At 40.9% G+C, this 105,832-nt stretch overlaps 8 protein-coding genes, 1 long non-coding RNA gene and 2 other non-coding genes across 13 annotated transcripts; 6 read left to right on the forward strand and 5 right to left on the reverse strand.

Moving 5' to 3' along the window:
• The first annotated feature begins 23,925 nt into the window (after positions 1 to 23,925).
• LOC119126643 lies at positions 23,926 to 25,958 on the forward strand. Of its 2 annotated transcripts, none has more exons than XR_005098670.1 (3): positions 23,926 to 24,014; positions 24,491 to 24,561; positions 25,062 to 25,958. It is a non-coding gene; the product is annotated as an uncharacterized LOC119126643 (long non-coding RNA). The 2 variants fall into 2 exon arrangements; XR_005098671.1 differs by having other exon boundaries at positions 24,510 to 24,561.
• Positions 25,959 to 26,373: 415 nt separating this feature from the next.
• On the forward strand, positions 26,374 to 33,939 carry ccdc92 (coiled-coil domain containing 92). The gene is made up of 4 exons (XM_037257872.1): positions 26,374 to 26,532; positions 29,676 to 29,813; positions 30,008 to 30,049; positions 31,492 to 33,939. Exons 2-4 carry the CDS (start codon positions 29,678 to 29,680, stop codon positions 32,295 to 32,297), a joined length of 984 nt encoding a protein of 327 aa, XP_037113767.1. The 5' UTR covers positions 26,374 to 26,532; positions 29,676 to 29,677; the 3' UTR covers positions 32,298 to 33,939.
• Positions 33,940 to 37,936: 3,997 nt separating this feature from the next.
• On the reverse strand, positions 37,937 to 42,437 carry chmp7 (charged multivesicular body protein 7). Its single transcript, XM_037257854.1, has 9 exons — positions 41,957 to 42,437; positions 41,073 to 41,244; positions 40,407 to 40,592; positions 40,176 to 40,309; positions 39,653 to 39,701; positions 39,449 to 39,568; positions 39,275 to 39,373; positions 39,137 to 39,194; positions 37,937 to 38,709 (listed from the first exon to the last, which is right to left on the reverse strand). The coding sequence occupies exons 1-9, from the start codon at positions 42,229 to 42,231 to the stop codon at positions 38,519 to 38,521; spliced, it is 1,284 nt and encodes a 427-aa protein (XP_037113749.1). The 5' UTR covers positions 42,232 to 42,437; the 3' UTR covers positions 37,937 to 38,518.
• A 1,272-nt stretch (positions 42,438 to 43,709) lies between these two features.
• lgi3 (leucine-rich repeat LGI family, member 3) lies at positions 43,710 to 48,337 on the reverse strand. The gene is made up of 9 exons (XM_037257849.1): positions 47,614 to 48,337; positions 46,994 to 47,065; positions 46,356 to 46,427; positions 45,986 to 46,057; positions 45,603 to 45,674; positions 45,303 to 45,472; positions 45,056 to 45,220; positions 44,869 to 44,959; positions 43,710 to 44,569 (listed from the first exon to the last, which is right to left on the reverse strand). The coding sequence occupies exons 1-9, from the start codon at positions 47,814 to 47,816 to the stop codon at positions 43,840 to 43,842; spliced, it is 1,647 nt and encodes a 548-aa protein (XP_037113744.1). The 5' UTR covers positions 47,817 to 48,337; the 3' UTR covers positions 43,710 to 43,839.
• A 3,727-nt stretch (positions 48,338 to 52,064) lies between these two features.
• trnak-cuu lies at positions 52,065 to 52,137 on the forward strand. Its single transcript has one exon. It is a non-coding gene; the product is annotated as a tRNA-Lys (tRNA).
• A 92-nt stretch (positions 52,138 to 52,229) lies between these two features.
• Positions 52,230 to 52,302, forward strand: trnak-uuu. Its single transcript has one exon. It is a non-coding gene; the product is annotated as a tRNA-Lys (tRNA).
• A 2,953-nt stretch (positions 52,303 to 55,255) lies between these two features.
• On the reverse strand, positions 55,256 to 76,105 carry fgfr1a (fibroblast growth factor receptor 1a). Its single transcript, XM_037257835.1, is given in 19 exon segments — positions 55,256 to 56,429; positions 56,518 to 56,623; positions 57,303 to 57,440; positions 57,524 to 57,594; positions 57,674 to 57,796; positions 57,889 to 58,079; positions 58,339 to 58,449; positions 58,736 to 58,857; positions 59,597 to 59,742; positions 60,068 to 60,258; positions 61,650 to 61,794; positions 62,889 to 63,079; positions 63,534 to 63,558; positions 63,561 to 63,659; positions 65,131 to 65,303; positions 65,615 to 65,704; positions 65,794 to 66,038; positions 71,450 to 71,628; positions 75,497 to 76,105. Coding segments are annotated over 17 exon segments (2,139 nt in total). The 5' UTR covers positions 65,834 to 66,038; positions 71,450 to 71,628; positions 75,497 to 76,105; the 3' UTR covers positions 55,256 to 56,252.
• Positions 76,106 to 83,904: 7,799 nt separating this feature from the next.
• On the reverse strand, positions 83,905 to 85,387 carry ankrd39 (ankyrin repeat domain 39). Its single transcript, XM_037257892.1, has 4 exons — positions 85,011 to 85,387; positions 84,836 to 84,939; positions 84,547 to 84,750; positions 83,905 to 84,461 (listed from the first exon to the last, which is right to left on the reverse strand). Exons 1-4 carry the CDS (start codon positions 85,102 to 85,104, stop codon positions 84,294 to 84,296), a joined length of 570 nt encoding a protein of 189 aa, XP_037113787.1. The 5' UTR covers positions 85,105 to 85,387; the 3' UTR covers positions 83,905 to 84,293.
• A 273-nt stretch (positions 85,388 to 85,660) lies between these two features.
• On the forward strand, positions 85,661 to 90,526 carry kctd9a (potassium channel tetramerization domain containing 9a). Its single transcript, XM_037257857.1, has 12 exons — positions 85,661 to 85,812; positions 86,075 to 86,196; positions 86,274 to 86,317; positions 86,393 to 86,489; positions 86,577 to 86,635; positions 86,739 to 86,867; positions 87,295 to 87,362; positions 87,440 to 87,535; positions 88,204 to 88,353; positions 88,783 to 88,888; positions 88,975 to 89,108; positions 89,632 to 90,526. The coding sequence occupies exons 1-12, from the start codon at positions 85,765 to 85,767 to the stop codon at positions 89,746 to 89,748; spliced, it is 1,170 nt and encodes a 389-aa protein (XP_037113752.1). The 5' UTR covers positions 85,661 to 85,764; the 3' UTR covers positions 89,749 to 90,526.
• Positions 90,527 to 92,450: 1,924 nt separating this feature from the next.
• On the forward strand, positions 92,451 to 93,507 carry LOC119126640 (progonadoliberin-1-like). The gene is made up of 4 exons (XM_037257898.1): positions 92,451 to 92,684; positions 92,776 to 92,919; positions 93,016 to 93,114; positions 93,397 to 93,507. The coding sequence occupies exons 1-4, from the start codon at positions 92,586 to 92,588 to the stop codon at positions 93,436 to 93,438; spliced, it is 384 nt and encodes a 127-aa protein (XP_037113793.1). The 5' UTR covers positions 92,451 to 92,585; the 3' UTR covers positions 93,439 to 93,507.
• Positions 93,508 to 100,225: 6,718 nt separating this feature from the next.
• npy8br (neuropeptide Y receptor Y8b) lies at positions 100,226 to 105,399 on the reverse strand. Of its 2 annotated transcripts, none has more exons than XM_037257867.1 (2): positions 105,173 to 105,399; positions 100,226 to 102,583 (listed from the first exon to the last, which is right to left on the reverse strand). In XM_037257867.1, exon 2 carries the CDS (start codon positions 102,457 to 102,459, stop codon positions 101,362 to 101,364), a length of 1,098 nt encoding a protein of 365 aa, XP_037113762.1. In that variant the 5' UTR covers positions 102,460 to 102,583; positions 105,173 to 105,399; the 3' UTR covers positions 100,226 to 101,361. The 2 variants fall into 2 exon arrangements, with proteins under 2 accessions (XP_037113762.1, XP_037113761.1); XM_037257866.1 differs by having other exon boundaries at positions 100,226 to 102,586.
• Between the last annotated feature and the right edge of the window lie 433 nt (positions 105,400 to 105,832).

Below are 105,832 nucleotides of genomic sequence, written 5' to 3' on the forward strand. Positions count from 1 at the left end.
GGACTAAATGTGTCAACATGGTGCACAGGGTGCTGAAGAGGAAACACACATTAGCTTGATTTTGATTTGTCCACAGTGAGCAGTAGTTGAAGGCATGGACAGACCGCTGCTACAGTATTTTCTGTGTACAGCTGACATTTTGACTCAGTGGGCAGTTTCAACACCTCAACACCCGACCCAGTCGCTCTGTCACGCTTTGACTTCTGTACCGCTACCGAAATGAACACATTTGGAACTCGGCTTGGTTTGTTTTTGTCTGTGGTCAGGTTGTTACACTTGACTTCCAAGTAGTTTTATGCAGTGTTTGGTTGGTTCAATGAAGGGTTTTTGTGGTGGTGTGGAGGCAAAGGTGGGTAGGCGTTAGTGTATGTACACCTTTGACTTAAATTGTGAAGAAAGGTCAAGGGTTCTAACCTCCGAAACTGAAGTTCCCCTTGGCCACCCAGATATAATTTCCTAGAAGCACCACTGTCCCGTTTGCTGTCTTCCAAATCCAAATGCAATCAAATCTTCCTATGTCCTGCTAAGAGCAAAAAACAACAATAGCCAATGTGATTAACTTGAGGTAGAATTATAGGGGAAGTGTGAATGCAAGTGAGAGCTGAAGGCAGCCAGCACAGGCTCAGACTCCAAGAAAGAGACAGGGGGTGCCCTTTTACATGCACTTTGCTCTTTTTATAACTCCATGCTGGTTCGAGGAAGCTGGCTCCTGCACAGAGGTCTAATACCAAAATGAATGGGATGTGTGTGAGTTTACATCAGGCAGTAAGTGGTGTGAGTTCAGCCCTTGTTGTGACAGTGGCACCGTCAGGGCCAGACAGGTTGCAGCGTCGGAGATCATGTGTAAAAGAAGTTGTAGATGCTGCTGCATCACTGTCTATAAATGCCCTTTGCTTGATTCGGGGTGGCTTGCATGCGGGCTAAGTGTCAGGTGATTGAGGAGTAGAGATTTTAAAAGCATTACATTTCAACAGTTGTGGAGTGCCTGGTCTCGCTCCCCCAAAGTGCATACGTTGATTTTTTTGGGTCACTTAAAGCAAATGACATGTAGACATAACGTTGACATACTGATGACAATTTCACACTGATTGACGATGCATTAGTAGAATCTTGCTTCCATTGGCAATCATATTTTTGCAACAATGTGGACTGTCCCTTCAGTTGCGCACCATATTCTAATGGAATTGTGTTGCTGTTAAACAGTGGTGTCAAATTCAGGTTCAGAAAGTCAAAACCCTGCCACAGTTTGGCTTTAACCACAGGTGCTTCTACTCAATCGGCAGGTAAACAAGCTTTGGGAGTTCACCTCTGGTCTGAAATGACCTTTGCTGTCTAAAGACCACCAACTTGACATCATAGGGGAGGTTGATCATAACTCCCCCAGGAAGCATTGTTCTGCCCAATACAAATGAGCACTTTATACAGGAGTTTGCAAGATTAGATGATCCAATTCTATTAAAAGTATAATTAAAGGTAAAAGTCATTGACATTTATTCTTATTATTGTTTAGGTACTTTTCTGAATGAAACATTATTATCCCAAATCTTGACAGGACCTCCATCTTAATTTATGGAGGTAATACAGTGCTGTTTTAATATTTAGTTTATGTAGTGAGATACATTTGGGCAACAAAACACTTGCGAGTCACACGTTCCAATACTTTTGTTCACATTGTCTCAGACAGCAGGACTTATCTCGTGTGTCATTAAGTACCTGGAAACAACATATGGAAATGCTGATCTCTTCTCATTTTCATATTTTGATAGCAAACGTATATTCGTTTGGTCTAGAGCAAATACAAAGGCCTCAATAGTTTAAAACCTTTGAAAGGGGAGTACTGTAGCCTACAAACAATTCCCTTGTCCACCTCTCTTTAAAAGTTGTGTGGTTAGTATCACGTGCAGCAAGTGACTAAGAATGCATTAAGGGACCATATATATATATATATATACTTGTTAAGTGTTAAATATATATACAGCAGGTTAAAAGAATAAGTTGCTGTATTTTATGCCTTCTGGCCTGCTTGCCAGGTTGTGCCCTGTAGCGAGGCAAGTTCCCACCTGAGCAGTTATTCCGCTATGTACAATAACACGCAATTTAATTTATGGCTGAAAGGCTCAGTTGTAATCAAATGGAATTTTCATTAAAGTGATGACAGTTTTAGTTGAAAACAAGCATGTCAAGTCATTTAGAGGCCAAGGGGTGATATATGCTGTCGCAATTCCCACTCACATGGCTTGTAAAAAAAGATGAGAAATAAAAATACCATGTTCCATTAATGCCATTTTCAGTGCTCTGAACTGATGAAAAAGCTGTTGCCAAATCAATGCATGTTTAAAGTTTGGATTGTGAACAACAGCATAGTATGAAACACAATTGCCACTGTCATCTGTTAACTGTGTATGATAAACAGAGTTTAACACTGCGCTGTTAACCAGTCAGTTTCAACAAACGTTCAGTTATCACACTCATTTCCACCAAATTGGGCAGCAAGCATGCAAATATAATGTAACTGCAGCTTTTAACTATTGTGAATGAATGGAAGAGTATAAAGATGGAAAGATACAATAAGATACAGCAATATACGGGATGTCTCTCATTAATTCCTACCTCAAAGAAGAAAATGCCAAAGAGACTTTAGACAATGCAAGTCTTTATTTACCGTATTTGTTAGGTTACATTACGATTTGACAGTTGTTAAATCCTGTAGCAGACAACCAAATGAATCTGCGGTTCTTATTCGTGGAGATAAGGTGGATGGTTACTGGCAAAGATCCATTGTTGGTCCCCATTTTGACAGGCCGCTGTTGGTGGTCTGAGCAGGACTCAGGTTCTGTATCATTCATGTTGACCCACTACGTCAGCACACCCTTTCAACCCACGAGCTAACATTGCTGCAGAAACAGCCCCCACCGTTGACCATCAATCACCTGTCTGACAGCAACAACAACAACAACCGCGAATGGCCAAACCAACTCGTGCTGTCTTCACAGCCACCTCATCTCTCTATTTGTGTCGTTTTGCATCTCCTTTTCCAGAATCACTCATTCCACTCATGCCTTTTCTCTTCATCACGCACTTCTCATGTGCCACTGTGGGTGTATATTGGGAATCCGTAGCATGACTTTACTGAAACAGAATCCTCAGAAGAAGACCGGGGAGAGGTTTATGGTAGGTCACGGTGGGCCCACCTTAAGAGTCTGGCTCCAGCACAAACAGACACATGTGTGTTTTGATCATGTGCTGCCACTGCTGCTCCGTTTGTTGCCCTCCAAGAACTCGCTACATTGTGTAAGGACCACACGTTGGGCCTGACCCAGTGCAGTAGTTCTGCCTGCAGGTGTGACAATCTTGTGATGGCAGGCCATTGAGATGGTGATGGGCATTTGGAGCCATGCTTGGAAGGTGACTCCTGGTGCCAGTGTTGGATTTCTAACTCAACCTACAAAGAGAGAAGCCATGCGCTGAAGCTGTCAGACCAGTGAGAGAGATAAGAGGGTGATGGAAAGGGCTTGAAAAGAAAACAGAGAAAGAAAGAAGCTCACACTTTATAAACCCCCCTGCTGTTACTATTCATGCTGAAAATTAATGTCTTTCATCAGATAACCTAGTCGTCGTCACCAGTAACAGCCCATAAAAAAAACAGACATTCCCCCTTTTTTGACTAGCAGGTTGTAGTTTGCAACATACTTACAGTAAATACTCGCAACTACCCGCCAGTGTACTGTAGTGCTGCAAGATTTTAATTGATTTTATTACACACTTGACTTTATCCAATTTTTTATTTGCATGCAACAAAGGATTCTACAAAAAATATACATGGAAAGGAGCATTTAAGTTGCACAGTAACCTTTTCCTGTTTTTCCATCATTTCTATAATGTGACTCTGTTAGCTTTTGTTAGCATGTAGCAGAATAAAGTCATACAGTATTTGGCTGTAATGATTCAAGTGAGTCTCAAATGCATGAACTGAATGCCCCAGTGGGAAGAGATCAAGGATCAGGCACACAGATTAAACGCTAGAAACATCACAATTGTCATTTTTCTTTCTTTTAAACCCTTTATTGGGAATTAATTGCTGAACTTTCCCTTTCAGTTTCCACTCAGTGATGGTGTAATGCCGTATGTGCAATATTATACTTTCCCTACAGCCTATGATTTAAATAATGCAACATTAGAAGCAGTTATGACAAGTTACAACCATAAAAAAGTTGTTCCCATGATACTCAATTATCCATCCCAAACAGGAGGTAAACCTTCCCCTTAGATATACTGCATGTTTCAGGATGCAAGAATAGATGGCCTCAATGTGTTTTGGCATTAAATGAATAATACATGAATGCATTCTTAGTTCTAATCTATGTATTTCACATTTGTCTTTCAAATACCGGTTGCTTCGTGGACGTGATGATCTGTGGCATCTGTAGTCACACAGCAGAAAGAGTTCACTCTTTTCCAGTGTGTCTAGACAGGCTAGTGGAGTGCATATTCGTCACATTGTCCATTTATAAACAGCAAAGAAAAATCAGACAGCGATATGGTAGTGTGATATATCGTTGCTGGTGACAGATTGGTTGACAACACTCTGCCACCTTTGTTGCACGGCCTCCACTTTTCCCCAGGAGTTGCCGGCTCAGCTGGGCTAAACTTAACTCTGGGCCCAGCCTGAATTTTGGACGTTCATTACCACACCCTTCCTTGTCATTGCCGCCGCCGCCTTCTTCCCAAACACATGCGCTTCTGTGCTCGCAGCCAAAGCAAAGAAGCAGCTGCCAACTTGCTGTTGCTGGCTAATGGGGAGTCTTGACACGTACAGAGCCAAAGAGAAGAACATGCCATGTCAAATGTAAGAGTGAATTCTAAATAGAGGCCGTCTATAAATACATTGGATCTGCACCAACTAGGAGACCAGTGGGACCATCCAAAAATATACTGTATTGTTATTGAATGGGATTGCAAACTCTGGCTGGGTGATGGTGAGGGTGTGAATATGGAGAGAGGGCATGTGGTTTCTTGTGAGCCATGCAAACAAGGTGAGCAGTTTTCTCAGAAGTGAATAAAAAAACATTGCAACCTACCTCTTACGAAAAAAAAAAAGAGCCATGATTCTTTCACTTTTCAACAGGTATACTGGAAACATTTATACTTCAATAATTTTTTTGCTGGAAAAAAAAAAGCTCTAGAAGACAGTGTGTTTACACATCCCAGAGTTGTTATCAGGAGATAGAGAGAAATTCATCCAAATGTGCCAACATATATCTTGGCTCGTACACTAACATTCAACTGTTCAGTAGTTGAGTAACTGTAGAATGATGGATGTTTGGAGGTTTTTAAAATGGATGAAGCAATATAAAATTTGTTAGCCCAATTGTCCCCTATCGCCTTCTGGGAGTTTCTAGTATGCTCGGTATTTCATCTGTATTTTCAATTCCAAACCGTACACTTCCATCACTCCTACATTGTACTTTGGCAGTCTCAAATATACTGCTCGTGTGGCCTTCATACTTAACCTTCACAGTAACCGTGACAACTGGAAAAAGTTCAACATATGTACAGATGACGAGCCTTCATCTTTCACACTGACCTGAAAACGCTTTAGCGTGCATATGCCAGTACTGTACTCGTAAAGAAATACTACACACATGCGCGCCAGCTGCATGTCCTCACCCTGTGATATGTGTGACATTTCAATGAAGACTTTGGTAAGTAATGTGCCTTCACTGGCTGCAGAAGCGCTGCAGTAAATCTTTCCAAGAGGTGCACAAATGCTATTACAGCACTGTCTTCGGCCATTGTTGCTTTGTTGGTGACACTTATTATGCACGAACTGCATCAGTGACATGAATGATGATGTTCACTTGGTAAAAGACCAAATGATTGAAAAAAAGTCCTCTGACTATATTTTCTTTAAATCTCTTGTTAAAATACTTTGATGCTCAATAGCTAGATGTCAAAAACCCTCAACAATTTAAAATGATTCTCAGATGTCTTAATAACAGGATGAGTGTGGCACACTTTTGTTCAAATACCCCAAAGTTAAAGAATTAATTTAGACATTGGGGTGGATTTACTAAGATCCCAAACATTTGGCACAACTGCGTGTTCACTCACTCTAACAGATTGCGACAACAGCAGGTGTAAAAGTGGTGGAGACAAGAGGGTATTGTGCTTCACGTTTTTGTGGGTTTTTTCCACAATTGAACATTTACGAGCAAGAATGTAGCTCAGCAATGGAATTTGGAAGTTTTAGTGCAAGTAGCTCGGAAACGTATCACTGAATTATTGAAAAATCTATTGCTATTCGCTATGATAATTTTAGGAAAGCTCGAAACAGCATACAATTTAAACATTTCTGGATTATTATTTTATTGCGGGGGCGACACGGTGGGGCACTGGTTAGCACGTCTGCAGGTCCGATTCGAACTCCTGAAGTTTGCATGTTCTCCCCGTGCCTGCGTGGGTTATCTCCGGCCACTCCTGTTTCCTCCCACATTCCAAAAACATGTATGGTAGGCCGATTGAGCACTCCAAATTGCCCGTAGGTGTGAGTGCGAGTGTGGTTGTTTGCGTCTGTATGCCCTGGCAACTGGTTCAGGATGTTCCCCGTCTACTGCCCGATGACTGTTGGGATAGGCTCCAACGATCCCTGTGGGGACAAGTGGTATGGATATTTTGTTGCGTTTATTCTGAATCTAAACTCATTTTCTCATTTAATAATAATAATAATAATAATAGAAACTTGACCTGCTAAAAAAAATTTTTTTTTTTTACTTAGTGTTAAAAATATGTTTTGGGATGCATAAAGCCATTCTGATTAAAATTAGGAGTTCATCTAGTATAATGACTGAGTAATGTAAAACGTCCCATGGTATAGTACATTATTATGCACTCTCTGGGGGTGGCGAGTAACATTACACAGAAATTTTGACTCAGCCCTTGTTTTAGATTTTATTAGATTATGCAGGCAAAAGGAATATTCCCACTCACGTCACGTAATCCCATTTCCACGCGTTTTAGTGTTAACATCGGCGCCTAATATTCCCTCCTGCAGATTTAAGTAGTCATGTCATTTCTTTTCTATGAATATGAGACGCTTTTATATTTAAAAAACATTGACTGAGCTCCCGGTGAGAACACCCTCGCCTTCCTCTGTCAACAAGGTTTGTCCGGTTCAACCATGAGAACGGACGTCCGCTGGACGAGTCAGGCGGTGGTCATGGAGGGGCTCGATTACTCGACTTGCACTAAGAAGAAGAAGCTGGGCTACCTGGAATCTTCTGTGATGTTATTCCCCTCTAGTGGGTGTCTGAGAACTGGAGAGCGATTGAAAAAACAGGCAGCTGTGCAAACATCGATTCCAGCAGGTTTGAAACAGATGTTGAAGGCTCGATTGTGCATGAGCGATGAGAGCCACAGAAGGAGACTTTATCTTTGCTACTTGATGCTCACTAGCCTGATTCAATAGTCTCTCAGAGTACCAAAGCTAATTTAATATAGGAATTGGGAGAATCTCAGATTGTCCCTTGTTGGGTATTTTAATTCCTCAAGAAGATGATCGACCTTACAAGCAAAGGTTACATTCTACAGCATATTTTTAAAGTGAATAGGATGAGCCCAGGTGCAATCAAATATCCATGCAGTCAGAAAGAATTGGGGCATTTTCCTTGTACTGATTGCCAGATTAACTGTGACCACCACGGTGAACGTTTTTCCTTTAATCATTCCCACGCATGTTCCGAGGATTGAGAAAATTACTGTCATAAGTGGTACACAGAAATATTTTGTCCTCATGTTAAAGTAAACACAGGGGGAACTCACCCTCGTTTGCTTTTCCAGTCAAAAAACAAATACAGCAACCTGTCCGTGATGAAATCATGGTGAAATTGCAAATGATATTTTTATACGGAACAAAGGATTTTTGTTATTGTTGTAAATCGACATGAAAACCAAAATAATAGTCAGAGGAGCGTCACATCCTCTCTTCCTGCATTTTCCTTTTTTGTTTCAAGCCTCTCATTTCCTCATGGCCATTAATTAGCGCACGCTTATAGGAACCATATGACCTAACAGATTTGAGGCATGCTTTAGTGTCTCCATTGGGGTTCTCGAGCAGAAACAAGAAAGCATTCCTCTACCCCTGGGCCAAAACTGACAGGGCTTGAAGAGTGGCAGGACAGCTGGGCTCTGCCTTGTGGACGCACGTTCACAAACAGCAGCTCGCCGTCCTTTTGTCTTCTTTTTTTTCCCAGGCACAGAATGTGGTGTCCCACTCACACGGGCTAATCGTTTGACAATATTCAGTGTCTTTATCTAAAATAGTTTCTCCAAACTTTTTCAGATGTGATACTGTCTCACCTTACTCGTTCGCCTGCTGTCAACTCCTTCCAGACATTCTGGGGTTCCATCTCAAGTTCTGCACTTCAAGGAAATTTGCCTGATTAGTGTCACAGAGCCTGCTGGATGACATGCCTGACATTTTCTTCCCCTTCATCCCCTGTGCAGCTCAACCCTTGTGGTCTTCCATCATATACTGTACACATACAGGATTTGTCACGCATGGCTTGCACTCTTTTGGCACCGACAAGGAGCAATACAAATGCAGCTCCTCAAAGACTAGCGATATTATGTTCACGACTCGACTCGTAAACAACTCCACTGCCTTTTATTCTGCGACTGCACTTGCGCTTTGATTTTACCGATGTTATGCTTACCTGTCAAGCACATCGCAGACGTAATAATGCAAATGATAGTCTTGATTATGTCGAATTTTTACTGGATTAGGTCATTCTCCATTAACAAAGCTAGATGATTATCAAACACAAGAAAAAGAAAACCATCGAGGAACTTATTATTAAGAATGGTAGACTCTCATCATCATGAACAAGGAAGCAGCCTTCTAACAAACTGGAGCTAAAAAAATAAAATAAAATGGGACTCCCCAAAAATTTCTCTTTATATTAGGGGAATTTATTTGTCTTTTTAGTGAATATATGAGTCAATAATGTAAAAACGTTAATGGCAAGCCCTGCGGAAAGCTGTTGAAATGTCTGCTGCTTTTGTTTGACAGTTCAAACTTGGCGGTGGTCTGCACGCTCCACTCTTTACTGCACTTGGTTACCCATACCACGAATGAAGCTCTTTTCTTTTCCTAATAAGATAATTTCTTGGCACAGGCTGAATGTGGTTACACTTTCGTATAGGCCACCTTTGGGGCCCAGCTTTTGGTATTTGAAAATACCACAAACCATGGGAATTAACTTTAAATGATTGAGCCAGTACCATTTGATTTGGTTTGCAAACTATTACGGACAGTTCTCCTTTTTCGTACTTTTTGGTGCAGTGTGATTCAATTTACAACCTTCCATATGTTCTTGATTAAGGTTAATTGAAGTTCAAACTGTGTGTTTGACACAAATTTAAGATTTATATTAATTCTCTCACCTTCTCTGTTTGTAGCTTTGCTGGTGTTTTGTTGGTAGTGGTTGTTATCATAATGATGACTTCATTCACCTTGTGACGCTATGAATATTGTCCACTATCATGCTATTGAAATAAAGGTGAGTATTAACAACCAGGGCAGCTAGGTCCCTAAAGTAAACTTCAGTATTTGAGCTCACCACCACCAGGCATGCTAAAAAAGTCTTTGTGGTGGATTTAGAATTTTGCTTCCAAAAAGATTATACCCGATTGAAGATCACTGCATAGAACTGGTACAAAGAACAAAGATAGAGAACTATGTAGAGCTCAGTTGCACTGTTTTGGGGAATCGCTAAAACGGTGCCTCCGCTTTGGTTTGGCCTGAGTCCCCCCGCAACATCGTCTGTATCAGTGGAGAAGTTGCAGGTTACTTAGTTTTAATTACTTGGCCCAATTCCAACACAGCATGCAGTTTTCTAGCTAGGATGCCACAAATTACAAATTCCTTCTCCGGTTTCTCCTGCCTGCGGTTTATCTCCACTGTCGAGGAGGGCGCCAATTTTCTCCACTGCAGTTTAGATACAAATGATAGCTTTCTGAAAGTCTCTTACAATATTGTTAGTTTGTGTGGCACAGGGGCCAATCCAAATTACAACTGAATGTGCTTACAGGATCACAATCAGTGTTTATCTGAACATTTCTGAAATAGAGAGCAATGGGCAAGCGGAGATAACATGGAATTTCACACTATATCAAGACAGATTTATTAAACGCTGTTATGTCAGCATAATTTAGGCAGCTACCACGGTACATCCAATTTGCACTAGCTGCACAGAGCACAATCAGAGGAACAAGTCAAAGGAAAGCCCAATCCCCCAACTCTTCCTTTCTGTGCAATGCTCACATTGAATGTCGGCAGCCTCACACTGAAAAAATATCTAGACTAGTCTGTTCCTGCTTTGTTTCCTATCCCTCCCCGTGTGAACCTTCACTGACTCTGATGTCCTTGTCATTGTCTTTGGTGCTTAAACCCTGTAGCGAGCACAATAAACACCTCATGGATGGGCCCAGACATTGAGGAGGTTGTGCTTCCTGTCAGAATGAGGCATTGTAAAGAATGACCAGACAGGAAAGGTGACTGAAAACTTAAGTAGAGGAGACAGAAGGAATGTAAATTATGAAAACTGAGATAAAAGGCATCAAAAGGCAAAGGCCTGATTATCAGATGTCTCTTGGTGATTATCCTGGGGTCGGGGAGTGTGATGAGTTTTTTTTTTTTTTTCTTCCCTGATCTGCTTAAAAAAGTCTTGGGGTCACAAAATATAGTTACCACATTAGCTAACAATTAGCCTGTCTTCTACTATTTATATTTCCTCTCCTACTCTTCTTTTTAGCCGTCTGGAAGGCCTGAGGCACCATGCTGTGTCCTCACATGGCTGTTTTGGTATTGTGGCAGACAACTGTCATAGTAGACTCAAAATTCTCATTGGAGACATCTTGAATGACGATGTGTGCTGTGCTGTCATCTCGAGTCCACCACACACTACTGGACACTCCAGACAATACAAAATTCACACTAGTTACAATGCAGTGCTATTGAGCATATTTTGTGTTGATGCCTGGTCATATTTCACAACAGTGTGGTATATGATGTGATGCAATGTAAAAGATAAGCTGTTGCGCTATTATATAAACAGTTATTCAGTGTTTAGAGTGTACTTTATATGGCCTAACATATTTAACCATGGGGAGGTGTCTATAGCAGTCTGTAGTCTACTTGCAAAAAACTTAAATACTGTTTTTTGTCATTCAAGCATGACGGATGTTGAAGATGTCCTCACAAATTCACCTACCTGACATCTCTGCATTCTTTTACGATACGTTTATTTATAGACGGATAAGGATCACTGTGATCACAGCACATGCTTTTCAGGATTTACGATGCTATGTCTATGCTGGACTGTATGTTGCCTCCCTTTCGTCGCAGAAATTTGGCTGTACGCATCCATAAGATTCCTTGGCTAAGCCAGCAAAGCAGGGAAACCCCAGCACCGAAATAAAGCAGTCAGCAGTCTGAGGTCAGGCAAGCTCATATCAGCTCTTCGGTTCCTGCCAAGAGATGAGGTCCAGGCGAATGACAGGCCTGGTGTGGAGAGAGCTCATTTCAGTATCGTAGAAACCATTGCGCATGCGTGTGCATGTGTGCACGTGAGCGTGTGTGCGTTTGAATGGCAGCAAGTCAGTTCCAGCTGTTGGGCTCTTCATAGGCTATTAGCTCTAATCAGCTCACTGAGCACTGTGGGTGTTCCAAGATACTTCCACACACTAGCACTCTACAGGATAGCACACGACAAAAGGTTTTACCTTGAACAGCAAGCAATATTGATATGTATTAACTTCCTGTGGTAGAGGAAATGGAGTTTCGTGTGTGTGTGTGTGTGTGTGTGTGTGTGTGTTTGCAGTTGTTTGCAGCCTGGTCTGAACAGGCTATCCAGTCTTAGGCTCTTGCTGTGTTCAAGCTTCAGCATGTGTTGCACACATGTTTCCAGGCCTGTGAATCAGTCTTTGTGTGGAGTTGCATCTTTTACAGCAGTTAGTGTATTTCCTCCTATTACAAACCTGCCTGAATGAAAGCATTTTGAGCCCTTTATGAGTCCATATGTACGCTAACAAAGCTTTTATAAGAAAACAGGTTGGGACTCCTCACATATGCACACATGTGCGTGCACACACGAGCACACACACAACACACAAAGGGCACGCATGCATGTATGCACACACGTGCAAAGGCACACACAGGGCTCTGATCCCCTACCAACTTGGACAGTGAATGATCCCTGTGGGCCGTTGGGTGATTGTATTGTAAGCTGGCCATGACACTTCTCATTCCCTCTGTGTGTGGGCCCATCCAGCCTGTTGAGGCTTCCCCAACAGACATGAACCACTGCTGCTCTGCAACAGCTGCCCAGAAAAGCTGGAGATGAGGAATTCCACTTCCACTCCAGAAAATCATGAGTGAGATGTGTACATTGTAAAATGAGAAAAAATATCTTATGATCATGTTGATTCTGTGTTTAATACCACCACAGTTTTTTGTTGTCTTTTTCTTAAAGCATCCAAAATAAAAAATCTTTCTTCGGCACCATGATAACATAATGGGTCGCTGATCCCCAAGAATTATGATAGCCTTGCGAGTGGATTTGTCCTGAAACGGGTCAAAGCAAATAACAAATAAACATCTTTAACCGACATGCTGGCAATCTTTGGGGAGGTTGACGCTCCCATCACAGACAATGTATAAACATTGAAATGACTGGTAAGGATCAAGTCCTCTTCTCAAGTTTGAGAGAAGTTGAGAATAGTACAGAGAAAGTAGGTGTAGTTTTAGATAATAAGTTATAGTAATGATTAAGAATGGGCAAGTACTGATGCTCGGTATATCAGGAAATGTTGGCCTTTTTTTTAAAGGTATCTAGTACTCATGGATGCGGCCAATACCAGTCACCGATACGTAAGGTGATTTAAAAATAAAATTACATAAAGTACTCCTCGGCAGTAGTTGGTGCTGCTATACTGCGGCAGATTGACACATCGGTGGGTGAGTCATCATCGGCATTAGAACAAAAGGGCTTTGTTCGCTATGTTCTAGTCATTGCAGTTAATTAAATTTTATACGTGAAAGGTAGAGGGTTATTGGTACTCTGTATCAATGAGAACACAGAGTGATTACTCGTATACTGGTATAAGTCTGAAAAACAGTGATATCCAACATCCCTTGTGATAATAGCATAATTCACATATAGTGTAGCACAGAGACTGCATTATAGTGCTCGAGTGTACTTTTTGCAGCGAAATTGATTTCATTTTTTTAAAAATCTATTGATGCCATCAATTTAGGCTTGGCATTAACTTTTTTCTTTGCTCACCAGCCACTGTGGCTAATTTTACTCCAGACACCCTGTATTTTCACGAGCCAGAATTTTTGGGATAATTAATAGTGGTGGTACTACTTAATTTCACCAACCAATCAATGGACCACATTTATAGAGAGTAATCCATACAGATGGTGGATAAAGGTTGATCTGTTGCACCCGCCAAAGTGGCTAAAGTTGAGGTGTGACCTTTCACAGCTAAAATGTATCTGCACTGCGTGGGTGTTGGTGGGTGTTAATGTCATGCCCTGCTGTCGCCCTGAAGTCATGTGCACAATTGATCGAGAAATTGGACGAGCACACAATAAAGAAGAGGAAGTGCAGTGCAGTCAGTCTTGCCCAAGGCATGTTAAGAGGTTGAGGTCTTGCTCAAAAACAAACTCGAATTTCTCCAACCTCAGCTCCCAATTTCCATGCTTGGTCTACAATGTAGAGGTAGTCCTTTTTCAAGTAAGTGCACTAGTTAGACTGTTAATGGGCAGCGGACTGCCTTCAGCAGCAAACAACGTCCACAACATGAGAGCCTCGTCTCACATCGCCTACTTCTCTTCACATAAACATGCTGTTCCCGCTGACTCACCCTAAGCGCCCCTCACACATCTACACACTCTCACAAATAAACGTAGACACAAGTCATGCGCACACAGACACTTGGCCAGGGTGCAGCTCAGCACATTCTTGCGGGGCTTGTTGACACCCCGACAGGCAGGATCTATGAGGACTTTCTGGCGAGGGGAGCATTTGGTTATTCCAACAAATAGTCCATCGCTCACAGCCACAGAGCAAACAAAGAATCAGACAAGTTTGTCTGTGGCACCACAGGCAACATTGGGGGCTCTCAACTTGTGTGATTATTTCTCTGAATCAAAACTCTTCATTTCATATTAAGTCATAAAATTCTCTTCAGACAGACAAAATTAGCCCAAAGCTGTCATACAAATGAGAACATCAATTCCACCTAATCAAATGCAACTGTTAAATGCAAGACATTTTAGGATTATCATTGGGGTGTGCCGCATTGGAATGCACTTATTATGCAGATATGTTAATAACGGGGTGTAAATAAAAATGCTTCCAGAAAAGAGACTCAAAGTACATGACTACCCAAATACAGAACCAACTTAGTGTCGCTGATATCGATACTGGCACGGATACTTTAGAATTATAAAGGTAGCTGCATAGATTTGCCAATTACCCTTTTTGTGACATTTTCCTTTTAATTATTGAACTGCTATGACATAACCAGATTGTTGGATCATATAAAATTCTACCTTTTCCTCACGCCATGTCAATGTCTGGATCTTTTTTCTTAAATAAAGTGCACAAAATGATAAGCAGAAAACAAATCGTTTTTTCCAGGTATCGCTGAATAACTACAAGACAAAAATGTATTCCTTCAACTTTTCTGCCTTTTATTTTTGCTTAAAAAGATCAAGCAGTTCATAACAAATCCAAAAGGATAGAAAACAATTTTTCCAAATTGCCCATCTGTAACAGAGGGATTTGTGTCCTTTGTGACAGTCGCTGGTTTAGGCAGGAAAAAAGTTCCAAATTGAATCTGCCTGACTGCTTTCACTACACCTTTTGTCCTAACATGCAATGTGCCAATTATCTTGTGCTCTTTTCTGCTATCATAAATAGACTTTCGTATGCCCGAGGCTCCCTTTCAGGATTTTTTAATGATCATAGGATAGGATGTCTATTCGAATGTGGGGCACAGGACTGCTAATGCTAAACACATGCGCCGTGAGCTTTACAGTGAAGACAGCTCGTCTTTTAAGTGATAATCATTTAAATGCGCCTCTGCTTCTCGCAACATGTGCCTTACATGTGAGTGAGCCTGCACGACAAGTGTAAAACGTTGGAACACTTTCAAAGCCACAACTACGTGTGTGTTTTATTTCTTGGGAATAAAGAGAATCGCACCGAACTTCATTTATCTCATCCTTATTATTGACAGTTTTCCTCCACATCGTGTGTGTCTGTGTGTGTGTGCATGTGTGTGTGTGTGCGCAGCCCACTTGTTCTTGGCACACTGAGCACTGGCTGGAACATGACTCAGACGCCACTGGAGCAGGGTGCGTCACTCCTTGCCAACTGCACATATTTTCAAAGTCAAGATTTGCAAAGGCTCATCAGTTATCCTTGTTTGTAAGATGATGGTGATAAAAAAAAAAAAAAAGTCAAAAGTGCTGGAGCACTACTGGCAATGTTTAAATCACTATTATTTTGCGTCAAGTAAATGAAAAGGAGAGAGCTCAGAAGGCCATTGGGCTGATTCTCGGCCCGGGTTGTGCCTAATTCTCCACTTCCTACGCAGTTTTCCTGCCTTTGAAGCCGGCGGCCTTTCTTTGCAGCAGCTAGACAGGATGTCCCACATCCTGTAAGAGACAAGAAGGCGTGCATTCTACGCAGTTCCATGGGTGACTTACAGTACAGGTAACAAATGCAAGTCCTGGAGGGCAGATCTGGCATGTCACATTAATTTTAAAGGGGGAGTTTACTCTTAATGATTTTTTGCAAGAAAACATTATACGTACTACATGTAAGCAACAATAATAAAAATGGACTGGGTAAAGTACTGAACCCAAATGTCCTAGAAGCATTGTACATTAACTTCTTGATGTAGGAAAGATCTACAGCAGGGCTGTCAAACTCATTTTTATCGCGGGCCGCATCATAGTCATTGTTTTTTTTCGGAGGGCCATTGTGACTGTCAGCGTCTTCCTTATACAGTATGGGCTACACAACAAACTGATGAATAACTAGTTTTGGAATCAGAGACGAGTAAAAACTGTTCAAATATTTTAAAAAGATGAATGGTAATAAAAATTGGAGAAAAGACTATTTGTAATTTTAGTATTGACACATGAAGTTGATGCACAATTTGTCTTTGCGTGCCACATAAAATGATGTGGCGGGCTGTATCTGACCCCCGGGCCTTGTGTTTGACACCTATGACCTATAGAAAGAGCCACGGATGTGATTAGTTTGACACTTTGATGTACAGTAAGGACATTTATTAAGTAAAAATAGACATTCTTGAAGCTTGTTAATTATCAATATCAAGAAGACTTGTACTGGTGCACCTTAAATCAGCAAGGATCTTAACAGCTGTCACCATTGAATACAGGTCACCCCTTCTTCTTCATATGGAAAGCTGCTTTTGATGGCCATGATCATAAGCAGTTATGAATTTGGAGATCATTTTTCCCCAAGGCACAACATATGAGAATAGCATTATAGAGTCACTTGTTATTTCTAGACACTAGGCGACACTAATATACAGTAATATTTGTTTGACTCAGCTTTCATGATTGCAATGATGAGCTGGATAGTTTCAAAGATGTAACAAGATACTATTTTTAATGGGGTTTTGCATTTAGATTTTACTAGCAAATTTGATATGCACCCACCATGCTCATTCTTCACTACCATCAACCCAAGCTACTATATCCTCTTACTACGCCCTACACTGGGCTCTGTGTTCCCATCCGTCTGCAGCATGAGGTTAAAAGGAGCAAACTTGAGAGCTCAACTCATGCCAAACCCTGTTTTTTGCCCAACTGTCGCTTGTTTTTGGACATGCAGGCATGCCACTTTGCCAGACTATTGCTTTTCAGTGTAATGAAAACAGGCACACATCCAAAATGCTTGGCTCCCATTCAGAGAGTAAGAGTGACAGTGACTGTTGTGCTCTCTAATAGTTCCACAGCTGTGGCCAAAACTTGCTCTGTATTCAGCAGCAGGAGTCCCACCTCTGGCAGCACACATCAGATTTGCTGCCCAGTAAGCACTCAACTTTGGGACCTTGTCTCTGCCAAATATACAGCTATAATTTAGACTATCAAGGTAGCAAGCAGTAATATAGTAAGCAGTTTTGGTTCTGCAGCACTGTAACCAGATGCCCAAGGTTCATAAGGGAAGAAATTAAAACTGGAGCAATTACGGAGCTAAAGTCCTGAGCAGTAATATCTGCTGCATTATGTTGACGGTGAAGAACCACAGCTCAGGGCTCACTCAGTGCGTGTACAGTAGAGAAGTGACAAGAGCCCCCTTGTGGCGGTGGTCTGCTTGTGATTAAGTAGAGCTACCTGGTACTCATGAAAAGGAGTTGTTAGTCAAATATGACTCTGGGATTAAAAAATTCTGCCACTCCAGAACCAACAGTTTCAACAGGCCTGGAGCTAAGCGCTGCAAGGCTCCCGAAATTTAATGGGTACCTGTCGGAAAAGCCTTCAATCAGTAAATCTCTTCTACCTGTGCAGTTGGAGCAACACAAAGAATGCGTCCTTATTACCTGCTCTTTTATGAGAAAGAACAATTGGAAGTTATTCAATACTGTAACTGTCTGATCAAACTGAAATGATGCCAAGAAAGAGTTTTTCCAGAAAGTTGATGGGAATTGGCAAAGAACGTTAAACACCTGAGGGGATTACAGGAAAGAGAGCAAAGTGTTGCAAACAGTTTGCTTGCCAAGCTGGGGTTGCGGTGCCGACGTGTCGGAGAACACGCTGAGCAAGCGGGGATGGGTGCGTGGATCCAGTGATCCTCTTCTTGGCACTTGTCACTGCATGCCCCAGGGAAAAATATGACTGGAACAGCTGGGTGACTAATAAAGTAGGATTTGGACATGTGTGTTGTTTTTGGAGGCCAGTGTTATATGTAAAGTCTTTTAGGTATGCAGATCATATGGTTTGTTTTATGAAGGGCTGAAATTATGTTCATCATAACTGAACTTCAAAAGACAAATTCTCCTCTTCACTTGCCATAAATGTTATGTCCTGCCAATAAAAACAGAACGTCTTTCAAAAAAGGACAGGGTGGTAGAAAAAAAACCTTATTTCACAACAAAGGTGGTTAACTTCATCTGTGGTGGAGAGTCGTCTATCGCTGTGATTCTCAATAATTTCCCACAGTAAAGTATTTCCTTTCAAAACAATTCAGTAAACTGCCCCTCCCATCAGGCTACCTCTCCCCAGTATTTGAATTTGCATCCTTTTATTAGTTTTTTTATTTAGCCAGACAATCTAAAGTACAACTCAAAGAAAGCTTAATAATATGAGATTTAAAAATATGTTAAGCACCATAATTTTCAAGCCATTGGTTCTGTTTAAGTTCCGTGGCGATTGCAGGGACATGAGGGAATCTTGTCACCACATACAACTCCAAAAATATTTTCCACCAAAAATCATCAACTTTAACAAAACGATTTTACTATAGTTCCCCAGAATTTCAAATGATCGAGGCATATTTTCCCAACATGTTAAACTTGGCATATATTATTATTATTATTATTATTATTATTATTATTATATCAACATTTCTACGTACTATGCCCTCACTATAAGGTTGCGGGTGAACTGGAGCCTATTCCAGCTAACTTTCGGTAATAGGCAGCCTTGACTGTTTCCCGGCCAATTGCAGGGAACATTAACCTGGATTTCTTTTTTTTAAGAAAACAAACCCCTTTTTTTTTTTTTTTTTTTACTTTGTAAGACAGTAACATAATGCATCATTGACTCCTGGCAGGACCCCATTTGGAATACATGTGTATCCATCATAAAGGTAGACCAAAAAAAAAAAAAAGGGTACGTTTCAACTGCAAACCGAAGCATATTAATATCTGGAATGTGCAATGAATCAAAGAGCACAGAGAAAGGTGACAAGGGGCCATTTGCTGCTCTGGCTTATAGTCTCAAGAAAGTGGCCGCAGTGCCTGAATGCCAAACGGTGCTCAAAGTGGATCGGTGCTCAATCACACAGTACGACATCATAAGTGCAACTGTGCAAACATTCAGAAGGAGGGGCATCAGAGGCATCTCCCCCTTTGAGTAAGCCGTGTTTTGCCCAAAATAATTCTCTGTATCTTATTTTTCCATCTGATTGGTGCATTAGTTGTGGTGATGAGTCAGAATAAAATCTATAGTGGCTGCTCTATGTGTACAAAAAAAGAGCACATTGTCAAATCTGTCGATTGAGGGATGTAGTCCAGTCTCAGGAAACTACTGTCTGACTCAGATGAACTTCTTTCTATTACAACTGCCAAGACCACAGCAATTTATTTTATAACCTTATTTGCATGCTCAGGTTTTCGTTTTATTTTATGCTTGACAGCCTATATGGTTCCTGTGACTCACCTCACCAAAAAAAAAACCTGTGTGACTGACGCCAAAGCGCTATGGTACGAGTGTTTGTATGTTTAGGCGTGTCGAGAAGGACCAGAGTGTTATTTTATGTCAAAGGTCTCCTCATTGACGGCTGCAGAACACTTTTCAGAGCCAAACATTTCTTTTACAGCTTACTGTATTGGAGAGGGAAGGCATATAGTACAATACATTACTATTTTATTCTAGATAAAAAATAAGAGCGAAACCTGGAGCATCATTTGCACCTTTTAAGCCGGGACGGGACCAAATAAGCAAAATTGCTTCAACCCGTTTCCCTATTCGACAAGTCATGTAAAATATAAGGTGAAATGAAGCTGCAAAATTGTACTGTCTATGTACTTGCTAAAATAAACAAATCAAATTTAAAAACAAAACTGAATGAGTGAACTAATAATGATCATGGAAAAGTAAAAAGAACACTTAAGTCATGCATCCCAGATGTCAACTCTAACCTTAACCCTAATTCATTGCGAAAACATAAATAAATAAATGCAAGACTAAGCATAAATGATGAAGACCATGCAAGTGCCACCTTTGAGTCTGGAGATTCTGGTTAGGGTCAAATTGGGGGACGGTCACATTCATGTCGCTGGAGTCTTTCAACAATGTCGTTCTAAATTGATCCCGATATAGCTGGGAGGGAACTGCTTGTGTTTCACACCGATTGCTTAACCTTGTTTAACCTTTATTTTCCTAGGCTGACTTTATTCTCTACCTTTCTATTTATATCGATCAATCCATCTAAGAAAATGGACATGCAAAAATGTGCAAGGCACCATGTGTCCAAAGGGTAAAAGGGGAGGAAATATTAAGTTACTCTTTCTAGTTTATAGAAAAGGCAATAAGTTTTTCTCTGTATGTCAACATCTATACAAGATTATTCAAATTGTCAATTTCAAGGTGAAAGTAGAAGCCCCACAATATTTGTTGCTCTTTTTTAATGTAAAGAAATTACTTAGAATTGTAAAATTTAACAGCTTTGTTTCGCATTTGCAATTTCCTCTTTGGCTCACATTTAGTGTGGAAAATGTGCCATAATTGTAGCTTGTTATGAACGTACGTGCGCTCATAAACATCTTTTTTTTTTCTGTTGAATTTTTCCAAAGGCTAGACCCTTGGGTCGAACTTGCCAACCCGTCATTGCGGGTAAAAAACGTCTTATAAAGTGGTTAATTAAAAGTGTTTATAACCCGAAGTACATTAGGCAGCCTTTTATTTAAAAACACATCTCATTATTTTGTATGAACTGCATAAGATGGAGAATGAGACCAGAGTAAAACAACATGGTGATGGTGATTTTATTTCTGATTTGACAGTTTCTCCTTATGCCGGTAATTTTTGAGCACTGACATTCAAAATCCTGAATAAGCAGTGAAAAAAAAACACCTATAAAGAAGGCTTGTTCACCTGACCAAACAGCTGCTGAACAAACAGCCATTTGTGTTGTAATTTTAGTTTCGCCATCCCTACTTTTGAGGAAGAAAGGTAAATATACCTCTTCAGGCTATAGGCTGCACCTGAAACAGCCCAGCCCAGAGCACGCGTCAGTTTTGCACTTCATTGCAGCAGGAACTCAAACAGGTCAGATCACAATAAGGTGAAAGGACACATATTGCATATTCCTACAGATCTTCAAGATGCATGTTGATCAGAAGTATAACATACACATGTTGATACATTGTCATCTGTGTTGGTATACACAGCCCTTCATTTCCATAGCAGTAATAACCGAGTTCACGTGCGGTAATTATCAGCTATGTGTCGGCATGGCGGCTGCAGATGTATACTCTCCGCCCCTGGTTGCTTTTTACTGTGGGAACATGGAAAACCTTCCTGGTGATGTGCTTTCAACAAGATCCCTACATAGCCAAAAGGCCATTGGAAAGCATCCAAAGGGAAATGTGTTTCATTGTTTTCATTTCTCAAACCTACAGTATAATGGTTCAGTGTATCAAAAGTTAAAAAAAAAGAAAAAGGAAAATATGCATTTTGGTTTGTACACAGACTTCACATCATGTGAGGTAATTTAGGACTTAAATTTATGAATATTTCTGCATTCAGTAGTGTGCTGTGTGAAAAGGACTAACAATGAAAGAAATTCACCTGATTTTGACTCTGAATTAAGTTATTTTGAAAATGTTTTGGTCTTGCAGATTTTGCATAATCCCAGTTTATCCCATTCCTTGTGTACAATATGTGCAGGATTTTATTTTCTCTTCTCTTTTGGTTTAGGCATTTGGCATCATCACAATGGGTTGAAAGCAAAAACATCAAGATGTTGACAGATGGATGGCCATAAAATATTAATGACCTTTTTACTTCATTGGAAGGTTTGTATGATATATTTTGAGATACTAAAACTTATCTGATTTTGTGAACAACTTTACAATTTTTCTGTTGTTCATAATAACCCTAACCCTAATCAACTTGTGACCTAACATTTTAATGGCACAACATTTGAATGGTCTTACTTTGCACACACAAACTGTATGTTATCTTGAATTGTCTTCATAAGACAGCGTAGCGTCCTGTTCTTGCTGTCTGCTGTATGCACACTGGCTCGGTTTTGCCCCTCTTATTTATTGGGTTATTGGTTTATTATTTATTCATCGCTCATTTTATTTATTATTATTATTTATTATTTATGGTTTGTGCCTTCTTGTTTTTGTTTTGTGTCGCCTACTTGTATGTCTCGTTGTGTGTCTTGACATATGAAGGGATTGACAATAAAGCTGACTTTGACTTTGACTTGACTTCATAACACCAAATGTACTGTCTTTGTCATTTTAGTGTAATGTTCTAATGTAGTAAGAAACAAGAACCAGAGCAACGTACCACATAGTGTACTGTACTACCGTTAATGTGGGGCGCGGGTGAGGCCAGACTAAATGACTTACTATGTTTATTTATGTATGAAAAATACTGGAATATATCCTGGCTGGACTACAGACAGCAGACAGAGGCCCTGCAGACCTACTCTGTCCAATGGCAAGAAAACCAACTGGGCCAAAGAAACTCTCCCTGACACCTCAGCTTTATTTTTAGCCAAATGTACTCATTCAAGCTCATACAGTAGCATATAATTCTGTCAGTGAGCTAAATAAATCATGACATTTATTACTTTAATGCTTGCTATACAATCCTGCACGTATTGCGTTTAACTCGCGCATGTATGTACCGGTATGTACGTGTGTGTGTGGGGGGGGGGGGGCGTGTGTGTGTGTTGAGTGAATGGTGAATCCTCAGAGGGAAATACTGCATACCGGTTTAAGAGGAGAACGTTGAGGCCAGTCCTGAAGCCTCTTCATAAAGTATCCTGTGAAAGGAAAAACAAGAGCTCTGCTACTCCAACAACATTAGAACATTCTTCAGTGGCATTAGAAAATATTTGGAGAAACCCAAGACATGAGCCCGTGGTGCCGGGAGAACTATCGGGCACGAGCTGCCAGGAGAAGATGTGGCTTGGAGGAATGTGCACAAACACACAGTTGCTCTTGCTGCATTGCAACTGCGCCTCTCTTGATGTGTATGGATTTGCACTTTTCAAATAAAATTTGCCAGCAGAATCAACCTTCCACCGCAAACGATATACAAGTTGGGTATTTGGTTAAGCTAAACAGATCCCTAATCTAATGCCAAAACATATTTCCATATTGCAACAGAAACAATTATTCCAAGAAAATCTGCAGTCTTTTACCACTCTGGCAGTTTAGAAATTCTATTTTTAATCCAAATCTATTGTATTATGCCAACAACAATCCCTCAATGAGAAAGTCCATTTACACTCTATTTTGCTTTGCACACCACGTATAGAACCAAACCGCAGGAGGTGCATAGTGGGTTGCTGCTAAGCTCAAGAGCACGTCTACAGTGGGTGGAAAACAGCTCTACCTTTTGCACACACACACAAATCCCACCTTTTGTTTGTTTGCTTGTTTGTTTGGTAAAACAAATGTGCTTAAGACACAGCTCATCCTGTTCCAGTGTACAAAGTAAGATCTGATGCTTGGGTCATTTTTGGTTGTGGAGGAACTTGAAAGCCAGTTTTGTTGTAGAGGAACTTGAAAGCCATGACCTCAATGCCATCAAAACTCAAAAATTGTGATCCAAAACATCCCATCCAACATTAGTGACTGACCATCCCTGTTTGGACACATTCTCTTATGAACAGGTGTCCCAGTACTTTTGTCCATGCAATCTTGCAGGACCACACAATTATTGCTGGTCAACTCCCAGTTATTTGGTGGGCAGGTGATGGTTTGTGGCTGTTGTTTCTGGCCCTTTTCACTTCACCCTGTCAGGTCACCAGCAGCCCTCTCAGCAATTGAGGCGGGCTCAACAAGCAGACAGCAACTGTGTTTACACAACCTTCAATTCCTCTGTCAAGTTTGTGTAAATGAGTCACAGTGCACACCACAGGCTGGATGGTGCACACAGAATCATACCTTTGTGGAGTCCAACTTGATGGACTGTGCAGTTTGCCACGTGCTATGGGGTAGGTCTTGTTTTCGTGACAGCTGCAGCATTTTTATGCACCATTATTGCCCAGGTTCAATTCTCACGTTGCATTAGTCAGAGCACTGCACGAGGCACACATGCACAGCATAGATTATTTAAAGCATACAGGAAATGTGTGAAAATGCTGCTTGTTTTTGATTAATTGAAGCTTTAAGTAGTTCTGGCAAGGTGTCAGTCATGGTAATTTGTTGGAGTGAGTGGCAGATAAAGGATCTTTTCATTGCAGACCCAGGGGGACTTGTAATAGAATTTCAAGCCAAAGCAGTGCCCTTGCCTCAATGAAAATACAGCATGGAAGGAATTTCCTGAAAAGAAACTCAATCCCATTGGCCACAAACAGCACAATATGCACTGCAGGAATCATCAGCATACAGCATTGGGCTTGGAAGTATTATTATTAAAATAGATGAAGTAGTTGGGACAGTTTGCATTTGAAGTGTATTTGTGTCTTAGACAATGCAGATCCTTCAAGTGTGGTGTCAAGGATGTCAGCGGCTTCACTGAAGATGGCTGAGGAAGAAGAGGTAGTAATCCATGGCTTTCCTGTGAGGTGTGAGGATCTCATGGAGCACAGCTGGTGTTGCGTTTCCATTCAAGCAGCTGGGCCAGGGTGTTGTTTTGTGGTCATCATCAGAAGTTCTTTTGAAAGCGGATAGTCAAGCATGGATCCCTACGGACTCAACCACCTCAGTGTCCACATCCCTGTTGTGGACACAGCACCTGTGATCTTGAGCAAATGTGGAAACACAAGATGTGTCAAGGCCAATGAGGTGTTGAAGAAAGACAAGGTGGTGAAAATAAAATGTTCTCAGCTCAGACAGGGTGTGCTGTACGAAGCTGCGAAGGAGCTGTCCTGCTGGGAGCTGAGCTTCACACTGACCCCTACAAAATTATGATGAATCTTGACAATGTGTTGATGGGGATTTCCACAACCAGGGAAAACTTCAGGGTTAAAATTTTGTCCTTGTATTTAGTCTGGACACATGCAGTAGAAAATAATTCTGCTTTTGGTTTTGTTTGGCAGGCATCTTCTGTTTTATTTGGAGCCATGAACTAAAGGATGAGTAGCGCAGTCAGACCAGACGGAGCCCCGAGACCAATGGAGATCTCAGAGGCACTAAAAATCTGATGTGCGGACGTAAAAAACAACAGACTTTGTTTATTTGCAGCATTTAATCTTCAAGTGGCCCCTGGGATGGATTCCTACCACTGCCGGTTCTAGTGGTGGACAAGGGGGGGCACCAATCCCACTTTGAAGCCCCCTCAGCAGTCATTTTTTTTATTGTGAAACCACAACAATCCCACATCCTGTTGACAAATAGCTTGTGACCTCTTGAAAAGCAATCAAAACGCTAAAAAGAAATCGGACTCTTAATTAAAGCAACCATTTCCTTCCTTGTTACATTGGTGCAAGACATAAAAATGTGACATTTACTTCAGACAATGACAAATGTAAGTGAACAAATTGGCTGCTAATTGTACACTTGACCTATGCGAAAATGGTCTAAATATACACACAAAGTATGACATATAATGTAATAAATAAATAAATAAATAAAGTATGTATATAAATGTATTAATCAAAGACTAGGACCAATACTGTGCCTTTGGAAGTAAAATTATTATTATTATTATTGTGTCGGATCTGAAGAATTTAACATAGTAACTGAGAAAAACTGGAATAAAGATGGGAATAAATTGGGTTGGTTGTACATTTTTGCCACTTGAACCGCTGTTTTGTGGAATACGGCCTCCAATTACTTTGAGTTTGACCCTAACCCTGATTTAGTCGTAATGAATGGGGATCTCGGGTTACCTTCTTGCAAACGCCACAGGACGGATGAAGTTCAAATTGCTACCGTGTAATATGATTTCAAAAAGTATTTTGAAATATGTTGATTTCTATATAATGTGCTATGTATGGACGATCGCATAATTGGCAAATAAAGAAACGTAATCTTGACATTAAAACACGCCTTACGTAATGAAGTAAACGTCAGAAGAACCCGTCCCACTTGCTGTAGCTCCAAAATCCGATTCTGCCACCAGATGGAGCCATATCATCACTTGTGAACATGTGCCAGTCTGTTGTTATGGCAATGACGCTGGCAAGTGCAAACCGTAAACGCCTAACAACATCAGCTTAAATGCAATTGTCATTTCCTCAAGAAACATTTCTATGGGTTATTTGCTGAAAGTGTCGTTGTTGGCTGTGGTGGCGATAGATAAGATAACAAACTTTGTCGGAATACCTACAGCTGAGATGTTGACTTGTGGCTTCCCATGATGCATCGCTTTATTTGGTGCGGTCGCATAGGGAGATGATAGGAACCTGATCCAGACGGACACAGCCGACCCCCCTCCCTCCCCACTCTCGCCTTTGGGCAGCATCAGCGACATGCTCGCCTAGGCGCAACGTCCTTAAGCCGCTGTGGCTTGTCTAGTTTGTATCTTTGGTCCAATTGTCCACGGCCGGGGTTCGTTTTCGCCGCAAGGTAAGAAAGCACACGACGTCATATGAAACGGAGGCGAGGGGTGTGTTTTATTATATCGTTAGCTCGTCGGCTAAGCTTGCCTTCTTTCATTCAAAGACTCTCGTGATCGCCTTCGTCTTGTGTTTAAATGAAGCATGCGCATGCGAACGTACATTTGTCAGTTACGCATGCTTTCAAGCAGGTTGCCAGATTATGTTCACTGTGAAAGGCTTTTATGTCTTGGAAATGCCCTTCATCAGTGAATAAACCATAGCGATATATTGTGTCCAAAATGCTCGTGGGTGCCTTCCTGTTTGCATCATCGCCACATCGTCCACAATGCACAAAGCATCTTGCACCTGTTTACTTTTTAGTAATAGCCAAGTCGTCGTAGACATGACAAGGACGTACCTTCTGAAAGGAGACAATGTTGAAAAGCTGCGGCGCTGGTGCATGTCCTGATAAACACAACAGGAAGCGATCTGATGCAAATGTAGGTTAAGCCGTGCCACTCGGCACGGCCCTTTGTTTACCACTATTGCGACAAGAGCATTTTTAGCTTGGTACCGATCAAGATGCTTGTGTGGTCGCTTATTATGGCAAGACTTTACGGCGTGGCCCGGTTGATGTGATGCCGCCAGGCTGCAACGTCACTTTGTTCGCGCCTATGGGTGCTGTCCGCAATGCAGGTGCTGAAAGTGGAAGTGCGCTGCGAAGTATGCACCATCGCCGCACACGCACACGTACAGACACATTCATCAAGTAAGCTTGCACGGTCACGAATTGATCCAAATGAATGAATGTCCCACCTGTCATTGGAGGGAAGTAACAAGTTGATTTTTCAGATACATACTTTTACGTTATCTGATTTTTTGACGACCTTTTGACATTTAAAAATGTGTATTTCAAAAGTTTAAAAATGCACCAAAAAGATTAAATTTAATTGTGTGATTGCGAGTTGTGAACTAGGTTTTAGCTTATGCTTCCGCCCAGCCCCCCGACCCTCCCTTGTCATTTCGAGAAGAAACAAGTAAATATAACTTTTTTTTTTTTTTTACCTCACCCAAGTAGTTAAATGGCCGTTTTATATAAGTCACAGTATCTACTAGGGCTGCTCAATTAATTGAATTTTAATCATGATTACAAGTTTGGCTCCAGACGATCTAAAAGTTCATATAATTCAGGAAAAATGATTATTGGTTTTTTCCGTTCTGAGACGCGCATGCCCAAGTCAACCACTACGCCCATGTTACCTGTTTATCGAAGTATTTATTTTGCACTAAAGTATCTATTTCTTATTGTTTTTTATTTATTTATTGTTTTCAAAAGATTGAGTCCAGTACAACTGTTTACTTTTTACTACTACGTACATTATAAGATATTTTTATATATTTAACAGGAGAGTGTGTTTAAAAACATGTTCAATAAATACCGTTCCAAACATGTTCCATTAATGCTGTTCCAATTTCAAAAACATAATCGTGTAAATAATTGGGATTTCAATATTGAACAAAATAATCGTGATTATGAGTTTGTCCATAATCAAGCAATCAATCTACTGTTATTTGTAAATTTATTCCAGAGTCTGTACTTGTTTATTTTTACTGAAATGACTCTGCTGCCTATACAAAGATACTGGTGGTTGTCGTTTGCAATGGCATGGAGTGCACTGCATCACATGGAGCTTTTCCAAATGCCTCAGATGGTGCAAATCAAATCAAAGCACGTGTCTCATGAGCTTCTGTTCGGGGTACCTAACGTTGTGTCCTGCCTGAGCGTCAGCTACGACTGTGAGGGAGTGCCGTGCTGAGGATGTTAGCTCGTGGCTAATGTTTCCTGCTGCTGCAGTTCATTGATTATTAATGCTGTATCTGGAACATTCAACAGAAGTGGGTGTTGCAACAGAGCAACTCTCATAGCTTTTACTTGGATGCGTGCTATTTCTGTTTTATTATACTGATTAGAATCACCGAAGGGGCTGGCAAACCCGTACTCCGCTGTATATGTTGCAATTAGTAGCACTGAAAGAGCCACATTATGCACATGCAGCCGTGCATGGAGCTTCACTGTCCTGCCCTACACGATTCTCTCTTTCGAGTCACCTTGATGTGAAGGCATGTCTCGTGTTAGTGCCAAGTGAGGTCATGCCTTAGAAAAAACACGGAAAGCAATCCGAGCTATTCTAGGAAAGGGCTGGGATGAGAGCAATGCTTTACTGGAAGGACTCAACATTACTCATCAATAATGGATCATCTCTTTAGCCTTTCTGCCTCACCAATGCAAATGCATTTATTTTTTAATATATTTTTCCAATGTTTTCCTCTTAAAGCAATGCAGTCCGAGGCATGTGTCCAGGCATTGATGATCTGTATTATTTATTGTATAGTGAAGTCAGAGGGTGCAAGGCTGTGGGAAGTACGTATCACATATACGCTTGTGTCACTCTCAGGATGCCCATTACAATTTAACCATTGTGCTCCAGGTTCAGCGCCCATTTAAAGTTGGCGTCATTTTGTTTTCTTTAAAAGAGGCTCAGTGTACATTTGTTTGGCTGCAGTACCTGGACAGGCAAAGAATTAGAAAAGTAGTCACAACAGCCGATTATGAAATATACACAATGGCCATGTTCCAAAAACCCTGTATGACCTTGTAATGTATACCAACCTTTGGGGTTATAAAATTGTCAGAAGTTTATGTCACAGTCATGATCCAACTGCGACTGACTTTAGGGAATGTTAATGGGAGTTGACGGGACCTGAGATGTGGTAAGGCAATCATTCATTTGGTGACCATGCAGTGATGTCATAATGTCATCATTCAGCACAAGAGTGCACTGAACTAAACAACTGAAGAAGAGTAGCATTTTGTCAAGTTGAGTTTCATTCACATTTTGGCAACTCTTCCAGGCAGCAAAATTTACTCAGAACATTCAAACCCCTTTTAAATTAATTGTTTATCCCCGGTGACGGGCATTGAAGATGAGTCCATACTTCCCTGGATAATTTCAGTTGCTAGGTTGTCTCATTTCTATTTTTGCCTCTGTTCTCGATGGATTTTAAGATATCAGTGAAGGCAGATGGCTGTGAAATATCATGTTCGTGCACTTCAAATGACCCTTGTTTACATTATAACTTAGTTTTCTTCTTTTTTTGTGATGTTATCAGCCATGGCATCGGCCAACGTTACGCTGGAGAATCAGCTGCATAGCGCCCAGAAGAACCTGTTGTTCCTCCAGCAGGACCACGCCAACACTTTGAAGGGGCTGCACGCGGAGGTCCGACGATTACAGCAGCAATGCACAGGTGACTCTCTTGCTCTGTCACAGAGGGGACACTCAAGAGGGTGTGTGGTGCATCTGGTAGTAAAATGGCATAAAAAGCAAGCAAGTCACCTTTTGCTACTTGTTTAAACTGTTTGTGAAGAAACAGTGCCTGTGCTGCTGATTGAATTGTGACTGTGGGCTTGCTGATGATCGATCACCTTCTTGTATTTTCAGACCTGACATATGAGCTCACTGTGCGAAGCTCCGATCCTTCAGGTAAGCTCCTGTTACCAAGAGTGGTCTTCCATTGCTACATCCATTGCTCGTATTGGACCCTCATTATTTCAAAGGTTCTTTGATTCGGATCCTTTTTTTTTTTTTTTATAAAAATTGTAAAATTGTGAAAGTGTAGCTTAAAAGAATGTAGGCGGCGAGCTTTGAATCATTGCTTTGTGGGTCATTGCTTTCCTCATTGTTGATTAGATCTGTCTGCTCATTGCCAAGTGCCCAACCCCCACGTTGCCATGGCCGTGACACCATGTGACTTGAGCATTGATACTGGCTAACAGGACAGTTGTTTAACAGCCAGGGAAGCTCCAGGCAGGCCTAATGCAGCTCGAGTTTTTTTTTTTAAACTACCTGTACAGCCTATACACGCGGTGTCGTTGGCTTTACAAGATGGGCCAGTCCAATTTTTTAGAGTATCATAAGAGGCTCACTCATGAGAGGCACTATCATGTCAATGTGGGCCAGATTGAAGTGCAGGAAATGGGATTAAGAGTCACAGCCCTAATGCACGGTCGCTCAGCATCACGGCGCCTGATAACATACTGCAACTAAAAACACATGCGGCACATGTCATCATTTCACCTCAATATACAGTTCTCGTCTTAAAAATCCAGAACAAACACAATACTCATGATTCTTTCTCACTTTATTATTTTAATACGACACATAAAAGCAGTACTTGATACATTCTACTGCGTCTTGAGTGTAACCATGTCTAAAAGCAACAAAGGTCATCAGAGAACAAGGTCCTTGGTGTAATGTGAGACAGGAGTGCACACAGCACTAGTCTCCATGCAACTGTCCACTTGCATAATGATGTGCTTGTCGCCTTAGAAATGCCCCTGGTTTGTTTTCTTTACGTGGTTAAACATTTCTAACAAACCAAATGAGGAGGCCTTCTTTTATTGGTCTCAAACAAAAGTTGGTGAAGTTTGTTTGTTTATTTATTTATTTATTTATTTATTTATTTGATATAAATAATGAAGTGAGATTAATCCATGGAAAAATAGTTTATAAATACATTTACATTTGAACTAACAATTAAAATCATATTTGGCTGTTGTCAGTGTAAATGCTCATTGGGCTAAATGAGATCATAGTGGTGTTATACAGCCCACAAACACCTAATTCAGCGTATATCAGCTCAAACCTGTCACAATTTGGCAAGTTTACTAGTTTTCACAACTCTTCATCTATCTATCTACACATTGGTGTTATTATTGAGCAATCTTAAGCGTTGAAAATGGCTTGCGCTCTTTGACAATACAATGTTGATGTTTGAACACATGCTGTTTTAGAGTCTCCTGATACATGAGGAACGTGGATTCCACTCAGCGCTAGCCATATGTAATTTAGTGTTTGATTAAAACAGACCAGAGTGTCACAGTTGCTTACCAACTTGTCCTAACCGATTGCTACGGCTCGTGCAGACAGCGGTGAGGTGCGATGCCGAGAGCTGCAAAGGAGGTGCGAGGAGCTGGAGGCAGAGCTGAAGAAGAAGGAGGAGGAGAACACAGAGCTGCTGAGGGACTTGGAGCAGAAGAACGCCATGATCTTCGTGCTGGAAAACACCATCAAGGAGCGGGAGAAGAAGTACCTGGATGAGCTGAAGATGAAGAGCCACAAGCTGGCCGTTCTGTCCGGAGAGTTGGAGCAGCGAGCCAGCACCATCGCTTACCTCACGTCACAGCTTCACGCCACCAAGAAGAAACTTCTGGCGGGCAGCTCCTCGGAGGCTAGCCCCAACGTCAGCCCCGTCACCTTCAAGCCCACACCTCCGCCGCCCAAAGACAGACAACCTGAAACCCCACGCCGCCGTATGAGGAAGAGCCTCTCCCAGCCGCTTCACCCCGAGCTGACCGAGGTGTACCGGCTCGGCGCGGACGGCAAGCGGTTGCTCCTGCGTGATACGGTGGACGCAATGCCCGACCCGACGCCCTTCCTGCAGGCGGGGAGAGAGTCTACGGATCTGCAGGTGGTTCGAGAACGACCCGCCGTCATACCGCCTATTGCCTCGGAACGCCCGCCCGTCACTGCCTCGGGGGCCACGGCCAGTCCCCGTCACAGCCCGGCTCGAGACCGCCAGTACAGGGCTCACGTGGGGGTGGCTCACCGCATCCCCCATGAGACCCCTCCCTTGGCCCCGCCCCAGGCAGAGTTGGAGACTCTGGCAGTGGATCAGGTGAAAGAAGAAAGGGTTGTGCGGAAGCGTACTGGGGCTGACAGGACAGTTTAAAGCCGTCGTCACACACGCACACCAATGCACATGCTCACACACTTACACGACTCACAAAATGTTGCAGGCAATCGGCTTTATCGTTCCTGAAATGGACTACAGTGAACCAGCTCAAATTTACGGGACGGCGTTCACCAAAAACACCTCCTTGCATTTGCTGAAACTTTCTAATTCACTGTTTTGAGGATCAGTCCAAAGTCACATCTTTTATGAAAGTACTGCTTTGATGCCATCCCGTGGTATCCCAATCAACTATTTTGAATTGAGCGGAAGAACTTTAATTTAGTAAGGGCACAATAATTTGCAGCCTTCTTGTTGGCAATTTTAGGAAATTGCAAACCCCTAGGATGGTGTCACTGTATACTGAATTTGACCTTTAAAATTTTGGATGTCCCACTTATGGAATGTTTCTTTTTTCATAACTTGCTGCTCTCTGACACAAGCAAAAATCACAAGAGCTATTTTTTTCTTCTTCAACAACGTCCACTTTTATGCCTCTCGGTGACTCTTCCAGTCTCTCTTTATCTCAGCTGCAGCCTGTTGATGGAACTGACACTCTAAGCTCAGTGGCCACTTCCCTCTGAGGACATCTGTTTGAAGTCTGACAATAGCAAGCAATGGTCGATGTCATCTGGATCTTGGGCCTGTTTAAATGCAGATTCTCTCAAAACAGGAAGCTGCTCGATGGTATCAATTTTGCTATTTACGTCCTTGTCAGAGAACAGCAAGTTGTGCTGAAAAGTACTGACACATTGTTGATTGTGTATTCAAAACTTCACTAAATGTGACAGTCCATTTTAGGTTCATCCTGAAGTTTTACCCAAAAGCCCGATATGCCAAAATTTTGTGAGCAGTGTATCGCCGTGTAAAGATACACAAGAGGGAGCGAGGAGCCCAAGCACTGTGTAGCCTGCTTTATACGCAAAACACTGTAACGTAAAATGAAAATGACGCCATGGATCAACGGGCGTTTCTTCATGCACAATTGAAAAGGACAACTGTACCGCAAAGCATGCCAAATGTTTCTTCTTTACAACCCAACGAGTGTTGAATGACAACGCATCATTCTGTTCTATGGTGCAATCAACACATCCTCAGCCAAATATCTGCATCAGTGCCTGCTTGGTGCAAACAACTCGCACACTGCATAGTGTAGTTATGGCGACCAATTGTCTCCGGATGTCACGACAAACTGTCTACAGCCGCTAAGGACAACAGCAATGATTTAGCTAATGCTCTCCGAATGACTTTCACACGCTTGCAATGTCAGTATAATTCCATTACTGTAGGTTGCATACTCAAGGTGAAGCGGTAATGGCACATGCATATATGCTTCAATTCCATGCGAGCTAAAAGTCGTGTCTTTTGGGGAAAAAGATGGAAACATCTGCATTATCTGTGTTATTTGTGATACAAGGGCATTTGGAAAAGTACTGCTGTAATAGGATTTTGTGATATAATTATACTTTGTAAAGGCTGTACATTTGTAAGCAATTCCTGTTTTTTTTAAATTCTGTGTTTATTAGAGAATACAACAACACCTCAAATGGTAATGTCACTTTATATCCTGCTTTTCACATAACACTTATCCTTGAATAATAATATAAATCCACACAATAAAGCTTTTTTTGCCGATTGCCTACTTGCTTCTTGCATGCATGTTTCATGTCCTTAGGTTTCATCGGGCAATATCAGATGCTACTTATCATTCACGGGAGATACAGCAAGCACGTGCACATATTATACATAAAAAGGATGATTCCCTGCCCTTTTGTCTATCAGAAGAAAAAAGTGCCCTTCTTAGTGTTGGCACGTGAGTGAACGATTCGTGCAAAAGAACGAATCTTTTCAGTAAACGAGAGTGAACGAATACTTTCCTAAAGTGATTCTTTTTTCAGTTCATATGACTTCAACCAGTAGGTGTCGGTAATGCACATTGAAGCTGGTGCCAGCTCGCCGTAAAACAAAACGAAGAAGAAAATGACGTAACTTCCCATTCACGAACGAGTCGTGAATTGCATTTCCCGTTCACCAGCTGAATGGATCTGTGAGTGAACGAATCACTGAGTGAGTGATTTGCATTTCCAGTTCATCGCGAGAACGGATCAGTGAGGGAACGATTCAATGGGTGAACTGCCTTCCCGTGCATCAACGGATCAGTCAGTGAACGTGTTGCGTCTCCCTCCTCGTCTCGGGGAGATTATGCTTTTCTTTGGGTAATCTTGATTTTATAACACTTATAGTAGTTTTTAAATAACGTGTATGCATATATACGCCTAAATATTGTTATCCAATATATCTACTGCAATTTCACATTGGATTGCTGGTTTGAAATTCACTTTTAATATTATTATTATCATTTTTAATAAACATTTTTGTTAAAACTTGTCTGGTGTTTTATTCCTTGTTTTTATGTTCGCCAATTAAAACATAAAAATCAGACATTTGGTTAACTGCTTTATATGACAATATGTGTAGGTACACCTCATGGACACTTCAATAGGTACACTACACAAGGTAAAAAAAAAAAAAAGAATAAATTAAGGGTTAATTGCACAATAAAAGCACATTTAGGCATATTCTCACACCTGGGATCGAACCACCCTCTTACCGAGCAAGAGTCCGTATCATTAACCAGTCGGCTATTTCGACAAGGTATCTCGTTGTCGTCTGCAATCTTTTGTACTAGTGATGTGCATTCCAGTTTTTAAGTGAACTGAATCTTTAGAATCGGTTCACTCAAAATATTTGTTCAAAAGAATCGTTCATCGAATCGTTCGCTACACTTTCTTATTTATGTATTCTTTTTTTTTTTTACCTCGTGCAGTGTACCTATTGTAGTGTCCATGAGGTGCACCTAATCACAGGCCACTTCAATAGGGAAAAGTGAAAGTGAAAGGTGCCACACCCGCCCTCACCCCCACCTCCTGATTGGCTGTTTGATCTGTGACGTCACTTGGACACTCCATTAGGTACACCGCCATTTTCAAGTGTACCTAATAACAGGCCACTTTATTAGGGAAATATCATGGTCAAAGGTCACGTGTCAAGCTCGAGTCCTCGGGGCCGCATTCCAACATGTTTTCGAAGTGACCCTCGTTAAGCGCACCTGCGTGAAAAGTTTTAGCTCCTGCAGAACGTGAAAGGAGCTAAAACTTTTCACGCAGGTGCGCTTAACGAGGGAATCACACGGACACTCCATTAGGTACACCGCCATTTTCAAGTGTGCCTAATAACAGGCCACTTTATTAGGGAAATATCACGGTCAAAGGTCACAGGTGTCAAGCTCTAGTCCTCGGGGCCGCGTTCCAACATGTTTTCCAAGATTCCCTCGTTAAGCGCACCTGCGTGAAAAGTTTTAGCTCCTTTCACGTTCTGCAGGAGCTAAAACTTTTCACGCAGGTGCGCTTAACGAGGGAATCACACGGACACTCCATTAGGTACACCGCCATTTTCAAGTGTACCTAATAACAGGCCACTTTATTAGGGAAATATCACGGTCAAAGGTCACAGGTGTCAAGCTCTAGTCCTCGGGGCCGCGTTCCAACATGTTTTCCAAGATTCCCTCGTTAAGCGCACCTGCGTGAAAAGTTTTAGCTCCTTTCACGTTCTGCAGGAGCTAAAACTTTTCACGCAGGTGCGCTTAACGAGGGAATCACACGGACACTCCATTAGGTACACCGCCATTTTCAAGTGTACCTAATAACAGGCCACTTTATTAGGGAAATATCATGGTCAAAGGTCACAGGTGTCAAGCTCTAGTCCTCGGGGCCGCATTCCAACATGTTTTCCAAGATTCCCTCGTTAAGTGCACCTGCGTGAAAAGTTTTAGCTCCAGCAGAACGTGAAAGGAGCTAAAACTTTTCACGCAGGTGTGTTTAACGAGGGTAACTTGGAAAACATATTGGAACGCGGCCCCTCAAGGACTGGAGGTCGACACCCTGGTTTAAGTGAAAAGTGCCACACCCGCCCTCACCCCCACTTTCTGATTGGCTGTTTGATCTGTGACGTCACTTGGACACTCCATTAGGTACACCGCCATTTTCAAGTGTACCTAATAACAGGCCACTTTATTAGGTAAATATCATGGTCAAAGGTCACAGGTGTCAAGCTCTAGTCCTCGGGGCCGCATTCCAACATGTTTTCCAAGATTCCCTCGTTAAGTGCACCTGCGTGAAAAGTTTTAGCTCCAGCAGAACGTGAAAGGAGCTAAAACTTTTCACGCAGGTGTGTTTAACGAGGGTAACTTGGAAAACATATTGGAACGCGGCCCCTCGAGGACTGGAGGTCGACACCCTGTTTTAAGTGAAAAGTGCCACACCCGCCCTCACCCCCACTTTCTGATTGGCTGTTTGATCGGTGACGTCACTTGGACACTCCATTAGGTACACCGCCATTTTCAAGTGTACCTAATAACAGGCCACTTTATTAGGTAAATATCATGGTCAAAGGTCACAGGTGTCAAGCTCTAGTCCTCGGGGCCGCATTCCAACATGTTTTCCAAGATTCCCTCGTTAAGTGCACCTGCGTGAAAAGTTTTAGCTCCAGCAGAACGTGAAAGGAGCTAAAACTTTTCACGCAGGTGTGTTTAACGAGGGTAACTTGGAATACATATTGGAACGCGGCCCCTCGAGGACTGGAGGTCGACACCCTGTTTTAAGTGAAAAGTGCCACACCCGCCCTCACCCCCACTTTCTGATTGGCTGTTTGATCGGTGACGTCACTTGGACACTCCATTAGGTACACCGCCATTTTCAAGTGTACCTAATAACAGGCCACTTTATTAGGTAAATATCATGGTCAAAGGTCACAGGTGTCAAGCTCTAGTCCTCGGGGCCGCATTCCAACATGTTTTCCAAGATTCCCTCGTTAAGTGCACCTGCGTGAAAAGTTTTAGCTCCAGCAGAACGTGAAAGGAGCTAAAACTTTTCACGCAGGTGTGTTTAACGAGGGTAACGTGGAATACATATTGGAACGCGGCCCCTCGAGGACTGGAGGTCGACACCCTGGTTTAAGTGAAAAGTGCCACACCCGCCCTCACCCCCACTTTCTGATTGGCTGTTTGATCTGTGACGTCACTTGGACACTCCATTAGGTACACCGACATTTTCAGGTGTTCTTAATAACAGGCCAATTCATTAGGGAAAAATCATGGTCAAAGCTTAAATGAAAGTGAAAAGTGCCACACCCGCCCTCACCCCCACTTTCTGATTGGCTGTTTGATCTGTGACGTCACTTGGACACTCCATTAGGTACACATTCGTGAAGACCATGCCAGCCGACACACATTATGCCGACATTGATGTTTTAATTTTGTATTTGTTGATGGTGTTATTACATTGAATGTGTTTGTGTTTGAATAAAAGGTTGAAAAAAAAAACGACAGACAACAATGAAGACTGCATTTTTATTCTAATTTTTAATCTATCGTTATTTAATACCACGAATGAGTGAAAAGTCTAATTTCAAAGTAGTCAAAGTTAAAAAAAACAAGTGATTGACTTGGTGCAGTGCACACCGGTGACCTCTGGTGGTTAAAACTATAAAGCTATGTAGAGCCTGAAAATGAGTATTTTAAAGAGGGCAAAGAGTGAGGCATCCACCACTTATGTTGACATAAAGCTGACCAAAACCATCAGTGTGATTAAAATACATTTTATTGGCAGAAAAAATCTTTTGAGTAAAACTATCTTCTCGGTCGAGTACACGAGCGATGCGTGTGGTTTGATATGAAACATTTGGCAAACAAAATTGGACAGGAAAAACATGACAATCTTCACTATAACTATACATACACTCAAGGAAAAACTGCTTCTCTTTGTCAAAGACACTCTAAATGAATTAAAAGCATATCAAAGAGTATACAATATTTCAGCGACAAATTACAATTTTGAATTAACACAGGCTTCACATCCAGATGAGAGCGTAGTTTGTTTCTTCTTTGGCATGCACCCACTGCAAAGGAATTTAGACTGAAAGAAGGAAAGTGCTTTTCTACCTGTCTTGACTTTGTAACAACTTTAGTATTACTCTCGCTTCTAGGTAACTGCTCCTGGCTTTACATAGTAACAATTCCAGGTCACTTTGTTTGCCTTAGCTATGCAAAAAGCTTCATTTCTTATGCTGCAGAAATCCCGCATGGGTAGAAAAAAAAATCATTTTAACATTTGCGCTTATAATTCCTTTGCAAAGTGATGGAGAATGACAGCCCATCTGTATCTTTAGAGAGTCAGTTGCTTGAGTTCTTCTTCCAGCTGCTTGGTGCCGACATTCATGTCCGTGTCAGGGACGGCGGGTAGCAAATCCAACAGGTCGTCACCCGGGATGCTCGGCAGGGGCTCGCTTGGAACCTCAGAAATCGTGTTGGATTCATCCAATAGCGATTTCAGTTCTTCTTCCAACTCGTCATCATCTACAAAAACAAATAGTGATCAAATACAACACTTCCTCAAATAGTGGCGCCCTTCCATTGTGATGGTTATGAACTGGTCATTCTGCACTTCACTGATTAACAGACATGACTGGTCACACGTGATTAAAAATCCATGGATATTAAATCTAATTTTCTTTTTAAAAATGTTTGACTTGACAGTATAATATAGCCAACCAAATGCGGGTTGTGATGCTTATTTATAAATGTTGACATTTTTAGGACATTTAAACAACAAAGTTTAGGAATCTGATAAGTAAGCAGAATAAAAGCCTTTTGGAAAAATACGAATTAAGGATTCTAAGACATCCTGCAAATAAGACCGCTCCTTATTGAAAGCACAACTGACCATTATTTGAAAATCTCAGTACAGTAGATCCGATTATGAAGAAAGGACAATTTGACGTACCTCCACTGGTGAATACTCCAGATATGGCTTGGTTCACATCATCTTGTTTGTCACATAACTGTGTCAATGATAAAGGCTTTGTTTAGATGTGTCCAACTGAATCCAAAGTAAGCAATCAAAGTTTTCAAATGAACTTGCCTCTTGGATTTGATCAAGAAGGCTATCTGCACCTGCCACCGTCACGTCCTCGAGAGACAGTCTGAGGCTGGTCATTCCCGCTTGGTAAGCTTGTAGAACCTGCAAGAACAAGACAGACTTTTAGTCCTTGGTGTGAATGTTGATTTTCAGCCTGTTTGTTTTCTAACGGTCTACCATTTTATCGGTGTGCGACTGGGCTATGCGATCCAGTATGCCTCGAATAGACTCTAGCTGCCCAAACAAGTTGTCTGCTCTCTTTTCTGCCCTTTTACAGCCTCTCAAACACCTCAGTGCCTGTTGAAGGGACAATAAATAGGAGCACGAAATGGACTGAATTTCATTTGGTCGCTCATGTTTTGGAGCATCTTAAGCCTTCACCTGTGTTTTCTTCCCTTCTCGAAGTAAAGCTCTTGCTTCTTTTCTGCACCTGAACACAAGAAATAGAAAAGAGCTTGATAAGAAATTTGCCTTAAAGATTGTGTGTTAATGCTCAGTGAGTGGTGACCAAGCAGTAAGTCAAACAAAGACATGAGCACTACATCACGAGAGGGCGGACTGTTTAATCAATGGCGTATCCACAGAATTAAACTAAATAGACCCAGATTTCACACTGATAAAATACATCGGTGAGCGGATTGTGATGAAATCATCATTCCTTCAATATCTTTACTTTTTCAAATATGTGCCTTCGATCAATAATGGTAGGGAAACAGTGCACTGAAATACCGTCGCATTACAGATTTTAAAGGGGTCAATGGGACATAGCATAGACATTTGATTTTGTTTATTATTTGTAAACAAACTGCTAGCCAAGTGAAATTTAAATTTAACAACCATAAAAAATAGATTGTTTAATCGCATTACTTGAACCCTGAGCAACTGTTATTAGTAGTGGATGTACTTATCAGCCTCCAGGCCCAGTTTGTCCAGACGATCCACCAGCGGTTTCTCACTACGCTGCAACTGATAAACTCCGATATCAACATCACTGACACTGGAGACGCGACTCTGCCCAGCTTGGCAAAATTTAACAATCTGTAAATAAATACAAAATAAACAAAACATAAGATGTCAGCTAGGAGAAAAAGAAGAATGAGCGGTTGTTTGTTGAGTGATGAGTTCTGAAGTTTACCTTCTCCCCCTCATGCAAGGAGACCGCGACTTGTTTCTCCCTCTGCAGCTGCAGAAGAGCCATGCATAGGGTGCTTTCATCGGCACACACGCTGGAGGAGAGTGTCCACAGGTCTTGAAATGACATGACGGAGCGATTTGCAAATTCACTGCTTTGGTAAATCCGGAGAACTTCGGCTGCTTTCTCCTGGAAAGAACAATAAAGACTGGAGTGAGCAGGAAAGAAAAAAAAAAAAGCATTGATGTAGACAATAGCAGCCTTATCTGTTTGTGATTGATCAACTGACACAGGAGCTCTGCTACAGTAAAAAAAAGTTGAACACCGTGCTTTCACTGACACTGGATGATTAATTACGTAAGCACGTGCAGGGTTTTGATTTTATGGTGGGGGAATTTATATTCCAGATGTGCATTTATTTGTAATGTCTTAAGCATGTAAATGGAGCGTAGCGTGTTATGCCAATGGCCACTTAGGGTACCTTATTGAGAACTGCCGGCTCTACAAAAAGAAATAAAAATAATACAAAATAATGATGTCAAAACACACTCATAGACTTAATCTTACAAAAATGTGCAACCTTCTGTCAATCTGCAATCTGTATTATTTTATGGCCAGTGTCTTTCTAATCTGATTCTGCTGCACATAAACGGAAGATGAGCAACACACCTTAACCAGGTCGATGACAACAAAAGACTCCTCCGAAAGTAGTCTGCTTCCTCCCAGCAAAGAGGAGAAGGTCCATTTCAGAGGCTTCACCAACAGGAGACCAACACCCCAGGACAGCCAGCCGCAATCAACATTGGCAGCAAACTCAGACTCCCTCTGAAGCTTCCCACATCTGGATGAGGTGAAAAGGAAATATAGTGGAACCACAATTTCCGGAACCAACGGACAGGAAAAAGTGACTGCCTTGATGCAGTAGTTGTCAAAGTATGTTAGCTCAGGAATTGGTTGCTGTTTACTGGCACTGTGACGCAATAAACAGACACATACTAGTACACATATTTCAGGGTTACGCTGCTGTTTTCACGGATGTACAGTAAGACAAGAGCAGGGTAAGTGATGTGCCGACGTGGTGGCCATGTTGGATGGGGCAACTATCCAAAGTGACAGTCCCAAACAAGGGAATGGAAAAGCATGGACGTTAGCTAAGCATCACCATAGGCATGCACCTCAAAAGGAACATAATAGAAATATGAATGTATTACTACTTACTTGTGGTGTTAACATAACAAAATGTAGAAAAGGTGAAGTGCTGTGAATACTTTGCAGATGTATTGTTTGGATACACAGATCTGTTTGTAACAGATATTGACTTAACTGTAAAAGACTGACATGGGCCAAGGAACATATAGTTACATATAGCCCAACAACAATTCACATGTAGGTGTACTTTATGTAGTTTAAATAATATAACATGCAAGTTTATTATTTAGCACGAACCTGGAAAAACAACATGAGCCTAGGAGGAAGATAATATCTAGATATTATAGACTACCCGCCCCCCCAAAAAAAATTTCTGAAATTGGAGCATACAGTACAGTATTTACCTAGACATGGAGTGGATGACAGTCGTCAAGCCCAGAGGTGATTTTTCTTTCCTACTGAAAGTCTTGTTGAGGTCCTGCAGATTGGCACACACGGCACGGCGGTCCCTGCAGCTTTGCACGATCAGAGCCGTCCAGAAGTCCATTTTACTGTCCCAGTCCATCGTGTTGACGTCGCGGTTATCCTTGAAGTCGGAGAATAGAAAATCCATCCGTTCGTCGTCGTCCCATTCGGAGGGAAATGTCGTTTTGACGGCGCCCGTCATGTTTGTTGGCATTCTAATAGTAAATGCTAGTGCATTTTATAACAGCGGATGTTTCTCGCAGCACTTCCGGTGTCAGCTTGAGATTCCGGAAATGGGTGATCTCTTCGCAAATTTTAATTATTTATTTGCAAACTCCTCGTTCTCTCATTTTGTAGCATCTTCATGCTTCCCATCGGAAAGCTCATGCAGGAGACGGGGGGAAACAACAGGGGAGCGAGGGCGGACTATTATTCTATGCGGTTTCATGGAGACGGCAACTACAAATGACGTCACATCTTTGGAACGCGTCACTAAACGAAAGCAAATAAATCTCTGTTACTGAATTATCGCAACACTTCTACTTTATGATTCATGTTTCAGGTGGAATTAACTCAAACTCTACCTCAATACTGAAATTCTGCAAATTAATCAAGTCTGTATGTTAATAGGAATGTACAGACTAACTGCTTGCGGTGTTTTGTTCAATGTGTGTAATGTAAGATGTTCATTGTGTAACTGTGCTCCCTCTTGAATAGGACTGCCCTGCAAAATATTTATTTTTTATCTCAATGGGATTTTTGCTGGTTAAATAAAGGTTGAAAAATATAATGAAAACAAAATCTATTATTTGTTTGCCCCCTGCAAACATCTTGTATTTAAAGACACTTAAATCAAATGTGTATTACTGCAAAAAAGCATAAGGATATAGTATCCAAACTCAGACCTGCTGCACTGGTAACAATGGTTGACATTTTTTTTCATTTTTTAATCAGATTTGTAAGAAAACCTTTTCCTTGATTTTCATATCTGCCCTAGTTTTCTCTAGCACACCAAATGTTTGTCATAGCTGTAGATGGCAATGCACAAGCTTTTTAAAGGTCAAATTTAAAAGCAAAAAAAATAAATAAGATTTTTCAAAACTGATGTGCTGGAAAAAAAAATAAAGATTTTTTTAAAAATCAAAATGTGCTTAGGGACACACAAAGCCACCTTTTATCAAATCTGTTGTTGACCAGTCTAATTGTAGCTTTTTAAAAGTTTACATGCATAACATTCAGTATATCACTTTTACCAGTTATCAGACGAAACATAATTTTCTAGTGGCTGATTCAATAAATGCACATACATTTCAACAATAATATACATGTAGAAACAGTGATTTGGCATTTCAGTCAGCATAGCACTGAGGCGGTATTATGAGTAATATATTTTAAACTTTTTTTAAGTTAGTCATTTACAACATCCTGTGAAATAGCAAAACCTCACTGCAAGTGCATCTCAATAAATTACAATTGTAGAAAAATTAAATTTACTTTGGTAGTTCAAATCAAAAAGCGAAACTCATCCAGACTCATTTTCAGTATATGATTTATCGGTAAACTATAATCATTAAAATTGTTCAAATTAATATTTGATCGTGTGTGTGTGTGTGTGTGTGTGTGTGGGTGTGTGTGCGTGTGTATAGTGGATCTATTATCTATAAGCAGCAGTGATACATTATTCGGTTTTTCCTCTCTTCCTAAATAAATTATTATTTAACCTGAATAAATAAAGTTTTCCAAACCTAATTTATTGAGATGCACCTGAATACTCCTGCACGTTTTTGTTTTTTGTTGGCACAACACATTGTCTCTCACATTTCTATTTTGCACTGAGATCAACCAGAAGGTGCTGGTAGGCAAAAGAATTGCCCTTGAAGCTGGCAGCCAACATTATGTCCTTATTGTCGACGGACATGAAGCTGAAGGCCCTTGGGGCTCTCATATTGAGTTCTTGGAACGGCTGAAAGCGCTGAGTGAGATCATCCCACAAGTACACTCTGGAAAATGAGAAATCACTCCCAAGGATAAGGTACTGCCGAAGGCCCACGGTGAAGGGATGCACCACCATTGAGCCGCGAGAGGGAAGAGTCTGGATCTCGATGAAACGCTGGCCTTCCCAGCGGAGAATTTTCGAGTCACCAATGAAGCGTGTGAGGCAAAGATAAAGCGCCTTCCGAACCCAGAAGTGTTTGACCATCTGCACGTCAGCTTGCTCTGTGATTTGGGAGAAGAAATCAAACTGCTTTTGGCTTCGGTTCCACTGGTAAACCACTGGTGGTTGAGTTGCGCTGGAGAGGATGAGGTGAGGCTTTCCTCCGACGTTGAGGAACTCCACATGGGTGTCGCGGTGCCAAGGATGGAGGGATTGGTGGGAGTAAAAGCCATTGCTGTTCCATCGATAAATGCTGGTTGAACCGGCCTTCGAACTGTCTGCTACTACAAAATAGCATTCACCATCGAGCTGGAATGTCTCCACAAAGTTGGGCTTCTTCACTCGTGTTGTGTCAATGTCTTGTATCTGCACAAAGCGAAGAGGGTCCTCTTCCCACCTGTAATTTGAACAAAAAGCCTCACAGTCCATTCTTGATGCAAACACATCTGTGCAAAGCTACAGCATCTAAAGTATTTTCGTGTCCATACAGCGACGAAAATGGATGGACGGATGGACGGATGGACGGACGGACGGACGGACGGACGGACGGACGGATGGATGGATGGATGGACGGACGGACGGATGGATGGAGTATTTGTTTGTAGAGGTATGTCATGCCACACTAATTATTTGAAGGTTGGAATCATAAAACCAGTAGAGAATTTCTACATAGCAACAGAGGTTTGCAAAGCTTACTTGTAGATGTGAGATCCACCAAAAAGTTGAGCCACAACCATGTAAAGCGTGTCGTTTATTACTACTGGTTTGCAGTACAAAGCTGAACGAGCTGCAAAAACACATATAAGGACGGCACAACAGATAAAAGACAAAATAGACAAAGTAAAATACTGTAATTTCTGGCGTGTTTGTCTCCATAACTTACAGGTAATGTTCTGAAATGTCCTGAATTTCATTTCCACATGATCCCACACATAAAGAGTGCAGAAACCGGATTCAGGCTGAGAGAAGACAACAAACATATCTCCCCCAAACTCATAAGACTCCACAGACATAGAATGGAAAGGAAACGTTTCATAAATGGCAAAATCTAGAAAAAGAAAATACAGAGAATGAGAGCAAATTATAAACTGCAAACTTGCTCTTCAAACAGAAAATGACAACGTTCTAACCTGCACTGATGCAATTAAAGTCTCTTGGGGCAAGGTCGTGGATCCTGCGACCCTGAAATTCAAAAGGGCTTGCACAGTATATGGGAGGAACAGAAGTGTTGGTCTTTTCTATCCAGTCAACCAGCCACTTGATCTTGCAATCACAGCGGAAGGAGTTTCCTCGCAGGTCCCTGAAACCAATGATGCAACACGGATACAAAGTGTTATCTCAACGATTGACCAAGTCAGTTTAGTAGTTGAGTGCAGAGTAGCATGACAGGATCACTCCAACAGGTCAACTCCAACATGCTTAACACTTACAAATCTGTGAGGATGTCCAGATGTTTAAACAGATCTCTGGGCAGCTGTTGGAGGTTGTTGTTTGAGAGGGATCTGAAAAAGTTCACTTGATGATTTATACAATTATTTTGTTGTTAAATTTACTGTATGCCAAAGTTCTGGTCATACAGGCAGCGTCGTGAGCCACACACACTGTTTTCCATCACTCCACGCCGATGAACTCTTCACCATAAATGTAAAACAAATGGACGAAGGAGCAACTGAGTGTGCCTTCTCGTGTCTCACGACAACATATTCTTACGTCACGCCTCCATTCACAATGCTCAGAACAAGGACCCTCCCTATACTAAAGATGAGCTAGTTTATACTGCAAAATGGCATGCCGGGAGTGATGACATACTCACAGATGAGTCAGAGATTTTAGTCCCCGGAAGGTATATTTTGAGAGAGTTTGGACTTCGTTATTCTCAATGAACCTGAAATAGAAAAACAAGTTACTTGTTTGGCACAATTGATTATGTGTTATCAATGCAAGGCAAACGAACAAAAAGCTCATTTTAGAAGCTAGTACAAAAAAAATAAAGATTTACAGATGTATGCATTCATATTTAGCAATGACTTTTAATTAGCCACAAATTAGAATGTGAAAATGCAGAGGAAGCATCAGTAAGCCATGAAAAGTCAGTCTCTGATAAACCGAACTTTTTACTTACCATCTAAACACATCCAATTGTCAAAAGAAACTTCAAGTAAAGAAATTGAAATTTTACTAACAGGTACTGAAGGTGAGACAGCCCAGCAAAAGCATCATCCGAAATGGTGGAGAATGTGTTGGAGTTCAAGAGTCTGTGGACACAACAAAAATAGTTTGAAAAATAGTAGTCAACTACTGTGATTATGCACCCAAGTTTTTGGACATGTGCATATTTTCACCAACATTTTATTAAATATGAACAAACATTATAAATAATGTGAAGATGTGCCTATCCACGAAAATAGAGCCGGTCAAGTAAAATGCACAGTCGACTGTCATCACACTACATTTAATGTCATCACTGAAACTGAAAAATGGAGCAAACAACTGCAAGCTTGCACACATTAATAATACACACACAAATGATTGAATGTGACAGACAAATAGGCCTTTGTCAGGGCACAACTGAGGCACTCAGTTATCTGGGATGACAGAAGCACTACTCGTATTCTTGCTATGCCACCACTGTTTTCAAACGCCATTCATTTCAAGTGGCTGGAGTTCTTTCATTGCTAAAGTGCTTTAAAAGATTTTATCACAAACCGCAGCATGAACTGTGTGCAAATCTGACATTATTGCTTGGGGGGGCATTGAGAGAAAGTGATTCTGTTGCACACACTTCAGATGAAAAACACTGCTGTTGTTGTCATACACTTACAAAAACTGGAGTAGGTGAAGGTGCGAGAAAGCTCCCTCAGGAATCGTCGTAAATCCTGCGTTCACCATCGTCCTGTGCAGACATTTAATATAACAGCTGATTTTACTGGCAGGGCCAGAATTCACAAGTGTAATGTCATGTGGCTTTATGAGGTTTCATTCCCAACTCTTGACCCGACTTTTTTCAGGTCACATCTGTCATTTGAATCTTTTCCAAACCGGAACACACAACATCATTTCTTACTTCTGTTTTGCAAAATGAGGTCACTTTGCCTTCTTGTCTTGAAATCCGTATGCACTACTGGAGTCCACATCACGTGAACAGAAGCTCTCAACAAACAGCCCCTTACCCTTGCAGCAAGGGTTCAGTATTATTTCATCTAATCTTTGGAGGACAGACAGCTAATCTATTGCAAGGCGCAACAAGATGTTGCTGAGTTCCAATGCTTACCATATGTCCGCAATTTGCAAATGTATACAAACACAGACAGCATTGCATAATAAAACAACATGTTTCTGTTTTCCTCATCTGATCAAACACACATTTTAATCCTCAGGACATAACGACATCATTGATGACTTCAAGCAAGTAAGAGCAGGGAGACAATAGTTTCAACTCACAGAGAAATGATGCCAGGTGGGAAGCTCTTTGGAATAGCCTTCGTATCCACACAAAAAGCACTATCTTTGGTGCACGAACAGGTCGCAGGACAGCGGGGTATCTTGATGGCCTTTTTTGTGTTTGTGTCTCCTGGCAGGCAGAAAGACAGACACAAAACCAGCAAGTGAATCAAATGGAGACATCTTGGTCCAATCTCCATCATGTTTGAGCAGAAGGAGAAGGTGAAGCAACGTGAGCAGAAAAGCAGGTGCTGTGATGGCAGGCAATGAGCACAGTGCCTAACAGCCCAGCACTAACGCTGAGTGCCCACTTGAGAGAGAGAGGGATGGGTTGGGGAGGGGAACCGAGAGGGTTCTTGAGTCTCCTGGTTGCTCTGCACTTTCCCTTGATTCATGTTCTATGCTGCGACACAAACTGTGCAGCAAGAAATGATGCTTTCTTGCAATGGGACCAGAAGAACCACTGAATTATTTATGAGCACTCAAAGAGTGCACAAAAGGCTGAAGGTAGACAAAAACTCAATCTTTTATATTTTACAATAGGCAGTGTATGTGCCCTGGACCACAGTGGCCACATACGATAGACAAATAAGCATCCACACTCACATTAACAACTAAGGACGATTTAGAGTCTTAACCCTGCCTTAACTCTCTTAACCAAAGGAACATTTTGGTCATATGACCCACGAACTAAAGGGAAAAAAAGCTGAAGCCAAGATTTCAACCTACAACCTCCAATTGTGAGGCAATTATGTCTTTACTGTAGTGCTGCCTGGCTAAACTGAATTTCATCAAATTTTGCAATTTTTATTAAAAAATTATTACGTGTCAGGTTTTTGGTACCCATAAGCTGTACATCAAAATGGAAAAACATACTTTTGATAAAAAATGTAAAATACTTTAGAAAGGAAAGTAACTCTATTATTTGTGGGGTTTGCCCCTGCGGTGCCGTCACTGAATGTAACTTTAGTCCAGACAACAAGCTGGGGTGAATTTTAAAATAATTCCCCCACGTTTCCAGTCCAGAAATGTGGTGGATTCACTCCCTCTAAATATTATTATTATATTATTGAGTGATTTTTTTTGGTATCATTTCTGTGATTGACATGAGCTTCACTGCCTCTCACTCTCAATCTAGACTCCATCTTCAAGTGATGCTAAAGATTATAAGCAGTATAGAAAATATATGGAATTAAAGCGTTGCCCTGTACAATACTGAAGAAAAAGTAAGAAAACACAAGAGGGCGCTGACGGCCATAAAATCGTCCATTGAAGCAGCAGGAGACTTGCACGGTGCTAATGGCCCGTGCCAGGCATTACCAACCTCCCCTCACAAGGACTCTGTTGACACAATCACAAGCAAGGAGTCCTCACGAGATCAGTCAGGCAGTCAACAGTTAAAAACTAATCACAATGTCCTTTGTCTCCAAAGCACAAAGAATGAGATAGTCCAGCGTATTATCCTACATTGTTATAGCAAATTTGGATTATCCATGCAGTTATTATATGCACCACTTTTTTGTACTTTTTCTTGTCATGGCGATTTCTTGTCTACATGATGTGACACTTCTTTTTTTGTGATCAATATATTATCCTTCTAGGGTGCAAAAAATTGAGCGCAGAAAGTGTTAATTAGTAAACTGCTTAAGGAGTGTTTTGCTTTGTTATCGTTGAATGATAATTGGAAGGCTTATTGCAAAGTAGTTCAGAAATTATCCCCACGCCTGACATACCTCAGTAATGCAGTTCTTTGACACTGAGAAAGAATTCAAATGTCAGGCAGTTACAAAATTATGGGTGGTGCCTCATGCAGTTAGGGAAAACTATTTCCTGGAAAACAACCATTGCTATGGTTTATTTTCCTTTGTCGGTTGGTTCAAGGACCTTGATTTTGTCTTTTAACAAATATAGTGTAAAGTGGGTGTAAGTCTTGTGTAGCGAGGAATGTCAATGTCTGAATTTCCTCTTTGCCGAGCACCACCCAATTCCACCTCTGCCGGGAGCCAGCATAAATGCACGGAAGAGAAAAACCGCGCATGAAAGAGCAGCTAGCAGGCCCAAAATTACTTCTATGAGAAGGCAGAGGTATCTAAACTGTCGCAAAATATCCATCCCCAAACTTCACTCTAACTATAAATAACACTTTGGTCCAGAAAGTAAAATCCCTTCCACGGAGACTTCCGGCACCTGTGGCTAAACCCAAACTGTGGCAGGGTTTAACTTTCTGGACCTGGATTTGGCACTTGCTATGGCTGCAGAACTTGATAGTGTGCGGCTGTTCTTCCAAAAGATTTTACAAGTCAATGCCGGTCGGATCCTGGACTCAAAATATGAATCGCATATTACAGCAAATCAAAATGCACAAAAACTTTCACACAAATCCATTTCTGAAGACCGAGACAGGCCTTGAATGTTATTCAGTACCACTCCAAATTACCACACATTCCAAGAGCTCAACTTTTCTCGTTGCACTTCAACTAGTAGGATTAAATGACGTTGTGGTCAACATCCTCCACTACAGCTAGTTTTAGTCTTGTTCTACTTTTAAGAATCTAAAGTCAGCTCAGGAAGAATTGTTCTTAATTATAAGGATCATGTTAAAATGGAATTTCCCACTTAAATGCCAGTCCTGTGGTCCTCAAAGTTGAGCCCACATCCCATTCTGACTATGGGCCAAGGAGCCTGAAGAGAACTCTTTGTTTGTTTCCAATCATGGGTTGGCCTACTGGCTGCACAGGAAACAGGAAAATCAAAACAAGAAAAACCCTAAATATGTTTCACCAATTTTTTTTCCTAGCTGCTCCAGGCAATGCATTTCAGACACGAGTCACAGAGGTGTTAAGACCTCAGACATGTATACGCACGCACACACACATAGTGTACAGTAGATTCTTTCGGATACTTGACTGCAGCATGGTAACAAGAGTGCAGAAGAGAAAAGCACAAGGACACAAATGAATGTGATTCAGAAGCATTAAATCATTATCTTCATGAGGCCACCAGCTGAAGATGAGCCCATAGCAAACGTCCTTTTTAGCGCAAATGATGCATTCACACGACCATGAAATTCAATTAGCTAATTGTTTGTCTTGACTCTTGAAAAGCATAGCTTGGCAAAAGCTTTGTGTTTAATTTATCTACATCTAATGCCCCATTAGAGCATTGCAAATATGGAAATACAATTCATAATGGAAGGTTTAAGCATTGGTCAACCTGTTAGTAATGGGGACCAGGTAGCGTGCAAAATTGATCTGTAGGCCTTTTTTTTTTGCTAAGTGACTATTTCAAATTGCTTTCAGCTCCTTTCTAGTTTATGATAGCTCAGCCACTGAATGCTATGTCTGCCAATCTCAGTTTATAAGCAGTTCAATTCATGAGAGTACAGACATTACTTTCGAAGGAGTGGTATGATTAGAGTCATGTGCGCAGTGAAACTGCAGCTTTGATTCAGTCCCTCTCACTAGGTCATCAGCTGCACAAAGCCTTCAAGGTTTGAGCTAAAATAAGTGTGCAAAGCAGGGATATTGAAGGTGAATAGCACTATCGTTGGTGACTAATTTCAGTAGATGAAATACGAAGCCGTTTTACGATTCCAGGTAAGGATAACTTTCATAAATGAAAGGGCATGTAAAGGAGGAACCCTCCCCCCTAACCTCCACCCTCAAGCAAAGCTGCCATAAAAGACAGGCGATATGCCTCTTGTACAGGGATGTGTCGGAGGAATGTTTTGCAGGTATCGTGCTGCCTGTAGGGACTGTGGAGAAAGGCCCAACACACCCATTGATGCTGTTTAATAAAGGCCCTGACAGGCTCAGATTATATGTCAGAGCCTGGAGGAGGTGTCTGGGTCTCAGGTAGGCTCGTGCTGAAGAAAGTCGATCTAGTGAGAATGAGACGGAGCCGTACCTGGAAGCAAAGTTTTTTTTTCCCTGGGTGTGAGGGCGTCAACACATCTTGCAAGGGGAGAATTCACTCCCACTGACTAACCCATCCTCACTGACAAAGAAACAAACCCATCACATTTCACTGGCCACACCCGTGTCACCAAACACCATAAAAAAATTATTTAAAAATAACACCAGATTTGCATGGTATGAGACAAAGTCTGAACAGTGAAAAGCTTCTCCAAAAGAGCCAGCCTTATTTACAGAGGCATGTGCTAGCAAGAAGACTGCTTACTTTGTAATTACACTAAAATTATTATGATCCACCCACCACCTCATGTTAGAACTTGCACACTTCACACACTTGTTAATTAATGTCTTTCAGAGGACGAATGCGGATGCTGATTTTTTTTTTTTTATTCGGTCGGTAGAGCATGAAACTCTTAATCTCAGGGTTGTGGGTGTGAGCCCCACATTGGGCATCTGCCACTTGTTGGACAGGTTTTACCGTTTAATCTGCCATACCCTATATAAAAAAAAAAAAGAAACAAAGCCTTAAAACTAGGAGCCCGGTTAGCTCAGTCGGTAGAGCATGAGACTCTTAATCTCAGGGTCGTGGGTTCGAGCCCCACATTGGGCGTCTGCCACTTGTTAGACAAGTTTTAATGTTGAATCTGCCATACCCTATTTAAAAAAAAAAAAAAGAATTGAAACAAAAACTCATACGAAAGAGCCTGGTTAGCTCAGTCGGTAGAACATGAGACTTTTAATCTCAGGGTCAAGGGTTCGAGTCCCACATTGGGCATCTGCCACTTGTTGGACAAGTTTGAGTGTTAATGTGCCATACCCTATAAAATGAAAAAGTCGCAACCAAAGGAGCCCAGTCAGCTCAATTGGTCGAGCATGAGCCATTTAATCTCAGTGTTGTGGGTTTGAGCCCCTCATTGGTCTTCTACCACTTGTTGGGCTGTAAACCTGCCCAACAAATAGTAGAAACCTTTCTCCTCGATCCCCAATCGATATAAAAACACATTGGGCGTCCGCCACTTGTTGGGCAGGTTAAAATATTTACTCATCAATGAATGTGTTGCAGAGGCCACACTCAAAACGTGGCTACTAATTTGGCTGCCAATTAGAAGAGGAAAAAAAAATACAACTATATATGTCAGGGTAAACAAATAGAAGATAGTTTATTTTTATGAATTAAACAATTAATGCAGATCATTGTGACACTGCAGGATTTACGTACACCCAAAGTTTAACATAGCCAAGGAAGGAGACATGTAGACACAAATATACACTTCACTTTGCACATGGATGTTTGCCAGGATGATATTCATGGGTTCAATTTGTATGCTGCTGCCACTCTACTCTCTATCCCTTTTGCTTAACGATTTGTCCTCTGTCGCAAGAATAATGGTTTCATTTGGAGAAGAAGGTGCGCAATGGGTTGACGTCACCATTGCACCTTACTCAGGGCTCCCTCTCTCTCTCTAAAAGAGATTAATTAGAAAGGCCTTTTACCATATCATGACTTCAAACGTTCATCTAATGCATGTTTGTTTACTCCAGCGGTGTCAAACTCATTCTGTCACGGGCCGTATCGTAGTCAGTTTCCTTTGAATAGCCATTATAATTGTCAACCCAAATAAATGAATGAATGCCTCATATTATATACTATATACATATAGATATGTAAACAGAGACTAATAAAAACTGTTCAAATGTTTTAAAAATATGAATGGTAATAAAAATTGCTATATCTCTATTTTTTTTAAAGGTGATTGTAATTTTAGCATTGACTTAAATTTGATGCACAATTTGTCTTTGCGGAACACATAAAAAGATGTGGCGGGCCGTATCTGGGCCCCCAGGCCTTGAGTTTGACATCCATGGTTTAATCACCCCCTCTATAAATGGATATATTTAATCTTAATGTTTTCAATATTTGAAATTATTTCTATGGTAAAGTGCAAAGTCCCATGGGACTGGGGCTACTAGCCCTTCACACAGTGGAGAAGTCTTAAGTACTGAAGTGTGTCAACAAAGCATCAAAATTCCTGCTCCATTCAGCATGCCAGCAACTGAGCATAGGCTTGAGCTCTCGAACAAGAGTTGTCTTTGGTTGGCATTTAAAAAAAAAACTGCATTTGAGACATTAATTTTGCTTGATTTGAAGCATGACAAAATGGGGACTTGTATTTTTACCTGTTTGTGTGTAAGTTCTGTTCCACTGATTCACCCCCACGCACGCACACACACATTCTGATTAATCAAGTGTTTCTTATGTAGAGGTGACGGAGAGTTGAAATGTTATTCATCACCAGTGACGGGTAATTTCTTCTAAAATGAACACGTAAGGCAAACCTGGCATGAATCAAAGCCTTCAGGCCTCAATGGATAGGAGCCGATTCCCAAACCTGAGGGGGTAAAAAAGGATGGTAAGTGATGACCATTCTAGGAGATTCATGCTTCGTTTAAAATCACATTATGAACTTGAACTGGCATAAGATGTAGTACACACTAAAAATAAGATTTAAATTTGGTTGCTAAGCAAATTATGAGTCAAGATCTTGCCTCTATCATAGCCTTTTTAGTCTTTCACTGAGACCTCAAACAGTCACACTTTCCAAAATGTTTCCCCCCCAAAAATCAATATACAAAGTACATGGATGACGATCGTCAACTGACTTGACAGTTTAACTGTTGCTGTGCTGGATGATATTTGACAATAAAAATTCTTCCTGTGCCATCTGTCCAAAGTGATAACACCCTTTGCCAAATAGCCCCTGTGCACCATTAGCAGCTCATAAAGCAAGATTTCTCTTGTTGTTGCTATTCTTATATGGAGCCCTTCAGAATCACCTCAACCACAAAACGCACAGGGGACTTTTATTGCTCCCTGTTTCCAGGCGTGGAAAACATTTCACCCCCAAAACAATGAGGTCATGTGTTTGTCTGACTCCTATAGCATCCACTGGTAGCCACCATGTACTGTAACATAATTGTCTTCAAGATCCAAGTGTTAGCCTCATCTGCTAAAACATATCACACATCAAGGGCCATCTGCACTGACCCCAACTCTCAAGAGCTGGCTTTTAAAAAAGGTTAATTGCTGCCCGCATGGTGTGGCTTGCTACAACTGGCTGCATGGAGATTGCAAGCCAGGTAATGCATCAGTCTATGGCAGGAAGCCAGACCAGTGATACAAGCATCAAGGTTGGTGTGGTTGATGGAAGGAGGTGTAGCTCTAACACTTGTCAAGCCATTCACATGACCATAAATCATGTTTACTGCGTACCATGGCCATGGATCCCACACATCTGCTGATGTCAGCAGCACATTATCAAATCTAATCAGCAACTCGAGGGGAATTGAAACTATTCTGTGTGCGTGATTGTATACACACACACACACACACACACACACACACACACACACACACACACACACACACACACACACACACACACACACACACACACACACACACACACACACACACACACACACACACACACACCACACACACACACACACACACACACACACCACACACACACACACACACACACACACACACACACACACACACACACACACACACACACACACACACACACACACACACACACACACACACACACACACACACACACACACACACACACACACACACACACACACACACACACACACTTCAGCTCATTCTTGAACAGCTTTTGTATTTCTTTTTCTTAAAAAAAAAAAGCATTTTATTTCATGTTATCCATTTATGAGGATGAGTGTTCCACATCTCATCATCAGAAGTTATTTGGCAGAAGATGAACATCATGGTTAAAGCTTATACAGTAAAATGAATTACACAACATACATGCACAGAGGAAGTGCATGACATTTACTGAAGCTAAGTAGGGTGGCTTTTGTAAGCAGGAACTACATGTTGACAGTTGGGCAAGATGTATAAAATTCAGTTTACTCACGTACACAATCAGTTACACTGATATTCATCTGGGTGTGGAATGGAGCACCTGCAAATATCACTGGTACACTGATATGCATGATGTAATATTGAAAAGCATGTTAAAGAAATAAAAAAAATACTCTATTTTGTATTGATGGGTACAATATAAAATGAGGGCAATCAATTCTGGGGGGGAAAAATAGTCATGTGATATCTCCCCTGTGGACTATACTCAAGAATGGGTCAATCAATCACTTTACAAAAGTAAAATCTATTACAGTGATAAAAATAAGAGTATAGTCTAAGTATGTATGTATGTATGCATATATATATATATACATACACACACGGTATATACATACATATATATTCATATTTATATTTTTCTGGCAGTATTTACAAGAAGACATAGTGAATGGCGCAATGTACCATGGTCCTAGTTCCTTGGTATTTAGTCTTTAAAGCAAAAATGTTATCCCGATGAACTGAATGAATAAAAAAGGCCCTGTCCTGCATAGGAATGGGAAACCCATTTTCAACACCGTGACAAACTTCCACTCTTGATAATAGAAAGTGCCCCGGTAAACATCGTTCCACCAGGATCGGGAAATAGCTGCGCTTTGCGGTCCTTGAGATCCAACAAGTTCTCTGAGGTGTCTCTCAGCTCCTGTCTCACCAAGCAGCGGCGGTCCTTAGCTTTATCTTTGGGAATTTTAGGGAAGAAGAGTCCACAACCGCATGAGGCAGGGAGTGGAAGAAATGTCAATGTTTGTCTGACTGGTGATGAGGTATCAGCGTTTTTTGATGGCCGCTCCGTTGGAATGGGGAGGGAGCTTTGGGAGGCAGGGTTCCTCAGCACCAGCATCGTGGGAGAAGACAGAGTCCTCGCCAGAAGAGCAAGTGGAGCTGCGGGTGTCAAGGTAGTTGGGGGAGTATTGATCCAATGGCACGGACAGCTCTAAATACTCCTGTATGCGGGAAAGACTCACTATGAAAACCTTTGTTTCCACGACACATATGGCTGCTGCTCTCACCCTTGATGAGGAAAGGACTGACCTGGTTGGACGTCATGGCAAGACAACGATCCAGGTCCTCTACAAGCTGCTTGAAAGTTGGCCTCTGGGAGGGCACAGCATGCCAGCAATCTCTCATCATCATGTACCTGTCAGAGTTGAGAGACTCACCTAAATAGTCCATTTTTAGATCTTGGCCTGTTAATCTCATGTATGTAAATAGTTGCCGTAATAACATCTGCTCAAAGGAAATTTAAGTATCTTTTGAATGGCAGTGAATTCACGGGAGGGGCCGTGTCAGCGTTTTTATGAAATATCATCTTTTGGGGCCATGTATATATCTAAAAACATCTGAATGTGATAGAGACAAAATGTGACCCATGTTTGGTAAAGAAAATCAATACTTATTTTTTCACAAATAAGGCTTTTCACATGTGTAGAGCAGTTAAGCAACACCTCACCCTCACTAGAGAACAACAAAAAATAGCAGTTGTTTGTTCATTTGTTTGCTGGGTGGCAGACCAATTCTTAATGGAGGATGACTTAAGATTTTGATTCTGGGGTGCACTATTATGAAGTGTCTCAAAGGGCAAATAGTAATAAATTCCTCAATCTGCACCTTCCACCTAAAATGCAATGGTTAATAGGTTACGCTAAAACGGTTGTACACGCTGATTAAGTGACTTTGTAACAAACTAGAACTACCAAACTAACAGAGACCAACACATAACCTCAGGCAACCAGTGAAGGTCCCAAATCTTTTCCAGTTTTTGGATCTGTTGCAAACATTCCAGGGTAAAATGCCAGATGAAGTCATAATTTCCTTACAGCTCCTGGGTGCAAGTGGAGGGTTTGTCCATGCGGTGACCTTCCTTCAGCAGCTTAAACAGCTCTTCCACAGGGACGCCGGGGTATGGAGAGCCTCCCAGAGTAAAGATTTCCCAAAGTAGAACGCCAAATGACCAGCTGCAGACAAGCACAGGAACTCAAGAGTTTTCACCATATTGCAGTGGGACAGAATAAAGAAAATACAGCGACATGATACCCACACATCACTTTGGTGTGTATATATTCGATCAAACAGTGCTTCAGGAGCCATCCATTTGACCGGTAAACGACCCTGTGGGGAAAAAACGTGCCTGAGTTATTTTTGCTCATCAAATTCAAATGTGTTTCTCCAAACTGATGAAACTACTTACATTGGTGGTCTTCTTGTAGTAATCAATGTGGTGTATGTCTCTTGCCAAGCCAAAATCAGCTATTTTCATCACATTGTCTTCCGTTACCAAAACATTACGAGCAGCAAGATCTCTGTGGATGCACTATAGTGATGCCAATGGGGGGTTATCATACATAATGAAGAGGTTTGAATAAATGCTGTTTCTTTAGACTGATCAAGTTGGGCTTATATTACCTTTTTGGAAGCCAGGTACGCCATGCCTCGGGCCACTTGATAGGCACAAGACACCAGGTCTTTGATGGACATGTTCTCGACAGGAACTTGGTCTGGGTTGTAACAGTACTCCATGCCTGGAGGGCGTCTAGCATGCAAAAACTCCCTCAAATTGCCCTTGGACGCAAACTCCACAATCACGTACAAAGGACCTGCAGATAAATGGGCAAAATGATGACTGGAAATATTTGTTGTCTTTATATCCATCATATCTGTTGATTTAAACCACTTTCTGATTCATTATATCAATTAGAACTATTTTGTCAATAAGCACGTCTATAATGTGTGCATTCTCACCAGTGACATTCAGGCAAATAAATATAGATACGAGCCAACTATTAATCAAAGCACATTCCATTGCCAGCACAGCACAGCAATGACTCCTTGTGAGAGGCGGTGGGGGGCTCTTACCATCCTGTGTGCAGGCTCCCAGCAGATTGATGATGTTCTTGTGTTTGCCAATAATCTTCATCATTTCCATCTCTGAAATCAGGTCTGACAAATCTTTCTCTGTGGCATCAGCTGGAGGGCATCACAAACAGATGATATTAAGGGGAATTAGACCATATTCTTGAAAACAATAAGACATTCTTTGAAACAAGCAGCATAGCTCTTACACATCTCGTGCTTTGATTCAAGACAATGAATGCTTCTTTTGTTCAATCCCCGTCACGGTCAATTGAACTGTTGTTTACTGTTAGTGATCTAACAGGCACAGAGGTCTGCGGCTGCTGCACTAATCCGAGATATATATTCCAACCGATGACAGTTACAGATAATACGAAGTGGTAAAAGAGGGCTTACTTACACTTCAACATTTTCACTGCAACCTTTGTCACACGACTTGGCTTCTCTTTGTCAAGACCCAGTGCCTCTCCCATCACCACCTGACCGAAGCAGCCTTCGCCCAGGGGCTTTCCGAGAACAAGTCTGCAAGAAAGACATTTTAAAAGAAGGCTACATGCAGTTACATCCATACACTGATAGGTTTAAACAGTACGATTTTCTTTCACACCACTGATTCATGTGGTCGGTGCCTTGTGTTTTTAGTCTAATAGCACTTTCAGTAAATGTAATGCCGTGTATTCTTTTTTTTTTTTCTTTCTTGTAGGGTAACGCCTAATTCACACTGACTGCGGAATGGATGCGTTGCTGAAGAGTTGAGTTCACAGTTCACGCGATAACAACCATGTGTATAGAGAGCTACTTGTAAACAATGGCCGCCATGCTTTTGTTCAGACTGATACGCTTGGACATTATTTCCGGGACTTTGGCTCTTCTACCATGGGTAAGCACATTTTCCGTTTAAATAGTGTTATTTTATCATGTTTAATAGATTTGAGCTCGTTTTTGTCTTTTAAATGTCTGACTCATGTCAAGTTATGTAGTTGGCTCAAATGTATATTTGTTGTGGAAGCTCTTTTTTTGGTACAGTGCTGGTATTGCTAGCAGGATTTATCAAAAATGAACTTGTATTTCTTATCTTTTTTTTAACTTCAGGACGTCGTGTGTATATCATTGCCACCAAGTGGCAGTCGTGACAGAGCGAATGCCCTTTAGCCATGTCACAGACTCACGTTGACCCATATTATGCCAAATAAGAGTGGTAAAATGTGGATTTTGATGGCATGGCATCTTTAAGTCTGAAAAAGACATCTTCTGTACATACCGATCTCGAGGAAGCTCCCAACGGGGATCTTGCGGCAGTTCATACTCAGACACCCCTGACAACATTGGAGAGCCGCTGGAGGAAAGTCGAGATGGTCGAACCAACATCACACCAGAGTGGATGGAGGAACTTGAGTCCACTGACACCTGAGATGAAGAAGCCTGACATTAATCCCCTCATAGGGAAACACACACAGATGACTGCCTAAACTAATTTAGACAAGAGCAGTGGGAAACAAAACAAATATTTTGCTGTTTAGACCTAGTTGACTAACTTGTACCACTAGTTCAAGAAAAACACGATACCTACCTGATACACAACTTGGACTCTTGACAATATCTATGGAAGCATGCTTTTAGTAGATTTAAAGCATAGACACACACTCATACAGGTATGAGCAAAAGGGATATTGTGAGAGAAAGGAGTGGAAAGGGTAAAAATGTTCCAAACCCCCTATCTACTTTCTGTTACCTGTCTACGCAGAGGGATGCTTTTAGCCAGCTTGTGCACAGCCAGCTGACTGTTGAAGTCACTCTTCTTGGAGGAGGTGCGAATCTTCACAATAATTACGATGGCAATCATGACAGCGATGAAGAAGAAGCCCACACAGTAGATGACAACCTCCAGATACGTGTGGTTGGCCGGAGGATAGTGTGGCATGGCTATACATGGGGAGTAGTAACATCAACTGTTAAATATGACCTGTACCTAATTGTTGAAACATGCTCATTAGCACTTTCACACATCACCACAAACACAAACATCCAATCAAGCTATTGTGTCTAAAAACAGACGCTTTGACACCACTCCTCTAAAACACTGAAAATGGGACTTTATCATCACTGGTACAGGCATATTCAATTTTTAGGTTTTAGTATTAGAACATTTGAATTTTAGCACAATTATAACCCAATTAACATTTAAAGAGGGAGAGGCCAAAACCAGGCCAAGAACATGGTTGTCACACACAATGCTTAGGCTATGCATGCACGCTTCACACAAATACACGCACGCACACACAGGGACATGCATACTTTAAATGTTCTAGTGCCACAAGGCATAGGCTCACATGTAATTAATTACGTGTGTAATTTTCACGAAACATGTTGTGTATTGGTATTCTTTATGAAAGAGCCAATATAAGCATGGAATTAAAAGGAAATAAATTTAGAACTGAAACTTAATGAGATCTTGTTTTTATCCTCCCATTCAATAAAAAGGAGCATCAAAGATGTATTCACACCCAGTAACCCACAATGAGGCACACATTAGCTTGGGATGGCACTGCACTGCGTATCATTATATTGCATAGTTTAAATTCTTAAATAAGTGTATGTGTGTATAAGAATCATGTGTGCGTGTATAAGAATCATGTGTGCGTGTAGAAGAATCTTGTCTAACATAGCACTACTGATGTGCTTTGCATCTCAAACCAAGTGTGCTGCTACACCCATCACCAACACCAGCATTGCACAAGTGAGCTGCACTTGTGTTAAGAGGCTGACTGACAAGCAGCTTGATAATTGGACAAATGCCCATTCCGACACGGAGGAATGAGACACACAAAGTACAGAGAGCCAATTATCCGAGCCGGCCGGAGGACTCGCAGCAGGAAATGACACGAGGCATACATGTCATTTAAAGCGCTTGTCAAAGAAAAGCAAACATCTATTAAAGATTCAGACAGGTCAAAGTGAAATCTGAACAGAGATGCCAAACTACCCGTTTAAAAATAAATCTGGCTAAAGGCAAAAAGAATTCTTCATTTATTTACTGCCTGATTTTTAAATGGTTATTAATTTTTGCATCTTTAGTCCATGTTTTTTCCCCCAGACAAGGTTTGAGGTAGTTTGGCATTCTCATGTAAGCACAGCGAGGTGCACGTTAAGGAAGGAGCCATGCTGAGGGAAAGGAAATGAAGCACTACATTTGTCCCCCCTCACATTTTGACAGAATTTCCTTTGATTCAAATTCTGACAAATGTGAAGACAGACAGACTGACGTCAAGGAAAAGGAGGGGAACTTGGGGAGAGCGAGGCAGAACCACTGATACCTTCAAACACCGTCAACCATGCAGAGTGATGAGAGAACCCGATAGAATTTCCCGCCAAGCAGGTATACTCCCCAGCGTCATCAAAAGACACATTTCTCAGTTGCAGGACTTCCATTTCCTTGTCCGTGGTGTTAAGGCCAGCGGTCTAGAAAATAAAGGAAGTAGACCCAACAAGAGGCCCAATAGAAAGAAGGACCATGAGTAAAGAATTCTGAAAGAGAAAAGTAACAGAGGAGAGTTTCCTCCTCCTACATCAAACACCATTTGCCCAAAAAGGGATGACTTAAAGCCACAGTCAAGGACCTGTCAGGGAGAACCCCCCCTCCAAGACAAGAATCTGTTAGTGGAATAGCTAGTTAGGTTGAATCTGGTTGCCTAAACCCAACCCATCACCATGTTGAATACCTCACTTTCATCTCCCCATGCACAAGATGGGCAACATGGAAAACTCCACAGCAGAACAGATCACACTCACACTGGGGCACACATTCCTGTCTGTGGACAGTGAACAGTAGACAAGCAACTAGACGTTTGTGAAAGAGGAAAAAAACCAAAGGGAGTCCACACACAGAGAGTGAAGAGAGTGTGAGCATGTCAAAGGGCAAGGGAGCACAATTCGTGAAAGATGGCAAAGGGGCTGTAGGTAGAGGCAGAGGAAGGAGTGAGTATTGAAAATAGGTCCAATGTAAACCTGAGACTAAACACTTTCAACTGTTCTGCTGGGAATTTTCCATAGCGTCATTTACAGTCAGGAGCACTGAGGCAGGAGAGCGGGTGTGAGGAAATGGAGGGAGGGTGGGAGGAGAGAAACAGCTGAGGGTGTCTCCTGTTGTACGGCCCTAATTTATCCAGGTGGTCTTGGAAGTGTCTCCTCTGTGTAGTCCTGTACAGCTGCGTGATGTTTACCTGTGGGCTCAAATCTGGTGACAGTCAGCCAGGCCGACTGATTGGCCTCTCCTATATAATTGGACACTTTACATATATATTGTCCACTGTCCTCCTCAGTCACATTGGAGAGGGTCAGCAACTGAGCATCCGAACTATTGACCCCAGAATGCTGGAAGTAAAACAATGTCATGTGCAGCTCAAACACAGAACTCGCATGTTTTGGAGGTATTTCATCAAGATCACTTTTGGACAATTCAATAGGCTTGATCCTTTTACACATTTACCTGCTGCAGCAAAATTAAAACAGTAGTGTGAGAGATCGAAGGAAAGTCAATCAGAGTGAGCTCCTACCTTGAGGATACGGACATACGGTAAGCCGTCTGCACCGACGCGACTCCCGTTGACCTCGATGTGCTTTAACCACTGGATGTGAGGCTGAGGGTCGCTAAAGACCTTGCACTCAAACTCTACATCACTGCCCACCACTGCGGTGCGGTTAGCGGGCAGACCAGCCTGCAGGATGGGCCTGTGTGGAGAGCGCTCTGCAACACAGCCAAAACATAAAACCATGTAAAGATGTGGAGATGTACGTACTCTCATTTTGCATTTATATTTTTGTTCAGTGTATTTGCTTGATGATTTTTTTGTTAATAAATCCCATGTTTATTGTACTGTTTAATTTTCAAACGAGCCAAGTTAAAAATGTATTATTCAACATTTCAATGTGAATGTTCAATATTCTTAAGACTATACACCTACAAAACGAAAAAGTAAGATAGCAGAATCTATCAAATCGCGTGAATCGATACATTCAATGTGATGTGGTAGAAAATAGTGCAACTAACTTTTGTGCCAGTCCACCAAAGAATAAAGCTTGAGCGCAACAGTGCAACATTTAGCCCTGTCAATGTATTGTTAGGTTCTAGTTGAAAAAAATCTACACCCTTGAAAAAGGAAGAAACTCTGTTGTAAATCATTTTTAGAAACATCTCCTACCGACAACATCCAGCTGGTAGGTGTGGATTGATGCTTCCCATATTGGTTTTCCACCACACAGGTATAGTTTCCCTTGTCTGAGGGCACCACAGATTCCATGATGATGGTCCAAACATGGTCACGAACCTAGGCATTGGAGAAAAGAGTTTCATCCACAGCAATGTAATCAACTAATGTTTTAGGCTTTCCAGTTCTATCAAGAATCCATAAAAAAAATTATAGGAAAGCCAGTCAAGAGAATAGTGAAAATCTTCAGGAAGTTCATGAAATACTATAAAAACAGTACTTCCCAAGATGTACGATTGTAAGATTACATGAATTGTTTTGAGTCTCGGTGCATCACAAGGAAAACACGTAAATACCGCTACTTATATCATACATTTTGCCTGTGGCTGTGTATTTGTTTACAACTAAGCCAATTAGACGAAACAAGAATGTTTTTTTGGATCCTGCTTCATTTCGAGCAATCATTTTTCTTTCATAAATCTGCCAAGACCAGGACTGCGTGATTAGCTAACAGACCTCCAAGGCAATGGCAACATCAAACATGCATCGTACAGAGACTGAGCCATGCGTTTTCCCTCATTTAGCCAACACAAGAGGGAATCCAGCTGCCTGCTGCCAGATGTGTCGTGCTTGACTTCATACATGTGGTCCATATTATTTTCTTCTTCCAGCACGTCTCAAAGCACACAACATACAGAATATGAACAATAGGAGTCTGGCAATAAAAGCAAGCGTGAGTGAGATGAGATGAGAGACATCCTGAACCACCAATGTGGAACTTTGCAGCATTATTAAAAAAAAGAAAGAAAAAGCAGCAGCCAGATGGCAAGTTGTGCTGCCTGGTTGTTGTAGGCTGGGCAAAGAGGCAAGGAACAGGCAGCTGAGAGGAAATTCCTAAATGTGTCCCAGCTGGGAAGGAAGAAGACTTCGACTTAGATATAGGCTAAACCAGCCGATATCATTCTTTATTAGAAATAGCAGACATTAAGGGGAAGGAAGAGGAGGCGAGTGTAATTCCTTTTCTCTAAATGTGTAAATGGAAAAATATGCAGATGCTACTGGATCATGAATACTGCCCAGGTAATTACGGGACAATAACTAAAGCGCCATTTAAAAACAAACTTCATGTGTGAAAAAGTAAATGACTTAATTTCAAAAACCTTTTAAATGTTGAGTTCAACATTTACTTGACCCTTTGTGATCTAAATACTGATAATATGGCGCTATCACAAAAGAAATTCAGAAAATATCTGGCAGTTGCTTCAATCGGAAATTGGAGACAGTTGTCTTATCTTGAATAGTGCAAACTCCCACTTGACCAACAGTGAAACAATTATGAATTCAGCTTGCTTGGATAAAGGATGTGCTCTGTGTTTGCTCTGTGTGGAGTGGGATCCGGGTCACTGAGTTACTATGTACATTAGAACGATCAAAATACATACGACTGAGTTACTGATGTCCTGTGAGGAGGACCCCTGTTTGAACTTCCAGAACATGTAACGACATGTCAAAGGAGGTTAGACTTATAAATTGTAGAAGATCAAATGATGATGATGATGATGATCAATAGCCTTGGAAAAACAATTCTGACCTTAAAACCTCCAATTCGATGGTCTTTCTTGAACTCCTTTCCATTCTTGTACCATTTTAGTGTAGGTGTTGGGTTGCCACTGGCCTGACAGCGGAATCTGACAGTCTTGCTGGCAGGGACAGCATGGAGCTTTTTCTCCATTTTTTCTGGGTGAGCCCACTGTGGAGCCATTGCTACAACAAGGAAATAGAGAAACACGGGTAATCAATACTTTGAATAAAATAAAACAAAGGTCACAATACGCAAACATTTTGAAAGCTGATAAATTTTTGAATTGTATTCTTAAAATGACAGATAAAGCTTTGAATGAGTCTCAAACGTACATGTCAGAGTGACTTTCTTACACTAACACACACGAACGAGCGCACACAATCTTTGAACGTTGAACCCTCAAGAAAGTTCTTCAACGTGTGAATTCCTATGTGTAAAAATGATTAGCCAATACAGCAGCACTAGTAAGGTAAACAGAATTCAGGCAACTCACGAAGTAGTTTTTGACTGCCTAATAATTTTGCTTCCTCCGAAGAAGATTCTTCATCCTCATCATCATCCTCAGACGAGGCCAGGGTGTCAACTGTTTGAATAGAAGTATTTTGTTTTGGGCATTTTAGTGCACTGACAATGACTGCATGACTATTTCTGGTGGCTGTTTCATGGCTATACCTGTGACGTTGAAAAAGACACTGTGGTTGCCCAAGGTCATGCATGCGTAGATGCCAGAGTCCGCCAGCTCCACTGTCTCAATCTCCAGCTGGCCGTTGCGTATGTGTGTGTGTTCTCCATCCACTACGACCACATGGTCTTTGGTCCAGTTGACAGCATGGAGGGAGTCCTTGGTGAAGCAACTTAAGTCCAGACGATCCCCAAGATAGAGGGTGAAAAGCTCCGCTTGCGTTTCCAAGGCAACTAAATGTAATGACAGGAAATGGTATTTGATTGAGCAGTTCATCTTATGTTATCATTTCCAAAAGTAAACAATAAAAGAAAGAAATATCCAGCATCAGGCAAAAAACTCCTCCAAATCCACAGAATCAATACAATTGATGGTGACTTCCTGAATCAGTCAGACACCACGCAAAAATGAGGTCGTCCATTTGAAAAATGTACTTTAATCATACAGCAATAACCAAGAGACACTTGAAAAGACCTTCCCCGATTTCCTTCTGGCACCAGGCCCGCGGTGCCTCTTCCCCAAATTAAATTGCCTCCTAAATGGGGCTCGATCGGCATACAGGCGAGGAGCCACTAGGGAAAGGAAGGTGAAATTCAATTACAGGAATGAAGAGCAGGGAAGGCGTCACAGAGCAGGACACCTGAGCCCCCCTTGTTCTAAATTACTACATAGCCCAGGAGGGAGGGAGTAACCGAATTATGTTGACACACAGTCACAATGGTGTTGTTTGTTTAGGCACCTTGTAGTCCTTTGCATGATACCAAACGTGTACTTTGTCAGAAAACAACAAAAGACTAGTAGCTAGGTAAGAAAGTAATTAAAAACATACCTCATCACAACAACAAGCACATATTAAAGTAGAACAACAACACCTCCCACCATCCAACAAAGCCCTCCTCACAATAGTAGCCAGGAAACCCAAAAGAGTTAGCATGTACACATGAGTGCGCACAAGTGAAGGCCTGCAGTGGCAGGTTCTACTAGCAGTTGCTATGGTGACTGCGCTTGGGCCTAGTAAAGGTATTTCCTGGATCGCATATGTCTGACAGGCCCTTAATCCCAGCAGGAAAAGGGGCCAGGGGGTAGGATCAACTTTCTCCTCAGAAACACAACCAAAGAGTCCAAAGCAGACATTTATTGTGATCCAACGTGCATGCCTTCCAAAGCATAAGCAAACTCTTCTGCTTTGTGTGAGGGCCATTCGATGTGTTTCTGTTACTGCCCTCTAAACGGAGATGCCACTGATAAAACGGTGTCAACATACCATCTGTTAATCTGGCAGCAGACATCATAAAACGCCCAGAAAAGTTGTAAAAAAAAAAGGTGTTGTTTTATTGTAGCCCACAGTCCAGAACACTTGTGCTTGAGGGACAACAGCATTGAGTGTAACACAAACGCACCTAACTAAAAAAAAAGAAAAAAGGCTCGTGGAAATTTCATGAACTCAAAACGCAACAGGAATTTGCTTTCAACTCTTCGCCCTAAGTCAAGTATGAAGCTTAGTGAACATTTATTTTGGATATGAGCATGTTTGATCTCTGTGAAGCCTCCTGCCGCCGCTATGATTGGATTACACTAGATTAAAGATCTGGACTGTTCTTCTAACTATTTGGTGAGACAATGATTGACACCGTTTAAAATCAGCCTAATAACTGAAATCCTTGAAGGAATTTATGTGAAGATGTAAGCATGCTGACAAGCTTACAATGAGAGGTCCAAAAAAAGTTCACTGGTGTGAAAGGAAGAGTTGGCGCCAGTCGTTGGACACACTTCTGGCTATGCGATAGGAAGCAATATGCTGCCTGAATGACTTCTGGGATTTCCCTCCTGCGCACTGAAGTGATGGCTAAATGCAGCAAAATCTGCTGGCTGGTCAGGGCTCTGTAGTGGTACTCTGTTAAGCACCACAAGAGATTGAAAAGGCGGGCAATGAGTTAGAAGGGACTGATTAGAGCAAAGGCCAGGACAGCAGGAGCACAAGAATAGCAGCACAATGGCCATTAGCAAATCCCCCAAAATTCTAATAAAAACTTTTTCATGAAAGCTCTCCAGTGGAGCGACCCTTTCACTGCTAAATTAGCTGATGACAATTAGCATGGATTAACAATTGGGAGCGACGAGGATTTCTGTGCATGGCAAAGTTAAACTTTAAGCTTTTCTATTATCATTTAAAACAAACTGAACAACATTTAGCTTCCCACCACAAAGTCAAATGGGCAGCTCAAAAATGAAATGGATCACTTCAGCAAAACATTTTATTGCTCTGACTATAAGTAGTATCTTACTACCGTAATTTTCGGACTATAAGTCGCACCGGAGTATAAGTCGCACCAGCCATAAAATGCCCAAAAAAGTGAAAAAAAAACCATATATATGTATATAAATCGCTCCTGAGTATAAGTCGCCCCCCCACCCAAACTATGAAAAAAAACCGCGATTTATAGTCCGAAAATTACGGTACTAATTTCAAAGCTATCAACAGTCACGGGAGTCAAAATAGTTGTGAATAAACTGGTTCAACATTTTATTTTGCTAAGGATTCTCCTTCAATCAAGGTAGCTGGCAGCTCTTGTTGAGACTCTGCTATGACTTTGCTTTTACTCATGACAGTGGTGAGTAGTGGACCAACGAAACGTTAAAATAAGACAAATTGTTTTTCACTGGTCAATAAAAGTCTTAAAGGTACAGTGGAACCTTGGATAAAGCACTAACTTGTTCTGTCTCTTACATTAAAAATAATGTCAATAGAATTAAACCGTTTTAAGCCTCAGAACCTTCATGGAACCACAAAAGATGTAACGCTTCTTAATGACATCTTTAGAGTTTGTAAACAATGTGGCATCATTTTGGGGTCGTGTCTAAGATGGAGGTAAAAAGATTTAGTGCGCTCGCTTGAAAACGCAGATTAGCATTATTTCATTGTTTATGTAGGAAAGGACACCAAAAAAAACAGCCATTGGAGTAAATATGTTAGCAAACTCACTCTCCACTATAGAAAATGTTCAAATATAACTTGAGTGACGACTTTTGTGTCGTGCGGTCACCATTGCTGCCAAGTCAACGACAGAATACAAGTATGTAACAGGCACCTCAATTATGGATAACTGCGAGACAACCCTCAGAGGTCGGCTTAAAGCACCTCTTTTCGGATAAACGGCAGAGGGAAGTACCCCATATGTGGGCTTCAGGAGAAATGTAAGTCACATGAACCCTTACAGATTTCTATGTAATACAAGTCCAATTCTCTCCAATGTTTTTTTCCAGCTCTGGTGTGTAGTGAACCAGGGACTTCGGATTGCGATACTGATATGTATAGGATGTGGGAGTTGGGGATTTCCTTCTTCAGGCGCCATACAACTCCATACATGGAATTCTGGGGAGTCAACGCAAGTGCTGGTAGGTGTACGGACAATCTTGGCTCCACTACTCTCAGGACTTCCACCATCTCCACGCTTATTTTCTCTGGCATGAGGATGATGCAGTGGTAACCTTTCACAGCTGCAGTTCAGGTGGGTTCAATAATGGTGTCTCCTGGTGTGAGGACCCTTGCTCTCTGTGTCCTTCAGCATTGACAGACTGATCCTGTCTTTGACACAGCGTTGAAAAAAATCCTACTTGAATAATATTTCATAATATATTGGATAATATTTGTTCATAAACTGGCCGTTCTTGAACCAAGGTTCCATTGTACATGCAGAATATGAGCATTCACTTCCATTAAGAATAAAACCTTACATTCAAGAAGCATTCCTTGCAAAGCATCCATTGAACAGCACAAATTAAAAAAAACATTGGTTTAAATACAGCAGCAAAAAAGTGAAAAAGAGCAACTGCAACCAATAATAATGTTCAACCTAAGCACATTTTTATCATCTGTAATCATTGAACATACAAGTGGGCCCTCTGGAGGTAATCGGTGTATTTAATTGAAATTGGGAAAAGCCTTTTCTAATGTGAGCATCGCAACATAAAGCCCCAAGACTCATAAAAAAAAAAAACATGCTTATGGTAGGAGATACTAATTTCCATGCAACTATTTTGTTTCCCTTCTCAAGACAAAGGAATGAAACCAAATGCTTCTGCTGTGATTGTTTGTCGACAGCTGAAGCCATCCGTCACCCAGTAGGGAAGTGGAGAAAAGTGAAGCATTCCCAAGCTTAAGTCAGTGGGGGGGCAGCAGGAAAAGCACAGAGGCGCATAGATAATACCTAGCCATTTGGTGAATAAGAACTGAGGAGTGTCTCACACTTCCCCACGTAAATAGAAGTTATGCTATAGCTCACCTGGAAGAAAATCATTCCCCCAAAACCTAATTTCTAATTATAGCACAGCATTGTTCTTCCATTTTCCTCTTAGAAATGATGAATAATTTCAGTGAATTCATCCGTTCAGTGATTTTTCTTTCTTTACTATGAACAACAGGAGCTGAAATTGTGGGAGGGCTGCCCTTGAGCCACAGATGGGACTCATTTACTTCACCATGTCCCACCGTTGGCTTAAATGCAACCTTCAGAAATGTATTCATTATTCTGATTACAATGCTGAACCGATCATATCTCTCTGCGGATTCCCACTTCCGACTTTGAGTTGTCAACACCCAAGTATTCTACCATGTCTATTATGGTCATGCCGCCTATCCAAAAGGTACATTTAGAGGGTTTCGTTTCACCATGTCTCTCCCCTTCTTATGGAAGTGACCGAGTTGATAATGAATCCGTCGTAGAAAGTCGTAACATTACAATTGGCAGGACTAAACATTGTCAGAAATAATGTGTAAAAATAGTCCATATCAGACCGATGTATCGGTCAGCCAATATATCGGGGCCGATATTGCTATTTTTAATTCATCGGCATCGGCGATATTTGTGTTTAGTAGCGCCAACTTAAAGTCAGGCAGCGGCATATAAATGGTGCAGTGCTGCTGTTGCCGACTTCCTTAGTGAAAGACCCCAAACCAAAACGTTTGGAATACGTTATTATACGAATACGCATGAATGAAAATTCATCTCAAGAATCTATTGTGTATCGTGAGGAAAAGTGGACTTAATTAGCGTCATAAAGTGGTATGTTTGACCGATGATGTCACAGTTAATTTCCTTATTAAACCTGTCTAACCATCACAGTCAATATGAGAAATCACTTTTGCATACAAGGCTGAGAAACATGACAAAGTTATTTATCGATCTTTGATTGATTGATTGAGTGATTCTTGCTAACGAGTAGCAATCCGTTAACAACACAACACATAGTGAATGATTGGATCTTTTACACTTCATTTTGAAAATATAATAAATAGTATATAAAGCACAAAACTCTGAGATATCGGCCCTAACAATTAGTCAAAAATATCGTCAGCTCATATCAATTATTGGTTGACCTTGACCTCTAAATATCGGCATCAGTTATAGAAAAACCATATGCGGTCAACCCTAGTCCACGTTAAGGTGTAGGTGCTTAAACTTGATACTTTTGGTGTGGTATGATTCAAGAACGTTCGATTTTAATGTGAAAATGAGTCAATTCAGCTTCATGATGCTTTCAATCACATTAGAAATCGTAGGGATTTACTTCAATCACGGTCGAAAAATACAAACATCAAAGTGTGTGTATGTATGCGTGTGTGTGGGGTTATCCCACAAACCTACTTCATCAGAATGGCGGGGGGCGGCACTGTGTCCTTAAAACCTGGGCAAAGAAAGCCAGAAAGACAAGTACACTTGGCCTCATCAGCATCCTGTTGAGGGGAGCTACATTGGTGGCTTTTCTGCGACAGGAACTCCAGTCAGAACTTTGGGCATCAGCAGCAGGTCATTTGTAGATTTAAACTGCGGAAAAACAGGAGCACAAATGTGTGAACATTCCGAGTGTCTTAAAAACTACAACTCAGCAGGGAGCAAAGAGTAATAGAGGACAGTATGACAAAAAATAAGACCGTGGAACGTAGAGAAAAAAACTCGGATGGGTACAAAGTTCAGGGATGTACTAAAACTCTACGGCCTTATTCTTCATAAACACTGATGAGAAATGCAGTCAGTCAGTCGTGCACAGGCCAAACATCTTGGCAGTTTGATGGCTAAATGTTTTATTTTCAAAACCTTTGATACCACAGAATATAATTCATGAAGTTTGTCATCGTGTTTTCTCAAGACATTTTACCAACTATGTCCTGCAAAATGGAGCACTGTGACTGAACCCCTACACAGCACATCTGCTTGCATCAGCATCACCCCTAGCATCTGGCCTCAAGATTAACACTTGCCCCTACCCCCTTGAGGAATCTGTTAAAGAACAAAAACTACAGCGTGTCATGTGACACCGGTGTAGAGAGACATCATTTCCACACTTCAAGATCTATACCTAACATTTGTTTTGGTCCAACACCAAGAGCCTCAATGACAATTTGCTCCCCTACACTGACTTGCAAAAAAACAACAACAACAAACACACAGATACAATTTGCGGGGATGTCCAACAACAGCAAGAGAGCTGGAACAAAAGTTCTTTGTTTAAAAAAATATTCAAATAATTTTGCTGTGAGCAGGGAGGTTCCGGGCAGGGTTTTATACCGCTGATACCATCGTCCATGAATGGATGGCCGATACAGATCATGTGGCTTTGTGTAAACTTTAAATTTAGAGGTCCAATTACCAAGTGTTTCTTGAATCATCAATTCATCTGTATGAGTTCTTTTTCCAATTAAATAATCTGAATAAAAAAAAGGTTACATTTCTATTAAGGCTGCACGATTAATCCAAATCTAATAGACATTTAGGTTTGACATCCCGCAAAAATAGAATCGCAAGACAGTGTGGTTTTATACAGATTTTTTTTGCCGCTTTGGCGTTTCATTGATAGATGTATTAGCGAACCAGAATTGTCAATGCCTGGGTCCGCTGGCCTATCAGTGTTGTGGCTAATACACGTTCGTCAGCCTGTGTTCTGGTGCACACAGTCAGCACAGCACGACTAAAATACTAACGTGTACATTGTCTCACAGTTGAAAGGATCAACATTATGTGTGATTTGCAATTTTCTAATGCACTTTTGTAGTGATCCAAAATCACGATCAGCGGCCGACGATGATTAGTCACCGATCGATCGGAGCATCCCCAGCGGTAAGTATATCAGTAAGCTAACAGGAAAACAACAAATAATGTCACATGTGAGTCAAAACCCTAATCGGTTTTATTTGTCTACCCAGAGCAATGTTCTGATGCGGTTTCTTTTGAGTGTTAATCACCAATGAATGTTTATCTCCCAAAAAGGCACTCTGTTTCCCCCTACAGCAATTCATTTCACTTTCCGAGAACACTTCACTCTTCCAGCAGCTGAGCTGGCCCATAGGGAACCAAGGGTGATGAAGAAGCTTGGTCATTGCGGCTACGTAAGATGTGACTCACTCTTTGGGATGGTTCCAAAAAAGTGCTTCTGCGGCAAGGCCGCATGGTCCCTGTTCCCTTGGCACCACAGCGACCAAGCAGTGAGAAGGAGGAAGTCGCTTGTCCAAAGGATGACACAAAGCTCTGTCATTCTCAGTCTCCATGAGAGCAGGAGTCAAACTAAAGTGTGTTTTACTATGCATACACACTCAGCGTAGACTCTCCAACTTGGTTTTGCCAACACCCGTCTGAATTATTAACCAATTTAAGTCCAAAATTAGCAAACCCTTGCCAAAGCAATGTGTACCCAGTGAGAGAGTTTTGGTTCATGGAATTTGCTTTTTAACTTTCATACACTTAAACAAATTATGTATATTTTGTTAATTGAGTATCAGCTGGCTGGAAAAGACACAAAAAAAGTGAAATGAAAAATGTAGCCAGTGTAGAAATAATTTTCATCTTCATGATACCTGATACAGGTTTGTATTAGATGAACCTCAGTAAAATTCAAATAAAGCAGACTTTGACTTTGAAATTTTACTTCCCCTCAAATCACTTCAATAAAGTACAGCACAGTAGAGTGGACCTCCACATTTCATAAGAGATAAGGACAGGGCCTGGCCACACAGAAAATCTGAGAATAATTGACGCCAATTCAATTGCATTGACAAAACAAAACATCTATTTTTCTTGAAAGCCAAAACCTGCTAATGATTGACATCTGTTAAATTGCAATAGCAAAAACAAAATAAAAAATATATTGGCCTCTAAAGCCAAACAATTTCGAGTGACCACAGATATACTGCTAATAAACGTTTTCACACACAAAAAGATTGGATTTTTCTTTTTTACAAAGTCCTAAAGAAAGGTTTCTTTTTAACAGATCATGAAATTAAAACAACAGAAAGGATTTATTTGACAAAGCTAAAAGTCACATAAACAACAAGGCCTACACCATAATTGGTGTTCATTGTCATCCATAAATCATAAAAAAATTCAACTCCCTAATTCCTTTTCTGAGTTATCTCTACTCTTTAAGTTGAGCGACAGAGTATCATACCATTTTACGAAAGCAAAGATATACACTTGACTTGTGCAAAAACAAAAGCTTCCCCGACAGACTCGCAATGCAGATATGGTTTATCGTCAGCATTCCATGAGATGACACTTCAATGTAAAAACAATCAGTGTCAAGCTGCTTGACACATTGCCATTTGGTTCACATTTACATCCCAAATTCCTTTCACTGTGAGCCTAGAGCATAAGATGTTTGGATTTCTATATGGAAAGTTAAAAATAAAAACGTTATCAATAGGTAGTCAGTGAAAAAGTGGACAAGTGGTCAGGCTGAAGTTGAACAATTGAATAGCGATTTTTCAGACAGATACTGCAACATCTATTCAAATCACACAAGTGCAATATTGACTAAGTACACTAACATTTAAAAACATGACAGAAAATTACATCATACCATCAAAATCTTAAAAATAGGAGTGATTCGATTATATGTGTCACAAAGTTTTATGGGAAAATGTGGTGTGAAATAAAAGGAGTCAACCAACGTCACTACACATCTGTCACATCTGTCACCACGTCAGGGAACTGATTGTGTAACAATTTTGGTGACTGACTAACAAAACCTTACAATGTTTTTAGTATGGACGGAATTCATTACGGATACGTGACCTAAGACAACCTAATCAAAGCAAAAATAAATACAAAAACAACAAGGAAGACAAACAACTGAAGCACATTAAAATGATACAATGTAGCTGGAAAAACAGCATAGCAGCAACTGAATTTATTGACTTATAGGTACTGGATAGATGAATTTAGAAATGCTAATAACATTGTGTCTCGTGGCTATTTAGACATGTTACTATTGTCTTGGGATAGTTTTTTTTTTTCTTTTTTCTGGGGATCAACACAAACTAAGAGATGCACCCTGATTTCGTTGCACAGTCACTATATTATGACAAAGGCCCTTTTACTCTATTTCAGATAACTAATGTATTGATTATGGTCACTTTGTAGCATTTCTTTGCAATGTGTTAACAATGACACAAGGTATGTCAGGAAACTTATACAAATCTGTAGTACTAAAGTGTTTACGTATATAAATGCATAAAATTATTGAAAGAGCTAAAAAAAAGAAGTGTCCAGGCTATAAGGAAATAATTCATTAGTGCATTCCTTGTGAAGAAAATTCCCTTATCTGTAAGATCTCAAATTGCAGCGGGAGAACAATGCTAACCCCACAGCACGTCAACATACAATAAAAACGTGTTTGGAGAATAAGAAAAGGAGAGCTCACCTTACTGGCGGGCCAGCCAGCGTCTGATAAATCTGATAAGAACACTCCTTAGCCCAGATTGGAGGGAGAAAAAGTACCTCCAAAAATGGAGAATATCCACACGTAATGAGTGGAAGCTGAAACTCTCACTTTGGTCGCAACTGTGGAAGTTTAGCTAACAAGCTCGCGCATATTTTCCCAAACTTGGCCAGGGAAAATCGCGTGCGTGCCAGACTAAAGACCAGGGGGGAAAAGCGGAACAAAACTTCCGGAGGATGAAACGGATTTGAGCTGATAGATGTATCGTGGGATACAGCCAGGATTTTATTTCCACTGGTATTCTTTAAAACGCTGCTAACACAAACAATGCTGGCAAACTTTAGTAATTCGGTCGTCCATTGATCTCAGCGTCTTCACTCGCGATAAATCGCAGTCTTCTCACCTCCAGGGGGAAAAAGACCAAAGTTTATCAAATTAATTGTTGTTTGTGTTATTTCCTCGCGTGAAAACAGAAGACAGTAGATTCTAAAAAGTTATTGGGACTAGTCCTGCTGGGAAAAAAATGTTCAAGAACGGGAATCCGTGCAAATCCAAACCTCCCCCTTAATTTTCAGACGAGTGGATGCGCATATATCCTAGATAGCAAACCAAAAAAGGAACAGTGGTCATTTCCGGTTTGTAGTTCGCAAATAAAAGCGAATCGTAAAACCAAGGGGGAAAAAAATATGAAAATTATCTCGTGAAGCGTCTGCTACACCACGTTGCAATCAACTGACGTATTCACAACAAATGTTTAGACTATTTTTAATGAAGCAATCCACAGTTTCTAAAATAACCCTCCAAAACAGCGCTGTAAAAATAAAACAAATATTAAATAAACACGACGATAGGTCAAGGATAAAGTCTGCATTTGGGGAGAAATTTGTAAATGTTTTTGTACGCTATCAAGAGTTGGGGAATTCATGTTCGGAAAGTAAAAACCCTCCGCAGTCTGGCTTTTTTGTAAAAAAAAAAAAGAAAAAAAAAAAAAAAAAAAAAAAAAGGTCGTTTACATTGCTTTATTTTGAAATTCAGGTTACCGGCTCTTCGGGCTGTTATTCAGATTTTGACACCGCTGGAGGGTTGGAAGAAACCTGGCTCTCCCTGCCATCCTTTGCACCTCTGCGGCTCTTCACACTTTGCATTGTAGGCATTGACCCCAACGCTCATGCTTGTAATAGGATATTGTTTTGCATTGCATTTCTATTTGCTAGTATACATTACCCCAAAAGACGATTGAAATAAATGATAACTCTCAAATAAACTTTATAAGTAGCATAAGTAATGACATTATAAAAATGGTAATTTTCCAGTGGGGTGGCCAGGGTGACACGACCTTAGTGAGGAGTGGCCGTGCACGCGTACTTCACGTTACTATACCATCCACTGTCAGGATTTCAATGAATAAAATTGAAGCATTTGGGTGGTATGGCTCAGTGAAAGAGTGGTTGTCTCCCTACCCAGAGGTTGATGATTACCTCATCTCAGCGGTAGAACTGAATGATTTAATATCTATGAGAAAGGAATGTAGCCAATTTTAGCAGAGGTGATCAAAACGATTTCTTCCCCTTTAAATTAATCGGGTTACCATAAATTTGTTTTATAAATCCAATCCACTCCTCTTTTGCTGCAGTGCGATATTTAGATAAACTTCAGCAAATTTCGCAAACGTTCCAAAACAGTATTGTGCTTTTTCCTTTCATAAATGTGGGAATTAGATTGCATTAAGTTCTGTGCAATGATATTTAACTTGCCCCCTACAGGGGCTTGGCACCCCTAAACCTCTGATACTTGAATCGCCTCTAAGTGTAGGCAGATGCTAAAATAAATCTACACTGAATGTGATGAGCATTGGTGGAAATATTTCAGAGCAATATGTTTCACCTGCACAAATAAACAGCACTTTCCTCAACGTCCTGCTCAAAGCAGCAATGCAAAAAGCTTTTTTAGGCTCGTGGATAGATCTCATGTTTTGGCATCATTTCAAACACTCGTAATTTTGGAATACCTACCAAGTCAGCACAGTCTGATCAAAACAGTCTTTTGACTGGTGCCTTTGAAAGCCTTTGACTTCATGTCACAGATTATAACTGATTGATTGCTGTAAAGCACATGAACACCATCTTGGTAGCGTAATTAAAATAACAATGCAGCAGATGTGGACTTTAACACGTGGCAGCTTTTCGTCATGTGCACAACATTCACTCTGGACACCCTGAACCGGTTGGCAGCCAATCGCAGGGCACACAGAGACAAACAACCATTCGCACTCGCACTCACACCTATTGACAATTTGGAGTGCTCAATAGGCCTACCAAGCGTGTTTTTGGGATGTGGGAGGAAACCGGAGTGCCCGGAGAAAATCCACGCGGACACGGGGAGAACATGCAAACTCCTCACGGGGAGGGTCGGAGGTGGAATCCAACAGGCACCCTCTGAACTGTGAGGCGGACGTGCTAACCAGTACATCACCGTGCCGCCTGATTCGAATCCCTCAAATGCAATAATAATCGGAATGCTGTGTTTAGACTAGTGGGGGCCCATACACCATATCAATGTAGGGACAATTTTGGGCTTGACTTCCTCTCTAAACAATAAACCAATAGGATATTTTCACATGGGATCGTCAATAGGCCTATATTTGATTTGAAATTTGAAAAATTCTCTAAAATCTCTAACACTAAAGTCATGTCACACAAGCAGACAAGGCCAAGACAAGTATACAAGTGCTGATGTGTTTTGTTGCAGCACACTGCTTTTCTTCTGCAGAATACTTTTGGAAATGGAAAGACAGCCCAAATTGACTTGCTCCAAGACACAAGCGATATCATTTGACTTTTCGTTTGTATTTTTTCTTATCCACTGCTACAGTGGTATGGTTGATTCGAAGTCATTTGAACTTCTACTTTAGCAATTCTCTTTTAACACAGTCTATTTAGTTTAGGGCGAGGTGGGGCATTTCTTGGTCACTGCTCACTCCTTTTTTGGTTTGTGAAATATGCCAGACACTGTGAAAAGCCAAGAATATTTTATGCAAAAGTAAACGGAAGGCAAATTTGACCACAGCTCACCACCAAAGTACACAGAGAATCGGGCAACAGGTAGTGTAAACAATATGTGTCCTCAGGATACTTTGCATCATCATTTTCCTAGCAGCTTCCGCATCACCCCAAAAGGATGCTTCATTGTCCGTTCTTGTGTTTGCATTCCATTGTTAATGGGCAAGTACAAATGTTCTCCTTTTATGCACAAAGCCTTCACCCTCGTCTTCCAATCTATTGCTTGAGCTCAACCCTCATCCATCCATCAGCAGTGGCCCTGTCCTACACAGCCCCCCACCCCTCAGGCTCGCCACCCCCAGCTTGGTCTTTGACACAACGCTGTTGTGGTTTTCCGGGTCTTTATGCTGCCTGTTGTCTGAGGCAGATTGAAGACCCTTTGTGTGCGTCCGCCCCTGTCCTGAGTGGCCGGGAGGAACCAGCTGAACTGCGAGTGGAGAGATAGGAATGCGCATATGAATGGACCAGTGTGTGTCGGGCACCTGCTGATAGAGGGACGACGTGCCTGTATAGTTCTTCTTCTTCATCAGCGTAACCAACTTGTTCAATTATAACGTGTAACGTTCCCTGATTATTCACACTAAACAACAAAGTACTGACTTTGTAGTTATGTTGTTGTTGTTGTTGCTGACATACAGTGATGTCCGTAAATAATGAGACGTTGACACAATTCTCAACTTTTGGCCTCTAAACACCACTGTGATGGATTTGAAATAAGACTTACTTTAACTGCTGACCTTCAGCTTTAATTTGAAGGTGTTTATGTACATTCCAATAATTGTGTATTGGAATTACAACAGTTTGCATATATTTTGCCTCCCACCATTGAGAGCCCAAAAGTAATGGGACATATTAACAATCATAAGTCAAACTTGACATTTTAATGCGTGGTTTCAATCACTTTGAAGCCAGTTACAGCCTGAAGTCTGGAACGCAGAGACATCACCAGACGCTAGATTTCATCCCTGGTGCTGCTTGTATTGCGCGGGTCTTCAATTTCTGCTTGTTCTTTGGGCATTTTTCCTTCAGTTTTGTTTTCAGCGCACATCCTCAGTATGTTATCATTTTTACACTGTTCTCCTGATTTGGATATAAATACCCTCAAATTAAAGCTGAAAGTCTGCAGTTTGAAGACATCTGGTTTGTTTCATTTTTGATCCACCCTGGTGGTCTTTAGAGCTAAAAAGATCCAATCCATAGAAAGACATTCCAAATAATCAATATATTACTTATCTTAGCATTTTCAATAGCGTAAAAAGTCATTTGTCATAATATGATGACTATTAACAAATAATCAATACATTAGTTAGCATCTTAAATAGAGTAAAAGGGCCTATGTCGTAATATAGTGACTATGCAACGAAATCAGGTTGCATCTCTTAAAATTAAAATTAAAATAACATAAAACCTATCCTAAGACAATAATAACATGTATCTAAATTCATTTATCCAGTACCTATAAGTAAATGTATTCAGTTGCTGCTATGCTGTTTTTCCAGCTCCATTGTATCATTTTAATCCATACTAGAAACGTTGTAAGGTTTTGTTAGTCAGTCCCCAAAAGTCTAACACAATCAGTTCCCTGACATGATAGATGTGTTGTGACATTGGTTGACTCCTTAATTTATTTTTGCTTTGATTAGGTTGTCTTAGGTCATGTACCTGTAATGGATTCCGTCCATACTAGAAATGTGGTAAGGTTTTGTTAGTCAGTCACTAAAAGTCTAACACAATCAGTTCCCCAAAATGACAGATGTTGTGACGTTGGTTGACTCCCGTAATTTCACAACACAATTTGTAACACAAATTTTGAAACACTCCCATTTTTAAGATTTTGATGGTATGATGTAATTTTCTGTAATGTTTGTAAATGCTGTACATAGTCAATATTGCATTAAAGCTTGATTTGATAGATTGTTTTAACATTGGTGTCATCTCATGGAATGCTGACGATAAACCATGTCTGCTTTGTGAGTCTATAGGAGGAAAGTTTTGTTTTTGTACGAGTCAACTGTATACCTTTCTATGCATACCTTTTTGTTAGTCTATTGCGTTTACGCTTACTGCCAAATACTAGAACATTAATGCCTTCACTATCAATAGAACACTACAATGTACATGTAAATGTACATTTGCAGTGACACTGCAGTGTTGGGAAGTAAAATACCAAATAAGATGGAATGTGACAAACCATTGAATGTGCTGAACTTCTGTTTTGACAACAGTATTGCATTGCACCGTATCCTGCTCAACAAATCACTTCTGATATTTTATACAGTAGGAGTCTGATTGGTTCACTGATGTTTTTGACAACACGGGCTTATAATGCACATGATAATGAATGTGTGAGAAAAATTGTTGCTGATTTTGGCAGCACTGTGTGCTGTAATTATAGATTATTCATCTGCATGAATCGTTCCTCAATTTCCACCAACACCCTACGCCATATGATGCCATAATAAAAAATAAAAAAAAGAGGAAATTGGGATCAAAAGTGAAGTTTTCCTTTTATGTGATATGCTGTATATGGTATGTTCTAATTGGTGTTTTCTGCACAAAGAAAGGCCCCTTGAAGCTGTATGCTGCAAGTCATTAATGAAAGCTGTTTGATAGATCAGGCTGGGGAAGAAAACGGTTCTGCTTTATGTTATTCCGGAGAGCCCTCAAATGGGCTTAACATCTCCCCATCTGTGTACAGTACATGGAGCACCCCAAAACATAAAAGCTGTATGATGGCTTTGGAAAAGAAAAATGTGCAAACCCCATGTTTGAATGAAAATACAAAGTATCCCATTGTAAGGAGCGTACTTCTGCCAAGTTTGAAAAGCATTTTCTAATGGCCATGTGCTGTGATAGGCTGTAGATATATGATTTCAAAAGCCTCATTATTGTCCTCTGACTCATATGGTATAGTTTATGACTTGCTTGTCTGGCCTTGCTTTCGAGGAGATTACATCTCCATAATCAATAAAAACAAACCATCCACCCAAGCAATCAGCCCAATGTAAAAGAAAAATAAACTCCCTTCTCAAATATACCAATGACAAAACCACTGGCAAGTTGATTGCAATTTTATTCACGAGGAAACCTGATTGTAATGAAAGTTTCTGTAGTGTAGTTTTTTTTCTTGTTGCCATTTTGGACCACATGAGGATGCAGCAAGCCTATGATCCATGAAGCAGTCACTGGACCTTTGGTTCTTATCACCTGCTTACTTGGCAAGTCAAAGACATGTAGCAACACTTCAAACAGAGGATGACAAGATACCTGCAAGGGGGTCCAAATTGGATTATGCTTAATCTCGGAAAAGCAGCTCCCACAGATTTGATTATATCCCTACACCTCCTCACCCGGCACCCAGACTCCCACTTCAATTCTCTTATGCAGATGAGACACATGCTTAGGACAGACCTCCATGCCAGTCTCTGATACTGAATCCTTAATGTGTAGCCATCTGCCAGCTTTTTACCGGATTACTTCAAGTGAGGACAGGAGGGTCCAGCTCTGCCAGGGCAGCTCTGCCAGGGCAGCTGGAAGGCTTGAGCTACTGAAAAGATCATTTAAAAAAGGTGCAGACCATCCTTATATCATGGAAAACAAGTTTACAGCCATGCACAGTAGTACTGAGGCATTGTAGGTACATGAACTAGCAGCATTAAATTTAATCTCCAAACTGTAAAAATGTAGAACGACTGTTATTTCCCACCTCATTCTGTTTTTTGTTTTGTTTCTTTTATACACAAGTTCCAAATCCACCCAAGAATTGCAAACAGACCGCCATCTATTTTGGATGAGAATAACATCCATTCCTGCTTAAACTTGGGCTCATTATGGTGGAAGTGGGTTCCCGGGCCAGGAAGTTTCATTGCTTTCCAAATAAATCTCACTAAACAGAGCTGTAATCCAAATTCCTCATCTTGTGGAGTCCTCCCTCTGTCTCCACATGACCTGAAAGTTCTGAGAGCTAAAGGCATAAAGAATCATACCTTTTCATTGTCCACATCCCAAAAAGTGACATGTCAACATATGAGGATGAGTTAAAACCAGCTGTTAGAAACAGAGTACATTTCTGTTTCTGTTTTCACGTGCCACATTTGTATGTACACCATATGATAATATCACCTGGCTTAACATCCACCAACAGGTGAGCCAGTAAAGACCAGAGCTAATTTAAAAAGCAAAATGAGCTTTTTCTTCAAAACGTAATGAATGCTGAATGATTCATTGATTTGGGTGGAAAAAGGCTCACTCATTCGAGTTGGGCGATCGTGCTTCTTGGCTGTGTGCGAGGAAGAATTCGTCACTGAGTGTAAACAGCACTCTTGGCAAAGTCCTCTGAGCTAGAACACCCCCAACACCACCCCATCTGCCCCCCAACACCCCATCTCCTTGTGCTGTGTGGCGTCAGCTGCAATGAGCTCCAGATGTGGCCTGGCACCCATCCAGTCGCCGCACTGGATGTGGTTTAGAAGGTAGTTTGGAAACACCACCCACCGGCCGGCCCCAATGAAACTTGCTCAGATTTAAGGGAGCAGTTAGTTTTTGTCTAGTGCACTGCACTGTAGAGGAGAGAAGTATTTGTCTCCAACAAATACATATGGTTCCTACCAAAGTAGAATTCAATTATGAGATTTTCCCCATCTGTTTTCAGATTAATAGAAAGGCCGATGTGTTCCCAGTTTTTCCCTCTCTGCATATCGGTTCTATTGTGACTACAATAAGCATGATATTGTTTGGTACTGTAGGCGTGCAGAACTTAAAACAAAGTGATACAGCATATCTTCTCCATATTTTGCAACCAAGATATTTGTTTTCCGTCTGACAAGAAAGATGAAAAAAAGGGTAGAATGAGCAACAAAGTCTCAACTGTGGTTTTTTCCCCCCAATGACATCTGTAACGCAGTCCTTTTATGCAAGACCATTTAAAAACAGGTTAAAATTTTTAAATTATGTCTGGCAAGTGACAAAATAAATATTGCATGTAGGTTTTCCTACCATGAGAGACCCAATTATTTTTTTAAACTCAAATGGAAAATAGGAGTCAACCCACTGCTGTTTAGTTACCTATGTAAGGCAATGTGTTCAAATTAACTGTGGCAGCCACTCTGGCTTTTTATGGTCTTTCAGACTGACGGGCTACTTTTCTAAACACGAGCAGGAAGAATGGATGAGGTCACACATGGTTGGACAAAGCAGTAGGTCCATTTAGTTGATGGCTCCCCCTGCTGCCTGGCCTCATACTACCAGCCAGCAGAGACTAAACTCACATGTAAAAAAAACATTCACAGTAAACATTCACATGAAATTGAAAACACAAGAACGTTCAACTCTTTTTGAATTAAAACGGTCTCTTCTGCTTAAAACCTCTCTTCATTTGGAAAACCAATCGCTCGCAGGAAACAGATGGTGCACCTGGCATGCATTAAAAACGTTATGTTACTCGGAATAGATGAGAGTAAATGACTAGCCCAACATATGCCGATGTAAATAAGAGTATGTATGGTTTTAGTAATAGGAACAAGAACAAAGAGAACACTCATTAGAATTGAACATAAAATCCCAGTTACAATTCCAACATTCTGACAATTTAGACAGAGACATGAACACTTGGATTGTGGTAACAAGGCATTATGAAGATCTGAGAAGGTAAGGACCCCTCTGGACGCGTTTCCAGGGTACTACGTGTTCTTGCTTCTTTGAGCAAGCCTTCAAATGCTCAATTAGTCTTGGGTGGGATTAATCGACTGGAATTGCTTTAGAATCTTCTGCAAATGTTCTTGAGGGGCCATGTGGAAGGGTAGCTGGAGCCTTTTGTTCTTCTGGCTGCAAAGTGTGGGACAGGCCTCAAGAAGGAGCTGACACACCTTTTCATGACCTTGTTCTGCAGCCTGACAGACAACATCAAGAACAGTTATAACATAGGGATCTTAATATCATTGGGCCCATTACTATGTCCTGGCAGGTATATCTTACTTTGTGTAGAGGAGACGCACCATCATCATCAGAGATCATTGGGTCGGCTTTATGGACTAGCAGCAATCTAACGACATCCACGTGACCGCAGAATGCTGCCCGATGGAGAGGCGTGGCACCGCCTGGTGTCTGAGGACATGCACAAGCACCATTTTCGAGAAGAAACTTACATACAATGAGATGACCACTGCGACTTGCATAGTGCTGAAACAGAATGTGCACAAATGAAACACTTTTAATACATGGATCCGGAACAATAAATACAATGATGACATCTTCGGGAACTAACTAGAGCTGTATATCCAGCTGAGTCCCTGAGGTTTGGATGGGTGCCCTTTTGGATCAGTGACTGAACCCGCCTCAAGTCTCCATCCATGGCGGCAGACCAGATACCTGCAAACGATAAGATGTGTACCTCTATACACAATTTAAACTCTAATGTCTCATAGCTAAACGATACAAACCTCGTTCAAAGTCCATCTCATTCACTGTCTGGAAAACACTGGAAGAGACAGGGAGGGTGCAGCACGAGCAACAATGTTCTCCATCAGAAGCCATTGTGTTTGTGTGCACTGACTAAAATTCTATCGTCATCATTTAAGCGTTTAAATAAACAATTGCCTCTTAGTTTCAAGTTGTTTTGAAAATTTGCGTTCCATTGGATTAACAGGTCTGCCTTCACCGATTAACGTTGATAGTAAATTTACATACATTTGAACTAATTTGAAGAAAATATGTTGTTTTATGTAGTCAATAAATGATCAAACTCTTATTTGTAAACAAAATACTAGACCGATACGATTCAATGTCGCCACTTGGAACGTCACCATTGACGTCCCAAACTTATGACGCCAGTTCCTGCTCAACCAATTGCAGTGCGGCAGTCAGAGGATAGCTTCAATGACGGTTGTTCATTTTAAATTAACGTAGATACAGATAATCTCAATACTTTGTGGTCACGTTTAATATTAATCATGACTCAATATATGAAAAACTACTGAAAAATTATTAATATTAGTGTTTCCAAAAACAGTCATTAATGATCTTATTTCAATTATTTGAATGTTTACATTAATTCCAGAATATCATGAACGCACCGGCAGTCTCGTGTTATTGAGTGTTTTCTTGCTAGCTAGTAAGGTTCAGATACATGCTAGCTGGCAGGCAGGCAAGTGGTGTTTAAATTTCCAACAAAGTACCAATAACCAAAGAGCAAAAATGAGAAGAGTCACGTTATTCGTTAACGGGACGTCTAAAAATGGCAAGGTAGGTAAAAACTCAACTCGCTGTTATGAGAGTACGTTTGGCCTGCTATCTGACTAGCCTGTTTTGCTGGTTTTCGTACCAGTATTTGTCGCATAAATTGTCATTCATCCCCCAATTCAAGGTTGTTTCCTCTACTCTTCTGCCCATTCACACCCAATCGCGGCTCAGAAAGCCCTGCATCAAGGCTGATGAGCCATTTCGTTCCAATCTTGTCGTAGACTGCAACATAAGTAAATACAGTAAATGTATTTTCTCTGCTCAGGTTGTAGCAGTCTATGGGGCTTTGTCTGACTTACTATCTGTAGCCAGCAATAAATTAGGAATTAAAGCATCCTGTTTATATAATGGCAGAGGAGGTCTCATCGATGACATTGCCCTAATCAGGTAAGAGGACACAACAAACATACGTCAATTAAACCTTATTGCCCTGTTTCTAAATGGTATTACCTCGGATTTAACAGAGATGACGACGTGCTGTATGTCTCAGAGGGCGATCCATTTATTGGTGAGTTGCATAATGTCTGTATCTTGTTATCTTCCACTGAGTTAATCTGAAGACAACACTTGTAATTCCTCAAAGAATTTCCAAATGAAGTCAAAGCTGGATCTGATCAACAAGGTGCTCACACTGACTGGTTAACCCTGAATATTGGTGGTCGTCTCTTCACCACTACCAGGTATTTCTCACACACTCTCTTGTGTCTTCAGCTACAGCAAATTGTAGTCACTCAAATTTGTATTGTTTGTATCCCTTTGTATATTAGGAGTACCCTGGTCAGCAAAGAGCCAGAGAGTATGCTAGCTCACATGTTTCGAGAGAAAGGTACACTGGAGCATTAAAGCTACCCAACTCTTGTTTCAAATTCAATCTGAGCCTTTGTCGAAGTTATTTCTCTGGCGATAATTATTTTGTCTCTTTGCTGCAGATGTGTGGGGAAACAAGCAAGATGAGCATGGGGCCTACCTCATCGACCGCAGCCCTGAATACTTTGAGCCCATTCTTAATTACTTGAGGCATGGTCAGCTTATTATCAATGAGGGCATAAATATCAGAGGTAAGAATAAGTTTAGAATGATTAAACATACGTAATATAAATGAATGGCATGGACGAACAAGTAATCAAATTGAAATTTACATTGCAATGTAGTAACATACAGTTGGGAATGAAATGTTGAAGTGATGAAGCCACAGATTTGTTTACATAACTGTTGTAATCAAATAGTTTTAAGTTAACTCTTATTGAGGTTGACAAATGAGCAGTCTTTTAACTTTATTCAAGATTAATTTACCTAACCTAAGCCAAAACGTGTATGTAAATATGTCAAATAAATCTGGTATTGTGTATTGTAATGCACATTAATTTTCTTGCTAGCGTTTCTTAAGAAAATCCATGGGGAGAGGAGATATTAAATCTTGCAATTATTGCAAATATTGCATTTACCCGTATTGCAATTACAGAACAGTGATGACATGTCTTCCAGGTGTTCTTGAGGAGGCTCGTTTTTTTGGAATTGAGCAACTTGCCGATCAGTTGGAATTGGTCATCAGGGTAATGTAGTTTGACGTTCTCAAGATGTGTCGTTCTGGCTGAGCTGTGTGCACTAACCAGTCATATATGCACACCAGAACTCCCAGCCGCCCGAAGACCATTCTCCCATTTCCCGCAAGGAGTTTGTGCGTTTTCTTTTGGCTACACCCACCAAGTCTGAGCTCCGTTGCCAGGTAATACAAGTTTAAAAATATCAATACGGTATATAATGATCTGACTGCATCACATGGCTCCGGGCTAAAGGAGCATCAAATGCATCCCATAGATTTGTTCATGAAATGTGATTATTTGTCAGTCCAAGACCTGTGATTTATGTGTTAAGGAAACTCACAAAGTCTGGAGACTGAAGAAAGGAGATGAAATATGTATAGTCAGACCATAGTAAGACTTCATAATGCGCAGACAAGCCAGTACTTTGATCGCTTGCACATTACAAAATCGATATAGAATATTCTGTCTTTACAAAGATATTAATCTTCAGTTATGGTTGACACTAAAATAATGGAATTAATGTAATAGTGACGTGTATTTTACAAAATAAGTTTGTCAGAATCGTTTATTTAGCTCCTATTATATGAAGCACATGGCTGGGTATAATGCTGTAGCTGGTTAGTGTGCTGTAGATTGTAACAGGTAATTGTCAAATGCTGAAGAATCATTTCAACACGATATATTCATTTGAATACGATTTATGTAAATAATTACATACATGTGTTGTTTAGTTGTGTGCATAAGCCAGACGATTAGACTGAATTATATTTTGGTTTTGGTCCAAAGATATGATTAAGATATGACCTCAAGAAATGTTGCGTGTGTATGATCCTCTTGTTTACTATTTTAGGGTCTTAATTTCAGTGGCGCGGATCTGTCCCGGCTTGATTTGCGCTACATCAATTTTAAGATGGCGAATCTCAGCCGTTGCAATCTGACACACGCCAACCTGTGCTGTTCCAATCTGGAGCGGGCCGATCTGTCCGGAGCCAACCTGGACGTGAGTTGGTCTGTTTTACAGTTTTTACACTAACTTCTCAAAGATTTGCTGCGTGTCATTTGAGTACAGTAGATTGCGTTCCCAGCGCCCAGCGATCGGCTGGCGACCAGTACAAAGCTCTGTACGTCACTCTCCAGAGCTTTATAAGATCTATAGAGTATATATCGCTTCTCACCCAAAGGCAGCCGAAATAGTTTACCCGTGACCCTACTGAGGACGAGCTGTTCAGAAAATAGATAGATGGATGAATAGTTGAGATTACGTCATTGAACAATAGAGCCCCTTCACACCTCCCCCTCTCTCAGTCATGTGAAGTTCTGTCCACACATGCACCCACACTAACCCAATTAAGCACATAAGAAGCACACATGGATATCCAAAGTGAGAAATAATCTTGACATTTTCAATAAAACACGCTGTGTCTCAAAGGGTGCTAACTTACAAGGTGTGAAGATGCTCTGCTCCAATGCCGAAGGTGCCTCTCTTAAAGGATGCAACTTTGAAGATCCCTCTGGGCTGAAGGCCAACCTGGAAGGTAACCCATCAAATCTTTAAGCAAGGCAGATGTGGTGGTCTTTTGTTGTGATGTGGTTTGTTACCAGTCAATATTTTTGCCAATAGGTGCAAATCTGAAAGGAGTCGACATGGAAGGAAGTCAAATGACCGGCATTAACCTGCGGGTGGCCACTCTGAAAAACGCAAAGCTGAAAAACTGCAACTTGCGGGGTGCCACTTTAGCAGGGACGGATCTTGAGGTGAGATGAGTCCATCAGAGCGATTAATACTTATTAAATCGCTAATGTAACATTTCTTTTTTATGCTTAAATCATGTGCATTATCCCACTAGAGCCCACTCCTTGTTGGAGGTACCGAACACCACCAGTTTCTTATGCGCATTCTCTGAAACCCTCTTTAGTGAAAACTAAAATAATTTTTTTCAAATGCAAGACATCAATGTTTTTTACTGGTGCACAAAATGAGCCGTGCATGAACATCACCTTGTTCAAAGTACTAAACCAACAAATGCATGAACCCGATTGAACCTAGGTTAAGAACCAATGCACTAGATTACCCAGCACCAGTATCACTCACAAATATCACATCAGATTTGTTTGTTGATTTTGCAGACAATACTAATTTCAGCCTTGAGTTAGATGGACGACGCACGAGGCTAGGAAGAAGTGATTTAATTAAATCTTGGCTTGCGGACTCTTCATATCACAGCGAGGTTTCCTATCATTTTTGATCCCAATACTATTATGTGCTTCTTTGCTGCAGAACTGCGACCTGTCTGGCTGTGATCTACAAGAGGCTAACCTGAGGGGATCCAATGTGAAAGGAGCCATTTTTGAGGAGATGCTAACGCCGCTGCACATGTCGCAGAGCGTTCGATAACTGAGCATGCACGTCAACTCAGCCACTCCTTTAATCTCTACAGCCTCTGATGGTATATGCTCTCAGTCTCAACTTATTTTTTTTTTTTTGCCTGCATTTAGCGCAGGTAATCATATGCACTTCACTGACATTCTACCCACCTCATGTTCGCTTTAGATATCACACTATTTATCCAGGGTTGTTTTTTTTTTTATGCACCTTAGTTCATCTATCCATCAATCTTCTTTCGCTTAGCTGGGGTTGGGTTGCAGGGGAAGCAGGTTAAGCAGGGAAGCCAAGATTTGCGCACCAAACTCTGACACCAGTCTACATGGACTAAATACTAGGGCGTTCAGTACCCCGTAGTGCTGGAGCACCGTTCCCAAGATCCCCCAAGGGACACGGTCAAACGGCCTCTCCAAGTCCAAAAGCGCATGTAGACTGGTTGGGCGAACTCCCGTGCATCGTCAAGGACCCTTCTGACGGTGTAGAGCTGCTCACCTATTCTACAGCCAGGCCAAAAACCACACTGATCCTCCTGAATCCGAAATCTGAGGTCCCGTCCCGTTGAACGCGCCCGTTACGACTTCTCCTCATGATGTTAATTGAGGAAGGGTCGAACATGGCAGCGGAGGTTAGAAAGGGGAACGGGGTAGACGAAGGCGCACGTTGACCCACACAAACTCAAATCTGACCACAGACACCATGCTTCACTCAAAATAGAGTCTACTGACTCCTGAATTGGAGTGTTTCGCTCCAGAGTCTGCTTGTCCACCACACACACACACACACACACACACACACACACACACACACACACACACACACACACACACACACACACACACACACACACACACACACACACACACACACACACACACACACACACACACACACACACACACACACACACACACACACAAGGAAAGCGGCACAAAACACACAGAGGCATGGGGACGTACTTGTCTGCAAGACTAAGATGACACAAACACAACTTAACACAACTCAACTGACCAGACTCTGCTTCCTCGAAGACGTGTCTGTGGAATTGAGGAAGTTTTCAAAGTATTCTTGATATCTACTTTGTCTGGTGCCTGTCTGTCATGAGCGACCCTGACAGGGGCATAGAAACCCAGACAGCTTAGCTCTGAGGATCAGTGTGACATAAACCTCTCCACCACAATAATGTGATGACTCATGGAGGGGCTATTTATCCACATACGTACATTATAAAAGAAAATCATTTCTCCAGTGTGTGTAGAAGTGTCTGAATGCAATACAATGACATCATTTGGTTTCTAGCACAATATATTAACTGATTTGATAGGCATTCAAACCAGACAATGGTTGCTGCTTCTGAATGAATCAGCAGCTGTGTCACGTAAAAATGACTGTGTTGCTGTACTTTTCACCAAAAGTAACTTTGGCCTGATACAACGCTTTATAATCGAAAGCCAAAGGCTCAAAGTGTCAAGGCTCAAAATGCTGCTGTGAAACTACGTCACTAGCAAGATGTCAACACGGCTCAGGTATGCAGGTTGCACCAATCATGTTCTGTTACAGCACTCAATATTTTGTGCTCAAAAAGCTGATTGTTGTTTTTATCCTTGTCCTCTGTGGATCTACCTCTTTTTTTTTTTTTTTTTTTTGCATCAGTGATCCATTTGCATGTACAATATTCAACTGTGGCACCTCGTACTAAAATGTTCATGTAGGTCAAAGTCACATCTTACTTTTCAAATCAAGAGAGACGAAAATAGTCATCTTGTTTTGCCCAAAGGTTGTAGACACATAATCAGGGCCATTGTTGTCAGTAATTCTCCATGTATAAATACTTAATCATGCTTTGAACCTATTTGCACAAGTATATCTTTTCATCCCCAAAAATGTAAATTGTGTATTCCTATGTACATTGAATCCAGTGCTTCCTAAACTTTCCAAAAAAAGATTGTAAATAGATATAGGGAGATGTTCTTTTGTCAAGGAACAATCTCCTCTTTGCTGGATTGTCTCTGTCTACATGTATTTGTTTGTCTTTGACCAGTCAAAATATTTAGCTGTATTTCAGCGCTGCTCTGATGCAATACATATTTTTTACTCTATTTAACAGAAGGTACCAAGCTTGTGAGAGAGTGATTGATGAAGGTAATGTTGGCGAATTACACCGTTGGTGTGAATCCCAAAAGAAGTGATCTGATTATTTATTTGAAAACATTGCGGATGCTATACGCAGCAATGGTTGTTTTGTTTTGAAGCGGGGGTGTAGAGCTGCTTGTTCATGATTATTGCACTTGACTGTGGAAATACTTTTCCATTATTTGACTCTTAGAAATAAACTCATTGAAAGTAAAGGATTCTTCTTTGTCTTTTTTTTTTGGCCATCATTTGTCACACTTTATTTCATACAAGTCCTGGAATATCGACGCAAGTATAGCTTCTCCAATGTGCAAGTGTGTCCCAATAAAATAAAATATTGTGGAAAAGCTAAAAATCACCTCCGCAATTCATACCAAAGTAGCTCCAAGCAAGTATTGGCTGCATATGAATGAACACGCTTTTTAGAAGGCTAATTTTGATCATAAAAATAATTTTGATTGTTTATTGTGCATTATACAATGCAAGTCGATTAGAATTTTTATTTGTTTACAATCATAAAGATGACATTAAAAAAATATAATGAAATACTGTCTTTCACGCTAAGGTGATGAATTTTACCTCATTTTTACTTCCATCCATATTCCGAACCCCTTATGATATTCTAATTTTGGAGATGTGTCTTTTAAGAGCATATTAATTTTTTGCTTGCCCTAAAGGTCAGGACTGCTTAATCCCACTTTGCGACCCCCTGCAGTGAAATGAATGAGCTTTGGCAGGAAAGAAAACCAAATATATACCTTGCAGGGTTTGCTAAAGACAGCAGACAACTGAAAGAAGCTTTCCTCTTACAACAAAAGGTAAAATTGACTTTTCAAAATCTATGATGTTTATAAATTATGGGCAGATTTCCATTTAATTATATTGTATCGACACCTTTGTCTTGTGCAGAGTAAAACCATGAAGTCCTTGGTGCTGTGGCTATTGATTTTGGCAACGTCAATGCAAGTAATCTATAGTCAGCACTGGTCATATGGATTGAACCCTGGAGGAAAAAGAGAGCTGCTCCTTTTAGACAAGCAAACCAATGTACCGGTAAGCACTCCCACGACACTCCATTCATTCATTTGTCCATTCATTCATATTCATTTAATCTCTCCTTTATCAAATCGTGTGTTTTCCCCTTTAAAGGTGATTGATGGCTTTCGGCAAGTGGAAAAGCCTTGCAGAGTTGTGGCATGTGGACATTTGTCACTTTTTGCCAAAATATGCAGGATGAACGAATTTCATGTAAGTTCTGCATTTGGTGCATTTTTAAATGATGAAGAGACTCATGATAATGACATCTTGGATTTATGTAGCGCATTTCAGGAACCCAATGATGCTTTACGTTAACCCGCGGGATAATTTAAATGGATGTATGTGTGTATGTATAGTGAGAGAAAGAGAGGGAGAAAATGTGTCAGTGTGTGTGTCTGTATTCGTCTTACAAAATGTATGCTTTGGACTAAAATCATTTCTATTCCCTGTTATTATTTTTGAAACTCAGAGCAAGCCCTCTTTTTCTTTTAGGGAAATGCTGCTGGTAAGCAATCTGGACGAAGAACCTTTTAAAACAAATGAATGTGGTTGAACAATAAATGTTCATATTTACATGTGCACAGTAATTTGTGTGTCTGTGTGTGTTTTACGGAGTCCAATCATTATTTTGTAATCATTAAATTGTATAAAATGGGTTGTTCGGGGTGGGGGACCAGGACTTGACTGCTATGATGCATAAATAAACCCATCATGCCTACCTTTCAGGTATCGATCCTTCTTTCTCATTTATCTTGCTTTATTTTTCCTCTGTGCCTCACATCCATTCATCTTGTCTGATTTCCTTTCTTAATCTCCCCATCGCTTCACTCTCCTTGTTGTTTATCTCCATTCTAATCCCATCTAGCTTCCTTACCATTCTACTTCGTTTTGCCAGTCTTGCACTTGTTTGTGTCGGTCCCTCTTCAATCTTGCTTATTTTTCCCATTATGCCATTTTTTTACCATTCTATTTGAAGTTAATTTGTTTTGTTTTTTTAAATCTTTTTACCATTCATTGATGGCAGATCTAGGGTCTTCTCTCATCAATCTCTTCCCATCTCAACCCACCCACTCCCGATTGTGCGCTATCCTCTCAAGATGAATGAGCAAGTTAAAGCAAGAGCTGAGGCCCTTTATTCCACACGTTGTCATTTCAGTTCCTCATCTTGCACTCTTTTATCATGCATTAATCCAAACATCCTTTGTTATATTCCCCCTGCTGTCCTGGACATCCTTTATGAATGTGAAATGTTGAGCCTAACCTCATTCTTTTGGATCACTTCCCCTCCCTTTCTTATATACTTGTAGACAAGACTGTTCTTGGTGACAAAAATGTTTCAGGTTTTATTTTAACACAAATAAATCGTATCTTTGTCTTATTAATTAAAACAAGATATTTAAAAATACTGTTCACTAAATGAGATCCAACAAATTAGCCGTAATTTCGTATTGCACCACTAAACGGCGCTAGAAAACTTCTTGGAAGTTCCATCCATTTATTCTGGGTGCTGCACTTAAAATACATTCAAGTCAGATAAACGCATTCACTTCTCTATCAGTGACAGTGACGACTTAAAGCAGCACCAGGGAACTTTTTGACTTTCATAAAACATTATTTAGTTTTGAATGGTACCTTGGTCACTGCCTGACAGTATCGCTTTTACTGGCACTAAATGACTGAGGAAGGAACACTTCCACACAAAAAGCTACAAATGTGCTGACTGCTGTATGAGAAATGAATTGATAAATCTGATATTCAACATAAGAAAAAGTTGGTAAATGACTGCGGTATTTTCCTGCAACAATATATGCGAAGGACAAAAAAAGTCAAATCTCACCATTTACTGGCATCAATTTGGAATGAGGATGAGAAGAAAGCATTTGTCAGGAAACAGATGAAGATATTGTGGCTTTCGCAAATCAGAAAAGGTGTTTTTACTCCATACATCCATGTTTGTTACGAACACTTCAATGAAAGTAAATTTTAATGCTTAGCACTGTTCCAAACCACGCTGTACTACGTGTGTATGTATGTATATGTTGGAAATCAGTCAATTGTGGCCATGCTGTTGAATTAAACATTACATAGCCTGCATGTCAGAAATGTTTCTTTGATTTCCAGCAGCGGGTTGCTACCGTGTTCACTGTTACCTGGCCTTGAGGCTGTAAATCATTGCTGCTTTAGCTAAAGCTAGGCTGTCAGCTATTCCAGGTCAGTAAGTGGAATAGGCTAGATTGAGAATAATGAATGAGGTTGTTTAAATCCTCTTTCATCCCACAACCCTTGCATCTTGACTGATCTGCATCTTTTTCTCGCCAGCCAGAGCAGCCAGTCGGCTCCATCTGTGAACAGCACATTTAAAAAAGCTCTGAGTTTGCCCAACGGTCCGGAGTGTAGCAGAGCGCGCTCAGAGTACATTTCCAATTGTACCCCGAGGCGCTGTGCCTGAGACTACATGTTTTGGAGGGATCAAATGACAGCCATTTTGACATTGTGCCGTTTATTTTCAGATGAAGTATGCAGTTTCTCTGCACTGTCAAAAATGTTAAGCCCTTCATCTTAGCACATCTAAAGACATCTGAAATTTCATAACAGTTCATAATAATAATAGATTACATTCGATCAGATTAAACGAACAAAAACAAACATGAGTTGAGGTCTACTTTTTCTATCACAAGCCTAGTTTATGCTCCTGATCTGAACATCTCAAATGGCAGACAAACAAATAGTGAACACGTGATAGACAACTATTCATATCCTGCTGTCCATCCGCGTTCTTATCTGCAATGGAAAGTGTTTTCCCCCCCCCAAGTAGTTTAAGTAATGTGCTGTTAAGAAGCAAACAATGAATACTAGACAGAAAATCGCTGGGGGTTTTTGCATGGAGGGTTGCCCACATAGATACAGCTCGGTCTTTTCTGTTTTTTGTTTTGTTTTAAATCTTGTTGTACACGCAGCACTGAAAGCACTTGGCCAAACAAACCATCACAGATGTATACATCTTATTTGTAAATCTTCCCCTAAAGCACCGAGCAACAAATTTAGAGGTTTTTACCTGTTCTTGCGAGTCAATATTCCTTCTACCGTTCTGATGATGTTAGATATAGTTTATCAGTTTGATAATAAACAATTCCAGTTCGTGAGAGAATAGGAGGGTTGTAATATTTTTATTATTGTCAGTATGAACGTTTCCTGTTATTAAATTTTATAAAATCATAGCCGTCTATTTGTATTTAAGTTCTCTTTTTTTTTTTAGGTGTATTTGGCATTATTAGTGTCAATTAAATATAAACGGATAGGTACAGGATGTGGCTCTCTTTCTGTTTCAGCTCCTTGAAGTAACACAAAAAAACCTCACAACATATTGCTGCTTAACTTTAACTTTGTCATAGGGGTTGCCTGATCTTTGTAATCCAAATCAATTTTATTTCCTGGAGCTAGTGTTTTCATGCACTGCCGGGAAAGCAGGTCCTGGGATGTGGGGAGGGCGGGGTTAAGATTAGGGGCTGGGGGTGTCTCAGTTGTTTACTTGGGAAAATGTACAGGTGTACACAGCTGTCACTGCGCAAAATTGCAAAAGAGTAAACTGAATTATCTGCAACCGATATGATGTCACAGCGATATGTGCAAAAAGCCCCTCCAAGCTTGTTCATACGATTGCGGCTAATTTCACTGAACATACACCTGATAAAACATCCACTCTGCTTTTTAATGAAAGCTGTTTTTGCACATACATTAAATGTTAAATATGCACAGTATAACATTAAACATTCACACGAGATGTAATTTGTGAAAAACCTCAATCGGAGATTTGAAATTTATGAAACTGGAGCAAACCGAGCTGGCAAACTTGGGTGATTAAAGAATATCTAGGACGAGGACTCTTGCATGATTTGTAACAACACTCTAATCAAGGAAATACCTGTTGGAGAGAGGCACCGCACTGGATTTCTAATTTGTGTCAGCAAGATCAGTCAAGACAAGGCAAGGGACTGAAAAAGAAGAATGTGTCAGATATGCACAACACACAAACAAAACGGCTTCTCAATATTCAAAACACTCAATACCTGACTGTCAAAATCACATTTCCCATCATTAAAGAATTGCGTAACATACATATTGTACTCAAAACATCTTAGATGGTTGAAGCCTGCCAAATGTATTGCGGTGAAAAGAATCCAAGCACTTACTTCTTTTGATCATTTTGGCTGAGTCTGCTAGAAATTGTTTCAGCTGGGTTTTTTTATCTTTTTTTCCCCCTAAGAAATGAAATTATAACCTTGTCATTGGAAGAGAATTTTTAAACAGACCAGGCAAGTGACTTAGCCATTCGAGATCCTTCTGTTGCTTTGCCTCCCCAAACACAAACACAAATAAAGCCAACTTCCCTGTTACTGAAAAAACAAGAATGAAGGCAGCAAGACCCACAAACAAGCAGAAAGTAACAGCGGCTGCAGTAAAAGCCTGGCAGAAAGGAAATTCAGAAAATACTTTTCTTTAATTCAATCATTTTAAAGCTGAAAGGCATTTATTTATTAAATTAGGTTAATTTTCCATGTGTAAATACAAAATCCTGGTCCATACCGGACTTTGACTAACTTTAGCGTGGATACCAATTAGTTTCATATAAAAACTCCCCAGGTGTCTTGTTAATTTCAATAAAAGTACACTTTTACTAATTGTTATTTTCACATTAAGGCTGTCAATAAAAACAGCCCTTGGCTCCAACTTTCCCTTATCAACAACCCAGGGGCTCACTAAGACATGTGAATACTGAAGCACGACTTTGTCTGGAACCAGTAACTTGCTTAAGTCTTAGCTGGTTGCTTAGCAACTGGTAGTCATGGCGTAGTCTGGCAAATGGCAAGTTGTCGGTTGAAAACAAATATGATATCACGTAATAGATTTACAAGTGATCTGAAGAAGCGCCCTCAGTGAGATTATGTTTGTCCCCTTTTTCGTCTTCATGTTAAGATAAGAAAAAAGGCTTTTGGCTCCAGTCAGGCTTGCACCAACAGGCATGTGGCAACTGGTCAATAATAGAGAGTGCTAGCGTGCCGCTCCAGTGCTCACCAAAAAGGTGTCGGGAATTTTTTTTTTTTCAAATCTTTAAGAATATATGTATTGTACATCTATTTTTAGATGAGCAGGATGTGTAGTTAATGATGAGAAAAGATTTCTGATTTGTTTCCAGTCTGGGGTGCAAATATCTTTACCCATAGTGTTCAGTTGGAAATCTTGTAACCTTTAAACCACCTTACCTAATGGAAAATGTCATTGGGTCAACATGAGAAAATAACAAGACAGCAACAGTTGATATCAATTTGACTCGGCTATTTCTCACCTGCCAACACGCCATAGCAAATATTGTTGACGTAAACTCCTAGTGTGGAACTGTTGAGTCAGTTGGTCTGCTGCTTTATTTCCTTTGAAAAGTTTGGTCAGGATCAACCAATGCTTAAAAATGGGAAAGTTAACACCAATAAATTCTGGTAAATGGATATTTGTATTATGACTACCGTAATTTTCGGACTATAAGTCGCGGTTTTTTTTCATAGTTTGGGTGGGGGGGGCGACTTATACTCAGGAGCGATTTATATACATATATATGGGGTTTTTTCACTTTTTTGGGCATTTTATGGCTGGTGCGACTTATACTCCGGTGCGACTTATAGTCCGAAAATTACGGTACTTAAATTGAATTTTTTTTAATATCAATAATTAATATTTTATTAACATTCTAAATTGTCCGTAGATGTGAGTGTGATTGGGTAGTTGTCTATAAGTGCCCTGCAATTGACTGGCAACCATTCTGGCTCAAACAACGAAACGGGCATGTTTGGTATTTGTTCATAATACAACAGAACAATGTGGATTAAGTCAAACATATTTCCCAGTGTAATTTTGACATACGTAGATAATTTTATTCCATGTGTTGCACAACAGTTAGTATGTGTGAAACCTATTCCAGAAGCCTGACCCAGCTTGACCCTTGATGACCTTGTGGAAGGGACAACTAATATGAGCCAACACAAAGAGCTACGTATGTTAGGTTCAAATTATTATTATAAGGATTTGATTTAACATTTATGATTGTGTAGTTGAAACAGGGGGAACAAAAGAATGAACATTGACTTCCTTTATTTGGGTACGTCTAAAAGAAATTGCTTTGCTTTGCTTTAACAGCAAGTTGAGATTGCAGTCTTGCCAGCTTTTATTCCTTCCAAGAGAATATTCCAAAATTAAAACACAGGGAGCCAACATACAAACCTTTTCTGGAATAACCCCAAAAAATTGGGAGTGTAGAATGAGTGAACTTAATAGTTCTCCAGTGTTTCATTGCACCTTAATGACCCAGAAATCCCTCATCCCCTCTTAACAACATAAGACAGCATTGTAAAAATAGTTTCTGGATTGCCTCTGCCTTCGGGCCCCTCATCTTGCCTGTGGGGGCAGAAGAGGTCAGTGCGGCATCGGCTAGAGTGGAGAAAGCAAGCAGTCAATTATGTTGACAAGGCCTTCAGAGAGCTAATTTAAGAGGTTGCCCTGGGAAAACTTTTGACGAGTTCAGAGAAGCACTTTTAACAGAGGTCAGAAACAACCTACATATACGTGATAGTCACTGAAAATGCATGAAGCTGGATGGCATCACATTGATACTCCTCTTGTGGTTGTTTAACAGTCTGGAACTAGACATTCGAAATTTAAAGAATAGTCAATGGCCATGATTTCATACAATTGAAAGGAAAATTGCTATATTGTGGCATATATGTCTTTCTTTAAAATTATATATTTGATCAATTTGAAACGTACTAGTGGTATTGTACTTGGTATCGCTGACTACTCAAGAATTGAGTGCTCTCACTGCTCTTGATCTCAGTGTAATTGATGTTTGTCCGAAACTACAATAATAACATATTGATTGTACCTCTGATAGTGAAAACTACCCAGTTATCTTTGTAGAAATATTTTTAGTACAGTCCTTGTAATAGCTTAGATTGTGCAGGTGTATCTAATGAATATGTGCTGGAATGAGTTCCACCAGCATGAATATTTAGCAATCCCCACTGTGCTCGGAGTTGAGTGTTGTTGTTTTTTCCTCCCCACACTGTTTAACATTGCAGGCACCAAATGTAAGGGTTTGATTTATTCTGCATCTAAAATGTGCTGTGATCTGAGAATGTGCAAAGAGACAGTCAAATGGTTCGAAAGATATATATATATATATATATATATATATATATATAAATACATATATATATAAATATATATATATATATATCAATCACACATATGGTATATGAACATAATACATCACTCAAGATAACAGTAAATGTTTTAATTCAATCCACATACCAAAGTGAGTAACATGTTTCTCGCTATGCTACACAATGCTTTTTATTGCCGACCACACAATAAACTAGTGTAATAAACAGTGTCACATATTTTACAGGGCATACATTCATATAGTAGGGTTATATACAGCTCAGGAATCAAACTTTGGCCTGACTTGCACATTTGATTTTTCATTTGATTTGATTTTTTCGCAACACTTAATATATTGTTGCAGGGCATGACGCATCAGATAACCTACCCCCACTTGTATTTAATTCAGTATTTAATTAAATGAAACATTTCATTAATTAATGCCATTTTAATTAAGCAATGACATTTTAATTAAACATGTCATGGTGTATTTATTTATTTAATTTTGGCACTTTCGGTCCTCCGTACACTTGCGCACAATATATTGACGCAAACGTCCTCGTGGACAACATGGAATGTCTCATCTTATTACACTGTTTGTGGGTTTAGGTCAAAAGTAACATGTAAAGATAAAGCACATAAATCTCCAGAGCCACAGCAAAATGTTCCTCCCGCCGACCGTGCAATGGCCTACTCAGCCAATAATCATTAACACATCGCAGGCCACACTCTATTTTATAGTCATCACTGCTGTCAGCATTTGCCATACACCCACCCTGTTCTGGTCACTTCATTTTGAGGCTTCCAATGCACAGAATCACAGTTTGCAAAGCAAGCTGCAAATATTTAAATACATTGACTTCAGCATGAAAAAATGCCATCTTGTCTAGCCTTTTTTGGTAGATGGATATAATAAATATTTTATGGTCCCACAGCACTGTACAGGGTGCAAATGCACAAAGTTCTTATGTGAAGTGTGTTTTGTAGTCAACCTTTATTACTTCAAGCCTTTCCAACCGTTGTCCTGTCATTTTGTCACTTCCATTTAGTCAGGAACCGGAACAATTAGAGGGCAGCAGTCATGCCGGGGACATGACATTACTTCCCTTTGGTCAGTTACTGTCAGGTTCTCTGTAAATGTCAACCGCGCGTTTGTGTTGAACAAACCAAAAAGCCTTGAAAGGATAAAATAAAGGGAGCTGAGGAGGGAAACGGGCCGCTTGCTTTCTTTTTTCACCCAAAATCTTGGCTTTAAGTATTGATGCTGTTGGAGCCATTGCTCAGGACCGACCCCTTGGTGACCTCTGTGCTTACAGTGGAGAGCGGCACACTCTCATAGCGCTCTGCGACGCCCCAGCAGCGACAGTGCAGCAAGGTGGACTTCAGCTGCTTCTGGAAGTTATTGTTGAGGAACCCGTAGATGACCGGGTTGATACAGGTGGAGGCCATGGCGACGAGGTGGCAGAAGGAGAAGATGATGTCATGGCCACAGGACGGAATGGCTTTGTGGTTCCAGTCAAAGACGGTGTTGAAGATGTTGAGAGGGAGCCAGGAGAGGGCGAAGGCCACCACTATGGCGGTTAACAAGATGTTGATCCTGGTGGCACCTTTGTTGTTCTTCTGCGTGGTGTTTCTGCCACGATCCACCATGTCCTTCCTCCTCCGCAGCCGCAGATAGATGTGCAGGTAGCACAGCATGATGAGGGAAAGCGGCAGGAAGTACTGGAAGATGAGCAGAGAGGTGGTGTAGGCCCGGCGGGCTTGAACCGAAGGCCAGCGCTCCATGCAAACAAGTTGGTCATTGACTGGGAATGGGACGCTGAGGTCCTGGAAGGGCGACGTAAGGACGTTGTAATTGACGAAAGGCACGGAGATTAAACAGGCCGTGATCCAGGTGAGAGCCACCGCTAAGTAGGACTGCCTTGCCATCGGCTTCCATCCAGTGGGGTGGACGATGAGCTGGTAGCGCTCCATGGCGATGAGGACGAGGGAAAAGACGGACACCGTGACCGATATACACTGGACAAAAGGTGTGAGCTTGCACAGAGTCTCTCCGAGGATCCAGTGGTCCATCAGCGTGTAGATGATGGTGACCGGCAGGCACACGATGCACATCAGGATGTCGGAGAAGGACAGATTTGCAATGAGGATGTTGGTGACATTGCGCATCTCCTTGTGCCTGGCGATGACAAGCACCAGGCACGAGTTCCCGACCAGTCCCACTGCCAGAACGGCGCTGTACGCTATGATGAGGAAGGTGGTGCCGCTCAACGAGAGCGAGCAGTCCTCTGTGAAATTCTGTGGAGTTTCTTTCCACAAGGATTGGTTGTGGTTGCTGTTGAACTCCATTGTTTTGGCTTCACTGGAAATGCACAGGGGCTGTTGAATCAAGTGTTTTGCAATTATTTTAGGAGTAATGGTGGCAGTCTCTAGAGCCTTTCATTATTTTCCTCCGTGCAATGGTCTTCATTTTCTGCTAGGAAATAAGAAAAGTCCTCATCATTAAATGGGAATCATCTCTTGAAATACGAAAATATCGTCATGCTGAGAATGCTAGTTATAGAATAGAATGTTTTCATTTGCATCCAAGCGGAATGTCACTCATTCAGCAGATTTGTCTTCATCACTGTCCTGCCCGGCAGGAGCACATCATCCAGTGAGCCGTGCGGATCAAGACTTTATAGCGTCTCTAAAATAGCATGTGATTTCCACTATAATGATGGAGGTAATGACTGCTCCGAGACAATCATCCTGTCTCACTGCCTCAATCTTCTTGAGTGGGAGAATGTGCTCAATTTCTAGCGTTGGAAGAACAGGCCTTCGAAATGGGCATTGATACCATGAACGTCTGTCATTTTCCTCATAGCTCACCAGCCGATTGTTTTAATAGTTTGCCTTTTGCGAAAGGGAGATAGGCCAGGACTGCAAAGTCAGGGCTACGTCTTTGTTCATCACAGTTCTTTCGCCGTGAATGGGAGAGGTAAATAAAGCTATCCCTAATCATGTTAATTAGGGCTCTGCAAATAAGAACAGAGGCTTCTTTAATGCCATTAACGTGCATGTTTGCCAAAATGGCTGCTTGGAAAACGGTCCATTACACAAACAAAAGGAGTGCACACAAGAAGGGGTGTGCGTGCAGTGTCTGTGTTTGTGTGTCCACATACATATTTATTTCAATGCTGATTAAGTCGCTTTTGTACACAGCTCACAAAGTGTGGCTTGCAACTGCTATGCTAACGTAATGAAAACTAACAGATAGCAGATTTATTACTTTCTGTTTAAAGAGCCCTCAACACTGATAGCTGTTGACAGGTGGGACATGAATTGCTGGAGGGTATCGCTGTTATTACAGTGCTAGTTTCATCTGTGCAAGAAAAGCTAGGGCAACGGTGCAGACGCCGAGCCGGACACAAAGCTGCTTCAACTTATTCAACATTCAAACAAGTCGAAGAGCTCAGCTTGATCAGCGTTAAGGGCTCTAAGATATTACATTTGCTATCTCAGGTACTTTTCATTAGTATCAAGTCATTATAGTCAAGTTCATTATAGTTGTTTCAAGTCACACTTTTTTGGTCCAAAAATGAGCTGTGGACAACACAGACTTAATCAACATTGAAATAAATATGTATACGGACACACACGAGAATATGAGACGAGTGAGAATACTGATGATTGGTCATGTTGATTTTATTTTTCTTGAACAAAATGACTCATCCACTTGTGTCAATCACTAAACAACACATTCCTCCCTGCTTGTATTTCACACAATCAAGGTCCATTATTGATTGCAGATTCAAGATCCGCGACCTTGGGGCGGCTGCAAATTAATGTCATTTTAAAAAGTGCCCTCCTGGTGCACCAATACAAGGTAAACAAAATAAACCTTAGCTTTGAGCAAATTAAAATATTTAAATATCGCATACATCATACTTGGACTATTAAAGGGGCTAAACGGGGCTTGACTGATGCGGGGCTGCGAAAATAATTTAGAAATATATTTGAGAAACGCTGGAGGGCCTTAAGTGGGGCTACACAAATGTTATTTACTTTATTTTTAATTAAAAAAACATCACTACTCAAAACATTCTAACTTTTGTACTTATTTGTATAAAGAAATATATGAATATATTAGAATGCAGATTATGCAGATATTTGGAGGCTATTAGCTTTTAGATATTGAGTAAAGGCTCAATATATTGAAAATGAATGTGTTTTTCCCTAGAGATATATCATAAAATCAAGAAATAAAATTATACAGATTAAATACTTATTTAGGCACTGTGTGATCACCAGAGTCTGTCTGCCTGTATGATCTCGGTGGTCTGTAAAGAACATGCCAAAAGTATACTGTATGTTTTTTGTTTGTTTTTGTTTTTTTAGCGGGGGGAATGACTTCTCTAAATTTTGATAAAGGACATCCGTCATTTGAAGCAGTCATAGCACCCACACACACAGCAACAACAACAGGCACCAGTCTGGACTTGCTCATGCACAAATGGGAGACAGCAGTGGCGGAAGAGAAGCATGACAGGATGAAAAGTGTGAAAGCGGCAATGTGCGTGTGCGCGAGCGATATGGTGCAAGTCCTGCCCACCATCCATGCTGTGGCGTGTCTGCAGCTGAGCCTCGAGTTTTTGGGGCGCGCATGCGTCCGTGCGTGCGTGCGAGCGGAACGGAGTTATCTAACTCCATATATCTCGGGCAGGTGGAGGAGACATCTCTGGCTGCACCCCACAAGTGCGTCCACGCCTCTCCCGTACGTGGGACACCCGGCACAATACAGCATGAAGCGCTGCACTTTGCACGAAGCATCACACAAAGTGCGAGACTAAAAGCGGACTCCGCAATCCACTTGAAATAGTCTTTTAAGTCAATATTTCAGTTGGAATGTTAACAACGGCGGCAGGGGTCAAATTTCGCACAAAGACTCATTGGAAACCAACAAGGGTGGTCGTTATTGCTTGCTCGTTAAAAATAAAAAACGTTCTATTTTTCAATAAAGATATTTCAATATTGATTGCATAAATAGTCAGTTTCTTAGAATTAAGCTCTAGTTTCTTACCGAAATGCAGCCTCTTGTGTTGACTTGGAGTCGCTTTGCTCGGCACCAGGTGAGCCACAATGACAGAGAGTTTGTGGTGGTGTCGGAGAAAAGGTAGGAGGAGGCGTCCTGCTGTTCACGATTGATGCCAGCACAGATATTCCTTAAAGCGACCTCACTCACATCCTCGCGCTCAGACGACGATGTGATTGGGAACACGTTACATAATCAATTCCTTCGTGGCACGCACGCTCTCGCGCATCACGCGCCCCCTCACACACATACGCGCACATGCACAAGGGGCCAGTGGGGACATTGAATGATTAGAAATGTGCACACGGTCTGCTTCACCAATCTGGAGAAATGTGACATAGCATTGTTGAAAAATATGAATTGCATATGTATGGTCACGTTTACCCTAACTTTTAAAGTTGGTTTGTTTCATTTCAAACTGGGGTATGAAAACGAGCACCAATTGTCCGAATTCGTGGCGGGTTCTTTGTTCGGACGTGACACTCCAGTTTGTGAAACGCAATTTAGTTCTTTGCATTTCAATTTTATGTGAGCTTTAATCTTCAGATCACAAATACAATGTTAAAGTTGACATGAGTGCATTTTAATCGGTTAAGAAATTTGCCACAACGTGATGAGACAATATATATTCATGATTTTCCTTGTCTT

The sequence above is a fragment of the Syngnathus acus genome, chromosome 9, assembly GCF_901709675.1.
Source record: "Syngnathus acus chromosome 9, fSynAcu1.2, whole genome shotgun sequence".
Lineage (NCBI taxonomy): Eukaryota > Metazoa > Chordata > Actinopteri > Syngnathiformes > Syngnathidae > Syngnathus > Syngnathus acus.

Coding starts and splice junctions, on each gene's coding strand:
- kctd9a (XM_037257857.1), top strand. CDS start 85,765: ATGAGAAGAGTCACGTTATTCGTTAACGGGACGTCTAAAAATGGCAAG. Junction 85,813..86,074: donor GGACGTCTAAAAATGGCAAG/GTAGGTAAAAAC, acceptor TTCTCTGCTCAG/GTTGTAGCAGTCTATGGGGC. Junction 86,868..87,294: donor TGAGGGCATAAATATCAGAG/GTAAGAATAAGT, acceptor CATGTCTTCCAG/GTGTTCTTGAGGAGGCTCGT.
- LOC119126640 (XM_037257898.1), top strand. CDS start 92,586: ATGAATGAGCTTTGGCAGGAAAGAAAACCAAATATATACCTTGCAGGG. Junction 92,685..92,775: donor CTTTCCTCTTACAACAAAAG/GTAAAATTGACT, acceptor TGTCTTGTGCAG/AGTAAAACCATGAAGTCCTT. Junction 92,920..93,015: donor ACAAGCAAACCAATGTACCG/GTAAGCACTCCC, acceptor TCCCCTTTAAAG/GTGATTGATGGCTTTCGGCA.
- lgi3 (XM_037257849.1), bottom strand. CDS start 47,816: ATGATGGAGATTGGACCAAGATGTCTCCATTTGATTCACTTGCTGGTT. Junction 45,473..45,602: donor CTGGACATCCTCACAGATTT/GTAAGTGTTAAG, acceptor CATTGGTTTCAG/GGACCTGCGAGGAAACTCCT. Junction 45,221..45,302: donor CTTTAATTGCATCAGTGCAG/GTTAGAACGTTG, acceptor TTCTTTTTCTAG/ATTTTGCCATTTATGAAACG.
- chmp7 (XM_037257854.1), bottom strand. CDS start 42,231: ATGCCAACAAACATGACGGGCGCCGTCAAAACGACATTTCCCTCCGAA. Junction 40,310..40,406: donor CCTTGCATGAGGGGGAGAAG/GTAAACTTCAGA, acceptor ATTTATTTACAG/ATTGTTAAATTTTGCCAAGC. Junction 39,702..40,175: donor CTGGGCCTGGAGGCTGATAA/GTACATCCACTA, acceptor TCTTGTGTTCAG/GTGCAGAAAAGAAGCAAGAG.
- ankrd39 (XM_037257892.1), bottom strand. CDS start 85,104: ATGGCTTCTGATGGAGAACATTGTTGCTCGTGCTGCACCCTCCCTGTC. Junction 84,940..85,010: donor TGAGATGGACTTTGAACGAG/GTTTGTATCGTT, acceptor TATCGTTTGCAG/GTATCTGGTCTGCCGCCATG. Junction 84,462..84,546: donor GTGCGTCTCCTCTACACAAA/GTAAGATATACC, acceptor GTTGTCTGTCAG/GCTGCAGAACAAGGTCATGA.
- npy8br (XM_037257867.1), bottom strand. CDS start 102,459: ATGGAGTTCAACAGCAACCACAACCAATCCTTGTGGAAAGAAACTCCA.
- ccdc92 (XM_037257872.1), top strand. CDS start 29,678: ATGGCATCGGCCAACGTTACGCTGGAGAATCAGCTGCATAGCGCCCAG. Junction 29,814..30,007: donor ATTACAGCAGCAATGCACAG/GTGACTCTCTTG, acceptor TTGTATTTTCAG/ACCTGACATATGAGCTCACT. Junction 30,050..31,491: donor GCGAAGCTCCGATCCTTCAG/GTAAGCTCCTGT, acceptor CGGCTCGTGCAG/ACAGCGGTGAGGTGCGATGC.